The sequence below is a fragment of the Diadema antillarum genome, unplaced genomic scaffold (genome assembly GCF_040938485.1).
Source record: "Diadema antillarum isolate AM-2024a unplaced genomic scaffold, OU_Dant_1.0 seq00000845_RagTag, whole genome shotgun sequence".
In the NCBI taxonomy this organism is placed as follows: Eukaryota; Metazoa; Echinodermata; class Echinoidea; order Diadematoida; family Diadematidae; genus Diadema; species Diadema antillarum.
The window spans coordinates 197,129-341,307 of NW_027271719.1; the positions used below are offsets into that span (position 1 = coordinate 197,129).

Below are 144,179 nucleotides of genomic sequence, written 5' to 3' on the forward strand. Positions count from 1 at the left end.
GAATTTAGCTCAATGTCAAACATTTAGGAGTGTGTGCAGTGCAAATTCTCTGTGTGCTGTTAAAGTTTTGTCCATTCTGCCGAAGATTCTGAATTTATCACATACTCTCTCGTAAAGACAAATTATGAATCGGTCTTTTTTTCTTACTCATTGTGTTTACTATTTGTGTTTGTGTTTCTTTGGATTATTATGTACTGGTTGGTGTGGAAAAAGTTGTGATACTTTTGCTTATTTTTTAGAAGCCCATTATAACAATCATTTGTATACAATGTACAATTGTATTTTACATGCCTATTCTTATTTTAAACAAAAAGATTTTATGTATTCACCATTCCCTGAAATAAATATGCTTCATAATGTGTGTAATGCGTGTATTCCTGATCACTTTTGAAGTTAATTAGATAAGGCTGCACTAAAAGCCTTGTGTTTCGAGGACCCAATATGTCATGTAGATGTTTGCTTTGTTATCAAATGATTTGTATTCAAGATCATGGAAAAGACTTTCATAGAAATTTTGGCTTACCCAAATTCAAATTTTGGCACTTTATTTACCAGAGTTAGTGAATAATTATAACAATGTCTTCATAGGATGTTGCCAAGTGATCATAATTACTTTTACACAATTATGATATGCAAATTATAAGAGTGAGTGTCAGAACAGGTAATTTTTGTCTTGTAAAAGAGATGATCATTGACAATTCTTACTTCCATCTTCTTCATTCATGATGAAAGAAATGATAGATTCAATATCCAAAGCACAAAAACATGCGATATTTACAATATTGTTCAGGGAACAGCCTTATAATTCTTGTTGTTAAATTGTCGATGAGAGATGTTATCGAAGTATATATATTCTGATTACAATATATTTTTCTATATCTACACAGTATTTTTTCTCATTGTTCATGGGAAATGTCGCGGAATTGCACAAAAGATTTGAATACCTGCTGTAAATATGCTTCATGATTATAATAAGAGCAGTGTAGGTTGTACCAAGACAATGTATGTTGAAATTTGAATTAGAGACATTTTTTTAAAATAATTTTGTTTTCTCTGTCACTAGAGAAAAGATTATGCTGATACAAATGAAACAAAAATAAAAAAAAGCACTGATATTTTGAAAGTTGTTTTTATAGTTGTTTTTGCCAGTATGAATCATGCCATTCATGATGCAATATTAACTTGTAAACTGGAAAATTTACCAGTATAGAAATTATCAGAGTTTGTGCTCTATTGATCTGGTGAGAAAATAGGATATGTCTGATTTTTGTGGATATATCAACAGTTTTGAGATTCTCATATTCAAGAGATAATGATCCAAGTTTACTAAAACTGATCCTCAGCTAATGGGAAAAAAATACTTAGTAATTACACACAAATGTTCACTTTTACAGTACACATTCGATTGTACAATAATTTTAAATGATTATTATCAAATCTTACATTTTCCAGGCTTTGCATTGGGTGTCCTGTTACTTTCAGAAATACAATATTATTGTTAATAGTTGTGCATAAGATAGCTACTTCTGTTTAGAGATACAGGAACTAGCTCTGTCTGATCAAAGTTTTTAGCTGACAAATGCCACCTTTGAAAGTCTTTTTTGTGGAAGTGAATTTGCATGAATACATTTTAATCATTGATTTGAGGTTGATAAATCATAGTTTTATTTTGCCCTAAGATGAACAACTTGCCATTGCTGAATTTGCATATGAAATACATATATCATATGAGTAGCCTATGATTTTGAATCATAAATTTGACATACCCAAGCAGAGTGGGCAAGAACCTTTGTAGGTTTGTGAGACAGTGGGAACTTTATATCTGATTTTAGATTGCTCATGCGTTCGATAAATGTGTGCACATTTCAAATATGTTAGCATTTACTCACTTCAAGTGGTTGGTCATCTTAATGTATGTCTGTGTATCTTTTAAACAGTAGCGCCTTGTTTCCTTATTGTTCGTACACGTGCGGGTGTACTCAATTCAAGACATTCTTGTTTTCTGTGATAATCTCTGTCTTCAACCACATTATTTTTATCAAATTGTAAATAGATGGCATCGTTGGGAATGGTTTCATCAAGGGGTTTTCAGCTAATTGACAAATTGACTGCCAAAAAAGGAAAAAAAAGGAAAAGAATATCTGTATGTGTGTTTGTATGTGTAGTATTTTGGACTTTTATCTTGTATCACTCATTTGCAGCACCAGCATTAAAAGGCAGTATGAAAAAGATGGAAAATACAAACCTTCAAGTCTAATGTCGTTTATTTTTTTCTTATTGGTTTATAATGGTATTGCTTCCTGTAACTTTGCTACAACTGCTTCAGCTATGACATTTTGTGCATTTTTCAACCACACAGTATATTACAACATCAACATCAACTACTGCCACTACTACTAGACTACAACAACAACAACTACTACTACTACTACTACTACTGCTACTACTACTACTACTGCTGCTGCTGCTACTACTACTACTACTACAACTGTACTACTACTACTATATTCTACTACTACTACTACTACTGCTGCTACTGCTACTACTAATACTACTACTACTACCACTACTTCTTGTACTACTACCACTACTAACTACTCTGTGTTAGTATTAGTACTACAGTTTGTATAAATGAATGAACAAATGAATCAATACATTTATCAATGGAATAATAACCATTGTACACATTTACAGTCATCTACTTCTACCACACTTTTATGACTACTACTTCTGTTGTTACTATGCACTCCAGCGACCACTTGTAATGTACTACATATAACCAACAACACTCTGAGGAGTGGTACTTGTAGTAAACAGTATGAAAGAGATGGAAATAAGTACCTACAAACCATTAAATTCAACGTCATTCATTTACATCAAGTTTCTCACTGTAATTAGGGTACAAGAAGAGAAAAAGAATACATTAAAGGGGTCTGGACCAGTTCTGCAAAATCATCTCCTCATGTATGCCGGTTTTGTTCAATCTGATCTGTATAACGAGATTCAGCTGTGAGCCCCAAATTTCCCTGCAGATTCTGGTTGTTGTGAGTCTGAGGGTGATGACCAACCTTACCATAGTAATACATCGAAATTGTTACAAATATACAGTGTTTCTGTTTCAGGTATAAGGTAGAGGATCTTATTCAGTCGTTTCACTTGTATTCATGCTTCCTTTGTATTCCTTGTGTAATGTACTACGATACAACATAAACCACTTGGGATAACATTCGTGGTGGTACATGTAGTGGCGATGGATGTATAGAAGAAACAGTTGATAACTTAAAAACGATAAAAAGAGTGAATAATGTTGTAAAGGTGATAGAATGGTTCGATCAGTGAAGATGAAGATGACGCGCGCAATATCAATTTCCAGGGGCGGATCCAGGAATTCCGTAAAAGGGAGGCGCCTTAACAGTGTACAAAATTAAAGGGAGGCGGGACGTACCCCCATTTTTTCTTTTTATTTCTTATGTTTAAAAAAAAAGTGAAGAGGGGACGCGCGTCCGGTGCAACCCCTCAAGCTGGATCCGCCACTGATGTCTATGTGTATCGATAGTCCTCTAATAAGGGAAAAATGTACATAAGATTATCAAAGGGGCTGTGATACTCTTTACTTCGTCACATATTCCGCCTCTGATGACAAAGAAACGGAAATGTGAATAAAAGAGAGGACGCCTTTACTCCTTCGCGCCGGGCTGCTGAGGATACCTACAAGACGACGCAGATTTCATGTAGGCGATGAATACAAATTCTTTGAAGGCACCAAATGAAAACAAAGTTGTCAATGTACAGATATTGCATTCTGCGTGCATGATCTCTTCGAGTAATTGCATCACAAAAACGCCTGTTACTGCCGTCACGTATAGATCGATATTTTCAAAGTAATAGTCTGCTCATAGGTCTACACTAAAATGCGATGCGTTGTTTGGTTCTGAGATATGACGTCACATCAGGGGTGTGTAGTACACTATCTTACGGTCGGTTACTTCAAATAACAAAGTGTTTTCGTATTATTGTCGCGTCTACGCTATGGACGCAGACACAGTTAACACCGCCTCATTTGCAGATCTTACAACCAAAGTTTTGAAATTAGGGAGCGAGCTTGATGTGTTCTTCAATTTAACCTACAGCTTTCTTCGCGCGCGCGTTTGTCCATAGACACTGATGGTGCAATTATGCAATAACATCCGGTGCCACCTTCATAACGTCATCACTTAGCGCCTTTTGTCTTCTTGTATTATTGTTTGACACGTGATATGACATCATCCAACGTCACCTTTCTGGTCACACCCAGGAGTAAACAAAATCAAACGAAGAAGGTTAGCGCTCTTTTTATCACTTATGAATCCTACAAGAAACAAATTTGTTTTGACGACATACTTAAGCAGTGAGTGCGCGTGTTTTTCCAAAGACCGCTATTAAAGCGGCACAAGTAGTACATCCGGGGAAGTGGAATGTGTGCACATTGCGATGACTTGGGATATAAACATGAGTACAGAAACCCACTTTTAAAACAGAACTTACACCTATGGGGAGAAGAAAAATATGAAAGAAATATTTTCACCATTATCATGACCCCAATCTCTCCCCTCCTTCTCCCTCATTCCCCCTTCCTATATCACTCTATCCCCTTCTGCATGTCTGTCCGATGTCTCTTTCTCTCATGTGTATATTTGTAAATAGGCGTACATGTATATACATGTATGTAATGTACATGTATATATATGTAGGCCTATTTACAAATATACACATGATCTATAAACCGATCTATTGCCATTTTAGGTTTTTATCACATAAATATATATAGGCCTATATTTTCATATATACCTATGTACATATATATATATATATATATATGTATATATGATTATTCATACATACCTTCTTCGTTTATATTCATCATAATCATTTTTTTTTTTTACTATATGGTAAAGGGAAACGTCTTTGGGCAGTCACATTGACGACGAAGTTGGAAGGTTATCCTCATTTGACTATTTTTATTATCATTTTTTTTTTTTTTTTGATGAAACTACCGGCATCGTAACGTTTTACCGTGTTGACTAATGCGAGGAAGAGAGCGCTAAATTCGACGAATAACAGTGACACTTTATGTTAGATGCAGACTTTGTGAAACTAAGTCGAGAGAAATTTCGATTTATTTTCAACACACGGTGACAAAAGGAACCTTCTCAGCCATTAACTGTTATTCTGCAAGTCCGTAAAATGACGACATTCTGCAGGTCTCTGCTGTAGGTCCTTGATATTTTATTTTATTCGTGATATCTTATTTCATTCTTTAGTATTCTTTAACGATACTCTTTTAATGCATGAACAAAAAATACATAGGACACCTGTCCCTTGTCAAAGACAATACGTAAGGCCGTCATCCGTTGTGTGCAAATAAAACAAAGAATTTTCTTTCTGTTTTGTAATTAATCTTGGTGCCTTTTCGACGTAACACTGGTATGTTTCTATGGGATCCTGTCTGTAGAGGCAGGATCTTGACTTGTGTATGCCCTTTCCTCTAACAAAGTTACAGGTATTTTGAATTGCCATTTTTTTTTTTTTGTGAGTGTGAACAATGTCTCCCTTGTCTATAGCCCCAATATTAAAATGACAGGTGATCACACATTCATGACATTCCACAGCATTGCTCAATAAAACATATCATAAAACAGATAAAAGTATGAAATGTTTTAGTTCTGATAAGTGTAGATATAATGTTGATCAAACCTTGAAATGTATATCTTTGAATGTGAGAAGTGTTGTTAATAAGATGGAAGAATTACAGGCAATCATAGAAATTGAAAATCCCGATGTTATGTTTTGTACTGAGACGCACTTGGGGTGTGACGTTATATCAGCTGAGATTTTTCCACAAAATTACAGCGTGTTAAGGAAAGATAGAAATAGACATGGTGGTGGTGTACTTATTGCTCATAAGCAAGAGATATGTGTAACGCATCGCCAAGATTTAGAAACAAATTGTGAAATACTCTGGTGTGAAATGTCTTCTCCAAATAAGAAATCGTTGTTTTTAGGTGTATTCTACAGACCACCAAATAGTTGTATGATCAATATGTATGAATTAGAAAAATCTCTGTCACATATAACCGAAAATGGTAAGAGAAATAAGCAAATTATTCTGACAGGAGATTTTAATCTCCCACAGTTAAAGTGGTCAGACGGGTTTGTTACTGATTTGGACAATTCTCAGTTGACTAATCAAATGTTACATATAATAGAAATGAATTCTTTTTATCAACACATCTCGGAACCAACCAGAATTACAATAACATCTAGTAATACACTAGATTTGTTATTTTCAACTGATCCAACTATGATAAGTGATGTGAAAATTATTTCAGGTATAAGTGATCATGATGCTATTGCTTTTAAGATTCTTTGTAACACACTGATAATGAATCAGAATCATAGGATGATTTATCTTTACTCAAGAGCTAACTTTGATTCTTATAGAAATGATCTGTTACAATCGCAAATGCACGGTAAATCATGTAATGACATTGAGTCCGATTGGAAAATATGGAAGAGTAGTCTACTAGATGCAGTTGAGAAAAACATACCTAAACGCAATGTAACTATTGGTTCTTACGTACCATGGATTGATAAAGAAGTGAAGAAAATACTTAAAAAACGTAAGAAGTTATATGATATTGCTAAAACAACGAACGCTAAGAATGACCGTGAAAAATTTTCACAAATAAGACGGGAAGCTAAGAAATTGTTGAAACAAAAATATAAGAATTATATGTGTAATACCTTATGTGAGGATATAAAGCAAAATCCGAAAAGATTTTGGAAGTTTGTTAAATCAAAGAAGATTGAACAAAAGACGATATCATCTTTGGTAGTAAACGGAACTCACGTAACAGATGACAAAATGATTGCACATATTTTAAATACACAGTTTCAGTTTACATTCAATGATTCCCAGTTTACTCATCCCCGACTAAACGATTTATTTTCTTGTGTTCCAGTCATGGAAAATATTGTTTGTGATGTCGCTGAAGTACGTAAATTATTACAGAATATTGATGTCAGTAAATCCCAAGGACCAGACGGCTTGCCAGCAAAAATATTGAAAGAAGGGTCTGAACAATTAGCCAGTTCCTTATGTAAATTATTCAATGAATCTTTGTCCTCGGGAAAGCTGCCCGTTGACTGGCGAAGAGCTAACATTTGCCCTATATTTAAGAAAGGTGAGAAAAACGACCCAAATAATTATCGTCCAATTTCTATGACTTCTATTGTGTGCAAATTACTTGAAAAGATTGTATGTCGTCGACTTGTTAATCACCTGTCAGTGAACAATATATTGTGTGACGGTCAGCACGGTTTCCGAGAAAAGCGCTCATGTGAGACACAATTGATCGAAGCTATTCACGATTGGTCAAGTGCGATGGACTCAGGCTCCCAAGTGGATATCGTCTTTCTAGATTTCGCCAAGGCGTTTGATAGTGTTCCGCACAGTCTTTTAGAAATTAAATTACAAAGGTACGGTGTAGTAAACTCCAATTTGAAATGGATCATGAATTTTCTAGAACATAGAGAGCAGAGGGTTGTGCTCAACGGGGAATGTGCCGACTGGGTTGATGTTAAGTCTGGTGTCCCGCAGGGAACCATCCTTGGTCCGATTTTGTTTTTATGTTTCATAAATGATATTACTAATGATATATCTTCCAATATTCGTCTTTATGCAGACGATTGCATTTTGTATAGGTGTATTAATTCACTTGAAGACTGTGACGATTTACAAGGAGATCTTGATGCTTTGGGTAAATGGTCTAAGACATGGCATCTTGACTTTAATGTTAATAAATGTAAGATTATGAAAATGTCACGGAAAAGAACAAAATATGATTATGATTATGTTTTATGTGAAAAGAAATTAAGTATAACTCATTCAGAAAAATATCTAGGAATAATTATCAATGAAACACTCAACTGGAACGATCATTGTAATGAAACGTATGTTAAATGTAGTAAAATTATTGGTGTCATAAAAAGGAATTTTTTACATTGTCCCTCACATGTTTTAATCAGTTTATATAATTCTCTTATACGTCCATGTTTAGAATATTGTGCTGCTGCATGGGATCCATACAGATTATCTCACATTAACGTACTTGAGCGTGTTCAGAAGAGGTTTGTTAGATTATTGTTTCGTGACTGGGAAACAGGTTATGATACGTTGTTGCAAAAGATACATTTCTCGAAATTAATTACAAGACGTAAGTATTTCAGACTTAAAATGTTTTACAAAATGATAAATGATATAGTGAATACTGGACAACAAAGAATTACACGAGAGAACAGATTTGGTAGAAATGATCATAATAAGAAAGTATATATCCCGTTTGCAAGAACTGATTATTTCAAATGTTCTTTTTATCTCAAGACTTCACAAGAATGGAATTCATTGCCAAGTAACATTGTAGCCAGTACATCTCTTTCTCGCTTTAAATATTTATTAAGACAGTTTTTATGTATGTGAATTCATTCTACAATGTATCATGTATAAGTCTCATTTGATGAATTTTAACCTTACTCTGTCCGGTGCAATATTAATGTGCATATACTATGATATAGACTTTTTTTTTATGTATTCGTCCATGTTTTAATATTCCGCTAGTATACCCTGCAATATGGTTTGTTGTCTTAGATGATTATTCCTCTCTTGCGATATCACTTATTTACATTTTATCCTGGTTGCCCATTTTTTGTGCAATATATTGCTGTTCCGAAGGCCAGAGTTTGATTTCATTGTCATTTTACAATAACTGTATTATATTTGTACCTATATGTATTTAGATTTTTGTATTTCAATGTTCCAATCATAATTTTTAATTTGTTTAATTTTGTGATGATGTACTCCAGGGGTGCAGACATGCATGGGTATTCGTACCTTTTTTTGCACCCCTAGACATGTTGTTTTTGATTTGTCTGAATAAACATACAATACAATACAATCATGCACTTTACCTTTTTTCTTTTCACTTAAAAAGCCCCCCTCCCCCCACAAAAAACAAAACCCAAAACAAAACATGAGGTATTTGCAGTGTGTGTACGCTATTACTGATGAACGTATATGTTGATGGTGATGATGATGATGATGATGATGATGAAAGTAATGATGATACCGTGCTCTCCGTTATAAAGAACACTTTTATAACAAATTTCTCGTTACAATGAAGCAAATATTCAGGTCCTTAGTTATCATCTGTACATCTTTGTGCACCTTAGTGTTCGGCTATGAGAAATTTTGGTACATCTGTGTAACGAGAGGAAACCGCCGCGCCGGTCCCGAGGATTTCCTTGTGAAGGCCCTGTCACACCTTTCTGGGCAAGCCTTGCGTGCGATTTTTAATTTATTTTTACTCGCCGGAGGTCCCCACAGATGACCCGCACATGACAGTGACTAGCGCGTATCTCGCCCGTAGTCACCCGGAGTTGAGCACGCAAGTCCTATTTACCAGCAGCCATGTTAAGGCCTTGTCCCACCTTTCCGGGTAAGCTACGCGGGCTTGTTGCGTGTGGGGATTTTCCAGCACGCAGGAAAATCTTTGCGGGCGAACAAGGATTTGGGAGAGTTTCCGCGTGCGTCCTACCTACTGGACCCGTGCTACTTACGTTCTACTTACGTGCATTCCGTGTGACCTGCGTGTCAGACGCATGGGTGGCGAGTGAGGCCTGACAACTCGGAGGAATCCCTGTGAAGGAATTTGATATGGCAAAAGTCCCACAGAATGTCATTATCTTGGCCGCAGCAGACACTCAACTAACCATCAATCTACAACTCACAGCCATTGAAGCAACCGAAAGCAAAACACACGACACAACACTACGCTTATAGAATCTTTCTGAATTGACAAATTAAAGACCTCCACTCAAACGGAATCAATATGGAACCATAACACCACCTCTTTACATCACCAAATTTCTCCACAATAATCTGTTAGAAATTGATATTTATGAGTAAGTGTAGAAGCAGATGTAAGTATGTATGTAAATGTATTTATATGTTGTACAGAATTTTTAATTATTGTTAAAGTCGATGCAGTTATGTATGTAAATGTATTATGTGTAGTAAGTAATGAATTATTTGAATTATTGTTAAGTATTGAGTTGATGTATGTATGTGTATTATATAAATATAGTATAGATAACTTAAATGTCAGTCTGGAATAGATAATTCATTTCATTATTTGAGATGCTCAGAATATATTTTGGTTAGATAGGAACTAAGCTTTTTTGAGAAGAGGTTTAAGTAAATATATGTAGATATATATGTGATGTATCATTCATGTATATGTATATGTATCATTGGGAAGGTTGAACTGTTGTATAGTGATGTAGCTGTATGTAAGTAGGTACACCGATTTGTATGTGGATAAATAGATTTATGTACTATGTACGCTGATGTGCATGTATGTATAATAAGAAGCGTGTTAGTGTGTAGAGAAATTGTAATTAAATTTTGAAAGTTTTTTATGTTGTTGGATGTTTTTAAAAAATCAGCATTTGTAGTTTATGATATTTTAAATGGGAACGAGCCTCAGCACAGAACACCCCCCCCCCCTCACACACACACACACTCATAGATATAATATGCACCCGGTTATCTTTACACAGACAACATAAAAGACCCTACTCAGCAGCAACAGAGTAAGTTCCGTTCTGTGATTGTATTAAGTAACACTATGTTTGTTTGTTCCTTATTTGATATTCGTTGAAATTTTGTTGTAATTCACTTTGATTGTATTAAGTAACGCTATGTTTGTTTGTTATTTTATATTTGTCAAAAGTGTGTTGTAATTTTGCATATGTTTTGTAGTAATTGTTATGTTTAAGCATATTTTTGAATGTATAAAATTGATATATTGAAGGTTATTTAAGTTTAGTATGACTTTACACCGTCGTTGATTTTGTTTATATGTTGTTATACATTATCATTGTAGATTCTGAAGAAGGGCAATTAGCCCGAAAGCTCAATTTAAGGGGTGACTACTCAACATCACAGCAACGTCTCTCCTGCAAATTTTGTTGGCAATATATCCAACTGTCCTTGCACCGCCCGACATGTTCTGGTTTAGTCCATTGCTGTCACAATACTTAGCGCCAATATCTGTTTCATTAGATGCCAGGGCATTTACAAAGTATATAGATGGATCTCGCAGAATATTTGATCTTGATTAATCAATAGCATGCAGCGCTATAAAGCTCTCTTGATTTGACATGGCGATTTGCATTGACTGTGCAGTCTAACATGGATCGTGGAGGTACATGAAATACCTCCATACATGGATCGAATGTACGTGCCATGCTCTACACAATACAGTCAACACGACAGCTATGTTTGGTTTACCACCCATACACTTTAATTGAAATTGTCTAGTTTGTTTGTACCATTTTAACGATGACCATTATGCATGACGATCGTGAAACTGTGAACAGTATTCATTTTGCATGATAGCCAAGCACCACATGGTGCATACACATGATCAATTCATTGTTCATGACGACCCTGAAAAAGATGTGTGTATGCGTCAAAAATTTGGTTTGAATAAATAGCACTGTTGGACTAAACTGCATTACCACCCTAATTCGTCATTTTTTTTTCTGTACTGGTACCAACACGCGGACTACAAACATCTGTATATATGTATGTATGTATGTATATATATATATATTATATATATATATATATACATAATGGCAAAATAAATCATTAATGATATGGAAGATGGAAGATCACCAGAACGAAAAGAAGAAGAGAGAATAAGGAACTTAGCGGGATGTAAAGTCAATAAATGTAATAGGCGACCTTGTGATGGAAAGCAAACGCCTCCCCTACAATCTAAGAAAAAAGAATAAATAAGTAAGCAAAATAAAGAAAAACCACAAACAAAAAACAGTGATAAGTTTGACATAATTATTTTGGTGTTACTTTCCCTTATATCTAAGTGTTTTTCAAAACCATTCATGTTTTGCAAGCATGTGTTTCAAGACCTGCATGCAATTAAACATTCTCCTGCACGGCTCGTGGCGTGGATAGTATCTCAAGAACTACAACCTACCTTCCAATCTCATCTATAACCATCAAGAAGCTCAAGGTTTTCCATCCATTGTCTTTGGATTTTAGCAGAGTCATCGAGGATTCACATGGTCTATCGCACTCGTTTGAGATTGCAGAGCAATTCTTTTGACTAAAATGAAAGGCACTCGAAACTGAGGAAGTTGGCGTTGATGGGTTATGTTGTGTATAGTGATGATGTAACAATACTGATGATAAGGATGGTGATGATGATAGAAACAACAACAACAATGCTAATAATGATGTTAATAATAATAATGATAATAATAATAATAATAATAATAATAATAACAATAATAGTAATAATGATAATGATAATAATAATTATAATATAACCTCAGTAACAATACTTTCCAGGCCAATACTACATTCAAGTAACTATTCCCAATGTAAATCTTATATTATTTTATGTGACATAAAAACCTACACCAACATCTCTTTATTAGTCTTGTTATTAGTTCATATAGTTTAAGCCATAAACAGTAAATTGAAAAGAAGGTTCCATTTATCCCCTTGGCCAAGTTTCTCTGAGGCCGATAATGCTGTGTCTAAAAGGTGATAGTCAAAACTTTTGTTCAGACTTTTAATGTTAAATAAGAAATAAATGGTGGAAATGAGATAAGATTTTTTTTTTTCCACGTGGCGCTGAGAAAATACGTTTCGAGCTAGAACATCGTTTGTCTCAAAATCAATCTTCAGTTCTTGGGTTTCTGTAATTAAAAGATATAATAGTGCGGTATCGTGCAGGTTTATTTCAAAACGGCACTCTGATAATTTAGTATTTGTCGTTCTATAGTGCATGATAGAGCATGTACTATTTGTTGTGCTAATAGTTTGTACCTGGACCATTTAATTGTGCGTACAGTTGATGTACAGATGAGCCGATGGCATATTTCACGATTATTTATGACCAGCTGGCCAGTATCAAGTATAGTTTCATTTGTCTTTATACACCTGCAGCATGATTAGCTCTTGTATACCTTCATAGTGGTTGAAATGTCTACTAGTACCTCAAATTGGCATCCATCATAATGGAAGTCAAGGTGGCTGTGTATTGATGTGTTGATTAAAAAAATGAACTCTTCGTCATCTACAAGCATTACGTCGAAAACGTTCGCTGCCAGAAGTACATGTCTTGTATATATCTTGTTTTTAATATTTGATCTTTAGTTGTACCCGTGCTCCTCATCTTGTTCTTCACTGTAGACTTCTGTTGTGACCTATACACTCAGCAAGCTTGCGTTTAGGTAGGTTCCATCGTATTTCTCCATGCTGTTCTTTTACTTTAATTGAAACTGACACATCGATCCCTGTTTTCTACATTTTTCTTTGTTTTTCTTGAATATCCAGCTGGACATTATGTATTATCATATTTTGTTATAGACCTACTTATTGTATTTTCCATTAAGACATACAAAAATAGAATTGAAATTGAAATTGTACGCAGTACTCAATGTGAATCAGCCAGCTCACAGTTATAGCAATAATCTGCAATTGTCTCTGGAAGCACAGACAATTCAAAAAGCATGGACCATTATTTTGGTCTGAAAACAGTATGAAAACGATAATGTACAATGGCTTTTGATGATTTGAAAAGAATACACATTCACCTGCACCATGGTTAAACATAAACATGATTATTTGTGACAGTGTTCATGAAGACCTATCCAATTTTCAAATACATGTACCTCTACAATGACCTTAAGACATACCTAGAATGCAACTGTAAACTGCCGGGAGTAGGGAACCCTTCTGGCGGTGGTGCATGCGAAACTGCTTCTTGTAACTAGCATGGTCTGTTTTGCGACGGCCGCAAATCTGATTGCAGTTGCACCCGCGTCGTACAAGGTCCGTCCGTCGCTGAGCGAAAACCCAAGATCTTGTAATGATGGTGAGGGAAAGAATCTCTTTGGCGAAGACTCATTAAAATGAAAGGATGAACGGTAGATAGAGGTAAATTCTATGAAGTAGACCAAGATCAAGATTGTCTCTCATCAAAAGATATCTTAGAAGACAATCATGTTGACAAGTTTGATCGACACAGAAAAACGAAGAGATTTACATGAGCTATCAAAAGCTCAATCCTGAAACAGATTCCAGCTATAGTGGCGCCTCTTTTCCTCCCAATGTGATGTATTAACACATTTTGATCCAACCACCGATGTTTTCGTGGACACATGCTTCTATTTTGCGCAGGTTGTATAGGCTGAATTCAGGCTATTTGCATCTTCAGTTGTCAGGTTATATTGTGGGGTTTTTTTTCGATGAGTTTTCGTTGATTCATTGGTTAGTTCACTGTATTTCAACTTTGGTCTGATAATGTTTAAAAGCTGTTTCAATGAGCACCCGAATTCAACATATTCTCACTTTTCTAGCATGATGAAAGAGCTCTTGACTTACCGCTTTCAGTAAGCGTGCATGGGGAATGATACCATTAACATCATGAATTTATAAATTTGTCAGTAGCAAATTGAGGGAATGCGTGCTTTTTCATTAAAAAAATGAAATATTGTGGAATCATCTTTACATTTTCTTTATATCGTTGTTACATCATGAACTGCAATGGTCTTTTCGTCCAGCGATGTGGATACCGAAACTTAAGATATTCATAACTTTTCAACGGATTGTCTAATTTTCCTCAAACTTCGCTGAAAGTGTTGTTCTAATATTGCTGCATTCACTCAATTCAATTTGCATGTATATCTGGGTTTCATTCCCCTTTAAGAAAATCATATCAACTATTGCGAACAAGGTATATATATAGCCGCTTCATTTTTATGTGTATGTATTATTCCTTTTTTATGTAACAAACTGTATAATTCAACATGCAGAAGCTCCGATTCAACGCCTGACCCTTTAATAACTTGTCGGAAGTAATTTCAAAGTAGTCATGAATATGCAAAAGCCCGTCGTCTTTTGCTGTAGAAGATCGCCGGCAGACGCAAGGGTCTTCCGAAGGTTCGGAACGCGACCCAGCTTGTTGGAGGCACTCTGAATGAGCAAGCTGGGCATCCAGTGGCGGCTCGAAATACCTTCGGTATTGGACTCTGAGACGATTTTTTTTTTTCACCCACGGCACAGTATTGATCTGACGAGGATGCTAGCGGGTTATTAATTGATATCAATTGGTCGCACGACGCCAGCAGTGTGGCTGACGTATTAATCCGAGGAATCCGAAATTTTGTAACCAGTGAGCATCATAAAGGATGGATGAGGGAGAGAAAGAGAGATAGACAGATAGATAGATGGATAGATGGATAGATAGATAGATTGGTAGAGAGGGAGAACGACAGAGACCACTCACGTACACACGCACGCACACTCATATTGAGGTTGAGGCCCAATATGTCAATGGAGCGTCGTTATCAAACGAAGACGTAAAAGGAGAAAAAAAGTGAATCAGCGAAGTAGAACTCTCGACTCGGATTGGTCGACAGCTTCGGCTCAAACAATCTGTTGCATGTCGTCTGTAGATGAATGCCACACTCCGTTTAAAAGCGCGCGTATGCATCAAAGCCCTTTGATATCAATATTACTCCCGGCGATAGAGCATGTTAGCAACGCACACTACTGCGGAGAAGAGACTGCGGAGAAGAGAAATATAAAGTGACTAATCTTAATCCCACGTATAACTCCAACAATAAAAGACGCAAGCCTAGAGAGTATCACAAAGAGCGAGAATAATTTTCATCACATCTTGCTGTCAAGTTTCTTGCAATACATTTCACGAGACATAAAAAACAATAAATATTTCAACTTTTTTCGTCGTTATCATCACCAGTTCCATCGGAAACACTTCTGTTGAGGTGCTAACTTTTGTTTGCTCCTCGTGTGGAAGGAGAAAGAAACCAAACGTGGGTTCCCTGCTCTGCTGTGATCTCGATCTCTTCCTTTTCGGCCGGCACATCGGAAGCCCCGGGATGATGGACACGGAAGAGAAAAACTCCATCTCGGCAAATAACCATGACAACGGAGAGAACGGGGTGCCTGTTCCGGGCCCGAGGAAGCCAACCCATTTCCGCTCTGGTCCAATGATGGCCAGGAAAGGGTACGAAAAGCTATCAAAGTCGTTTGATGGAGTGGTAAGTTACGTCAATATGTTTGTCTTTTTTTTATGAAAGTTTCATTTCTCTCCCTGTTTTTCGATAGCTATGTTCTAACTCCTTTTCTTATCTACTTCTTATTTCATTATCTTCGCACTAGGCGCCTATGATGATTATCTTGTTGTTTAGGTGCCAACAGCTTAAGGTGATGATATTCTGCACATCTCAATTTAAGACTGTCTAACAACTCCCTATTTAAAGATTGCGACAAAACTTGTTCTAAAGCCGAATAATCTTGCTGTGCTGTGACATGCAATTATGTCAGCCCAGACTATTCATCCTGTCTTTTTTTTTCAAATCATGGAATTATGTATTTGTCTGTGTATTCTAATTTTGGAATGCAGAAATTAAAGAAAAAATATATAAGACCGAAGAAAAAGATGAAGCGTATCGTCAAAATAAGGAAAATTTCTCGGCCGTCAGCACTCTGTGTATAAAATAAAAATTACATTTGATTTTCTCTGATGAGATGATGTCTTATACCAGTTATGCTTTGTATTTTCTCTATTAACATCATCATAACTTATGGATGGTATAAACGATTATGTATCGTACTGCCATCTTAAATTATACAGAATATACTTTAGAAACTCTCAGGCGCTCAGTGTAGTCCGGTCCTCTCTTACGGGGATGGGGGCGTGGCAGTAATTCTAAGGTTACGAGTGGAATATGAAATCTATTAGAGAACTAAAGAAGTGAGTTTCGTCGCCAAAAACCATGAATACCGGCAGAGGAACATGTCCTTCATGACATATGAGGATAGGCGATAGTTACAACTTAAAACACAGAAATGTTAAAAAATATATTATTTTGTGTTATTCGTGTAAATTTTGATATCTTGGCAGTCATTTGCTAGTCAAAGTATAATTAGGGTCGTGTTGATGAAGTAATGTGCATTGCCTTTGGTTCATTTTGCTTTTGCAAAATGGAAAAGAAACGTACCGAGAAACAAGAACACTGAACGAAATAAAGAAGAAAGAATGACGTGAGAAAATCACGATATACTTTCGGGTAGGCAAGGAATGTTTGAACGAGTGATGGAGGTACTATCTGCTCATTTATATTCTGCTGTTCTGGTGAACCTCGTGCGAGTGTAAATGTTTGGCTGACTTGATGAGCCTCTGCCACGTAGGAATGAAAACCCACAATTGGCAATCGTCCCCGACGAAGGCATAAATTTATGTTCAGTTCCCGTTATCTGCCCCAAGACCGATCAAGTAACGTTTACACCTCAAAGGACACACGGTGGTAATTGCTGCGAGACATTATACTTGCAAAATGAGAACTTTAATACGTCTGTACCAGCTACCGAATGTACGGTATAACGCGAGTATGTGGTTAAGATTGCGCATTTACAATGATAAAGAGAGGGCTTTATTTGACGTCCTTGAGTCAATTTACACGAATAGGCTAAAAGAGTTAAAATGTACGTTTCATTCCCTCAAGTTTTTGCTATATCGATTATACTGCTGCTTCTGCTAACGACGACTATGATGACATTTTTTGTTCAATTTCGCAATCATTCCTTTGTTATTTTCATTTCCAAACAATATACATGAATATTACAAATGTCAAAATAATAGTATATTTTCATGTAACATATAGCAGTATCACATGGAAACGCATTTCGTTTCATAACAGACTGAAAATAAGAATTGATGTGCTGCTAAAAAGCCAAGTTACATAATGCAATATTTGAAAAGTAGAAGTGATAAAAATCATATTTTATAATCATTATGGAAATCGAATCAAATCAATAGCATTATAGATACATATCATTAATGTTCTTCTATCATTTAGATGTTAATATTATCATCACTATCAACATCAAATAATACAATTGATATAGTAATATAGACGTACAAGTATTGGCAGAAAACGACGTGGTCAGAAGGAGCATGAAGTTGTAATGAAAGAAACAGTTTTTGTTACGTGAAAAATGGTTGAAACTTGTTGTAACATTGCTATAATCTGGAAATAATTTTTGTAATGCCTTGTGTCAGTTATCTGAAGCAAATACGGCGAAATCTTTTTCTTTTTTTTTTTTGGTACTCATTGTTTACTCATGACGTTAGCATCACCAATCATAGCGAAAACAAATGATTTATTGGTTTTATATTTTGAAAGGAATTAAAAAAAGAAACACTCAAACGACCTTAACATAAGGTGACAAAAAAACTTTAATATAAAAACTAAGTGGTATAAGAAGTTTGAAGAAAGTGAAAAAATAGGCATTGGTTTGACAGGAGAGAAAAAAGTAAGGAAAACTAACCAAGACACGGCAAAAAGATTGAAATGGGTTGGGTGTGTCAATGATAAAAAATCATGCTACATAGGCCTGTACACTAAAGAGAGAAAACATAACAGCAAGTGTGAGATAGAGAGATTATCACGAGAGCTGAATAATGGATTCTACTGCAACACAACAGACAGGTATCCATTTACTACTGCAGTTCTTGCTTTGGTATACAAGAAGATGATTCCAGATGTGTGCACAGTTTTACCACACTATTGCTGCTACATCTATTCAGCGGTTCAACAACTAATGATAGCTACTCGAATCGAGTCCGAAAAAAAAAACCCAAACAAAAATCAAATTAGTCACAGCACACGTCAGAGGTTTTAAGGAGCTTTTAGTTAACTTTAATTAACGCAATTGTAACCTTTATCAACGGCCGTCATAGCCACAGCTGTCGGTGAACAGTTTATAGCCCTGTATATTTGCTGCTAGTTGAACTTTAAGGTTCTTTTATGTCAAAGGACAAAAAGAATATGTTCGTTGTAGGTTTTGTTTGAACTTGTAACAGATGGTTTCTTAGCAGCTGCTTCAGGTGCCAAAAATGGTGATAAGGGTGTGATTTTGAGTGAACTTTACATGTGTTCCATATGTCATGTTTCGGGATGTTATGTAAGTTAGAGTAGTGTGTATTATAATGATTATAGTAGTTATCGATTACAAAGCGTTGTTGAATGTCTGATAATGAACTTGACCGTATTAGGTTTTGAGGAATACCCGTACTGTCACGACTATACACTATTCTACTCATTTGATTCTGCATAATACCATTACTTTTACATTATGTAGTTATCGACATTACTTCATAATAAATTATATGCAATAGTATTTACTTTTTTTTCTTTTAAAAATTCACTGCTCTAAACCTTCTCCACAAGAATAGGGACTGCCATTTGGTTTTTCTAAGGGCACTTGTTGCTTTAATGGCTATTTCTCTAAACAGTCCACCTTTCTACGATCTCTCGCTTTCGTCCTCCTAATGCTGAATAATGACGAACCGTTCAGAAAAGACGTTAAACTGTGACTTAATCCTTCACAAAGTTGGCATACGCATAGATCAGCTTATACACTGTATATTAGTTCTCTTGTCCACGAATGTAACAAAAGGAATCATTTCAGAATTTTGACTATATACACGTGTATTGATTTCTTTTTTCAAGAATGAAAGCGCCAAAATTCCACAAAGACAATAATTAAAAGTTGCTTAGTATACGGGTATATATATATATATATATATGTATATATATATATATATATATAGATATATATATGTATATATATATATATATATACATATATATATATATTTATATACATATATATATACGTATATACGTATATACGATGATGATTTAAAGCGAATATTCTTGAAACCATTCATAGTATCCTTTAATGTCTTATTATGTTAGCATCAACATGGCAAATGAGCTCTATAAATGACCTGTGTTGCGAAGGGTTAGTATGACGCACATATTTGATTCAGTAAATAGAGTAGCTTCTCTGCTACGTCAATTACTCAGACAAGAAATTAAGTGGCTTTAACAATGGACTGAGGAATTCCATTAAACGTGTCCATGGAAGTCGTTTACAGGAAATTTATAGAGACAACGTGATCATCACGTGATCAATTTGGTACTTTAACTCGATGAAATCTGCGGTCGATGCCCGTTCAGTGTGAATTCGTCACTATAATTTATTCACTGACCGAACCATAGGATCACTTTGGTTGGTGTGTGATCGAAAGAGATCCGATATATTCTGAGAGTTTGATAGCCATTGACATCGAAACGATAATGATATACCAAGAGTCGTACGAAAAGAATGCTCGGTCACGACGTTCTTTGAGTGGTTGGCTGGCATCGCGACGGAAAATCAGCAATGCTGTATGCCATTGTCAAAAGCCATGCAGGTCATCACAGCTTGGAGTGACATCAATGCCATCGATTGAATATCTGCCGAAATTCAGAGTGCATCGGGGATCCGTCTATTGGTTAACCGTTTTCCAAAAATTACCCCCCCCCCCACCAAATCAAGCATCAAGAAAACGAACGGCCAAATCAATGCAAACTTTCGACCTGTCGTCATGATTTAAAGTGTTTCTTGATAATGATATGGAGTTCATTGACCTGTGCTGAGAAGGTAAATGCTTTACTGCATTGGGAAATCCTTGTTTGAAATAATCTGTGCGATTTCATAAATTCTGCTGAGACGTCTCCTTCTAAATGTTATATCACACATAATGCACATGAACCATACATGGGTTAAAGAATGTTCGCATCGTTTTAGCCATACGACAACCACGTAACGTGCACATAGGATTTGCTATCTTAGGTAGATGATGCACACACACAGAACCGATAGCGCGAAGAGCATTCTGCTGCGTTGTGTAAAAATTCATGAGTATCGCCATCTGTGCTTAGCTTAATTGCCTGCTTCATCAAACGGCATAAGACCCTCGGCATATTGTTTTCTCGTTTGACCGGTCCGGTGCCGATTTACCCTCCCGCCCCTTGCAGTAGCATAAATGAAATTGCGTAACGACACAATTTCCGGTAAAGCCTCCATGTCATAATAATGCTCCACACGCCCACACGCTTTGTACACCACAAATTAGTTCAATCGCGCCCTGTCTACAAGTGACCACTGGTTTTCTTGGCTTGTTTTCTTTCTTCCCCATGATCGGAAGTGTGAGCCATTTATTGAAACATTTAATTTAGCATGACATTAAAAACATCAATGACAAACACTCAAAAGAAAAAAAAAATAACCCACAAATAGGTCAGTCTAGCCTAGGACGATGACCTTTGGCGCAGACAATGCGTTCCGACATGCCGGTAACAAGCTTCTGATAATATTTGTCACGAAGCTTAATGTAACGAACAAGTCAGTTTTACGCAGAAACCATAAGTTGTTGAAAAATCTGATTGCGTAACTTATTAGTAGGCCCACGTCTCATCATAATATCCATCTATTAAAACAGAATGTATTGGGCTGTTATAAGAGGTAAAAAAAAAAATAATGAGGACAACATTCGATGCTTACCCTTCAATAGCAATTGTAAAACTATACAAAAGAGTAATCAGTTGAAACCATCTTTCAAGTACAATGTATTTCGCTCTATCGCGATTCAAGTGTTCAATTTCTATACAGTGTTAAAATAGATGGTTGTTTAAACTGACGCAATGTTAACGCAACTTGGGCTATTACCTTCACAATATCTACAATTCTACGTAGTTATCTGGGGGCGTATTTATATGCGTTAGTATACTCACTGCCCCCCCCCCCCCCATCCCCCTACGCCTCGATAATCAAAATCAATCTAAACGACGAAATGCCAACGCCTGAGTGCCCTTTCACCTATTCTGATTAACAACGCAGACATCTTTACAAGGTAAAGCTGGTTTACGTGTGTAAACTGGGCAAAAATTGCTCTTACATAGGACCTTTTCAACAGCACAAGATTGTAATAATTATACAGTCTACCAACATTAATGAGATCAGTTGAATCTCGAAGGGGCATAACTATTATACGTAACGCAGGATCTGCGCACACGCTTTGTTTTATTTTGTTTATTTTTTACGTATGTGTGTCATCTTTAAAGCGTTGGCAAATATTAGCGCACGAAGCAATAAGAGCTCTCGACTAAACTGACGATTAACCGCATTTTAATTAGTCTTTGTCGTCGCAAACTCGGGTCAAATATAGACGAGTGCCATTTCCCCGTCTGCATCTAATGAGCAGCGAAGAAGCAGTTTACGCACCGAGAAAACTTCCGATCGCAGGACCCTGAAATCCAGTCAATATCTTTTTATGTATCCCTACCAGCAGCACTTCGCGTGGCACTGTGATTCTTCATTCGTGGAGCTACTGTGACACATCAATGTTACGCTTAATTTGGGTAAATTTTCATATTGTATTCGTCATCTGCAGTTTCTCCACATGACGTTGTGTTTATACACCCTGCCCCCCCCCCTCGACCAATTCGAACATTGATTTTGCGATTACTCGTGTAACTGTCTGTCCATTGTCACCCGTTCGATGTTTGCAATACTGTAGTTTCGATGACCACATGTTCATCACCGTCGTATACCTGCGGGGATTTCATTCAGTCCACCTCGGTATCACACGATAGACTTACACATGTAAATCATATTCACCTTTCAATGTGTCAATATCTTTGTGTGCTTTTATTCTTTTAGTCTGTTGCAAGCCTCCTCATATGTATACTAAGGCCTTGTAACATTCTGCAGACACGTCACGTGGATGTATACCTGGGCTTAATTACCTGCATTGGTTGAAGTCTACGAACACTTATATTGTGCATTACCTTTGTATACAGTAACAGTTTTGTAAACAAAATTCCATTTGTATATGAAATGCGTAAATAATAGCGGTCGAAATGCTGTGGATTAATCGAGCTCTTTTGTATTTCAGGATATTATCGATTCTAAGGGGTCATCTTAAAATGAGGAAAGAGTTGTTACATATTTAACTGTGTCGTTAAATGCCTGGCGAAATGATTATTGCTCTTTTCCACGGTAGATCACATGTTGATATATAAGGCACTTTAATGATTATTCAACATTTATTTATTTTGGGGGATATTTTGCACGGCAATAACCCATTATACGTACGTCTTCATGGTTGTTTGTTTCTTTGTTGTTGTTTTTTTTTTCAAAAATACTAGTTCTTGACGATCAACGCCATATCGCGCGTTTCAGTGTATTGTCACTGAAAACATGTGGAAATCAAATCGATGTGGAGAATTCCTAAAAACAACCAAGAGACAACAGCCTGACTTGTGTCACTCATGTCACTTCACATTTTTTTAGTCCACCATATTTGAAGCTGCTGGCGCAATCCGATACGAAGATTTAATGATATACCTTTTGTATGTCCTCAATACCCGAATTCTTTTTTAACAAGTCCGCACTACAGCCTCTGATTCGGTTGTGTGACATTAATGCCATGATAATTAGCATGCAACCCTCATAATTTTGCACATTTTAGAATTAAAACATTAATTGCATTCATACCAAGAAAACAGTACGCTGTATTATACTTGATTATATAGTATGTGTACATTGTTTGCAATGTTCTAAGATTCTTGATCAATGGTCATGAAGAGTTTGAAATACTGATGAAGGTCTTTTATCACCTCTCAAGACTGTGCCCTTAATTCCCTGGTCGGTCACTCTGCCCTATCTGAGACCGGTCTGATGATAAATCCTTGACCAATTCCTTTACGGGGAAGTTGTTTTAGCCTTTTTTTTTATACTTCGGAGAGCTTTGCTGGTCTTCTTTAATGCGCTTTCGATTTTATACTCCCTAATTCCCGCTGAAGATTTTACGTTTTATGCTCTCTGGTCGGTTTCTATGGCACATTTAAAGCCGGGACGGTGATATGTCGCCATTTACTTTTCCTTAGAGTTATCCTTGCTTTTTTTATTTCTCTCGCGAGATTTGTCGAGATAATTTTTTCTCCAGGAGGCTCATATTCTCTGTAATAATTAAGGTTACAGTAATCTGTGTGTATTACTATTATTTAGGAAAAGAGAAATACTTCACATACTTGCAAAATAACATGTCTGTGCTTTTAGACACTTTTTTGAGCTTTTTTTTTTTAATCAGACTACTTTGAATCAAGGCACAACTGTTTCTTCATTTCACATGCGTCATGATATCATTCGACAGCTCGGTTTGCATTACATCTTTGATCTGTGTCTGATTCTTTTCCAATTCGTTTTTTTTTTTTCGGCCACAGAGTTACGTGTACCCCATCCGAAAGCAGAGTCTTATCGAAGACGCCAGACGAGAGTCGACCAGGTCATCACTGGACATCACTTCATTGTCTCTGGTGCTGTCCAGTCCCGAGGAGAAGGATGACGTCTTCGACGACGCCTTCGAGGCCGTCCTGGAGAATGCCGTACGCCGCTTTACTGTTACCTTCGCTTCGAAGGACGGGGCGGGCTTCGGGTCCCTCAGCGAGGCTCTCCGAGTATTCCAGGTAGGACCTTGGATCATCGTCTACTTTATGTCGACTCTGCGAAACGTTTATCAAAGAATATTGTAGAATCAACTTTACAACTTTTTGTACTCTAAGGAAGGTTGGATAGTTATGTGTTAAACGTGACTTTTAGACGAGTTCTCACTTCTTATGAAAGTGTGGGAAAAAAGAGAACTGTAAGTGCAGTGTACCTTTTAATTGCTCTGTGTTCGCAAGGAGGTACCCATTCGCGCCTCAGTGTGTGCCCATGTGCTAAGATGTGTTCCCTTTTTGTTTTTGGCAACCATAAACACGTCGATATATGTGTATATGTACGTAGCACTTTTAATCAATCCTCAAAAAACTATATATTCCCCACGGATATATACCCAACCATTGTCAATATATATATATATATCTATTAATATGTTTATGTACAAACTTGAAATCCTTTTTTTTTTCCCTCGGGGTCTCGACGCTTTATTAAAGGACACGTCCACCTTCATATACATAAGGATTGAGAGAATGCAGCGATATTAGTAGAACACCTCAGTGAAAGTTTTAGGAAAATCGGACAATCTATTCAAAAGTTTTTTTTTAAGTATCTGCCCAATCACTGATGGATGAGAAGACTACTACAGTGTATGATGTCACATGCGTTCAACGATATAAGGAAAATAAAAAGAGAATTTCACAAAACTTTACTTTTTGAATAAAGTGCACATTCCTTCGACTTGTTACATGTTAAGTATGAATGTTAATATTATTCCCCCTGCCTTCTGAAAGAGAGAAGTCGAGTGCTCTTTTGTTATGCAAGAAAAATGGAAATATGTTGAATTTCCTTTATTCTTTCTTTATATCGTTGTACACATGTGACATCAGAAGCTATAGTAGTCTTTTCATCCAGCCATGACTGAGCAGAAACTTCAAAAATTCGTTACTTTTGAACGGATTGTCCGATTTTCCCCAAACTTTCGCTGATGTGTTCTACTAAAATTGCTGCATTCACTCAACCCACATGTCTATGAAGGTAGACTTGTCCTTTAAGTACACCATCTATGATCGTCTGCACGCTAAACAGAATACAATGATCCTGTGAGTGTTATGTCTGTGTAATTGAAGGGCTCTTTAACAATAAGGGTGGTACAAAGGGGGAAATAATAAAGGGGGAATAATATTAACATTCATACTTAACATGTAGCTCATGATAACAATTACAATAACGAGTACAGTTGCCAGTGATTGTACAGTACATGGGATTTGAAGTTGACACTTTATGAATAAGATGGAAGAGTCCTAGAAGACAAACTGAAGTGTAACCTAGTATATATCTTTATTGTATCTCATCCCAAATTTGTAAACTCGTGTAATGCTGTTTAAAAGCACTGATCTGATTGGGCTCCTGATGCAACATGCCTTAAGGACTTTGAACGGACAGCTGTTCTGACAATTTATTGAAAAATAGGTATTGATATAATTTTGTCAACTTCAGTGTCGAAGTATCGCACAAACAAAAGCTTGCAGTAGAAGGCGGCAAAACAGTGTGAACATCTAATATAAGGGACGGCTGTCTTTTCTTTGATCTCAGGGAATTGAATGGCTTTATTCAGATATTCTTTGTTTAAGCTCCTGATGTAACAGAATGCCGACTATAATGGACAAACTCTAAGAAACAAGGGACCACAATACCGTGTTCCAACTGTTCACGAAAATAGCCTCTTTTAAACTTAATATATATAGAACTCGGTGAATCTGCTCAGTCCTGCTGAAGTGAGAATGCTGATTGAACACGAACGAACGATACAGCGTCCCTTGTGGTATGAGGGTATTAATTCTCAACAGTCACCTTCAATGTTGACCAAAATGCTCATTGCGCCACACCTGTCAAACGCGTTAAGTACCGTTTTCACCGTCCCCGTTCCCCGAAATTGAAGCCAATAAAAGATGGCAATTAATTCCTCAATTCATCGTCGCTTCTCGTTCCTTCATCGTCATTATTCTCTTCAGTTCTTTGGAAGCTTCCCTTCTTCCTCTTTTCCTCTCAAATTACATGACACTCTCGTATCAAGGGGGTCGAAGATTTCCCATCAAGGAAGACGATGTATATGAATCTGGAACTATGATGAGGTGTGAGTGTTCTTCAATTTGTCTGCCCTGTGTACAATGCTAATTACATTCTAATTGGGAAAACCAGACCGATAATTCAAGTAATACATAGTGAGATTATCATGTGATTGTATTTCAACACGCAACAATGAATAGTATATGATCATACAGTCCAGTGCTGGCAGTTTACCTATAACGAAATATTATCGATTCATCGCCTTCGTCAATTTCGCGCATAATTTCGAAGAGCCACGTAATTTGTCTTTTTGTCTGCATTGAAGAAAACAAGAAGAATCAGCGAGATGAGTATTGAGACATTCTTCCGGTTTCTTCATGTTTCGGACAAACATTCTGTGAGGAAGCTATCATTTCTTTTCAACTGAATCTCGCAAGCCTTTGCTCAATATTGTTCAAAACAATCAAGGGTAACACCACCATGTCTTTTTTTTCACACGCCAGATGTGCATTGCTATCGAGCCAAGCCTATAAATGTGGTCTTACTCTTGCCGACGATGGATTTCTTCCCCTTAATCCAGAGTAAATGTGGTTCATTGGGCAAGTTGATCACGTCTTAATGATTGTCATGTAATGTCTTCTTCCCGAAGAAAGAAAAGAAAAGGGAGAAAAACGTCTTGGAAATACCAGTAGTCAGACAAGTGGCAGGCTCCAGGGGAGGGGAGAATGCAAACGATGATGCCATCCAACGTTTTTCTCACACGAGTGTCTCCTCGCTATTTGCCCGCCGATGCCTCACAGTACACTTCCGATATTTTTTTTTCGGGAACCCGTCCCGGGACATGTTCCCTACCTCCTCATCCTTTGGTTTCCTCTCGTCCGATTCGCCGGCATTTCATTTTATTCCTTATACAACATAGTCATTGGTATGCTTTCTATATCTCCCTTTCATCATCTCTTACTGCCGTTCTTCTCTCCCTCTTCCCTTCTCTCCCTCTCGCTCCTTGATTTGTTCTTTCATTCATTTCCCGGTCCTCACCTCCCCCTCCTTCTTCCAATGTCTTCATTTTCCTTCTACTGCCCATCTTCGCTTCTATAGACTTTCTTTCTTTCCTTCTCCATCTCAATGTTATCTTTCTATCTTTATCTTTCTCTCACTATACCCCATTCTATCTATACTTCATCATCTTTCTTTCCTTCTTCATCTCATCTATGTTTCTTCACTGCCTGCTTCTCTTCCTTTCTTTAATTTCTATTCTCTTCTCCTTTCCTCGCTTTTCTTTGGGTAAACTTACACGTTCGTGATTTTTTTTTTTTTAAACTAAGCATCGTTTCGTCAAACATGACGCAGACATGCTTCCATTTCGAATGACTGAGGGCGGCGGACAGATCAAGACAGAACAAAATAAAACAGAACAAAACAGAACATGGCCCATAAAGCTGAGCAAGTCCGGTGATGGTTTCTCATTTAATTTTGTACTGGGCAGCGCGGCAGCCATGGCATAGAAATTCGAAACTTTATCGTCCAGGTTTTTTTTCCTCCGCCCGACATGGTTTGAATGGGTTGTCGGCCCCTTTTAATTAAAAGTAAGGGTAAAAAAAAATCCACGAAACCTTTGCTAGAAGCAAACTTTATCCCCTTCTCCAGGAACAAGGAAATTAATATACTTTCGCTCTTTCGCCATGTTTTCAATACCGGTCTGAGATAAAATAGAATGTCTCTGACTAGATTTATCTTCGTGGAGTGGCTCCTGTATGAATTGAATTCCCCGCTGGCGGTTTTGTCATTTTTGTGAGTATCGATTGGTCTTCTCTGTAAAAGGCAGGCGAAATTGAATTTCGTGACCCAAGGAAAACATTACGCCATGAGTTCAAGTACCGGAAAGTTGTACAGGACTATAGACACCTATTAGCACGTAATCAATGCCGTTCGGTTCCACTTACAAGGCACAGCCATGCAAGAAGAGAGTGTGTATTTTTCTAATCATAATTAAATGCAATAATCATTGATTGATTCCTATGATCGCAAATAGACCAGCCATACCATCGAATCATGAACAAATAATGGCGTGTCAGGAGTATATAAAATGACCGCCCCAACAAACAAACATGCAAGCAAACAGATTATGATATGTAATGTGAACTGTTGGCAACATCGAACTTATATCGTTCTCTTTGAAACTATAATCACTTCTTACAGTGCTTGTTCAATTACACGGGGACAAAAGAGTCATTATCTGAGCTTGCTAAGAAGGAGCGTAAGTTATCATATGAGTCAATAGGACAGAACAAAAGCCGCGTACGAAAAAGTCCGTGGATCGGTAGAATAATGTATAATAATATACGCAGCTAATAAATGCAGCCAAGGGGACGCCTGCGCACAAAATACATTCCACGAGGTCGTACCCTTTTTTGGAGAAATTGAAAACGGCGCTACAGGTCGTAGTAGACGAACTCGCTGGCATTGGAAAGCTTGGAGAAACATAGATTAAATGCAAATGTATCCGACGTTGAACATATGCCTTCGAGCAACGTATCGATTCAGGAATGCGAGAATAGGAAGAAAGAGAAAAAATATCGGGAAACAGACAAATGAAGAAAGAAAAAGAGAGATAGATAGCCAGAGAGAGAGAGAGAGAGAGAGAGAGAGAGAAATTGTGAGATAACTATGTCTATTCAATATAAGTGGGTTCTTTTGGTGAAATATCTCTTGTAAGCAGATGATTTGATACTGTATATTTTCAGTACCTGTAATGTTAAAAAAAATGAGTGAAGGTGTGTGCGTTACTAAAATGTCAAAATTTGAAAAATCAATCTGACAGCGAGATAAAGATGTTAAGTCTCTCTTTTTTTTTTGGGGGGGGGGAGGGGGGCAGTCACACTTGCCGTTCATGCTATCATTGTAAACATAACTTAGTCAGTGTTAAAATGAATATGAGATAAGAACATCCATATCGAATAAATACGCAGAAAGGAAAGTAAAGTTAAAGAAAGATAAGGAATTACAGTGTAAACATAAATGAAAATCGGATAAAGAAAGAGAAGAATATAAAAAAAGATTTTAGGCGAAAGAGGGAAAAAGAGAGAAAAAAAAAAGAAAAAGGACGAGGCAGAGGAGGAAGAAAAAATAAAAGGAAAAGAAACTGTGGAAGATGGAGAGATGGGCTGGGGAAGGAAAGGATGTCTGCATGAGACAAGGTGAGCTGGATCAAGAAAGAAGAGAAAAAAACATTTCCAGTAGAAGAGGGGAAGAGAGAGAGAGACTTTCAAAGTATTGCGCGATGGACGTTAAGAAGACAGTTGTCTCTTTAAAGGCCCACCGCAGTGACCTATAAGTGTATGGCATACAATTTAGGACAATTAAAATTTGTTGGTTTTAGAAATGACAAGTGTCAATATTTGACCGGAACTACGCCTACGTGTTTGTTCTCCCGTTATTGTGAGGTCAGTGATGATGATGATGTAGGAAACAACGGGAGAGTGTGTGGGAAGGCATGATTACGTCACTGCACACGTAACAATGGTCCATGCGCTGTTACATAAAGTCAATGATTCATACCGATAATATAACATGCCTCGAGTGGCTTAAACGCGCGGGAAGCTAGCGTAGACCGGGATGTTCGAAATGTTAGGAATGTTCGGCATGTTCCCACTATCACACTTGCGCCTGCATCGCTAAACTGACTTTCCTTTAGAAAAAGGGGAGATGCATACGAATATTAAAAGCAAAAGAGATTACACTTACAAGTGATTAGTGGATGCGGGGGTTTCAGAATTTTCTCTCTTATTAATTCTTTCTTTTTTTTCGCATATTTTAGCACACGTTTAGGCTTCATTTGACATCTTTCGATTTTCAAGACGTCTCAGAACAAATTTTATTCCATTTGTCGTATGAATGCAATATTCATTTTGAGAGGGAGTGTTGCTATTATTTTTACCTCAAAACCAAAATAATTTAAGAACAATACACCAATGATATAACAAACCTGTTTCGAAGTACCGGCAGACAGCACTCTTTCTATGTTCATATCATGAAAGTGTCTGATAGGTTGTGGTGATTGCCTGCATTCTGTTTCTTTTGTTTCACTGCTCTCGTTAAAGCTTCTGTTTACCTTTGGGAGCAGTGATTTAAAGAAATTTTCAAGATATTACATTTGATGCATATGTGTAGGTCTGTTGTATCACAAAAATCCTACCATATAAATTTTTTGCAATAAAGCCCAAAATAGGAGATATCAGTATTTTTCTCAATAAACCATGACTGTGGACGGTTTAGTCATGAAACATTTTTATTACAACCATTGTTCACAATTTGTGCATTTAACAATACTTAGCATCGATTATACGGATTCAAATTTTTACAGTGATTGTTTCTATCCCTAACTTACATTTTAGAACTACTTTAAAGCAAATGCTTGGTTTTTGTTTCATCTGCAAATGGTAAATTATGCCTTCAAATTGCATAGGCCTAATCATATTCTTTCTAGGTGGCGTCGTCTTACTTTACAAACATTCTTCGTTCTTTCTCTGATGTTGGTCCTGGTGGCCGACTGTGTCCTGCGAGTCTGTTCTTTAACTTCCTCTTGCATCATTATAACATTAGGCGTTTCCACATCAGCCCGATAAAAATCCAAGCTCGAGATATTTTTCGCGATTGCAAATTAGCGCGCTATTTCATTTCCTATTCACATCAGCCAAAACATTATCAGATAGCGCGCTAGTTCGCATTAATTATCCTGCTATTTCGGAAATTTCCCGAGTTTGACTCGAAAAATTTTCTCGATCAATTAGCGCGCTAATTTGTGTTCACATTATCAAATAGCGCGCTATTTCGTGATCGGGCTAATTTCCCAAGTCAGAAAATAGCGCGCTATTTCGAAATATCGGGCTGATGTGAAAACGCCTATTATGCCATATTTGTCATAAGAATTATCATGACAAAGAATAAGAACAGACACCAATGGACACCAAGAAAAACATTTGGAGGGCAAATTGGAAATAAGAGGAAAGAGAGGGGGTGGTAAACACAAAACCAGGAAAACGAAAGATTAGTGAAGATGAAAAATGTGAGAAATATCTGGCAGTGTTTGATAAAAGGATTTAGACCACGCCTACATCACATCAGACATCACTTTCATAGTTCATCGGAGAATGCAATGATTTCAACTGACTATAAAGTGCGAGCCACCAGTTGAGAATCAGGAAGATGTGGATCCCCCAAACGAAGTCTTTAGATTTTTTTCTCTCTCTCTTTTCAATGAACCAGGGGCACAAGAGCAAGGGAGGTGAAAAATAGTCATCCACCTGTTGGTAAACTACAGAGAAGAAAATTACTTATGTAATGCATACAGTTGTGAATGTGTGTGGGTTTTTTTTTTCTTTTGTTAGTGGTGGTGGTGTATGTTTTGTGGCGCGCACGCTGCGTCCTCGGGTTCATCTTTAGCTGAGTCTTCTTTGATCTCGTGTGCGAGGCCGCAGGGGAGATTATTTCGGTATTATTTATGGCACGTTGGTCCAATTTGTCTTCCCACTGTTTGCATGGAGAGCGAGAGGAAATTGAAATAAGCAGGAAGATCGAAATGAGACGGTTATTTTGAGCAGCAATCACGTAAACTAGGGGCACCCTCGGGCCCCCGTGTGTCTCCGCGCCACTTCGTGAAAAGATGTCTATAGAGAAGTGGGAAATGCTGACACGTAGACTCCCGTCTTTTAGGTAGAAATCGTAATCGCAAAACATAGAAGTTTTCATTATCGAACCTCTCGCCGAATCAATTAGAAGTATCAAACGAAGGTGATAATTTGAAATTTGCACAAGAAACCCCCGCATGCTCTCACTCCTCATGTGATGCTAAATTCAAAGAAGTCTAGCCGGACCTTTCTTAGTCTACTAACGAACCTCACTGATTCTGAAGAATATGCATACTAGTACCTGAAAGTTAGTCATGTCCTGAATTTATCTCTTTGTAAAAATCTAAAATATCATATATGAACACATACATACAAACGCCACCAATCGCACAAGTCGAAATAATGGCTTAGTCGATGAAAAATGTTACACGGATAGGATATAATCATGTGTTAATTCTCTTGACTAAGCGAAAGTCAAAGGCTTTTCTCCAGTCCCGTGGATTCGGCTTAGGTGAGATTAACTGTGTATCTATAAGTACATTCATAACTGTTATAGCTAAATGCTTCCTACAAAACTTCCACCGATTTGCATCTTCTCGATTCTGCTGGCAATCAGAGAACGATTATTTGGATGACCTTCCGAGAAATTCCTGCTACATCCTCTTCAAAATTCATCACCTCACTATACTATTTCTCATGTCGTCAATCATCCATTCAAGCGTGTGGAATATTTCTATTTTACATTTCAGAAAAAGAAGGTGACGCTCACCCACGTGGAATCCCGCCCTTCGCCCAGAGTGGACGGTCAAATCGAGTTTCTCGTGCAGTGCGAGACCAAAGGCAGCTCTTCCAAGACCGTGCTGACCGCTCTCCAGAAAGTGGTGGACAATGTCCGACTGGAGAAGGAGGAGGTCACTAAAAGAGGTAAGGGTGGGCGCACAGGGTTTCGTCATGCATGCAAGTTGCATCATTTTCTTTCTTCGTCTCATTGTTATTGAAGAAAACAACGGACTGATGTCATTCACCAGTGGCGGATCCAGAGGGGGGCGCAACCGGCGCACGCCCCCCTTTATTTTTCGTTAAAAAATAAAAGAAATAAAAAGAAAAAAACATGAAATGAAACCCGGAAGTGCCACCAGAAATATTAGTCACGCCCCCCTTTACAGAATTCCTGGATCCGCCCCTGATTCACTGTTCAAGACCAATACAGAATACAATAGGACATTAATTGTCGCGATTGTGTAACGCATAATACAATTATAAGAAAAAAATACAGTGTCTGATTGATGTCACTGTGGCAAGACTTTCGTAAAGTGCATAAAATGACTGAATGTTCGTTAGCTTGTTCGTTTGTTTGTTTGTTTGTTTGTTTGTTTGTTTGTTTGTTTGATTGTTTTTGTTAGGCTGGAATAACATCAAGTAATTCTCTGTCATCTCGCCATGTCCTCTTCATTCCCACGCGAGCACACACACACACACACACACACACAAGCAACAAGAAGCCCAATAAACGTAATGATTTTTTCCATCATTTTCAAAATAATACATAAAGATATATACAATTTCAATTTGAAATTTCGAACACCCATGTAGACGCACACACATCACAAAACACATGCATGCATACATCATCAGGAAATAACAAAGTTGATAAACCAAATATTTGTCATAACTGTAGATATGAGAATCATACCTCACTTCTGATGGATCTTCATCATATTGTCAATAACGCATGCCAAGCAACAAAAAAAAAAATACAATGGGCTGCCGAGGAGAGGTATTGGATGCGCTGGATTTCAGTCAAATCTTGAAAAGCAAAATACACATGATGGCGTATGCTATTTACAATATTCTAGTAGCAGGAAATTAAGGTTTTTTACGCTCCTAATAAACTGACTGCAGCATTACTCAGGCACACATGTTTGCACTCTGAAGGGTTAGAATTAGATCAAGATTAGATTGTATCTTCTACACAAGATCCAATAAAGATAGTTGAGTTGAGGCAGCAATTGTTCGAATATATCAGAGGCATGCTGATCGTATAATAAGTTCACGTAGTTTCGGTGTGCAGTCAAAATACGCTAATATTCAGCAATAAAAGACCCTTCCCCCAAAAAAAAAAAATTAAAAAAAAATTGCAGAGAGAACTACTATTCAAATGGACAAATTTTAACAATGCAGTGAAGTGGACCTGTAATATATCGGTTTACAGACGTCTGACTTAACAAACAAACAAACAACAAAAAATACATTCTCTCTCTCTCACACACACACACACAAAAACCAAACACCATTTGAAAGATAGTCTGATATTGCACGTTAGACTACAACCGACAATTCCAATCGGGTAGGTGATTTATATATTACGATTTATTTAGACTACAATGTCGCTTTGCAGTATTTTAGTGCAATCAAGCTGCCAGTATTGAGACTGTCTTGAGCGATTGGCTATAGCAGTAATGTAGCGACCGTAAAGGAACGTTTGCCTTTCTCTTTAACATGTTCAAACCGAACCTTTAACACTTAGTAAGAGTAATATATGAATCAACTGCACAACTATGTTTTCTGTTATTTCAAATCGATATTTCATTTCCATTTCCATTTCATTTCTTTTATTTTATTTTCCATATCCAAGACCACAAAATTAACACAAATAACGATAATCATTAATTTTGCTCAATCTAGTGAAAAGACATAACATCAAGATAACGCAGATAAGTATATGCATGTATGTATACACACACACACACACACACACACACACACACACACACACACACAATTTATACCGTATATGTACTCATCCTGCATATATGCATACCCATAATATAAAAATACTTTTACTCTACTTGGAATCAAGACAAATTGAAGTAGGGCTGAGGCGTAATGAATATTGAAAGAACTTGCCAAGAAAAAAAGCAAAGCTTGTATGTAATCATGTTCTAAAGAACCAAATACGAAACTGCTATGAATGCCCCAAATCGCTGTTGACGTCTCATCAAGAACACAGGCTGTAATCGTTGACGTCTGATAACGATCTCGACTTGGGAACCACTTCTGATTTGTCCCTTTAAGACTGACCATCAAGCCCTCTCATTCAGAGCACCTTGAATTGATTAGGCGCGCGGGGGGTTTCGACGTGAATAGAGATTCGGGCAATGCTGGTCGATGTTAGCCGACTCGGTCGGCGAACTCAACTCGCTATAGCCCGGAGACCAGACGTCCAACACCAATAATGATGATCAGTGATCGTGGCACTTCCGTCAGTCCTGATATATAGTCGCTTGGTGACATTTTATACAGACATGGTGGGATGATGTTCCGTTAATAGGCTGTCTTATAAATTACTGTTCAGTTCCAAGTAAGGATGACGATTTGATCCCTTGATGAATTAGTTTGTTGTTGTTGTTGTTTTTTGGTAAAAATTTCTTTCAACGTAAACCTTACCCATTCTCGAATATACGTTGAAGGGGTGATAACTGTTGGAATTTTGTGGCGTTAGAAAATTGAAAAATGTACAAAATCATGGAAATAAAAAAGTGGACTCGTTGTGACTGGCTGAATCAATCTTATGGCCATATCAATACTCGTTAAATTACACCAACAAGGTTCGTGAACTAACAATCATAACTTTCAATAAAAACATACCTATCATTACACCTATGATATCAAACTATACTTGTCAAAGACCCGTCTAACAATTCAAAGAAATTAATTTCCGGGACAGGAGAGAGATATCTGTTGTCTTATTTTTTCCGTATATTTTGTAAAATTATCTGTGTGAGTTTGACAGACAAAGAGATGGAAAGAAAAAGACTCATGCAACAGATGGCAAGAACTTGATTCTGCTATATTTTGTTTGATGTTTGCTCCGCTTTTCCCAAAGAACCTCATTTCGTGTTTTTGACAAATTGGATAAACGCAACAGCACAAAAAGGATATAATACATACATATATATATGTATGTATGTATGTATATATATATATATTTATATATATATATATACCATAAGAACATGCCTTACGTGTTTCATGTACGCTCTGACTTTCTCAACGTTTAACTTTTTGTTTTGTGCATGTTTTACAAATATAGTCTATAAAAAGTAGCAGACAGAAGTATATTAATATGCTTTATATGTTTCATGTATATTTCTCTTCTCCCAACTAACTATATCTCCTTTGTATTTTGTGTGCACTGGGCAGAAGCGCTCTTACTCCATGGGCCAGGAATATATGACTCTGATGAGGAGCTGGAATCGGAAAGCAAGTTTCTTCTTCATAAGATATTAACTCATTGCCTACGGGCAAACGTTGTGTCGTATAGGTCAACTTTGTGGAGACGCATCAAAATATTGGAAACAGGAGCTTAATCATGGTCGAAAAGCATGAAGCATATGTTGTAAAAATATATCTGGCCTTTCTACTGTCGTTTGTCACCTCCATGCATGTAGCCTTGGAATGGAATTTGATGAATGTATCATAAAGCGGTAGCAGATATTGTTCTCTCCACAGTAATGAAAGTTTACCGTTGTTCAAGTCTCTTGATGATTTATGAAGAGTCGTAAAAAGTAAATTGCTCATTTATGTCTTCGCATTTACGAGGGAATCGATTAGGCAAAAGCTCGTGTGCTGTTATTTTGAAAATGTGAAGTATACAAAGTAAAATACCTAAACAGCGAAGTCCTACATGGCAAAATGTTCAGTACATGTCAAAATGCGTAAACACTCCAAAGAATTGATGCGTTGAAATGTCTGAAGTCACTGAAATCTAAATGAGCTTTAAGGCTACATTCAACCATGACTAATAACCATACTTTTTCTTAACCGTGATTAAAGATTGCATCGAGGCATTGGCTTGTTCGATTACAGATAAACAACCGAAATGTGTCTTTTTAATCGTACAAATTTTGTGTCTTCTGTATTGACCAGACATGCTTTTTGACGAGGAGATAATGCCGAATGACCCTCCCACTCCGGAATCAGAACGCAAGTGTCTCTGTTAAGAAATTGATCTCATAATCATTATACCCACATTGTCTCTACAGCTGTTAAACCATTTGACAACATTGTCATTATGGGCTGAGGTTAAGACGGTGAAGGTGTTGCTAACATGGGATAAAGGAACACAGGGGACTAAAGAAAGACTAATCAAAATTAATAGAGTGCTGCTGCAATCGCCAAGGTGGTGATCGGTCCATATGCCTTTAACTCTATGTTTCATGCATTACATACATCATAGTTGTAAAAAATATCCAACAGACTTTTTCCTTCTGGCAAAAGAGGGTATGAGATGGTGTGGATCTCTCAGGGTACATTTACAATCATTTCATTCCAGGTTCTAATATTCTAGATTCCATTGTCACGTTGTGTGTTTGTTGTTTTGTTTCGAGTTCCACAGGTGTTCTGTTTTTTGGTAGGTCATGAACATCAAGAATCCATCGAGTCAGTTCATGCTCTGCTCATTCTTTCATCTATTTTACAATATCATGTTGGTCTTCACAATATATTTTTCTTAGAAATATCTATTCTCATGATATTATGGAATAATATTATGCCATTTTCACCTTTCATGCTCATCTTCATGGTCGTGCCAAGTTATACGATGCCGATAGCTATCTCGTGCTTTTGAATCGTTTGCCAGAATCATGGATCATGATGAATTACCATGATATATTTCAGTTCCCTTTGACAAAATCATCTGTATGTTCCAGATGAATGGCTGGAGGTCAAACAATGAAATGCGTAGAAATTAAGTTAATCCAAACAGGGTTCAGAATGGAGCTAGTTGGTCACCAAGTCTTATTTCCGAAGTTCGTTTTCTATCAAACCATGTTCTAGAGATACTTAGTAGTGATTAATATGGTTTAATTTTAGGATTTCATTACATTTGAGGGTCATGCGCAGGTGCAGTTCATCCTCCCATCCTGGCTCGATACCCAGGTCGCCATCTTTGAGTGTCTGGGGTCCGCCGCCATTGCCTAAAGCATATCCTCTTTTACATCACCTTTGCTTAATTTTGTTTTTCACATCAATTTTCTGTGCCATGGCCCAGGGGTCGTCTTCGTTTTCCTCGCCATTAAGTCAGCATCATTGTTTTAATTGTTGTAATATATTCAGTATATGTTCTCGATGAGAATACAGGAAATATCACGGTAAATTCTATGATGAACATGGATTATATGAACGGTGTTAAATGTTGCAGAGGGGAGAAGATTTGTGTGTGTTAGAAAGTCAGACGGAAAGACACACGGAATATCGAAATGCCATATTTCTAGATAGCATGCATATCATCTGATATTCACAACGTATATTGTACCATCGCAGGAATTTATAACTATTATCATATACTATCATTATGACATGCTGTTCTGGTGCATCAACAGTCATGTATTATTTTCATCTATACTCCTGCTATGTACTCTTAACTTCACCATTCATTTATTTTTTTTTTCTCAGGAATGTTACGAGACACAGAAAACAAAAATGTTATGACCCATGCTGTAAACAAAAGTTTCATTCTTATCCCCCAGGTCCGTGGTTTCCCAAGAGGATCAACGAGCTCGATAGATGTACTCACCTCCTCTCTAACTACGAACCTGATCTCGACAACGAGCATCCAGTAAGTCCATTAAGCTACTAGCTTCGTATTAGAGAGGAACAGACGTCACTGACATAAAAAAGAAAAAAAAAAGAGATTATACAAGTGATGTACATCAGTGAGCATGGTGAGGGCACTAGTAAAGAATTACCCTGACCACACAAAGTACCTTTGGAACATTCTAACACGCCCAAGTCGATAGCCGAGGATGTTTTGACTGTTTCGAAGGTACTGGATGTGGGTAATTATTCTAATGCCTGAACAAAATGGTGTGTCTTATTTGTTTTATATCATAATGATAAAGCAGACTCTTGTCGATTGATAAAATTTCGCTGCGCGCCAGCCATTTTCGTGAGTACACGAAGCGATGAAATCTCGCCAGTTCACATAAATAGGACTACCAAGCATCGCGACATGAAAGTGCTAATGACCTATCATATGCAGAAGTACATGTCAGGCAAATTAAATGCCTGGTCACGTGTACTCTCTCAAGAAATTTGTTACATATGATTAGGATATACTTGCGATTATGATTAATAATTATGTAGTGGTATTGCACAGAGTGATCACTTATGATTAGGAATCATTGCAATGCTGTAATCAACTGTGTTCCAGCATCCCGCATGACGGTGGGCTGAGGGCTGCTTATCTCCTACAATTCCATTAACTCTTCCCTCACAGTATCTTTGACTTTAGCTTACGTTATGATAAAGACTTTGTCAAAACAAACAAACACAATAAAGGGAACATCAGACCAAAGACGGTTGGCACGTTGGAGTCATCGTTGATGAAGAAAAGCTTAAATGGTTCTGTTCTTACCGTTTTCCAGGGCTTTTCGGACAAGGCTTACCGAGAACGCCGACAAAGGATTGCGGATATTGCTTTTAAATACAAACAGTAAGTAGACGATATAATTCTCCTCTCACCCTCAATGACTGTAACATTGTTTTTATCCGGCCCCTTTCAGAGGAGTCTGTTATCTTGTGTCTCAGAGTTTAAGAAATGAGTATATAGTATAATATAAAAACGAGTAAAGTGAAAGAATCTAACATTGATTTTTGCATCTCATCAGATGTAATCCTGCACGCTGGTCTGTTCACTTAGGTCCTACTTCACTGTTTCTTTTGCTCGTGCTTACATACAGTCTACTCGTAATTATTATGATGTCAGTCTTATGCTATTTGTAGCGCTGACTAGCATTCTGCCTACACAATGTGAAATCGCCTTGAATCGTGTTGTCATGTCTAAGGGAGTTCATAAAAGCTGGTACGTATCGAAAAGTTGGTATTCAGCAGAGAGTCAATTTGATGACTTGACTGTATAATAGAAATTCCGTCACGTCGTCCTTATCCGAGGGCACGTAACTTTTGTTTTTGCCAAACCAACGCTTCCAGCTATGACGTAGCCCTGACGTTACATGTTCCAATCACGCCATTTACTATGACCTTCTCCTTCGTTTATTACTCATTATGATCAGTGGAGAACCAATACCACGGGTCGACTACACGGAAGATGAGCTTCGAACATGGCAAGTATTCAATCTCTTCTAGATCTGCCATGATAATAACTCAAGCCATTTCAATCGTGTTTCTCCTCATGTATCTATGATGATATTATACATCGGTGTATTTTCATGTAGGGCCTACTACAAAAGCCAAGAGCCTCTGTATTGTAATTATATCGAAATTTCATTTGTTCAGTGAAGGAACCACCATTCCCTTCGCAATGCAAAGAATAATTATGACCCCACTGTCCAAGTTGTAATGAGAGCATGACGTATGGATTGTCTAATTCTCTCAAGCCTATTAATTAGTTGTAAATGGTCGTTAAACCATGGATCACATGCATAACTTACCACGTGTGTCTGAAGGACCACTCGCTACAGCTCCTTAACTCTCTTGCATTGCACATTCACCGGTCTCTTGACCGATTTGACCGCCGCGCATTATTTGGCCCATATCCACGGCTATGTCAATATCGCCTGCTGATAGTTTTGTTGTTGTTTTTTCTTTCTCGACATTCGGTGCCGCCGTAACGTACGAAGGTCTTTCCGGTAAATTCGACTGTCCATGATACATCATCACGAATTTTGACTTGGGTCAATTAAATGTGGTTTCTTAATAATGCTTGCATAATTTGTCTCAAAAGAAATGGAACTGTTTAGAGAATGAGGGATGGGGGTGGGGAATGTCAGTGTGCGCGAGCATGCGTGGATGCTTGGGATGGTGCTGCTTGCACATGTTTGAAAATATTTGTAATTGTGTGTGTGTGTGTGTGTGTGTGTGTGTGTGCGTGCGTGTGTCTGTAATTCTGTGTTTCTGTGCGAATGTCATTGATTGTACGTATTCTTAAGTGGTTGAGTGTATACGGACGTGTGTGCGTAGGGAATGTTCATGTCTATCTGTCGCGAAATATCCTATACACTTTTTCTTAGTACCTGTCACTCCTTAAATCTAGGTTTATCACTCAATACGTTCCAATCTCCAAAATTTCCGAGGGGAAAACTTTCTCACCGCTGACGTCGCCTGTGTTACCCAAAATACTTGCCAGTGATTAATTGTAATACTTATCAGCCTATTTTCCCCATAGATTCCATTTGCTTATTACGATAGTCCAAATGGAGTAGGTTTGAGTGCCAGATCGCTTCCAAAGGAATCTGATATCGAGGATTCAAAGCCACCAAAGCGACCATGCGATATCCATCGCGACATAGGCCTTATAAGTAGATGTTACTGTTTAACAAATTAAGTATTATTCAAAGAATTTTCAATTGGAGATGAAATGAGTTTACAACTGTTAGCCGGATTAGTGAGATGTAAATATCAGGTAGACCCAATTAAATGTTTTGTGTTCATCATTGGTCCGCGAATACGATTTTGATGATATCATAACCCGTTTAAAAGTTTAATTATCATGCCTACTTACATCAATTAGTGTACACACATTATATTAACAGTGAGCAAAACAATGCAAGTCGTCGCAATTGTTATTCAGTATGATAAGGTAGGCGTTCAAAGAGGGCAGTATGATTACTTTTTTTTTCTCTTGCCATCCCTCGTGCCAAAGCCACATAGAGGGCAGTATTTCAAGTTTTCTTTTACAGTCCCTACACAGGGATAGAGACATAGAGACAGGAACTCAATTTTCTTCTCTTCCTCAAGCCAAAGACAAGACGAAAAAGAAGGGGGGTGGGGGGAGTTGAGACAGCGCAGACCGCATCGGAACTATAAGTCTAAGGAGGATGGACGATGTATTGGAACAGAGAAAGAGTGTATTCGTGGATAACTTTTTTTTTAATGAAACACTTAAATTCTACTCAAAAACCGCCAAGTGATATACGCACACATGAACTACAACAAGCACCCACAAAGAGATTAGTAGGCTTATACAAAGAGCTTTAATTGTGTCCATAATTTTCTTTGTAACTATAGAATCTCTGCGTATACGCACCATTACGCAATATTCACATCTAGACGAATAAACATATTGCTTGTCAAAGAAAGACATTGGGAAACACATGACAAAAACTCACTCCCAGATGCAGAGATATTGCGCGCTCTCTTGAGTCTTTCGCACCGACGCTTCCCTCGACCTGTGCTTTTGCATTTTGTGTTTCTTTTCTTACACTTCCTTTTCCATCATTCACAGTCGCAGATCACTATGTAGGCTTCTGCTCCTCTGGCGTTCAGTGCTCACGGAACATTAAACAGAGCAAACACTGAGAGAGCGTCCCACATCATCACTAGAGAGAAGTTGAAAGGTTTTCGATATTTCCTGTATACTAGTAAACTTCTATCCTAGTAGGGCAAGGAGCTGGAAAGGATCTGTTGTTTGGTCGGCCCGTCGTTTCGCTGCAGCTTTTGACCACTATTCTACTTACTGATTTACTTTGAAAACGAGCAAAATTGTTATATTCGTCACCTCCTTCAAGTTGGAATAAAAGAAATAATGAAAAGTTTATCTTATTTTCATTCACCTGGTGGCAGTTAATACCGCTGATGACATCTCTACACTGCTATTAACTCGAAAAAGAGGGGGGGGGGAAGCAAAAAAAAAACAAGAAAAAATGTGCAGATGTGGGTTGAGCAGCTGTCGAATATTTCAAGCTTAAGTGTTGCTATTTTGGTCACGTCAAGCATAACCAGTTGTTCTGTCTTAGTGGTTGTAAGACGTGTCTGTGCTCGTGCACGTCAAGTACTAGTAGTTGGAGGCTCCAGAAACGCGCACGCTTTTCCGCGATATATGACAAAAAACCGTGTTTGACGATGCGCCGCGCGCCACAGGTATTCGATCGGCGTAATCGAAGATTATCGATCGGGCGATATAATTACAGCGCCAGCTGCTGGCCCCGGGGAAATACACTGATATCAAGAAAACACGCCGGTATACATGCGAGCAATAAAACCGTAGTTATTTTGGAGCGCGGTAGTAGATCTCGGCATACGAATGGACGACTGATATCGATACACAGTTCTGAGACTCGACGTGGAGGACAGTTATATCTTACCTGCGTATTTTCGAGATTGAGTCAAAACTGAGTTGTCTAGAGAGAGATGAATGCACTTTAGCTGACATAGCTAGAAAAGTATACAAAACAAAAGGCCTTTTGAAATATGTATAATTTCTATGATTTATTTACTTATCTGAAATAACATTTTGAATATGAATTAGGTAAACCTCAGACAGGTTTTGGGAAAAGAAATACATACATATGTGATAAATGTATATTCTTATCCTTGAGCATATTGAGACGTTCTCCAACTTTGTATTGATTTCCTTTCTTACCTACGTAATCTGTGATTTTAAATCGTATTTTTCACAAGTTTGAAACTTTCTTTCTGTTTGAATTATAGTTACCGATTTGACTTGTGATATACACGTTGGATCACTCAAGTGCTGTGGGTCGCCTCATTGCCGATAAGCTAGAAATTGGAAGAAAGATCCAATAGTCTCAAGACCCTTCTGTATGTTCCCAGCAGCCTGGTCATGGTCTCGGCGAGTATAGCAATTACTGACATGGCATCGCGCTCGTTGATGTCTCCATCAACATGTCAAAGCACTGTGTGTTGACTTTGTATTTGTTACTCGGAGAATTGAAGACTGTTCCGCGCAGTGCGCCATTTGTGTGACGTCACTCGAAGAGTAAATGGACAGACAATATTGGGTTTAGACAGAAAGAAGTAAGAAGAAGAAGAAACGAACAAGGAAGAAGAGAGGAACGAAATGAGTGGACAGGTAGTGGGTGATGGATAGGCAGAATTACATCGCGGAGAGAGGAGGTGTAATGTAGCGATAATCGTTACTTTATAATTAACGTCAGTAGTTCATGGCATGCGAGCGTCGATTTTGACAGATTGATACCCCGTTTCTGCCAGAACACAACATAAGAGGGAGAGATATTGAAGTAGAACGATCGACATGACAAAGGATGAGTGTATCTTCTACCATCGAGCAAATGCGTAAATATTTCAGATAACTGTCAATATTGCAGAGGGTTTTTTTTTTTCTCGTCGAAATCGAGCGTTCTTGTTCCATCATGAAATGATCAATAAACGTGTCCGACATCTTCTTACATTAAACAAGTTGTAGGAAGGGTACACCATGCCCAAGCAGGGTGTGTGTGTGTGTGTGTGTGTGTGTGTATGTGTGTGTGTGTGTGTGTGTGTGTGTGTGTGTATCGTCACGTCAATTCCATACAATGAAGACTCCCACACCCTCACATGAAGATCTGTCACAAAGTACCGATCCTGAAAACAGAGGCTTGATAAATGTTTACGATGGTACATTACGTCAGATTTTCTCTGATTCCGTCGTCATAAAACTTGATCAGGTATTAGTACAGGCTTGACAGGTTCTTCTAGTTTCTACACAAATGATGACTTTTTATTTAGATAACAAGTTCGTGTTTTTTTTCTGTAATATATCTTATTGTTTGACTATTTCCCCTGCTTGTCTGCGGCACGCTGTTGGATTCTCAATGACCAGGAAAGTCGTTATCTTTTTTTTTCGTTCGTAGCAATCCAGCTTTTGACATTAACAGTTATACATTCACATTCGACAAGGTGTAAGCGTTGTAAATCATGCATTTATTAGTAATTTAGTAGCGCCAATTTTGATAAAACAGAGAAATAAGGATGTCACGCATGAGTGTGTGCGTGTGTGTGTGTGCGTGTAAGTGTGTGTGAGTGTGCATCTGTGCGCGCGCGTGTGTGTGTGTGTGTGTGTGTTTGAGAGCCTGTGATGGGTGGTAATATCCATCCATATGTATACGAAGCCATCGAGGTTTTTCTTTCTTTCTTTAATCAGTCATCAAAATTTCGTGTTTTTAGATAAACGTAGGCGAAGTAAAAGCAATCTCGCTGATGTAAACCTTTACCATTCAAAGTAAGGGCCAAATCTCTGGAGAATAACACACAAGAGATGAACACGATTATCGTGACCCCCTTGGCATGAAATGGAAAGTATCAGCACGTTATGAAAATCAAGATACACTGTACAGGTGTTTCCTTTCTTCATCATGGCCTTACCATGATTCTTAGCAAAATTTGTCGCATTGCCTGACATCTTTACTCTTTCGTGTTCCACTGTTCTTCGCAGGGGACTGATTTACCGGCAGCTGAAAGCCATGTTCCCAACACATGCTTGCAAGGTTCATATAGACGCGTTCAACGTTCTGGAGAAAGAAGGGATTTACAGGTAAAATATCGTATCTGAGATTGTTCTGGACAGTAAACTCACTAGGAACTGATAAGAGTTACTATCTATACTGCTACCTTTACTACCTATGCTACTGCTGTCTTTACTACCTGTACTGCATCTATGTTGTCTATACCACTTACCTGTCTACTAACATGCACAGAATGAAATGTTGTCATTTTCATTTAAGATATCCTTGCGTGGTTATAATCATTGACAGGATAATCATTTCTCTACGTTGTGTAAAATAAAGGTGAGAAATTAATGTTACTTGCATCATTTCCACAAGGACTCTTAAAAAGATATGATGTCTCGAGAACTTTAGCAGGACGTGAAAGTGACCAGAGCTGATAGTTATTGTCACTCAGGGATGTTTAGTTGTGCAGTCAAACATCGTGTCGGGTATATTTGAAACCGCTATGTAGTAAGAAGAAACTTTCCACCTGCCAACTTGAGCCTTTGCAATTAACCTTTCTCAAATCGTCACAGAGTTATAAGAGTTTTAATTTGCTAAAGAAAGAATCGCACACACTAAGAACGTTTGTGAGGCGAAATCGATTACTTGGCATGCAGGCGTTATTTTGGCGAAGGTCATCGCCTAACAACAAGAGAGTTTCCAATCATTCGCATAGATAATCACAACCATTAAAATTCAAGCCTGATACAATCTGCATTAATGTGTCCATTCGCAGGTGAGTTTAAGGGGGTCGAGTTGTCGAAGTCAGTATACAACTGTGCCCATTACGATTAAGAAGTCCTTGGCGAATTGAAATCTCGTAGATGGATGATTGTCTGGTCCGTCTGTCCTCCAGTGGCGGTAACGCACACGCCGCCAGTTTGTTGGGTGCAATTGATTTTCGGCTCGTCTTTCGCGTCGCGCGGGTATTAGGGCCCAATCGCTGTCGATTGCCCTTTTATGAGTTTCGAATTTTGTTATCTTCCAGATGACATTTCGGTTGGTCGGTAAATGGGTTGAATATGAGCGAGAGGTTGCGTAGCAGAAAAAAAAAAAAGAGAGAAAACGAAAGTACCACTTACCTCAATCACGCTCTCCTGGTCAATGGTGTCGAAACTCGGCTGTGAATGTTGAATGAGTGAGGACAAGAAGGGATCGTTGTTTGAGATTGATTGACGGAAAGAGAGAGAGAGAGAGAGGAAAGAGAAAGAGACTGTTTAGTCAAGAATATACAGGGGATAGAGATAGACAGAGTGGGAGATAAGATAGAGAGAGAGAAAGATAGATGATGAATAATGAGCGGGAATGGATAAATATTCTCACTGTATATAGTATAATATGATATAATATAATATAATATGATATAATATAATATAATATAATATAATATAATATGATATAATTATAATGTAATGTAATATAATATAATATAATACAATATAATATAATATGATATAGATACAATATAACATGATATAGTGTAATATGATATAATATGATATAATATAATATAATATAATATAATATAATATAATATGATATAATATAGATGATAATGAATAAGGAAAAGGAGAGAGGGATAACACAATGAGAGATACGATAACATAAAAGACAAATCGGTTGCACAAGTTTTTCTTCTCAAGCCCTTCAAAGGTAATACATATGTACATTCAATTGTATAGATTTTCATGTGTATAAGAATAAAGTGAATCAGAATGAGGTGTCAATTTACCGTAGTCATTTTCAGATCTAGTTGCCTTCATGTTATCATAAACACAATCAACGCACTCTTTACATTTTCTTTCATTGTACTGAATCGATTCCGTAAAGGGGACTTCCAGCATAGGACCTACACTCTAGAAGGAATGTAATAATTGTTCACCTTCAATAATCGGACCATTTATTTGATTGTTTTGGAGGTCGTTCCTCATCATCCCGAATGAGTCGACTGGGCAAATTGCAACTCAGGATGTATCAGCGAAGGAATTACCCGGTGCTGTTGTTACTGCATGTTGCTGAATGATATTAGTACTCATTCAATTGTTGCCACAAGACTGCTACAGACGTCGTCGATACCTTTGTAAATATATCGCCATCTCCCTTTATATATACATAATAAATTACATACATCATAAAAATACCTACCACTGAGATGCTTAAAATTGAGTAATGCCATGATTTTTTTCTTTTATTTGTGTCTTTTTATTCATATCAGCGAGACATTTGTACCACAACTTGAAGACGTGTCAAACTTTTTGAAAGGTAAGTGTAATTACAAGTTAAAAGTAAACAAGCAAACCAACAAACGTAAACGCAAAATGTAGATATACGTAGATGTAAAGATTGACGAGTTTTTGGCAACATACAAATATTACAGAGTATGTCTGTCAATGTAGATGGGGACCACAAAAAATCATGTTGCTTTCATTGCGATGACAAAATGCGCACATTCAGAAATTGAGATTAGAACAAAGTTTAAATTAAAACATAATCGCTTTCCATAGATATACCTGTCGCCATGAATGTTACCGGGCACTGACCCCTGGTTAAATGTGGTTGAATTAAATCACTTTATAAAGAAAGCAAATATATATGTTATCATAATTACAATCGATCTCAAGCAGTGGTAGAAACACACACCAGTCGTCATATTCCTTTTTTCTGATTTCTGCAGCTAAGACTGGTTTTCAGCTGCGACCGGTGGCTGGTCTTCTTTCGGCACGTGATTTTCTTGCCAGTCTCGCATTCAGGGTTTTCCAAGCCACGCAGTACATCCGCCATTCTTCCGCCCCCATGCACACCCCTGAACCGTGAGTATGCACTAATATTTCTATGCCGTTGGACTATAAAATGCTTTGTTGAAACGTCAAACGCACAATTTTTGTTAAAGTAGATAAACAAACAAATGAACAAACAAACAAAATAGCAATCAGCAAACAAGAACTTGTGTCGGGAAGGAGTGTGAGGACTGACTGAGAAATTATTCTATCATCCCAGATTATTTCGCATCGGAAATACAAAGACTTTTCAATTCTGACATTTCTGTAAAAAACAGAGAAACAAACTACATAATTTTTAAAATGAATGCCGGGACAGTACTAATGTGCGATATAGATTGTAAACACTGTCGTCACCTTGAATCTTATGTGTTCTCCTGAATGAATATCCACAGGACTGAAGCATTTTCACTGTGAAATTACTCTCACAGTGTGAAAAAAGAAAACCCAGATGTTTTGTAGATAATCATGCATTATCTATTTGATATGATGGTGTATACAATGTAAAAGCATAACTTTGAACATCTCCATAGTGCTTACATAGTAAACTCACAATAATCCGAGGAGATTGGTGCAGTTTGTACTGTTTACACTAGGTGAAGTTAATATCAGTCCAAGTGCACTCAGGAAAAGGAGGATGCAGTGTATTTAGTATAGTCATGTGACAATAATACCACATCTCAGAGGCATAGACTCTACCCCTGTTTTCGCCTGTCCATTCCATAATGATACGCCATAAATAAATGATGGTCAGGTATAGTCCCAAGAGCTTGGATGACCTTTATAATATGTTCTTCATTGTATATGCATTTGTAAGTTTATAAATGGTCATACAGGCAATCTTTATGTCTTCGCGTAAAGAATGTCGTGAATCAAGGAGGCAAGCGCCCTCTACGATTGTATACAATAACAACATTAGAAGGCAACACTAATAGATATTACTCTTGCCTCACAGCGATTGCTGCCACGAACTCCTCGGACACGTTCCTATGTTGGCAGATCCAACCTTCGCACAGTTCTCTCAGGTAAAGCTCGCCCATCTCTAATCTATAGGCTTTCAACTACTCTATGTCTTGCCCCATCCACGCATACACAACAATGAAGTTCCTATTGATTACTAAAATAATAGTAAATAATTATATATCTTTTTCCTATCTGTATACTTCTCGGGAAAAAAAAATGAGAGAAGTGTAATGACATCCTGTATTGATCTTCTTGAATTTCTTGAAGTTGACATTCTCTGATAGTGTGGAAAGATTTTAAGGTGGTATGTTTGATAGCAATATACAAGCTAAGCCTTTAGGAGGCACCTCCATTTCCAGCCTGCTTAATTACCCAGCATTTGATATAACATTAATTATTTCTATATGACTTTGTTCAAAGTTTGTTACCAGAGCATGGCTATAACAATTCACGTGCCGATGTAATTTGAAACACTTTGTATTCGGCCAATCACGTTGTGTTTATAACTGTGTGAACTTTTCATTTGGAAACGGAAAATAAATGAAATGAAGTGAAATGGTTCTAGCACTGTTGGGAATAGTAAAGTAGTAAGGACAGATTAGTCTTTTATTCGATATATCGTGTAAGCGAATGCTTGAGTGAAATTATGTGGAAAATCTATCCTTGATATTCCTTTTGTTTTTCCCGCAGGAAATAGGTCTTGCCTCTCTAGGAGTATCAGACGAGGATATAACCAGACTGGCCACGGTAAATATAAGTTTCATCTACTTTTGTTAGGATCCACCTCTCTTGTGGTAAAACAATGAGACTAAAGGCTAAACGTCTCGTTTCGAATCCACCGAGAAAATCGCAGCGTGGATAACATTATTATGTGAAATTCAAGAAAGTGGGGACAGGTTATTCTGTAATACAATACAATACAATACAATACAATACAATACAATACAATACATTACAATACAATACAATACGATGCAATGCGATACATAGCAATACAACACAATACAATACAATACAATACAATACAATACAATACAATACAATACAATACAATACAATACAATACGATGCAATGCGATACATAGCAATACAACACAATACAATACAATACAATACAATACAATACAATACAATACTACACAATACAATACAATATAACACAATACAATACAATACAATACAACACAATACAATACAATACAATACCATACAATACAATACAATGCATATACAACATGGGTAGCGTAATAATGAAATGTGACATTTGTTCATCTTATACAAAAGACAATAGGAAAGCACAGTAACAATTTCAGGACTTGACGGCATTTCAAGGGTTTTTGGTGGTGATTCCATGGAATCCGCTGATGTGTTGGGCAGTAATACTTCTACTTTCTTTTACTTAAGAGTGTGAAGAATACTTTCGCTCTACGCACTGTAGGCGAATTCCTCATTTTTTTTGTAAAGTTTTTGATACCTTTTAAAACTAAATATGTCTTGAATCCGTATCATTTCAAGGATTTTCTTGTTTATTCTGAATTACAGCTTTATTGGTTCACCGTTGAGTTTGGCCTATGCAAGCAAGACGGAGAAATTCGCGCGTACGGCGCCGGGCTACTGTCTGCATTCGGAGAGCTTCAGGTACGGTATGGAAGGTGTCGGGTTTGATGATACACAAAACTGGTTGTTAAAAAAGAGTAAAATCAACGAGTTATGCTCAGTTTGCTGATTAAGTATCGACGTTGATTTGATTATAGGGCCTATATTATGTTCGACTACCTTTAAAAAAAAAATCAAACTCAAACAAATTTTCCTCACACCGCCAGGAAATAGTCAAGGTTTATAAATCTGTTTATAAGCTGTAGGCAAAGAAATAGCACTGAATAAGAAAAATTGTTTCACTTTCGATTAACGACACTGCCACGCATATAGCTTTCCTACTTGGAATTTATTTAACCAGGATATTCCAGCACGTTATCATTCTCTTTTTTTGTTCCATGGCAGTACGCCCTCTCCGACAAACCGGAGCATCGACCCTTTGATCCCAACAAGACGGCTGTACAGGAGTACCAGGACAAAACCTACCAACCGATCTACTTCGTGTCTGATTCGTTCGATGACGCCAAATCTAAACTGAGGTATCATATTCACTTTTTTTTTGTCTGTCTACATCACTCTCTTTGCTTCTAATAATGTTTGCTTGTTTGTGTGTGCAATCTTTTCCGTGATGATTTGCTTAAAGGGACGCAGTCCTCACGAAATTAAAAAAAATATGTTGTTGTTGGTACCTCCAATGAACTACTTTCATCAAAAACAAACTTTCAAATCACCAAATAAGCTCGTACATTTCGGTTAAAAAAGTGTGACTCTGCAAATGAGCAAGTCTTGGCGGAGAGTCATACGTCATCGATGCACAACTCTTTCCAGCGGTGTTCTGCTCGTCATCCCTAGTTATTTATAAATACATGTTTACTATTTATTTTTATATTAATTGTATATATAAATAAGCTTGAAATATTTTGTTTGAAATAATAAAACCACATTATTGTCACATTTTATGAAAAAATCAGATATGATCATTTTGAACACTTAAATTGGTTTTCTGAGGCACGGCTGTCGACTTGAGAGTAGGGCATCAATGACGTTGCACCTTTTGGCAGGCTCTTACACGATCGCTTGCAGGAATTATTTTTTTAAAATCGCGTACGGAGACAATTTTTGATGTCCACGCGTATAAATTGGTGAAAGGTTATATTTTTTACTCTTCTTAATTATGAGTACAGTGAAAATCTCAGGACTGCTTCCCTTTAAGAGATGAAGATTGCCAGAATAAGAACATTTTTTTCTTTCAGGATGAAAAAAAGAAGATCTGTTCATGTTTAGAAAATATTAACCTCTAAATTTCGACCACCCAATCTTATTCCAAACCCTCTATCGTGTCCTTCAGGTTGTACGCGATGAAGATGGCGCGATCGTACAACGTCCGATACGACCCTTACACCCAAAGCGTCCAGGTCATAGACAAAGTCGACAAGCTACGAGACGCCATCCGCGACCTCAACGACCAAATGGTGGTGCTGACATCGGCCATAGAAAAACTAACGTAAGACAGCGAGCCACGATAATTCAGCTTCCACAGAAAAAACAAAACAACAACATGGGAAACAGGTTGTGTTTTAAGAACCGGTATTTAAACTTTATCATGCTATTACAAAATAATGTATAATATAGATTTATTCATTCAGGTATATCAGTGATAAGAAAGTGGTAGCTTTAAAGGCGTAGTAGTTCAACAGCTGCGACGAAAATATATGTCAATGTTGGTGTAATCTGCATGAGTAAAAAAGTGGCATAGGTAATACAATCTCGGAACACTTTCATACGCCAAATGTGGTTATAGGTCATTATATGATAATGTATTATTGTATAGAAAGCATTTTAAAGAGATGTTTGCCATTTTTCTATATGATCGTATTAACCAGGGCAGCCTCCCTAGCTGCCTGTCCATGATACTTATGACTAGATGCCATACAAAATAATAACGAGCTTCCCAACCCCGAGTATGCTCTAATAATGTTTTACCAAGTATGACATCATAATCTATTTCGTTACGTACAGCAAACAAAATAGTACGTTGATTCGAAACGTCGAAAGACCCCAACACACCAAACATATTGACATCATGAACATTAATGTACCTGTATGTTTACATTAACATGTTGACAACTGTACAGAGCGCACACAGTGTTCATTTTTGCTTGCTGGTGCCCGAAGAGCGCCACCTATAGGAGAGATCACATGGATTTCGGCTGCTAGTAGTCATTCGTAATAGATGCTTGAGGCTTTCTTTTTATGCCTCCGCCACGAAGTGGTGCCGGAGGCATTATGTTTTCGGGTTGTCCGTCCGTCCGTCCGTCCGTCCTTCCGTCCGTCCGTCCGTCCGTCCTTCCGTCCGTCCGTCCGTCCGTCCGTCCTTCCGTCCGTCCTTCCGTCCGTCCGTAATAAATTTTGTGGACAGGGTAACTATCAAAACCTTTTAAGGTATCCTAATGAAACTTGGCATGTATGTGTATTAGGGGGTGAAGTTGTGCCTATCAACTTTTGGGTGCACATGGTCAAGGTCAAAGGTCAAAAGGTCAAGGTCAAATACGTAAAATTTCACTATTTCCTCCATATCTATGCAATGCCTGAAGATATTTTCTTGAAACTTAGTGTATACATGTATTACCCAATTAAGATTCTCTGGTGAAAGTTTTGGGTCATGAGGTCAAAGGTCAAAGGTCAGAAGGTCAAGTTAAAATATCAAAACTTCGCTTTTTTTCTCCGTACCTTGGAAATTGTTCAAGGTATCTTCATGGAACATAGTATATAAACATGTACTGACTGGCAGTTATTATCTAGAGAATCTAGGGTTCATAGGGTCAAAGGTCAGGGGTCAAAGGTCAAGTGCAACACTTCAAATTGTTACTATTTCCCTCATATTTATGTAATGCCAGCAATTTTTTTTTTTTTACACTTGGTGTATGCATGTATAACCTAGATTATCTGGAAAGTTTCTTTTTCTCTTTTTTTTTTTTGGGGGGGGGGGGGGCAGGGGTTTGCCTCAAAGGTCAAAGATCAAGGGAAAGTGCTGAACTAACTTTTTCCTCCATATCTCAGAAGTGGCTCAAGTTATCTTGAAACTTACTACATATTTATGCATGTTCTGCCTGACAGTGATTATCCTATGAATTTTAGGGTCAAAGGCCAAAAGAAAATGGTAACAGTGTACTTTTCAATACAGAAATTACACTTTTTCTCCATACCTTGAAAATTACAGTATTCATACACTTATGAATGGGTCAAAGTCAAGTTAAAGTCCTTGAATCCCCAAATACATGCTCTCCTATTCATCTAATTAAACCTAGGTAAAGGAAGGTGAACATTCAACACATTTGTGACAAACATGAAATTTCAATATTTTGCCAATATTGTGAAAATGTAATTATGCATTGTCCACATGTACTATAGACCTATTAGGAGAATCATGCATTATGGCGGAGGCATAGCAGTCGCCTTAGCGACATTTCTAGTTGTTTTTACTTTAAGCAGGGGCGGATCCAGGAATTCCGTAAAGAGGGGGCGCGTTTACAAAATTAAAGGGGGCGCACCCACCCCTCCCCCATTTTTTCTTTTTATTTCTTTTGTTTCAACAAAAAATAAAGGGGGGCGTGCGCCGGTTGCGGTCCTCCCTGGATCCGCCCCTGTTAAGTAAAGATCAATTCAAGAGTCGGAAAATCTCATGAATGTCAGAAGTTCTCTCAGTAGCACCAAAGAACATAAGTACCCCCAATTTCATGAATTCAGCGCTTGTGGCATATGTACAAAGCTTCGATTAATGTAAGGAATCGCACTCGAGCATTTTCTTTGCTTCTCGATCTGCAAGATAATTATGTTTTAGGATTCCGCGATGACTGCATGATACTAGAACAGTTGTTAGTGATGATAGTTACAGTAATAAGAACTAATGTTAAGGCCGAGTAACATAGTTATGTATAGTAGGAAAAGAACTAATCGTGATGAAAAATAGAGCTGGTTTCTTTTACCTATAAAGAAAACAAAAAGAATGATGATAAGAGAGGTTTTTTCCAGAGTACCCTCACTTAATGTAACACTACTCTTCCAGAGGATCCTGTCACCATCTACAACCCAGCTTACCCTTTGCCCATTTTTATCCTGGGACTAAGAGCAACATCGGCGACAAAAGCTGCTTGTCCAAAAAAGTACATATCGCGCATGAATCGAAAATACTAGGATCCTAGGCTTTAGATAGGATTCAACGTTTCCTGTAACACACTACAATGTTCCTACTCCCACTTATACTTACAAAAACCAGGAAAATATTCAAACTTATTCATTCTTCAGACAGCATCAGGCTCTAGAACTTAAAGAAAGAAACAGGATCGTATCATAAGCTTATGGATATTATTGGTGCGCAGATTGTTGTCTTGGCTAGTTTTTATGGTAACTATTTGGATAGATGAAGTGCCTTTATAAGTTAATCACATACCTGTAAATCTATACCTAGACCATTACCGCGTCTTTATCGTCTGGATAGAAACTTACATTTTACTAGTAGATTCTAAGAGCTGTTGGCGATATGTTCATGCAAACTTGATTTACTAGATGTGCAAATTATGATTTGTAAACGGCAGTTGACAATAGGACTACGTCAGTGGAATCTTCTGTTTGATTTGCAAATCAATGTTGGTATCAAGCTGTATACTTTGCATTGTCAATATGTCATGATTCTCTCCATGAAAATGCATATTCTATTATATTTATATATTGACTATATGTATATATACATACAAATATACACAAAGATATATGTACATGAACAAGTAGAAAGACTTCTAAAGTAATGAATCAATACATACTGAATTTATATAGTTTCTAGAGAATGCTATGTGAGCTATAATCAGTTATCGCAGTATGACATCAACTTAAGAATGCCGAATGAATACACTTCAAGTAATTGATCTGCGGAATTTTTGTAGGTATATCATGTATTAGTGCTATAACAGGTCAAATCATAAGTGGTATATCAATTTTGTATGCAAACTGGGTGTCAAGCTACAACAATAACAACTAAGCTTCGCCTGATAAATAACGGCAGTCTATTCACGGTACCTCTGAGAAATTTTGTGTCTGTAACAAAATCCCGTTTGGTAATTTGTATATGATATAAAGGGCACGCGTAATTTATTAAAATGCGATGGGTATTTCACTTTGCTATGAACATTTAGTGACTATAAAATGTGCTTGGGCTGTATTTTCAGCTCTCAGGAAGTGCATGCGCTATGAAGGAATGCAACTGAAATTATGGTTTCTTCGGTATCTTGGAAAATATAATACAACTGTATCTATTATGTTAATTGAGGCAAAATATGGTGGTACGTCTTATACGGAATATTCTTTACTTTCTCGCCTATAATATACGAACAGAAATTATTAAAAATCTATAGATAGTCACTATCTTAGGGTCTTACCTGCCCCCCCCCCCATCATTTCAAAATGAGGTTCCGATATAAAGTTTACGTACATTGTAATCATTGTGCATAATGGCATCTGATAGATAGCCAGTGATATCTGCTCCTCCAATGTTGTTGGATTGTCGTTTTTTTCATTTTTTTATTTCATGTAATCTCTAAAAAAGGTGTTTTTTCGCAAGTGACTGGTGCGTCATTGAGTATGATTCTATACTATGAGTGAGTTTTATTTTCGGGTATAGTATGTGACGAATATCTCACCGTGCTTTGCAAACGATATCGGATGGCTGTTACTAGAGCATCTTTCTCCTCCATTTAAAACTTGATAGAAGGTAAAAACCATGCCATGTGTGTGAGTTTGCTTCGTGGCATGGACGGCACTTTCAACCTTATAGTGTATTGTTATAGAGGGAATTTGTGATGATTCGTGAAATTTCGTGCAAACTTTTCCATTCTTAAAAGATCTGTGATACAGAGCCCAGTTGCTGCTGTTTCGAATCACGTAAGGCGTAATATGAGTTATGACACGCACATCTGGTTTCAGGGAGGAAATCATGTAAATGTTGTTAGTATCTTACTGATCCAAGTGTTTTCTGTATTCAAACTATGTTGTACTGTGTCAGTTCGTTGTCCTGCTCTGCATTACTATATACATGGTTTAGATAAGTCAGGCATGTCTTGAGTTCCAGTGTGCGACATGGCATCATAATATTTTGAAACGGATCTAGATGATGTCAGACCCAAGCGAAATTTTGATACCTTGTCATATAATTCTGTATAACATTTCGATATTTGTTGTACATTCCCTTCACTGAGCAGTCATTCTGATCAAAATGATAATATCAGTAAACGTTAATATCAAGATCATCAGAACACGGTATTTGAATACACTGTGTCCAAAATGAACTAAAGAATCTGAAAGGTAATCGGCTATAGTCCTATAGCAAAAAAAAAAGGTAAGAAACTATTATGCTATGTGTTGCTTGATAGTTTACATGGTAAAGTGAATGAGGGGGTTGCGGTAACACCAACACCAATGGTGTTACCGCGAACCTTTCTCCCTCAAACTATTATGTGAAGAATGTGTTTCTGTATTAGTGTTGGAACACTAAAACTATCGATCAGGTTTATAGTTGTCTTGTGTTTACATCTCATTTAATCTGATGCAATATGCTACAAATCGATGCATTAAAATGTCAAGATGGAGCACGCTATGGTATCTTGTCCGGGCTAGCATCTTACTCACCTCCTGGAGGGTTATAATCTAATCATGATGCCTCAAGCAAACTCAAGGACAGGAAAATTGTATGGAAAGGGGCAGTCGTAATAAAGATAGTACGTGCCAAACATCGATATTAAAATTTGGCCTCCGTGATTCTGAAGTCCCAACAGACCTTGCACTGAACCCATAGAGTTGCACTTAACAATGGGTTAACCCTTTCTGTGCCAGAGACATTGGACAGTATATACAATGCTATGGTTTTTGTTTTTGTTTTTTGCTCTAGTCGGCACTCAATGGGATAATCTTCCTGCCCGTTTTACATCATGAATGGATGTCTGCTTGGGATTAATCTTTTGATTGTCTTGAAATCTTTAATACAGGTCAACAAAACATAAAAGGGCTTTATGTCATATTTTTGTTTTGTGTGTGTGTGTGTGTCTGTGATAAGGAAAATGTTTGGTCATTTATCGGCCTACCTGTTCAACCCGAGTAATCTATTTACGAACAGCAATCGCTTTTCCGCCGCTTTGCAAAAGAAAATTTGTGATGGCCTTTCAAAATACGAGTACATCCAGCAAGGGGGGGGGGGGGGGTGGGGGGCGTAAATTTGTTTGCGATGTAGCCACCTTCATCTCTTCTCTTCTTTTTTTCATTTCGGCAGCAATTGCATGATTGTTTTCGTCAAAACTTATGGTTGTCAGACTTTTATCTTTCACCTCTGATGTGAGAAAAAGTCTTCATGCAAAGAACGCAGTAACTTTCTTGCGCTGTCAATGTTTCAAATCGTCAACGCACTGAAGATACTCATCAGCCTGATGGTCATCAAACAGGTGCAAGATGGGTTGACACATCTCGCATCACCTGGCAGACGTGAGGATAACACGTGGCCTGACTTGTGAATCAAGATGATGAGATCCCAGTGGCTGACTATTTAAAGATGGCGACTGATTGGCCGCGAAAACAGCAGAGAAAATTCTTATCAGATTTTATAGAAAAATAAATAAATACCGAAAATAGAAGATGTCAGAGACAGACACACGTTCTTCTGCCCTTCTTTCCGCAGTGCTGATGTTTTTTTTTCTCGCGAATTTCTGATCTGATCTATCATGAATCGCGTTTCCATGACAACACCGCGTCACCCATGCAGTGCGTCACACATGAGTTGAGTTGAGTTATGTTTGTACGTGTACTTATAATACTATACCTGTCCATAAAGGGGGAGAAGGGGGACTCTTCTAAGTAAAGTCAATAGAGTAAGGAAAATATTCACATTTGTTCTAACAAATCTAATTTACCTGGGTAAAATTATATTATTGAAATTATTTGTGTAATGAGTTTATCATCGTGAAGATTACCCTTAATAGATAATCATATTGATTGATACCTACATCTACGTTTTTGATGCAGGAGTAAGTGCGTCAGCATGTTTGATTTTTTTTTGATATTCCTTTCACTTGTTTAATCCGTTACTGCTGATACATGTTTGAATGTGATGAAGGCATTGAAATAATAAGTAAACATAATTATACTCTCTTCTGCTAGTGCATGTTCTATTGAATGTTTGCTTCACTGAGGTAACATCTTGACACGGGTGAGGAATCTTATCATTTTTAGCAGCAAACCTCAGAGCAAAAGCAAAAATTCACATAATTAGCAATCGAACGTTTAACTGACAGATATGCAAATGCTCCAGCGATTGATAAAAGACATCGTATTCGAAGGTGCAAATACATTCTGTACGTGAGTTAAGTGTGGTTAATCAGTTAATAGTCGTATATGTATTTTGACGGGTTCAACAGAAGCACTTACAGCTGCAAAACGACGTAATTACAACTAATTTGCTGGATCGTTCTTATTTTTGTTCTTTCAAGACAATCTATGAATTGTGCTAGCAAGTCGAAAGTAGAGGTAGAGTAAACCTATTATTGTTGTCTAACTTACAACTAGAGGTCTGAGCAGATGGTGCTTGATAGCTCTAAATCGTGTTAAACAACTCAACCAAAAGATCACATGTACCCGTTAATATGTCTACTGCTTAAAATGATATAGGGTTGTAAATGTGTGGAAAAGACTTAACTGATATCGTATAGTCTCCTATTAAGGTTGCGAATGATATAATCTGATAGGGATGAAGCAACTTTCGACATGACTTTGAAGTATGAAAGGCTTTCGCAATGTCGAGTACCTTATGTGACGAGATAAACCATTGTACAATGTACACTGTGTTGCTTTCTGCAGATGAGGTTCAGTAATGGTGTAATTGAATATCTGAATATCAAAGTGCAAAGTCTGAATAGTTACAATGCTTGGGTCAGGTCTTTTGATTTGGATAACCCAAGGCATGATAGAATAACTTAATCTTATAGTGCTTTCCATGGCTTAAGTAATTGTACAAGCAAACCTGTTTATGAGTCATAACATCTATATGATGAGTTTCAGGACGAAACGTAATTGGAACCGACGTTAAGTCCGAGAACAGCTTTGCTGCATGTGTCAACAAATTGAAAAGTTCAGTTCATTCATATCGTGGTTCGAATTGCCAACGTGAACGTTGTATGCTCTATTCAATCTTACTCTGATAAATTGAGCAATAAACCACGGCGTAGAACATCATGTCTTCCCCTTTTCTTCTCTCTTTCTCTGATGAAAAAAACAACAAAACGTGTGTGTGTGTGTGTGTGTGTGTGGTGTTTTGCGTATGTGTGTACGTATCTTTTATGATAACGATTTCGAACATAAATTGCAGTCCTATCGTCACTGATTAAGAACGTTAACAAGTTTTGACAGAAAAAGTATCTATTTTAGATTCGAGAGACTTACAATTCCACATTAGGCAGTTAGGATAACTTGAAAATACAGATAGCTATATGAAATGAGCTTACGCAAAATGTCATATGAATGGATAAGGAAAAAAAAGTAACATATAGGCCCTACAGGGAAGGAGTTAAGTTGAGAAAGGTGCGCACCTGTTGGCTTGGCTCCCACGTCATTGTCACCAAGGAGAGAAGGGGGCACTGGGCGAGGAGGAGGGGTACCCCCAGGCTACTTTGATCCAGGGAAGCATGACGAATATGGAATCTGCGACAGTAAGCGGTGATAAGTAAGCGGAAGGATGTACTTAACGCCTTTATTTTGGAGATTTGAACACCAGTGGGTTGGCACCGGAATCACCCATAGCCATCCCAACCTCGTTGTACCATCCATACACACGGGAAGGTCAGTCACAGCTGACATTAGGGTCCAGTCATTAATCATCCGTTGGAGCAATAAGGGCTCAAATTATGTATAGAAGGAGACGATTTGGACTCGGCTAATACCTCCTTGGTGTCACATTGACATGAAAAATACAGGAGAGATACCGCGTTCTCTTTCGTGTCGAGCATGTCTGCTCAGGCAAGTTGATAAATTTAATGCAAGAAGGACATCAAATCAGTTGACTCAGTGCCACACTATATCATTGTACATTATGAATATTAACGTTATATATATATATATATATATATATATATATATATATATATATATAATTATATACATACACACACACACACATATATATATATGTATATATATATATATATATATATATATATATATATACACAAGTGTATGGTGTATATCTATGTGTATATATTTACTATAGTAGGTTCAGTCGAACATTGAATCAATATCACCAAACATGTTCAAATTAAATTTTGCTAAGATTTGATGATTCCTTATTCTTGCTTTTCTTTATACTACAACATTACCATATACTTAGACATCGAGAAAACGTGTACATAATACAGAGTACGACTCATTTTCATTCAATACTTTTCTCTAGAAGGCCTACATTTATTGAAAAAGTCTGAAATTGTACATCGGACAACAATATGCCATTTATATCAGTGCCTAAGTGGTTGGAAGTTTATTGGAGAGAATGACTAATAGTCGCAGATATCATTACAAAACTGACACCAGTTACAGCTTATCAGTTTTCACGAAGGGTATTGCAAATATACATTATGAATGGTAAATCTTTTCATGAGTATAACAGATCATCTTACCAAGACATTCTCTGAAGTCCGTTACTTGTATCGTCCCCCCCCCCCCCTCATTATGCGTCACCCATGAGCTAATTTGTTACATAAGGTTAGCAGCAGAAAGCTCGGATTTCCCTTCACAGTTCTCAACATCCAAGTCAAGCCCACACTCTTTGTCATTAGCTATTCTCACTTTGTCAAGATGACTGAGACCAGCAATGTTGTTCCCTCGTGCTCCAACTCTTCGGTCAGAATAAGTTGTTAGTATATTTAATCTTTACTTTTTTTCTCTTGACTTGATAGCACAAAATCTGGCATGGTCTCAACATTTTCTGTAAAGCTCTAGTTTTAAGACAAGGTTTTCAAATTTTGCCTCATGAGAAATGATGTCATAATAGAATTAATGGAATCAAGAAAATACATTGACTAAATTAGGTTACTGGAATGTTTTGATCGTCCAAGACATTACCATTCTTTTGACACGTCAGACTATCAATGCATTTGAAATTGAACTGAATTGAATCAAATGAATGAAAGTTGCCTCTCTTACTCGATGATATTAAAAGAAAATAGTTTTGTAATTGCCTGGTCTAGATTTTGATTGAACAACTTGACGAGACTCTTAGAATCTTATGTTTGTATCTTTATCGGTAACAAGATTCAGCGCTTAGGTCGTATTTTTGATTGTTTTCGTGACTGTCAAGGAAACAAGTTACGCAATGGAAACTTTGCGACGAAGTCTGCAGTCGATTCCGGATTTGCTGTTCTGTAGTCGAGTAATTCTTCAAGGCATTGGATAACGACTGGATCATAGCCGTAGTGTACTTTATTTATAAAGAGCTGTGGTATTGTAGCGATGTACGGCAAATATCCGAGACTAATAACACAAACCATTCTCACGTACTTCCCAACACATGGCGGATACTCGGCGGATGTAGTCCACCGGATAAACCGGGCATTGGAATTCCATGAGGACTTTGGATAACCACCAGGAGCACCCGGATATCGACTCATAGTGACCCAGAAGTGCTCGTCTGGACTGTTCGTGTCCATTAAGTAGTGGAGAACATCTTGTGCAGTCCTGTTTGTTAGGATATATTCCACAAAAGAGCGTACGGCGACATAGTAAGCATTCCCGAAATACATCTTAGCATTGTGCGGAGGTGGAGGTTTGGTTACATTCGTCTTTCTAACCTTCCCATCAATGATCACGTGGTGGTTTCTCGTTCTCGAAATAAACAATTTGTTCTGTTCCGGATAGACGCCTGGAATGTCGCTGTATCCGTTGTACGCTTTAAGCTGTCGGACGATTTCTAGGTTTGTCTTTAGGGGGAAGTCCTGTCCGCAGAGATTAATCACATACTTCCATCCATGGGATTTCCTCGCGGATAGGTCCTGCATGCAATTGATATCGGCTTGCAATCGGGTGTATCCACGATACTGAATTCTCTCTAGTGTTGTGGCAATGAAGACGTTGTCGAAGCATCTCACAAGTGCTCGCATAGCCCTCTGAAAGTGGTCAGGGGCCCCCGTGTCTGGATGGATGCAATACAGATTTTGCGGGTGGTAGATGTTGCGCAGGAGCCTTTCCACCTGCGCGGCATCCTTGTGGACGACGATGATGTAGGCTACAGGGTAGGCAGCCTCTTCCTGGGAGCCGGGTGAAGTTGGGTACTTTCGGTCAACCTTGTACCTGTGGCAGTCATCCATCCATGACGTCACAATGTCATCAGAAGGGGTTGCCAGGATACTAGTACCCGAGACGTTGGCCTTGTCCATGATTATTTGTTTGGCCATCTGTATGGATTTCACCTCACCGCGTATGATGGCGCTGCAGTTGACGTCATAGTGCATGTGATAAGACGACACCAAAGTAGAATTCCAAGCTCCTTGATCGTACATCTCTCTGAGTTCACTGGCAGTTTTGTCAGGATATCTACGTGGATGTTTATAGGTAACACTCCCAATTGCCTTGAACCGGTCACGAAGTCTAGAGTAGTTGACAAGAGCTTCAATTGGCAGCAACTGCATGGCCCCGTGAAAAGGTACAACCGTACTTGCCTTTTCAAGCCTGCATATTATTGACAGGATGCTGCAAGTAGCAAAAATAAGTGTGATTTTCCACTTCCAGTGTCGGAGAAATCGCAAGCCGGTGCTGAACACTCTGCAACAAGGCATATCGGCTTCTAACGTCAGTTCACTATGACTTTTGTCTTTTGCTGTTGTTGTTGTTGTTTGTTGTTGTCGTTTCTTGACGTAGAGTCGTGTTCGATGCTTGAAGAAACCTGAGTTTCGAAGACTGGTTAGGAAATAGCTGTCACTGTCATTGGAGTTGAACGCTCAATGTTGCGAGAACGTCGAGTGAGTAGTTCAATTCAGTAGTTATAACGGGTGAGCAAACCTTCACAACTATATCTTACAGGGCTCAAGATATAGAAAAGGCTGACATTCAGGCTTCCCTGTGATTACTATAGTATTTGTTGCCCGGCAACATCAACTGTACCACGATTGTATGCCCGAGAAGAGGAGAGGGCGCGAAGGCTCGATCTTGTCATAAACTGAAATAGCATCGAAACCACCGCAAAATCTGTTCACCACACATCAACGCATACTTAGCACGTCGGGCCCATGTGTGATAAAGCTCTTAACCGAGTCACGTAATGGTGGACTACGCTTTAAAAATAATTTTTTACTTCCAAGGCGGCAAGCTCATTTCCTTGGCAAGTTCATGATAATCACCCGTCGTCCTGCACGGCACTGGCAAGAAAAGCAGAAAGCCGGGCTGTAATGTTGTCGGGGAGTAATCCTGTTGAACCTGTCGCCAGGGAAGACTCCGGGCAGGATTTCAACTTCTTGATATCTTGAACGTGTACTGCCTGATATTTAGTTTTCAAATTGCGAATTTATAACTTGCATTTCACTTTTCATAAACTACACAATGTATTCATTTTCTAAAGATAGTCCTCTGTGTGCTGTGTTTAGAACAATATACTTAATAAATATACTTAATATAAACGAACAGACGCTTGGAAGTAGCTCGCTAAGAAAAGTGACCAAAGTCGTCATGTGGTAGATACGCAAGAGGAAATATTTTTTCTATCACTTACTAAGAGTATCGTTATACAAACTGAACAACTGTTTTGCTAACGTATGAGTATGTGAATGACTTCATATCAAAAGACAAGTGAACAACACTCAAGTTTGATAAGCATTAATAGGGTCAATCAAGTTCACAGTGCTATTCTTTTTTCTGGCTGTGAATAACATGCCTTTAAAAAAGTGGTGTTTATTCCGCAGCTGTGTAAATCACTTTAAAGGGGATGGCTAGTAACTGATCAGTGGGAATAAGTGGGAATGCTGGTTCCAGGTTAGCATGCCTGTATATACAGTGACGGGGCATTAAACTGCACATTACTTGAATTTGAGACTGTTCTGAAGCAAACAATTTCACACAACAATAGATATATAATGTACTCTTAAATGAATCCCACACGGATTGGAACAATCATCCCCCAGCATTCCCACTTATTCCCACTGATCAGTTACTGGCCATCCCCTTTAATCAGAAATGAAGTAATCTTGGGCACTACAACTTTGCAGCAGCCTTTTGCTCGATGATTTTTTTTTTCACTTCGTTAGACTTTTGCCTTTAAAAAAAAGAACATAATTCCGTATAAAAATCCCTCTGATATGCACTACCTTTTCGCATATGCACTAATCGTTACTTGATCTTCAATGTCATCATGATTCACATACTAATTAGGCCGCACAGGATAAGTGACAACGTGGACACTGAAATTTAATCTAGAATCCATCAGACGTGGGAAATTGCAGACTGGGTCTGATTTTTCAATCAACCCATGATGACAAATGCAAAATAGATAAACTAAAACTGCTCTAAGTATCAGGTGATCACGTGGAAATATAGACCGTAATTCAAAGTTTGAATTCCAAAATAACTTTTATGAACATAGTACACAATATCATGAAAAGTAACATAATACCACATATAGTATTATCATGATCATATGAATCAGAGAGATAGGAATGTTATAAACTTTTCAGGTTCCCTATATCTAATAAAAGTGATGTTGTTCACAATCATAGGAGATAATGATGCCATTAATCTTGAATCAGTGACAGAAATTGATTTTACAATATTCTTTCATAAGAATGAAAGGAGATCTGTCAATAACAAAAGCATGGCTTCATAATGATATGCAACCCTGAAAAAGAAAGAGAACCCTTTAAATTCCACAACTTTCTTTTATTTCTTGTCTCTTTATCAAACTTTTTTATCTATAAAAATGACGTAATATGTTTATCAAATAGAGTTCAAATATAAAGTGAGACATCACTTTAATAGCATTCAAGTGTGGAGGACTTACACCTGATTAGAGACTGTATGAGGACCAACAGTTCTCACTGCTACTGGAAGTATTTCCCGACAGTAAGAATAAGGATTACGAAAAAATAATGCAGTGTAAGCGTGATTTACGATATAATGAAGCATTCCTGTTTGGTGAATTCTGTGTTATGATAGTCATAGAAACAAAAATCCTCAAAATCTGTAATGATAATGATAATGAATAACACTTATATAGCACTTAGTACTGATGTTTCATTAATACGGAAAAAATATTGAGGTAACATACAGCATTACGTATAACACCTCTTTGATATATTATCTCTTTGTTTAAAAAGGGATCGTTTCCGACAATCAAAAAGCTTGCTCGAAGATCTGAAAGATAAAAGAACAAGCAATGAAACTCACTATTGCAGTGTTGGTAAGGTGAAACAGGTTACCTGAAAAGCTATGTCTTTAAATAAAATGCATAATTCATCCGTCAGCTAGGTATATTTCATTGGGAACTAGTAACTTTGCCCATCTTTTCAGAAGATTTCTTTTAAACGTAAAGGGATCGTATAGTTTTGGTTAAGACCTAACATCAGGTTTGTAATTTTTTTTTAGATAATGAGAAACCTCTTATGAAATAGAGTATGTAATTCCAATAAGGATCCTAATAAAACACGACAGGTCACTACTTTTATTTGGATCTCTTTGTTTTACCTTGTTATTGGATATCTCAGTCATTTCAAAAAAACTAATAAAATGTTTGATTCTCCTTAGAATTGTATGCTCATTAATATATTCCATAGAGTGGTTTCTAAATATTTCGCTAAACGTTACAAGCTGAATCCTCACCTCAACCATTACTGTACAGTCCCTTTAAATAGCTTCTTTACATCTTCTGAAGAATAAGATACAAAAATTTTCCTAAACAGAATGCATCATGGGCATTAAAAAAAAGTGTTATGAATGTTAGAACTTCAATAACAATAATGCTGGAATTGGATTTTCTGATTCTTTTGGTTGTATCGCTCTTTAAAGACCGCCCTCATTGACGATAGAGCTACAGACGTGTCATAAGTAAACGAATTTTGGGGGCATTGCATTTGAAATACACCAAGGCTTAGGATGTACTCAAATTAATTGTTTTTTTTTCACATGACGTGTAGATGTAACTCTCTCTCTCTCTCTCTCTCTTCCATTATAACATACATATCAATGCACATTATTTTCAACAAAATGAGAGAGGGACAGTTGAAATGTATGTATCTTCTTTGCACTGATCATGTAGACATGAATATGTTGATAATCCTGTCTGGTTATGTATATCTTCAACGACTCGCATGTCAAATTCATAATATTGTTTCTTGTACATTCTGTTGAACAAAAAAAAAAGTGAAAATAAAGTTTGAATTTGAGTTTGAATACTACAACCCATTCAAATCGAATGGTTTGATTTTCATTTCGTGTAGAGCAGTGAACGAACAAACAAAGAGACAAAACACGCATATGTCCACAAATCACATGTTGCGATTTGATTATAGCTCCGTGGCGTATTAATCAGCGTAAACAAAGTATGTGTGTGTTTGTTGTTGTGTGTGTGTTTGTGTTTGCGTGCGTCTGTGACTATCCATATGAGACATCAGATTCAAAAAGCAACATGAGAAACAGAAAAATAGTAAAAGATAAAGGAAGGGAGAGAAAAAGGAAACAAACATGACAAAATTTAGAGAAGAGGAAAATTAAACGGCATACTTCAAACGCATCGAGACAATCACATTGGTGTTGCTTATTGTGCATGTGTATGATAAAGGACCCTAGATGTTTTACGAAAGTACGCCCCCTTTTGTTCATGGTAATGAAGGTTTGTCATTTTCCTTGGCACGAAACGATAAGAGAAGGAAGCAAAGCGAAGACGAGATATGGGCGCAGAGCATCAGAAAAAGGTAAGGATGAAATAATTGATTAATGAACTTTGCAATAGAAGCGAAAGGAACCAGAAGGATAAGAACTTTCTTTCTGTAAGGACGTATATATCTGAAAATGTTTTGTCTGGGTTGCAGAAAAATACAGTTCTTTATTCCAATGGTTTGGTATTCATTTCATTTCATTTCATTTCATTTCACTTCCTTTCATTTCATTTCATTTCATTTCATTTCATTTCATTTTGTTTCATTTCTAACAATATCATTTCATTTCATTTCATTTCATTTCGTTTCATTTCTAACAATACAAAACATTTACGTACCCGTAATAACATAAAATCAGTACAATATTGTTACAAAGGAAAATACTGTGAAATAACATGTTATGACTTTTCTGATTATACCGAATCAAAATTGTAGGAATTGGAGGGGACTGTTGAAAACCAGGGCTTGTAATTTACAGCCTCCTGGTGAACAATAACTAAGCATATTGAACTAACAAAAGTGAGGCAGATTGTCTATTCTTTGGAATAATCCTTTGATTATATATAAAAGACGCCCTCTCAAAGTTTGGTTTTGTAACAGATAAAAAGTGTACGTTTTGTAGTGATAGTGAGGAAACCATTATGCATATATTTCGTTCATGTCCTTATTCAAATATTATCTGGAATAAGGTTGAGCGATGGTTACTCTTAAAGATAGATAAACAAATTGTATTTACTAACCAACATAAGCTATTCGGACTTTATGGTTTCAACAACAGTGCACTAAACTGTATGATGATTGTTGTAAGAAGAGAAATTGTCTCCGCGAAAAAAAAAGCGTTCCGTCATTTGAACACATAATATCTGAAATAAAATATTATTTTGAGATGGAAAAACGTATAAGTCAAATGAATTGTAGAGAAAAGAACTTTGTGAAATATAGGCTCTATTTATTAAGTGTTTTTGAACATTTAATCAAAACTATAAAATATCAAAAGTGTCTTTAGGGTTGCTTCTGCCAATGAAAAAAGAATAATATAAATTACATGTTGTAAAAATAGTTAAAGAAAGTTTCTTATTATAATTATGTATAAGTGCAGTAGGTCACTTTTTGTCGATGATTGAATTATCATTTTATTCTCATTCTGTTTCGTAATGAAAAATTATTTGTAAATGTCAATTTCTGAATATGTGTATGAATAAAACACCCAGTTGGAAGGGGAAAAAAAGATTTTCTAGAAAAGAAAAAAAAACAAAAGACAGAAAGAAACACTGGATTACAAGCAAACACGAGGCTGCTCTCATGTTAAATAAGGAAAGAAAAAAAGATAAAAGTGGAAGAAATAACAGGAAGAGACTAACGAGGAAAGGGAAAAGGGGCCAGTGAAGAGGAGTTGAAGGTCAATCTACCAACGCACGCGAGGCACAAAAAGCAAGGTAAAGCAAAAAGAAGACACTGCGTTTTGAAACAAAAAAATATTTTGATGAGGGAGAAAAAGGGACTTGAAATCAGGGCGCATAAGAATATAATATTATGACATGATTTTTTAACTTAAAGTACAAGTATTAAAACTTTAAGCTTCTTTTATACTGTTATCTTAAGAATTGATATAAAGAACACACAGAAGAGGTCCAAGCAAGCTGTCTTGAGGTACATCACGATTGGTATTTTGCATAATAGATTTCTGACCATCGATAAATACAAATTGTTTGCAATTAGCTGACATAGTTTGGTTTCTACCCACAAACAAAACCCTTCCCTTAACCCTAATCCTCACATCAATCTAAACCTAAGACCCTCTATCACAACCCTAACCCTTAGTCCATCGAGAAAATAAGACCGGAGCAATTGTTGCAGGAGCAAATATCATGAATGTCTCAACATAATGTAAAACTGGATCAATAACGAAATTCATCATAATTCATGTTTTACAAGAAAATTATCAATGTCCTGTGATTTTTTATTTCGAATTCTGAAGCATAATATTTACCTTATTCGAAAGGTTTGTTATTCCTGAGGTTCGTATTTCAGAAAAAAAAAATGATCATTCCATTTTCGGAATAATGAACATCTACGTGAAGAGAATTTATGTGTTTCGGAATAACGGACCTTTGGCATATTGTTTGGAATAAGTAATAATGACTATCAATGAGATATGTTGGTGGGCATATACTGCCATCCTGGTATTGACAAAGTTCATTTCATCTTCTCTTTTATGTTTCTCGACATTATTTTTAATTGTATGTGAAGATATGTGTCCTATTATGTTTACATGATGACCTTCATGTTCATTGTTACCGGAGGACGGAGGATGAGGTTATGTCAATACAACCTGAAGCACTCGAGTTAAGTGGAATATATTGTTAAGTGAAAACTGAAAGAAAGTACAGATCAGTCTAAAGTCTAGGACATGCAAGCACGTCGATATTAGCACACGACATACACACACACACACACACACACACACACACACACACACACACACACATCGCACCATCATATGCACAGTAAAGGTTGCATCACAATAGGATGAGCATCCAATTGAAATCTTAACCCATGCCTTGCTGTGATGGAACTAAGTGTGCCAATTTTATGTATCAATATAAAAGGAAGTTGCCATATACTCAATGTACCGGAGGCAACGAGTTAACACTGCAGCCACCTCTCGTACCTGTATGTCTCTTTAATGCAAATGAATGAATGAATGAATGAATGAATGAATGAATGAATGAATGAATGAATACATTAACCTCTCGTTGTCTCAACATCAAACGAAATTCGATCATCCCATAAGCATCATTATTTTTTCCTTTCCACTCTTCCTCTCTCTGTCATTCTCGCTGTGTGCACATACAGCATTTTGTTTGATGATTTACTTTGAAAACTCACAAAGTGGAATAATGTGTGATATCAGTATCTCAGTGTCAAATGTACTCTCCATCACACGCACACGCACGCACACACAGACATACAGACAGACAGACAGACATATATATATACATATATATATATACATATATATATATATATATATATATACTTGCAGTACCTGAACCGCTATGACGTCTCCGTGCCCGAGCGGTTAAGGCGTTGGCGTTCCATGCCAAAGACCCGGGTTCGATTCCCGGCGGAGACCAATTTTTCAACTCTTGCGCTTTTCCGAAAAGGAGGAACAGTAAGAGGAATAATGATGTCAAAGCTACGCACCGATTTCTCCTTCCTTTCTCATATCTCACTCATTTATATATATATATATATATATATATATATATATATATATATATATAACTAAAATAATTCTCACGTTTGTGAAGCCTTTATCAACTGAATTAAGGCATACATGAAATGAATGTAAATTTTGTTTAAACTAAAATTTATTCCATCAACATAATGTACAAAGTAAGATAGAATCAAATGTATACATATACATTATATATAACACAGAATTGCCATAACACAGAACTGGCAATGAAAAGAGAGAATCAAATAACGTTTGATATTCAAGGATCCTTATACTGTTTAATCTGGCACGAAGCAAGTGGTCTTATTTTGTTTTACCATTTGGATTTTTTCTTTATGGATAGATTTCGTCGAAGATCGGCATTGTCGTTGATTTTTTTTGTTGTTGTTGCTATGTTCGCATTATCATCAAAACTTTGCCGAATAGGTCCGGTCTGAACGTCATGCGCTGAACATAATCTGCTCCCGTTGCATCGAGATTGGAAGACATGGTTGGAATAACAAGAGTCTGTGTGAAAGATAACGCAGAGGTAGGAGGAGTTCGTTTGAAGTATCATCAAGGGAAGGCTCCGAAGAATCGACCTTTCCTGTAAGCAGCTGGACGTTGGACGCGCGCGCTTTTGGGCACCTCATGAAGACGGGATCCAGCCAGTCCTGAAGTTCCCAGCACTCCCCGCAGGCTGCGGAGCTCCTGGAACTGAGCTCCCTGTCGTTGTTGCTGGGGCGCATTCACTGGGTTGTTCTCTAGCATCATCGGTGTTCCCTGGGTGCCGTTGGGGGAGAATGTCGTTGGGACTTCCATGGTAGGCATTTGCATTGATTGCAGCCTGTACTCGCAGATGAAGTAGTGGTTCTCGCCGAGAACCTGCTCGGGCACCCAGCGCGCCGACACATCAACGGCATTCTGCATCTGCAGGCGTGGGTCTGCGTCGAAGAGAAGAGCGCCTGTGCCGAACTCTGGGTACACCATGATCTCGTCCCAGTTGGTATAGTTGACAGGTTCGCCGCTGTACCACTCCCATTGCCTGGTCATGGGATTGACGTGGAGGCCGAGCCATACTGGCTGGGGTTCCAGGTTGGTGCGCAGGGTCCACTCGTAAAGGAAGTCGTTTTCTAGGTGAGAATTGACTGTCACGAGGGATGCACCTGGTTTCTCTCTGCCGCAGAACTGGTTGGCCGCCCGCTGAGAGAGACCCTCAACAGCGAAGACTGCGCCGCCGAAAGCTCCTCGCATGAAGCCTCCATGAGACAATCTGGAAAGAAAGATCGAACCAAACTTTAACCCTCTCTATGCCAATGACCTCAATACGCACAAAATTCACACCCAAAACTATAGACAGAAATTAATGTAGCATGCAGACGATTAATTCGTGCTCCCTCTGAATACTAGTCTTTTCAAGCAAATATATTATAATAAGATGACTTGTGAATGAAATAAAACCAGGAAAGTAATTCCGAAAAATCTATGAAATGCGATATTTCCCAATATAAGGGTCAGAGATCTTGACACTTCTGCCTTTTATTAGAGTACTGCAACATTGCGTGTACTGCTGTTAGGAGATGACCTTCGTGATGACGAAGACAGGAACACGTAAACTAGAGTCTTAAGGTCAGCCTAATTGATGATATGGATGGATTTTCATTATGTCCATCTGTGAGTGTTTGACTCATCACTGCTACTGTCCAGAAGTCTGGCAGTACGTTTCTTTTTTTTTTTCTCTCGACGAGAATCAAGTTTGATCGCTTGAAGAATATTCCAGTTGAGAGCAAGATGACTACTGAACTCTTTTGAGAAATATCGCAAAATACTCTTCAGTTAGGAACGGAGCGCAACAGAAGAAAATTATGTGCAATTTCACATTAACAAGTATATGCAAATATTCCATCCCCTAAGGGATTACATATTTTGCTAAATTATACTTTTGAATCTAAGTAATTTCACGTCTGCTGTCCGGCTGGTGTAAGCTGCGCAGACAATATACTGAATTCAATTCACTTTTCGAATCTTTATCTGCTGCAAGCGCAGAACAGCAAAGAACAATTCAGATGTGAGCATGATGATTATGTATGTCACAGCCTTTTTTTTAATTTCCCACATAGTATGAGACTAAGTAATGCAGCAGAGATGACTGCCAGCCACAACAACAAGAGCCAGAGAACAGAACGGTATGTAAAATCAAAGTGAAATAAGACAAAGTACAATGTAACGAAAGCTTGCCATCCATCCATCTAACTTAGCTGCCTACTTAATTTTACCAATTATCATCATCATTATTACCATACTCAGCACCAAACATCATTGTTTTGCGTACCCAGCTAGTTTCATGAGGTATCTTTAGCAATGTCTGGTTTAAAAAAATGCAAGATAAATTGTCTACATTCAAAGTGACATTACATACTTATTATATTCAAAAGTGACAGTCATTTCAAAAGTTTGTGCAAGCTTTGTCAAAAGGTGATAAACACGATAAAGGAATGTAGTATAAACGGTTACACTTCGTTATTTCAAAGGTTCGGTTATAAAAAATCAATATCAAATAAGGTTCGTTATTCCGAAAGATTCGTTAATCTGAAAGTGAAAAAAAAAAAGTTCGTAATTCCGATGGTTCGTTAGTACGCACCTTCTTTACAAGCGATTTTCGGAAGAACGATTCTTTTTTCTTTTTTTTCGGATTAACGAACCTCCGGATAAATGAATATCAGCAATATACAAATGAGGCAAATGTAAAGAGTACACTTCATTACCCAATACTTCAAACTTAAATCATTATCTCACAAACATCTTGTGCACCATTTTACGGCGTTGCACATACATAATCAATTCAGTGTGTTTTTAAGTAGTGCAATAATGAAACTCAATGAAACAATGACCACATCTCCTAAAACAATTGCCAGACGTCTGTTATACATTGCATACATGTGTATCAATTACAAATGTAAAAAATCAATCAAATCAAATTAATTCAAATACAAACAGATTACAAATATTCACAAATTTTAACACTCACTGGTAGCAGCTTCCGTCGTACTCCGTCCAAAACCTCTGGCATCTCTGCCCTAATTGGGCGTGGGATACAGCCACTAGTGCAAGCAGGCATCCAAAGAGAGCAACAAACGACCTCATCGTTGCAGTATTGCTAACACCAGCGAACAAAGTCCGTGTAACAAGAAAGGAGAAGTGTGGAGAGCTCTGTCTACTGATGAGAGTATAGGCCTTGGACGGAGAGAGGTCTCAGGGTCCACACAAATGTTAAATCTGACTTCGAGAAGCCGTGCGCAGTCTTATTTATACATCATGAATTGTTGTGATGACGCGGCTCCCCTCTTCCTCTCGACCCCTCCCTCTCTCCTTCGTTCACGTCATATTCTCGAAGCGCGCGGCGCGTCCCCGTGCGCTCACCTATTTAACTTACATCCGTAATTGATTAAGGATAGGAAAAGGTGACAAATGTGCTCCTCCTTACCGTGGATTGAGTATCATTATGATAATGCGTTGACTTGTTGACGTGTATTTCTAAATTCAAACATATGAGACTTTCTTGTATGATTTTTTTTAATCACTACTATTGAATGCGACCCTACATGACTTATCATATTAATTCGTTAGGTTTAAATGACTCTAATTAAATATTTGCAAAATTGGCTTTTCAGTGAGATCGTCTTAAAGATTTCTAAATCTTCTTTCTAAACGCAACTTGAATCATGCATTATCGTCGTAACAGTAACAACTACCTTCCACATTGCGACTTTGGACTTATACTGAATTTGTTGTATTTTTCGAAATGAAATCAATAACAATGAGATGCATAATTCTCATCGATATATTGAAGAATATAGCTAACCTAGAGGTGGATGGGGTCGTAGTTGCTAGATCATGATTTCAGTTATAAGGAAAAGTGACGTTCATTTTTCCTAAGGTGAGTCATTTTGAAATACACAAACTCCCTATACCTTAATGTTCGTTATTCCTAAAAATAAATAGGGTTTGTTGATCTGAATACTGCGTGGCTTTATATATTGAAGATTCGTTATTCTGAAGATTCGTTAATCCGAAAATGAAGAGTGTGCCTACTGAGGAACCTTCGAAATTAAGAACCTTAGTTAATTTTCGGATTAACGAGTCTTTTGGAATAATGAACCTCCGGAATAACAAACTGGGACCATAATGAAACTAGTGGGAGAGTTCTTTTCATTCCTTTGAATGTGTGGTTGCGACTATATTGGTATTTGGGGAATTCGTGTAAAACTTGAAAAAATACTGTGATTTTCCTATCTTAATTCGGATTTTGATGAATTTTGTTCATCTGAATTTATGCGTATCTATTAGATTAGATTTGAAAACAGCGTGGTGTTTTAGGCTCAGACTTGCCATGGCTTCACCAGTTCTGTGTATTATTCCGGTAATATTTTCACTTACAATAATGTTCCTGTCATCCCATTAAATCTTTACGTCGTGTACTTGTTTCAGTAACCTTTGCCATCGACAATTCAATTCCTGGTTTGTTTCGGTACTTTCTCTGACCCGTTCGATTCAACACCTTTTTTTTTTTCAATCTAAAGATGTCAATTTACGCGAACCGCAGAATTCTATGAGGCGATGCAAACGAGACACCTCAGGATCTTATGAGTGTTGTTGGAGACAGACGCCCACGTTCTCATAATATAGAGTACGTTCCTCGCACGTCCTCCTAAAAACTGCTCATACTCCGCGTCACGGAGGACCGTTTCCTGCCATGTACTTCCTGGTGCAAACAGGAGCGCATCTCTCTATCGAAATCCACGCTGGAGACATTTTCGCCTCCTTCTCCATCCCTAATCCCAAAGGGATCACCTTCTGTTGTAGCCCCCGCTTTCTCTAATCTCCACGTTTACTGCCCCGTGACTCAGTCACGGCATGTTAACGGAGAATACCCCTTTGATCAACTCGATGCCCTCTTGTAAAACACGGCCTCCTTCCCTGATTATCCTTGCCTTTCTCCTAATTACTTTACCGCTGAAGCTTTACATACCCTTTGTCACTTTTTAAACCTTGCATTAATTCGATTAATCTGCTAAGAAAAGGAGAGAAGAAGAAGGGGAAGATTGGATTTCTGAGGCCGGAGCACTTTTCCATTCTTATCTCAGTCACTCCCCACTGCAAGATTTCGAGAGATTAATCCCTTTTGATAAGTTATAAGATTTTGTTTAACCGATAAAGGTCTATTCAATGGTAAATGTAATGAGTTAGACTGTATTGTCGGGTGATTATGAACAGAACTTTATTTTTGTGATAAACATTTCAGATAATATCATTTGAAGATCATTATAATTGAATCTATGCATGACCTGTCCTGATTGAAAATCATATAAAATCATACATACAAAGGATTCGTGTGTGAATGAAAGTGGGTGTTACAAATAATACGAACACTTTCTTTTGTAATAAGTAAGTTCTACCACTCACAAGTTTACCCGAGATACCCAAGGGTAAAATTTAATGTCTATAACGTAAATGAGGAAGAATAAACTAAAACAAAGTTTGAAAAGAATGGAACGAGGCAGAATATCTTTTAGTTTATGACTCCAGAATTTCTAGACATAGTTTTACCGACACTATCGATAATTGTTCTTTCCATTATAACTTAACATCAACTTTCAGACTCAGAATTTTAGCGGAATTCACATTCGGATAATTGTCAAAGCAAATTTTGTAACAGAAGAGTGGTAATAGCGTTACTAAATAACCATGTATTAGGTTTTTGCACATTCATCCTGGTAAAGCTGAGCAAGCCGCGAAACCGCGACCAGGTGTTGCCCTCACGGTATTCCAAACGTTGAGTAAAATAACAGGCTTGTACAATAGAGCTCGTGTCGGCCTAAACCCCAGTTCCTGGCCAGGAACCCCGCGGATGCAAGAGCTCATGTGGTAAAGTTACTAAAAAAGGAAAAATATACATAAATATATACTTAACTCTTTGTAAGTTGTTCAGGAGATATTTATATCAATTTTGCTTGAAAGAAGATTGTGATGAGTCTATTGCACAGAAACAGCATTATAACAACAGGAAATTGTGTGCATTAATCTTGCTCACACAGAAGTACTTGTAGCGGAAGCCGATTTGCTTGACACAATGACCTTAGAATTCCTATGATCTCGACATGTCTATACACCTTAAATACTCAATATGTTATCAATACATCGGAATAGACAACTTGTACTATAGTTTCTCTTTTGACCTATCTATTTGCTCCATTGTGATAGCGTTAATTAAATGGGTCAGTACTTATCGTTTTTCTCCTGACAATGCCTCTTAATTTGATTGCTGTTTGTTCATTGTCAGCTCTCTTTTTGGTTTGTGCAATTAGTTCACACATTACCCCTTTTCCTGCATCTGAATGATATGGCCTCTCTGCCTTTAGGACTCTAAAACAAGCCTTAGATGAAACGACAGCCTCGATCCTTCGACCACTATCCAACTGACAATGTGCGAGGAATCAAGATCGCAACTTTTCAACACCCTAACTGTATACCATTGTTGCCGGCTGTTGCATTCCACATAACACCTTGTCCAACTATTACGCCACGTTGATTGTATTGACATCAGAGGTAATTAGATAAACTCATCCCACGTAAAAGACGTTCTTTCTTTGCTTTTGCTATGGTGTTATTTTTTGCTTCATATTGAAGACGTTCCATGCTCCTGACGCGGACATTGCGGTCATTGATTGTAGGATCGAATAATCGTTGGACAACCTAATGATGACAAAATCAATAACACAAAACATTGCCAGATGTTGCTTGTATTACCTTTTAATCCTTCCATCCACGTCTTTTGAGATAGCGCAGAGTATATATTCGTTGTTATGGTTGTGGTACGTTCTTTTTGAGTGCGATGCATCTGTGCGCAATACTTAAATCTTTTTGTCGCAATGGATGGCCCTACCCTAAACTGTACAAAGTAAGAACTCTTTTAGGAGGAATTTTCTTCCTAGTCCCAAAAAACCCTCAATTTTGTACCCCTCCAGATCCCCATTCTGCCTCGTCTCTCCCCCCCCCCCTTTTTTTTCCTTTGCCTCAAAATAGCCAACTTTCATTCGGGATACAAGCCTCATCCGTCACACCTGGTTTATTTAAGTAGGTCTACCTTCGCCTTCCCTCCCTATAAAATGTCCAACGTCTTACTTTCAAGGTATAATCGTCATGCCACCTCCTTGAGAATGTAGACTTGATTTTGTTTTTGTTTTTGTTTTGTTTTGTTTTGAGAAAAGAAGATAGCGAAATCCATGATGTATCTTTTATCATATTCTAATCATGTGGCACTATATGCCTGGTTGATATCGTCCGCTGAAGTGTACCAGTCACCTGGGTCACCCACGAAGGGTCGGCATCGTTCCCCTACTTTCTTGTGTGGGTAAAGGCAGATAAGTGGACTACTTCACCGGGTTAGCCCCCAAGCTCTTTATACGATGAATGAATGAATGATAAGGATTCTTTTCCGCGTCTAAACTAATGAGGTATCGCTTCCTCCGTGGACTAATTTAACTACCGATCAGGACAAATCACGACCCTGCTACATAGTGTACTCAAGGCTTTTATTCCATTGGACATCTGCAGTTCCATATCAGTGTTTGATTGGTCATTGGATTACTTGACACTTGGATACTCAAAACAATACTTTTGATCAAGCATGCAGTTTTCTGTGATTCGCTATGTCAATCTTTCACAACCCAAGAGGACTTACATTTTAACATTGATACCATACCATTCCAGGTAATATGGGAACCAGTTGGAATATACGATTAATAAGTATTGCCATAGAGTACGCGGAAAAGTCATCTGAATTCATTCAACAAGTGTAACTTGTTGCAGGCGCAGTTTAAGAAAATATAAAAAGGACTTTCCCATAAAAGCTTGACTGTTAACTATGCAATTTCTAAAAAAAAACCCACACCAAACAAACACTATAATCTCAACACATCTCGAATACTGAATAATCGCTCCATACACAGCATTAACAGTGTAGTATCATTCCTTGTTAAGACACGCGCGCACGCACACACACACACACACACACACACACCACAAGGCGAACAATGAAAAATATACTTGTTGGTGATAATGGAATTCAAGCGAAACCTATAATATATACCTCACGACATTGAAAATCAATTCGTAACATGACTGTCAAAGGAAACGCACGAGGCCAAAACTAAGCAAGGCAGAAAGCGTCGCAAAGAAGTCTGTGTAAGTCATTTTAAGTAGACAATAAGATGATGTCATTTCCACAAATAGCAATGATATCAAGATCATGATTGTGGGAGAGACATGGGAGCAAGAGACAAGTCAGTGATTCAGAACATTATTCCTTCGGGAACATCTAATCTCAAAAAGGAAATCCGAGACGGTTTGTGTAAAAATAAAATCATTCACCCACCGGTTCTGGTTCTGGCTAAAAATAACCATTTTAGCACCTTAAAGGGTTTGTACAGTACTGGTTGAGGTGAGGATTCAAGTTTATAACATTCCTAAGTGAGATAATTAGAAACCTCTTATGAAATATGAAAGAGCATGTAATTTTAAAAAGGATTTAACGTTTATTTGATGGAAATTGGCTTCAAATGGCTGAGATATCAAAAAAAAGTGATGATAGTAATAAAAGGCGACAGGCTACGTCTTTTATTAGGATCTCTTTGTTTCACCTTGTTTTTTGATATCTCAGCCATTTCAAAACCGATTTTCATCAAATAAGTTTTGATTCCCCTTAGAATTGCATGCTCTTTGACATCTCATAGAGTGGTTTCTGAATATCTCGCAAAACGTTAAAAGCTAAATCCTCACCTAAACCAAAACTGTACAGTCTCTTCTTTAACTTATGTTAGCTCTAGAGGTACGTAGGCCTAACCTGGAGGGTGCAATGCCTGGGTCATTTTCCAAATACTTCCTTTGTATAACTCAGCGCCATTTCCCAGTTGACAACGTGTCGGAAATATATTTCTGTCTCCCACTGAACTTCGGCTCCCCTTTGCCATCACTCTTGCTACATCCTCACTTCTCTCTCTCTTCTCTCTGAAATATACTCTGCTTATTTCCCATCGTCAAAACATGTGGGGGATATACTTAAACATGATATACTCTATTGTAGAGGATGATGGTTGTTGTAAGGAAGATATCACAAGCTGAGATTGCGACTAGAATAAGAATTATGATAGTAGTGCGTTATTATCACACTGACCGTTATAAAATTGATGAGCATAAACACATCTTTAGCGTAACCGTGGCTATTGCCAATTATATCTTTCTCTTCAGTTATATTCATGCAATGGAAAATCAGTGCTCAGTTAAATATTATAAGGCCTACTCATGCCAGCGACGTTTAGTAAGTTGGCTTTGCCTGTATTCCGAGCTCAAAAGTAGTGAATTTTCTCTTACTCAAACTGTCAAAGCATCGATGAGGCAACGTTCAAACTTGAATGGTGTGATTGATGTTTTTTCCCTCTTTGTGGATGTCGCAAAAAAGTAGCTGTTAGACTACAGATGGCTCGCTTCAATGTTGCGAACATAAAAACGATTTTTGGCATATATGTGAAGTAGCTAGTAACATGTTCAAATGTCATTCAGATTCATCTAAAACAAATTATATCATTCAAAATAAGAAAATGTGTTTCGGACTTGATGATGTTCGTAAAGGTCTAAATGATATCCTGGGACATGTTTTGCAGTATAACATTCCCAGGCAAAAAGAACTTGATTGATCACAGGATCGTCCAACTGTAAAACAGACAAACACGGTGAGGTAATATTTGTTTATTTGTTTGTTTGTTTGTTTGTTTGTTTGTTGACATAGGATCTGAAGATTTTTGAAAAGTAGCATTTGCTAATCATGGGTCATAATATTTGTAGTTGACCAGAATGAGACTACATCGGATTCCACTGGCGTCTAATCCACTGATTGCATAACTATATAAGATATATACAGTACTTAACAATCTCAAAATGCTTGTTAAGTCAATACAAAAACAGCATCACTCCTAGGTATTCATAACACATTGAAAACTCACGAATTCCTAGAATATATCAAGTTTGCTGTGAAGTGACTTGACCTACTTCCAAATGTTTCAACGCAATTTACCCCAAATACAATATGATCCTTGCAGACCATCTTTAGCAAATGCCCAAACTATGGCTGGAAATGGAAGGTATCATCCTGAGACAGGGAAAGATTTTTATATCAATCTACACCCTAAAGAGGAGGAAACTATACATGAGAATCCAGAAATCTTAGTAGCGAAAATACTAGAGTACATCCACATTTTTATGGAGGAGGTTAATTGTAACATTACTCATTATTTTCATACGCAATACATTACCCCTAACATGTATCATATCTGTGTATATGACAGAAAAAATATCACTTCACATCAAATATCAAATATCAAAAGTCATTCAGAATCACCTAAAAAATGTTGCACTATTCAAAATAAGACAATGTGTTTCGGACTTGCTGGTGTTCGTAAAGGTCTACATGATATCCTGGGGTATGATTTGCAGTTTAACATTCATAGGCGAAAATAACTTAATGGATCACAGAATCGTCCAACTGGAAAACAGACTAACACGCTGAGTACTATATTTGTGGGTTTGTTTGTTTTACATAGGATCTTAAAGTTGTTGAACATGTAGATTTTGCTGATCATATTTAGTCATATTGTAGTTGACCAGAATGAGACTACGTCAGACTCCATTGGCATCTAACCCACTGATTGCATAACTATGGAAGATATCTTACTTTACAATTACAAAATGCTAGTGAAGTTAATACAAAAACAGCATCACTCTTATAGATATTTATAACACATTGAAAACTCACGTAATTCTTAGAAGATACCGAATATGCTGTGAAGTGACTTGACCTACTTCCAAATATTTCGACACAATTTCCCCCCAAACACAATATGATCCTTGCAAACAATCATTGGCAAGAAAATGTTCAAACTATGGCTGGAAATGGAGGGTAGACAGGAAAAGATGAGTCATATTAACATCAATCTATACCCAAGAGAGGAGGAAACTATGGGAGTTCAGATATCTTAGTCATGGTAATACTAGAGTACACTCACATTATTATGGACGAGGTTGATTGTAACAGTATTCATCATTTTGATATGCAATACATTATGACTAATCATATCTAGGTAAACGACGGGGCAAAATATTTGCACAACTTGGTGAGTTACTTGTGCTTATCAAATATTTTTTTCGACATGGACGTCGAAGACATGGGATACTTTAGCTATTATTTCGGACATGTAAGGACCTAGTAAATAAACACAAAGAGACAGATACACCTCATATCATATCCAGATTTCCGAGTTCTCATTTATTTCAAAGGTGTTCTGATAATCAAGAAAGGACAGTGTCTTTGAGGAAGAAAAAGAAACAATCGATAGACCAGGAATTATACACCTAGAAATATTGATATTTCAACGCTTCCAATAATGTGTACATAGATAAAAACTTAGAGAAAAGACTACTTTGAATGAAATATGAGATTGCTTGTTTGTTCTTATTTTCTATATGCTTTAGATATATTTCCCATTAAGATATCATTTCCATTAAAAAATTATTGTTTGCTTTGCATTTGATTCAGTTGATGAATTTTGATTCATAATTCATTTGGCACCATACAGCATCAGATAATTAAAATAAAGGAAATTTGATTTTTCATACAACCCTGCTATACAATTACTGACTGTTGACCATGCAGTTTATCATTAAAGGGGAATATCCAGTCCAATTATAAGTTAGTCTGATAAGAAAGAAAGAAATATTACGAGTTCAACTGTATGAATTTGATCGAAATCGGATGAATGTAATAAGGAGGTTATGACATTTTGAAGTTTCGCTAATTTGTGGGGAAACAGTTCTTGAACAGTCAATATGAATATGCACATGACAATGTGAGCATGTTTTTCCCTCACAACTTGCCATATACATTGTAGTTTGTACATAAAATTGTGAAATTTTCAGTTTTTCATTCAAACGCAATTATGCCCGATGCTCAAATCCTGGTATACGTAACTGATAACTATTCTGAAGTTATTTAGCCACGAATAACATCATGTTTCAGACTTCAATGACAAAATCTTGGAATTTCCGTCATTTTTTTTGTGCACGATCAATAGAAAATTCTGAGGGTATGACACTCTTAGCTCACTTATTTGTATATTCACATCCACTTTACAAGAACTGTTCTGCAGAAATAAACAAAACTTCAAATTGTCATAACTTCCTTATTTTTCATCCGATTTCAGTCAAATTATTACCGTTGAACTCGTAAGATTTTACTCTTTTTTATCAGACTAATTTGTATTGGGACTGGATTTTTTCCCCTTCAAAATATTCGGTGAAATAAAAAAAATATTTGAGGACCCCTTGGTACCTAGAGACAGTGACTTACTTTATACATCACAGATATCACACATATTAGCTCTGATATTTGTCAATGTGTCATGCTTCAAAAAAATGAATAATGATTACGTAATCGTCCTAGCATGATTCAAAGGTCACTAAAGACGTCAGTCAGTATTCCTGAATCACATCCTTTACAAATCCAACCACAAAAGTACAATCAGAAGGAGCGTCATCAGCTCAAGTAGATCACTTTGTAGATTTGAGTGACCACTGGCAGAACTCTACATCGGGTCTCTGATTTCCCTCTTGCAAGTGTGATCCGTCATAAGATTTCGGGGTGTACGTGCCAGAAAGCGAATTAGTTTATTTCCAAAATAGCTTTACCTGGGCCTCTTTGGATTGAAACGACAGATGATTGCCAGTGCTGTCACTCATTATTTTCTGGGTCAAGTAAACGAGACTGGGACGATTTGATTATTATTCAATTCGGCACAGTCACTATTGTTAACAGACATCGTGTCTGGCCTTAACATAAGTAATCTGATGTAAGCAAGTGTTTGCGTTGACTCTGTAATGAATTGTCTGTCCAAATGTATTTGCCATTTTGCTCTGGAATGTAGAATTATTTCATCACTACACATTACGTCAATTTCATCATAAAACATTTTAGAGGCGTAGAATATGGGCAAATGTTAAAATGCCTCGCTTTACCTCTTTCCTCCCGCAATAATTTCAGTCGCTCTCTTGTCCTTTTGTGATTTTTTTTCACTGCTCCATAAAACCTATAGTGATTCCATATCCGAACTTATCTTATAACTACTAAAGTATCTTGATAGATTATTCAATCTAATCTGATAATTCAATCAAGTTTTCTTTTGTATCTATAAATTCAACGATTCAATCTGTTTTTCTTTATCTGTAAATTCAATCATGCAATTGCATATTCTTTTGTATCTGTACATTTAAAACTAACGTTTGAATTCCACAACATCTATTCTGTCTTTGACTTCTTTCGTATACAGTTTGTTGCTAGCTCCATTACACTCTTTTTTTTTAAGTTTTCCTCTGATTTGAATTCCATCATTTTTGAACGATGTATATGTTTTAAAAAAAATAGGAAATCATAGGGGGTGACGAATGTTTATATGATAGTTTTATTCAAACGTAAATCGTATATCTTATACTTGTGTCATTGTCTGTTGCTTTTATTGATATAAAACAAAACTGAGATAATCTTAATTCTATAAAACAATGAGAGATGTTGTATTTCCTGTTTTTCCGAATACAACCCTGAATTTTAAAAAGAAGTCACATCTCTGCATTTTTAAAAAGATAACAAACAATCCTTCAGAGTTTATCTAATATGTGTAGTGTATCATATACCCAACTAACGTCGAGGATTGGGTCTCCCCAAGGAGGTATGAGAGAACCTCCTTGATCTCCTTTACTGTGCTAGCAGAATATGAAACTTTGTGAAAAAATCCTAGATCAAAGAAGAACTAGACAAGTTCGCCTAGTACCTTTTGGATCGATAGGAGAATAGAACCAGTCATCGGTTTGTTATCTCTCAGATCTGAGAGGCAAAACTTAAGTATCGCCGTGGGTGTTGACGGAAGGAGGGGCAGAGTTCGATTAAAAAAATGTTAGCGTTCAGACATGTAGGTTAGAAGGTATGAATAGAGTTAGTTACTTCATTAGAATGATCTTTTATCTTTCATAACTTAGTATTAGTTACAGGCAAGAAATGTTTCCTCGGGGTTTTTTTTTTTTCTTAATTTGGGTGCGCAACAGGGACAATGAAATCATATTGATTTTGACGGTTATCCATCTCTGTAAGTAGTAAACATGATTTTTTTTCTATCGTGAAAATACACTACATTTACGCGCTTACTTTACATTAAAAAAAGGTCTTTCTCTCGGTCAGATATTTGCTTTGTTGAGGCTACAAGTCTTCAAACTTCAAATTGTAGGATCAAGTACTTACTCTAAAAATTAAATCTTTCCAGACATCCTGTATTTCTGCCATGACGGTGAACAAAAACTAAAATGCATGAGTTCCCTATCTCTTTTGTTGAGTAAAATATGGGCCCAGACTATCCCGAGGGTACAAGGCAAGGGAAACTATCCCCTGCTACCTTTTGATTTCACTTTCACTTTGAACACCATGGCAACCCTCGACGAATCAAGTTTTATTTTCAGTTCCTCTGTGATAAACAAAATTAGAAACATTGTGATCTATATAAAGTCGAAGGAACTTACTGTAGGTACATGGACGCTTTTTGTATCACACTGATAAAAAAAAAAGTATGAATGAAGACTAAATGGAAGATCAAATGATTTTCTTTTTATCTCGGTCGCTTGTCAGATTCATCAGACTCAACCCATACGGCAAGTTGAATATTACCTTCGAATAACTTCAAATAATCACAGAGTCCTACACTTAATTATAGTAATTCAGGTGCATTTATCAAAGCGAATGTTTCTGTGAGTGTAGAAACCACAATGAAATTCAAAGAGTTTAAGGTCGACATTTTATAGGAGAATGAAACCGAAATATGAATTATGTGGATTAAGTGAATAGATAGCAATATTAATGTAACACAGTGCCAAAGTTTGAGGAAAATCGAGTTATTATTCGAAAGTTATCAATGCTTACAATTTTGGTGATGCTGGAAGAGAAGACTACAGTACGTTAATTCGTGACGACACGAATAGACACGATAATTTATAACCAAAATGTAAAGAGAATTCTACATAACTTGGTTAAAAGTGTACATTCCAACGACTTTCTACTGCCTATATGTGAAATGTTACATTTCCCCCTGCTCTCTGAAAGAGTGAGTCAAGTGCTTTTTCGTTGCGTTAGATTGAAGATTGAAAATTCGTGACTTTTCTTTATGTTTTATTGATATCTTTATCAATGCGTGACGTCACAAAATATTGTAATCTTCTCATCCAGCGATGGCGGCAACAAAACTTTATAATTCCTAACTTTTCAACGGAATATCTGATTTTCCTCAAACTCTCACTGATGTGTCCTGATAATATTGCTGCATTTCCTCAAATAATATTGCTGCATTTGCTCGATTCACGTAATTTTATGAGTCTCCTTAAAGTATGTACCTATTGCTGTGACCGTAATTCAGGTTGAAACCCTATAGTGGTGGCATGCGTTTCGGCCACACGTTAATATATGCCTCCTCGTCACTGCTGTTCCTTAAGTCTGTCACATGTGAGGGAGGGGTCGAGGTTAAGTGCGGTCACGGGAACTCATGCTACATCTCGTATGTTACGTAACAACCTTTGACACCCGGTCATGAGGTTCGACAGATTTAATTAAAGCTATCCTAAAAGAACATGTTTATATTAAGGTTAACAAATTAGCGCTGTTAATTCCCACCAAGGCGGTTGTCTTCGAGAACAAATTTAGCGACAGACTGTTATTCCTGATTGAACTTGAGATAAAACGGGAATACTTCGCCATCACAAATATCTGTCGTTCGCTGTTAAGGCTACCTATCTGCACGTTCAAGTGCACTCTCAAAGTATTCATCCATGAATGATAAGCCAATGAATCAAAACAACAACAACTGCAAGTCATGAACTCTATAGTAGTCTTCTTGCCAAGCGATGACGGAACCGAAACTATAAGAAAAAGATCCTAACTTTTGAAATGATTGTCCTATTTTCCTCAAACATTCAATGAGCTGTTTTACAAATATTGCTACTCTCATTCAATGGATGCTGATTTTGAGGCTTTGGTTTCCTTTAATAACGTACTTTTCTTGAAATAGCTGAGGTGCTAATGTCCAAACTCCTATCATTTTTCTACCACTTGCATCAAACTTGAAATTCAGTTCAAATTTATTTCTTTTGGATGATCAGATTTCCTGTTCGTGTCTTAAACAAGAAATTTCTTATCATTATGTATACTGATACCATAATGTAGTGGACCAAAGAGAGAGATATACAAAGATGAGATCAGAATTTTTAAATATTTTTTTTTAATCTGCCGTTTCACATCTGGACAGGAATGAGAGTACTAACAAGACCTTTGGGAATTACGGTTTTCGGTTTACGGTTTTACATGTACTTTCAATTGAGAGGTTACGATGGGTGAATAACGTAGGTGTGCCTACTCGTTTTCACCGAAAAGAAAAAGGACCGAGATTCGAGTACACGAAGCCAGATCATAAAATCATAAATGTATATAGATTTTTGTTGTTTCTTTGTTGTTGTTGTTGTTACATTATTTGTTGTTGTTTGTATTTTTCCCCTTTGGACCAATCACGGGGTCTGTGGGGAAGTTTCACAATAAACTGTGCATTGTGTTTCCGAATGTTGCTGATTCTTGTGACGTATTATCTTTATTGATCTTCTGACATCTATACGTCATGCTGTCATAGTACATCACAACGCAGAAAACAATAACAACACAATAGTTTGACCATGCTGCCCAGGAGACATTCCGTTTCGTTTTTCTGTGATATGCTTTTTTTTTAATAAAACAGATATCACAATGGCTGACAGCTAGAATGTATTTCCTACCGTGGGTGGACAACCAGGCATCCGCCTATTATTTACAAGAGCCAGCTGCTGAGGGGAGTTGCGAAGAGAGCATTCCGGTGCGACATATTGCCGTTGACTCATCCCCTATGAGAGGCGCCTGGGTGAGAACAGGTTTTTGCGGTCCCGAGATCTTAACCTGATATTTGGGGCTCTAAAGGCCTACTCATGCAAGCAGACATTCATATCAGCTTTGGAGTAAGACCGTTCTTCTCATGTGACGTACAGATTGTTGCTTCTGGAATGATGGTTTCTTTTTGAAAGAACCCTCATATGGATGTTCATTTCTGATTATAACAGGGCTTAATGTATAAAAACTTTACTTCATAAGCAATGTTATAAAAACGTTACTTCATAAGCAATATTATAAGAACTTTACTTCATAAGCAGTGATAAATATTTACAAGTCACTGTTTCTCGGAGAAAATCCATCTTCAATAATCATTACGACTTCAAGTACAAGTGATGTACGTGACAATCCACCTATTGATCTTCGGCAAGACAAGGCAAGACTTTTAGCTAGTAGTATATCCAACTGCTGTTGGGAAGCGAGGGAAGTTCGGAGAGTAAATCAAAATATTTCGTTTATCGTACAAGAAACAGTTTGTCCAGTATCCACTATTTCTTCATTTCTAAGACTTGTGACCAGCTCAAACCATCGTGCAAGTGTACATGTTTAAGCAATGAAATGATTAACTAGCACTCTGCATGTAAGGTAAGAGTGGACTACTGAGTGTATTATTTCTGTCTGTTTCGTCTGACGTTATCATGTCAAGATTTTCATATATGGAGTCCTTAATAAAAACATAATCAATAAAGAAATGTATACATTATGGCAAAAAATAAAAGAAGGAATAGATAGTCTTCATCTCTGAAATCTGCTTAGCGATTCTTATCTTCTTATCTTCGACGGGTCTCCAGGCACCGCCATGTCACGTGTACATTAAATCCTGAAGGGAAATCAGACGATGGATCTACGTAGGTCCATGATCAGACGACCCCTTTTCCCGCTCTTATAGGATGACTCTTTTCGTCCTCTCGAGGCCGGAGACAGCAGTCGCTGTGTCAGCGACGGTAGGAGCAGCTGACGAATGGTCACCTTGTAGCCAAGGCGAGAACATTTTCTATAGCATCCGGCATATGTTTTTCTTGTTTATTTTAAAGAAAGATAGGTTAGCAAAGCTGTTGTTGCTGTCGTTTTCCCGCTTAGTTGTCCGTGTGTTTGTTTGTGTGAATGTGTATATTCATGTGTTGCGAACGGGTTGTACTCATGAGCCAAAGCTTCACAACGCGTAACCTCTTTTTTATATTTTTTTATTTTCTCCTTTCAGGAAAAAGAGAAAGTATTTCACACGTTAAATTGCAAATATGACCCATATATAAGTTTTTCTTTCATATACAAATCATACTAGATAAACATAACAGGAAGCATAATCGCCTAAAAGCTCACAATTAAAGTTCAGTCTATTGTTTTTCAAAATATACGATGGATGATGGATGTTCGAAAGTGCTGAAAAAACGGTTGAGATTTAGAGTTTAAGTTTTGATGCAGTTTCTGCCCAACTGGAATGTAGCCCTGAAAAAAGATTGAATTGAGATCGTGAGTTCGTGTGAAACCCCCCCCCCCACAACAATTCTGTGCTCTGTCAATTTTGTGAGCCAATGTGCATAGTTCTGAATCACATAATCCAGTGAATAATCCCTTGCAGTATTCAATTCTGATTTTGGTGCATTCTGGGTGTCCTTGCCAAAGAGTACTTCTGATGACCCGGGGGTGTTTCATCAACGCTTGTCGTTGTCGGCGCTGACCAATTTCAGCAAAATCCTTGGTTTTGATTGGCTGAGATGCTCTGTTCACTGACTGTTACTATGGTGATTCAAGTTTTCAGCGCCTACAAACGTTGATGAATTACCCCCCCCCCCCCCACGATCGTTGTTACAGCTGGCAAGTTCACATACATACAGGCCTACTTATCGTCGTTTGAAACCTGTGCCAGGTTTTATGATTATCGTGACTTTTAGAATCAGAAGAGCAGGTGTCATACAGTGCTGCGGTGAAACTGTCAGTGTAAGCATGTGAAGAAAATGACAACTGACAGAACTGCATAATCTCATCCCTGATTTTGTATTTTTGACCCCCACGAATAAACAGGAAGTATTGAATTCAATAAAACAACATGAAAATAAAAGTAGTGTTGGTTTTAATAATATTTCGAATAATATTCATTGAAAGCTTGCTTTCAATGAACTTATCCTTTAGTCAATACTGGCACTGTACCTTCAAAAATGAAAATGGTCAGGCTATGCCGTTGTTCAAAAAAGAAGATTTTTCTTTTTTTTTTCAAATCATAGGCATATAATCTTTAATTAGATAATTGTTAAATATATTGGAAAATATATGTAAGAACAGTAAATTTCATCCAAAAAACAAAGCTAATATTTTTCTTAAAACATAATTGGTTTTTGTAAAATTCATTCAAACTGACATGCAACATATTATTTCATTAAAAAAAATGCTTCTGTCATGGATAACCATAAGAACAACGTGGATATTCTTTTGGACTTCTCCGAGGCTTTCAACACGATCGGCCACGAACTTTTTCTTTACAAGCTGAACCATTTCCGTGTGGAGAGGCCTTGAAGAAGTTCAGATAATATCTATTTTGTTTTCTCAGAAAAATCTAAAGGTTCTTTTTTATACTGTCGATAATGATGTATTGTTTTATGTAATTGGAATCAAGGCAATAAATCATCTTTAAAGGAAACTAAAACCCAAAGAGCAATGTAGATTGAGTGAAAGCAGCAACATTAGTAGAACACATCAGGAAAAGTTTGAGGAAAATCGGACAATCGATGCAAATCAATTTTTAAAGTTTTGGTGTTGTAATATCTGGATGAGGAGACCATTAGAGCTCATGACGTCATGTGTGGACAGGATTACCAAAAATATAAAGAGATCTCCACCAAAAAAAAAAAAAAAAAATGAAAATGACGAACTCTATCAACTTGCTACCGACATATGTTAAGGGTAGTAATAATTTCCCCTGCTTTCTGAAAACGGTTAGTCAAGAGCTCTTTCATGACACTAGAAAAGTGAAAGAATGTTGAATTTTCTTCACATTTTCTGTATATCTACAAATTTCAAATTTGTTAGCTGAGGAACGACTGTTTTAAGGGACGTGAATTTTTAAATGTTCGAAGGAATAATCTATTATCTCATTTCATCAATCCAGTCAGTATCATGAGCAAGTATGTCTGATGTTCCCCATGTTACCACATTTTAAAGCCAAGCCAATGGTTCTATCTAAGAAAAGTAAACTTCGGGAGATCTGTTTGAAATCCGCGATGAAAGGAATTTCCTTGCCAGGAACAACTTCAAGGGCTTACGTTGCTATCACCACCGACCTTAATTTAGACCCTCGTAGTTCAGCCGTAGCGCAACATTATCACCGTCTGTTTTTCATCGGTTTAACTTGGATTAGCGTTCATAATGTTGCGGTGGCTGTGTAGATAACAGTTACTGGTTGAACGCAAACTATATATGTAATGAAATACCAATTGCTTTCGAAAGTTTATAATGCCATTGAGGTGGGGCCGGTATGCAGGATATATTTGTGTTCATCATTTTAGAGTGTCTTTCATAAATATTTCGTGCATTGTCTGTGTAACTGCTCATGTTATTCTGCTGTTGGTGGTCACATGGGTTTGCATTCCCCGGAGGAAAGAGAATTCTCTGGTCGCACATTTGATTGACATGTCGTAATCATGGATAATCGTAGGATTAAGTCAGGACTATCTTTAGTCCATTTACATGCTGTGTTTATGATGTCTAAATGCCTGGTGCGTTTATTTGGAATCCCCCCTTTTTTGCCTGCATCGGCTACATTTATGATTTGTAACAGTCATTTCTTTCCAAAACCGCACGTATCAGAGATTTTGCACCATTCGTGTAACCTTCGAAAAATTAAGATATTCTTTACTTCTGTGTTAGCTCATTTGTCTTGAGTGTTGGGAGGTGTAAGTTAAAGGAGGCTCGGAAAAACGTGTTATCAAACATCATCAGCTTGGTTTGAACAGAAAAAACATTGTTCTAACTGACTGCCTTGCTTTTGATAATTCATTTAGGAGAGAGAATCTATATTTACTGCTAAAGCTAGACGTGAATTTGATCAGGGCGCTGGTAAAGCAAAGCAATGACGGAGAAAAGGAATATCCATGGAATTCGTTTAACAGCAGTCCTCCTTATCCTTAGTGTTGTAGTCAGCGCAGCATCAAGATGTCCACGCTTTGCCACCGAAGAAAGGGGTAGCTGCTACTGGTAAGTATGGCACATAGTCACATTTTGATCACTCATTGACCACAGAACGGAGATGTGGGTTGTCTAAGATGAGAATTAAGAGGTGATTGCCACAACTCATTATCACAGATGATGATTGGACGTACGGTGACGCATTGGCGATGTCTATCAGGAAATGAACAGTCATCCCCCAAAAGGCTGTTTATCGTGTATATCTTAATATCTCTGTCCCATGCACCATATAACTTCATATCACTGTTGCCGTGCATGAAGGCATAGTAAGCCCTTAAAGTGGCCACTTGAAATTTTGATAGGGAAAAAAGCAAGAGAATGAGTCAATAGATAGGTGCTTTTTGATTTGATTTGATTTGATTTGATTTGATTTGATTTGATTTGATTTGATTTGATTTGATTTGATTTGATTTGATTTGATTTGATTTGATTTGATTTGATTTGATTTGATGCTAATAGAAAGTTACTGTATCGTTTCTTGTCCCGGATTATTCAAGACGTGTAGCATTCATTACTTCTGGAATCGAGATGTAGTCGTGTTGTAAGCATTGTTGTCGTGCTTTCTTTTTGATGAAATTGATCTGCCTTGAAATCCTTGATGCAAGCTTTCAAAAACAAAATAAAAGAATCCTGCAATTGTACATTTTAGCCACAGAGGTGCAGCAAGAATTAAATTAAAGGTTCTCCGTATCTTCAATTTTACGAATTATTTCTGCAGAATTTTCCTCTTTGTTCGGGAAAAGGGTTGGTTTAAATTTGGTTTCCCTTATGTCCATGAATTACCCTATATAAAGATAATAGCAAGCTTTAGATCTGTGTCACTAATATTCATGTCATACCTTCTCCCTGGTTGGACAATGGAAACAACTGTCTCGCGCATGCGCAAAACAACATTTTTTTTTTTGCCTCGCAAGATTAGCTCAGATTTAGAGCTCACTATTCAATAGAAAACACTGATGTATCCATGCGAATGACCTGTATGACATTTTTTTTTAGTCTTACGTAATCTTGAATGTCAATAGGAACCTAGCATATGAGTCAGTTATCAAGTTGTTATGATGTACCAAAGTATCAACTTCCTATTTCAGTCAAATTGCCCTATTAAAATAGCACCCATTCAATGTCAAACGGAATTTGAACTAATCTAAAGGTGCAAAAACTTTAATGTTAGTAAAGTGGAAGTTCTTTGTCCATGTAATCGTTTTAAGGGAAAACACACCTTCCCCATAATTTTTAGGGACGTTGCTTCCATGAAAAAAGGAGGGTATAGATTGGAGATTGGAAGTGTTGCATCCGTATGTTTTTGTATAAAAAAAAACATGCATGTAATTCAAAAGTAGACCTATAGGTTATTTTACCATTCCTGTAGAGTCCAAACAATTGTGTAGTAACATACTTCACAAAAAACTATTTAATGCATCTGCACCTTTCATTTACATGCAGAAATAATTGTAGGATCCTTTCAAATATGATACCTTTACAAATTTCGACCTCGTCGAATTTCGCTAAAAGCGAAAGCAAAACGAAACAAAACAAAACGACTGTGAACATTGAACCACTCAACGAGGTAGCACGTCCTTGATGTGTGCGTGTATGTGTATATGTTGAAATAAATATGTTGTATACAAAATCAGTATGACCCTTATCACCAACTTCAGCACGAAAAGGAGTATATTGGCCAAGTCATGAATGCTAAATTTTATAGAAATTATTCATCGGGCATCATGCCATCTTTAAATAGCTTTTTGGTGTGAATGTTTAATCATTTCATTGATTAAAAAAAAAGACGAAATCAACTTACCAACGACAGTTAACGGATATAGTCATAAACGAATGATAACATAATTAGGATTTGGTATGAAAGAACTGACATTAAAAAGTGTTAAAGTCAAGCATAACGTAGACTTAACGATCTCGGTCCCGTTTCATAAAGCTTGTTATCAGTAGCAAGTGTCGCATTTCTATGACAAGCTCTAAGCCAATCAGATGCAAGGATTTCATTAGTATATAACAATTTTGTAACTTGTTATTGATGACAAGTTTTATGAAACAGGGACCAGGTTTATATAAAATGGAGATAGCGTATAGTGTGCTTTGATATCATCTATGTTGGTTATGGTATCAGTTGTCGCTCATGAGTCAGCCAGAATCACGTCATTACGATGTCATGGGACTGTACATTAATTAATGTCATAAGATCGCTATCAGATTGTCCTTCAATACAGGCATCAAAATATCATTGACTACCCTACTCAAGTCTTTGTTTTGTTTTGTTTAGTTTTTTACTATTATATTCCTGTCACAAAATTGTTCATGATATTCTGTCATCCACAGCAGCACATTTTAAGGAACTGACCTGTGGCTTCAGCTGTCCCTCATGAGTCAGCCCAATCACGTCATAACGACGTCATTGGGCTGGACATTTGGTGCCATATGATCGTCATCACATTGTCCTTCAAAACAGGCATCCAAACACATCATTGCCCACCCCACTCAATTCTTTTTTTCTCATCATATTCATGTTACAAAATGTTCTATTGCATCACCCAGCACAGCTCAACCTCAAAACAACAGCAATAAAAACAAATAGATGCACAAACAAACAAACAAACAAACACATTAACCAATATAACAATTGTTGAGATTCCATATCTTTCTATTCAATATCTATTATGGAATATTCGTGATATTTTAAGCTTAATGAGGGAATTAGACTCGCAGACACCAAATTTAAGGAATAAAGCTTCAGGGCGTCTTCCCAGGGAGATGGCCCCTCTGTGACTCCCAGAATAGAAGGAGATGTTTTGGAATATAATCAAAGAAAAATGCTGAGTCATTAAACCTTCATATCTCAGGATACAATTTTGCTGAATAGATATGTCAACGAAAGATGGAATATCGTGTTGAATATACTGTTCAGAAGCTTACCAATTAGCTGGGCATTTGATCTATGAACAATTAGAATCTTCGCAACTTGATTCTGTATTCTAAATGATAACAAAAGACATATTTCAAAGATGTTTTACACACATTTTCAAACCATCCTTTGCCATAAATTGTTGAAATCTTGAACTTGTGTATGTTTTAAGTCGCGCATCAAAGTGTAGTTGAGGCACGATGATGGCCTATGGCCATGGTTACAGTTCGTTATTCCGAAGGTTGGTAAATCCGAAAATGAAATAAGGTTTATTCCTCAGAAGGTTCGTTAATCCGAAAAACGAAATAAGTTCGTCATTCCGAAGGTTCGCTAGTTCACACCTTCTTTTAATTTTCGGATTAACGAACCTTCGGAATAACGCCACAAATCTCCGGACCTTTTTTTCATTTTCATTTTTCATTTTTGGATCAACAAACATCTATTCTAGGTATTAGGAATTTGTGTGTTTCGACATAAAGAACCTTGCTTTATTTTCGGATTAACTAACCTTTGGAATAACGAACATCACCCGCATTATAACAGTGCCTTCACAATTATGGCCCATAACTCACATGACATAATCACTGTGTTCAACAGACTGAAGTAGTCAGACTTGGAGTTGTAATGATTTTCACTTTCCCCGTATGTCGAGACCGACTAGACACTGCCAGAAGAAGTCAGCGGATGTGCTAATCATTCTTGATCCTTGTCAGCCATCACGACAGTCAGAAATATCGCCCGGCTCAACCGCAATGTTTCTGATTCTTCCATTCCAAACTGCCTTGAAGATCGCGTCGCCGAATGACGTGCAACTTTCATGTTTTTAGCTATGTTTTGTCTTCTTTTGCTTCAAGTTTTAGTCAAGACCCAGTAACTGTGGTGTATGCCTGTGTGTGTGTGTGTGTGTGTGTGTTTGTGTGTGTGTGCACGTGTGGGGATTATGTTCCCTTGTGACTTGCTTTGAGTGGATCTTATACGCCCAAGAACGTGTGTCCTCCTTTACAAGTATTCCTGATCAAAAAATTCCTGGAAAAAATACCAAAAAATATACAAAGATGTGACTAATTTTATTGAGAACTGTTGGTGAGTGAGACATTTCTTTAAATAGAATTCCATTAGTTATTCCGATCCAGCAAAATTTTACATCAATATAAACCTTTGAACTGTTTATGTTATCTCGAATTATCGCGCTTTCATTTTAGAAAAGTGCACACTAAATTCTAAATGTTCATCCCTCCTGTCGTCAGCACACCTGTAATGCAGATAAATATAGATTGATGTGATTGTATGTGCATGTGTCTTGATGACGTATTGATCAAAACAGAAATAACCAAGGTGCTAACCATAATTTCCCTGCTCCTGTGATGAACATGGGATCTATACAGCTGACACTAAACAATGTTTTCTGGTGCGTTTCCTATGATACAGGATCATTCCGAAAACTTCGACCGGACCCCCACCACCAGAAGGCTTCCAAGCGGTTGCAGACGCCGAGTGCAATCGCACACAGCCTGGTGCTGGTCTTGTGACTATCAACGATTTTAGGGAAAACGAGTTTCTCTTCGATTGGGTAAGCCGCTTCTCCAGCGACCCAAGACCGGTTTGGACCGGCTTGTACCAGCCCCTTCTGCTCAACCACGGTCCGGTGTGGATGAGCGGAGAACTTGGCATTTTGGATCTAGTCGAGCAACTGGACTTCCTCGAAGGAGCGGTTCTCTTTTCTGTGGATATGCGGAGGCGGGGGCCCAGGTGGGAACCAGAAGACCCCTGGGAATGGGGTAGCACTGTGTCAGCGCTGTGCGAGTACAAGATGACTCACCTAGAGCCACCCACGGCCTCGACAGGTTCAACCGTGGGCCAGCAACCACTGCCTCGTGCAGGTGGACCAACCTCCGGACTTTTACCACATGTGCCGAATCAGAGCCCCATTGGTCCTGGACCTATACACTATTACAGACCAGTCGGAGCCGGTGGAACCCTACAAGAGGTGCTAAGACTACCTTACAACTTGCGCCGCCGGGGATATAGCCATCGAGGCTTGCAGGACATTGTCTTACCTTGACACCACGGTTGCAAGGGATCCGGCTAACACTTTAGTTGGGAAGTTAATTATTTAAAGAGCGCATGTGTCATAATTTTTGCAGGGTCGCGTAGGTAATTCCTAAAAAAAAGTCCACAAAGAAGCCTCACATTTCCATATTTAATGTGTCGCGATCATGACTATTGACGTCAAAACTTAAATTCATTTTCTTAATAACTTAATAAAACTTCTACGGATTCTATAGAGGCCTACTAATCATGCAGTATAGTGGCATACTTTATTTGACAACACTTGCTTAGGGAAAAGGAACCTGCTTAAGCGGGAAGAAAAATTTATCAAAAACGTACATGTTGACTTTAGGAAATCCCATCGCATGCTTGTGATGTTATGTGAAAATGACTTCCCTGTATACCCAGTTCGGGAACTAGGTAGCACTAGGAAAATTAACAGAATCCTTTATATCACATGGCAACATTTCCCCCTTTTTCTACGTGCCAGACAAATTTTAGGATAGGTGCACTACATATTCAACGGGATGAATAGGAACTGAAAACACAGTTGACTTTTAATATGCGATATGACGAAATTAATTCTCAAGTCTAGATTTCAACAGAATAAGATTTGAAGACCAAATGATTCATTTTTGCTCTTTGAAAGAAAGTATGAATTGTGCCGTAATAGATAACTTGTAAAAGGTGCCATGATTGTGATTCTGCTGAAATAAACAAACCAAACAAAGTTTAGTTGATAGTTTCAATTATTCACTTTTTGATTAGCGTAATGACAAAGCGGTTCTCTTTCTTTTTCTTTTTGAATGACACCGATACATTGGACTGTTGTGTTGTGATAACAGGTAGTTGATTTACAGGAAATTATCGTCGGTCTACAGTCTCGTTAATCTGACTGAGCTTTGTTCGGTATTTTAAGCTTCTTTGAAACTTGCACTTGACAAATATGCCAGTGACAGCTGCTCTAAAAAAAATCAGGCCAATTACACAAGAATGTTAACAGCAACAAGGACGTACAAGGCTCGTTGCTGGGGGGGGGGGGGGGAGGTTCTAAGGTTTTAACGAGACTGCATATAATTTACATGACATAAAGTCGGGCGGGTAACCGCAAGTTAACATGAGAGACACATGATAGCCTCATCGATTGAAGGTATTTAGTCTTCTCTACTCCAGCACATTGACACCTGCGCTATGCGGACTGATGCAACATAGTCCAGTTGTTCGATGTAAACAATGTCAATGCCAAGATCACACCTATTTTTGGCTCGGGACTCGCTCTTCTTTGAGCGACGAGAAGGCAAAAAGACACGTTTCACACGTATTACCACACTAGCTCTCAACTTGCCAGCAGAAGCCTGTCCAAATGTTGTCGGCACGGCAACTCAGAAATCACTTTCCTCTGAAGCGAAAGGAAAAAAAAATGCACCTTCCCTCTTCACGCTTCATGTAGAACGAAAAAGTGGCCTTGTTCCTTGTATCTTGTGCTGATGATATTTCTTATTCACCTGGTCAATAATTATTAAATATGCGTGATGTCCAACGTACTTGACACAAGTAATATAACATTTGCACGGATACAGATAAGATCGACGATACAACTCCACTAAATCTCTTAGTAATTCGAATAATTTTTAAGTAAAACACGAGGTGTATCAAATTTTCAATTTTCGCATCCGGACAAACTATCCCCTGGACGTGCAGCTACCCTCTTGGACAATAATTCAAACCCCCGGACATTAGTCTACACACAGGCAATTACATCCCAGGACAATTACCCCGAAGAACAATTATCTTATATGATTATTATTGTTCCCCTGACTCTGAATCTGGATCCACTGATCCAGTTTAATAATGATTTATAAACCTGATGTTTAATTCATAATTCTTGTCTACAATGCGCTAAATCACGGTTTCAGCTCATCTATAAAAAATCCTTTATTTTGAGAATGGGAACCCTCTCCAGATCCTTCCCAATCGGTTTCTCTGCTCCCTCTTGAACATGATTCTGTAGCCCTTATTCAATGTCTGAGATAGTGTTAGTTGTCCTGGGGCTAGTTGTCATGACCATAGTTTTCCTGGGAGTATAACAGTTGTTTTAGGTGTAGTTGTCCAGATGGTAACTGTTCAGGGGGCAGTGGTCCTAGAAACCTCTTATTCACCAAACGGAGAATCACTACAACGGCAGTGATTTGGACCAGAAGCAAAACATGCATTATAGTAAAGGAGAACTACAAGACGGCGAACGTTTCTGTTTCCTTTCGCAATGAATTTTTCTTCTTCATGGCAATATTGTTCTCCATGGCTGCAAAACTCATTTGTATATTAACGTTAACAAATACAGCAAACTGATCTTCGCGTTAACTAGAATCTCAAATATAGCACTAAAGTGAGAAGTATATCTCTATTCAATACACTATATTTTTAAAGCAAACTACCGGTGTACACAATATTCGGCACACAAAGACAGACTGGCAAATCGTGCAAGGCATGGGACTGTCACTTTGAATACCTTCAATCATGCTGACCTACAATAGAACGTTGTTAACAACTAAATTCAGAATAAATTTATGAAAGCTGATAATAATGGTGAGGCAAAGAAGAGCGCGAAAGTTTCGGGGCGGTACCTTGCACATTAATTAGCATCGTGGTCGCCCAAACGTCTGAAGGCATTCATAATCAGCGTCCAACACAAAACATACTATGGGCTATAAACAAAACAAAATTTTGAAATTGCTTAAACGCTGAAACACATGTGGGTACACACACATCATGTTAAAACAGTATAGTCATTATCTTCTATTTGATTATTTCTGTTGATGAAAGTTAGATTTTCTGAGGGTTTTTTTTTGTGTGTATAGGCTGAAATGATTTGTCTTTCATTCCCAGACAGTTTAGATATTGAACCCAGGGAAAATAGTCCAGTCAAAATATGGAATGACCCAAAACTAATTGCAACAGAAACCATTCCACTTGCATTTAACCTGGAAGAGCTATCAAAACAACATATTAAAAGTTCCCTAAAATTCGAGTGGTGGATCAGTGCCTAATTAGCATAAATTCAAAATGGCCGCCATAAAACCTAGTTATGCTTATATCTTGGGACATAGAACCCATAGAAAGTCAGCTCTTGTGTCTAAACCTATGCGTTTTATGTCAAGGAGTACAATTATGACATCAGTAATAACTTAAAAGTTTTTATTTGTACATAATTTGCATAAATTTGCATATAAATGCATTCAAAATGGCCGCCATAATGGCCTTTTAATATCTCCGTACATAAAACCTGTAGAAAGTAAATTTTGGCATCTATATATATGTTTTTCATGTCAATAAACACGTCAATAAACACAATCATGATGTCAGTTGTAACTAAAAAAGCATTCCTACATACATAATTTGCATATATGCATATAATCATATGCAAAATGGCTGCCAAATGGCTTGTACATGCCCCTATCTCTGATTATTTCATCCGTAAGTGGTTCCCTTTGTGTCTCTTATCTTCACTGCCAGGAAATTGCTGCAGTACCTACATTCAATAGTAAGTCAATGAAAATCTGCGTAAATATACATATAAATATAATTATTCAAATCACTAATATGAATACATTTCTATTTTTAGGATATACATATACATGAAGCCTGCACAAAGAAAATTTACATTTCACCATTTTAATGAACATCCTTACACCTAGTTGCATGAATTTCCATGAATTTACAAGTAGTTTTAATCCTACTCTACATACCACCCATGATTTCCTCAAACAAAGCCTCTGGACAATAATCAATGTAAACAGCATTGAACAGAACCGATTTTCATTTAACTTTAACTTCAGTTTAGCTTCCAAGTGTGCCCAATAGGTACAGAAAAATTGAAATCTTTGAATTGTATAATGCATATTTTGTAACTACAAAATACTTTCTCTTTTCTTTTTTTTTGCAAGGAGGAGGGTACATCAATTCATTATGAGCATGTTTATCTATGAGTCTACATACAAAAGTGACATGAGTTTCGTATATAATGTAGTAACTGATTATTTGGTCATATTTTGTTGCCTTGGTCACTCAATGACTTTCTGAACAAGAGACCCATGGGTTCAGAGCTCACCTGAGTATCTCAAGTTTACCTTCCATGCAGTCTTGCAGACTATTACTAGACAGAACACATCAAAGTTGGAAGCCTTTAGAGATCTCCAGGGCCCAGGGAGACATGACATCCATATGTTTTTATTCCATGACACTGGCAAAAACACCTGCCACGTCCGTAGAAAATTTGATCATGCGTTTCCAAAAAGATCAAAACTTACAACTGGTCCCTAGTGACAACGCAAACAAGGCTCTTAAGCTTGACACAGAATTTTTAAAGCAAAGAAGACCAAAGACCTTTTTTTTTTCAATGCTGACCTCATTGACTCGTGGGAAAATCCCAAATGTTTAAAGCAGGAGAACAGATACAGGGATGATCCCCTTCGGATCCGAACCAAATTAGGATCATCTTCAGATTTTTTTAAATGTTTTTAGAGGGGGGGGGGGGGTCTACACCGCTGAGGGCACTTTTAAGTGTTTCATGGCAGATTCAGGGGTGTCCCCTTTAGGCCGCAGCAAGGAATAATTTATTGTTATTTTAAGTTTTGATCTCCTTTTTGGAAACACGCATGATCACATTTTTATACAACTTTTTATACAAACATACGGATGTCATGTCTCCCTGGGCCCTGTAGATCTCTAAAGGCTTCCAACTTTGATGTGTTCTCCCTAGGTGTCTGCAAGACTGCATGGAAGGTAAACTTGAGATACTGGGGAGCTCTGAACTCATGGGTTTCTTGTTCAGAAAGTCATTGAGTGACAAGGCACCAAAATATGATAAAACCGCAATTTCCACACAAAACCCATGTAACTTTTGTTTATCAACTCATAGATAAACATTCTCATAATGAATTACTGATGTAATCTCCCTCTTAAAAACAAAAATATTGCATGTGTGCATTAAACATTAAGACAAATTCTCACATTGTATGCAAATATGAGATGTTTTAAACAATCCAAAGATTTCAATTTTTGTGTACCTATTGAGCACACTTGGAAGCTAATTTGGAGTACGGTTAAGTGACAATTGGTTCTGTTTGATACTGTTTACATTGATTAATGCTCAGAGGCTTTATTTTGGGAAGTTATGGTGGTACAGTACTTGCAAATTCATGCAACTATATAGGTATATAAGATAATCATTAAGGTTGTAAAATGTTAATGTTCTTTGCCCAACATTGTATGTACATTCATGATAAAAGGAAGTGTATTCATATTAGTGATTTGAATAATTACATGATCTGATTCTGATTTTATTTCTGAATTTCTTTTTCATACATAAATGAAGTACAAAGTCAATTGAATAGACAAATTGAGCATAAATAGTATAAATTGAATCTGACAATTAAAGCAAATAAATGATTAATTCAAATATTCAACTTTTTTCCCTCATACAATTCAAAATGAAAATAAACTATTCTGTGCATACATTTATGCATACATAAGTTACAGTATATATCTTGCTCAAAGACAAATCAGGCAATTCTTGATGTACAGAAATTCAGGAGACCATTGTCATAAGCAAGCGCTTGACGACGACAATGGCCTCAGAAATGATTGTCTAAGAAGTAATACAACATTGTAGGAATATAAGTCACCATTCACTGAGTGGCGATAAGGAGAAAGGGAGGGAAGAATGAGGGGAAAAAGTGCAATAATTTTATGTATATTCATGTAGATTTTTCATTGACTTACTCCTAAATGTAGGTACTGCAGCAATTACTCCTGGCAGTAAAGATAAGAGACACAAAGAGACCCACTAACAGATGAAATAATTGGGCATGTACAAGCCATATGGCAGCCATTTTCCATATAATTATATGCATATATATGCAAATTATGTATGTAGGAATGCTTTTTGAGTTACAACTGACATCATGATTGTGTTTATTGACGTGAAAAACATAAATATAGATGCCAAAATTTACTTTCTACAGGTTTTATGTACGGAGATATTAAAAGGCCATTATGGCGGCCATTTTGAATGCATTCATATGCAAATTTATGCAAATTATGTACAAATGAATACTTTTAAGTTATTACTGATGTCATAATTGTACTCCTTGACATAAAAAACATAGGTTTAGACACAAGAACTGACTATCTATGGGTTCTATGTCCCAAGATATAAGCATAAATAGGTTTTATGTCGGCCATTTTGAATTTATGCAAATTAGGCATTGATCCACCACTCGAATTTTAGGGAACTTTTAATATGTTGTTTTGATAGCTCTTCCAGGTTAAATGCAAGTGGAATGGTTTCTGTTGCAATTAGTTTTGGGTTGACCCCCTTTTTTTCATATTTTGACTGGACTAAAAACGTGTATGTCTCTCTCTATCCGTACCCAGCAAGGAGAAAAGAAAAAAGAAGAAGAAAAAAAACCCGACAACAACCAGCCAATTCCCTCTTTAAGAGTGAATGATTTGGGGAAAAGCAAGTCGAGTCAGCTGAGGACGGTCCCATGAGTTTCGGGGATTGCTCACCGGTTCGAAAGTTCACAAACTAACCCATATGACTTCGGCAGCTCATTACTTTTTGTGCTTTTGGAATCCATGTCACTTCCTGACTTGTCAAATTGAGTCTCCTTCTCGGGAAGCACCGATGCCCAAAATACAGTTACGCGAGGGACGTAACATTTAAAGCAGCACCTTTTTATCGCCCTCTATAGCTCCGGGTAGGGAAATGAAGTCCTGTGGCACGTGACTAAAATCCGGTATAAACCGTGCCGAAAATGGTGTACGCGTACGGTCTCTCTTACTTTCGGCATGAAGTCTCCATATTAAAGTTGCTTGCTGCAAGATACATTTTCGAACAACACCTTCCATAAGGTACATGTATATGCTCAACATATGCTTGATGAATTTGCTAAAAATGATAGAATTGTACAGCTGTGCCATACACAGAACAAATAAATCTAATCAAAATCAAGGGATAATGTCGAATTTCTGTCTTGTTTCTTGCAAGTGTTTATAATTTTCGCCCTCTACATGTGCATCAGTGTGATACACATCGGAGACGACGAAATTAATGATCAAGATGACAGACGGTTGTTTATTCCATCACTTAGTTTTGTGTATGCCGTAATCCGTGTATGTATGTGAGACCGTATGTGACGTCAGCATGTGTTTTTGTGCCGTTGTCAGCATCGCGTAATTGTGCTCTGGAAAATATTTTATGTAGTGATGAAACTTTTCCATGATTATGGTGAGGTCATGCCGATCATGGAAATATAAATCCCTCAAACGACCTTCCGCGATATATTTCAAGCAGCAGCCTATAGTTAAAACACAGTTATTATAAGTTACTTCTGTGACTTGAATAAAAGCCATCGCTTAGAATCACCCACGGTTGTAGTTTATATTGTGTGTATGTGTGTGTATGTGTGTGTGTGTGTGTGTGTGTGTGTGTGTGTGTGTGTGTGTGTGTGTGTTGGGGGGTAATATTGATGCTCCTTTTTGTCCAGCGATAGAATGAAGGGTATTTTAGGGTATTTTAGTAATTTGAGAATCACTTTAAAAATTCACCTGGCCCTTAAAAGAAAAGAAAAAAGTCAACAACCTCACACACAACAATGCAGACTTCAGTGTTTGTCAAGACTCGTTTTGAAAAAAGGGTTCGACCCCATAATGTCAGTTTATTGATAAAGTATCATCTCCACGTTTGCCATTGTCATAGTTTCAGCTTTAATGTAAATCTTCCACGCAACGAAAATCTGAATGGGGATCTGAATGAAGATTATAATTATAAAGGCTTCCCTAATAGAAAAAGCGTGTGACGCACAATGAAAACAAAAAACACTGGAATATCATAGAATCATATCATATCAGGAGTGAAATCACATCAGGAACCGACTTAGCATTGTGATAATCACATTCAAGATGTTAGCTGATCTTTATTAGCTTCTATATATAACTAACTGCCAGGAAAGGGTCTGGTATGTGTTCATGTGTTACTGCAGAGTTTGTGCCTCACCAAACCTCACCCCGTCTTATCTGATCCAACGTGTGGGGGCGCGCTCGGAAATATGGTGGGATGTCGGTAATTCTTGCCAGATTTGCCAACAACAAGCAGAATAACCCTTTCAGTAACGTACTGGTCCAAGCCATATTTAGATAGACTATACTAAAAGCTTACATTGTTAACGCACTTCATCGACCTACTTTACGACAGAATAGATCGGACAAGATTTTTCGTGCCGAAAATAGTAACCAAACTGCTTATACTGAGCAAGAGAGATCGACCAATCCCACCTTGATTGCCATAACCTTGGGACTTAAAAAAGGCGTGTATGCTAACACCTTGAGACTTACGCTTGTTCAAAGAATGGCAATTTGGTTGCCAAGTGAAGGGGCAAATGTATTTTAAACACGAAAGCTTGTGTGTTGAAAGACTCTGTTTATTGGTGAATGACTCTTTTTGGCACTGTTTGAATCAAGTTTTCTAATCTTAGGCCTCGTAGTATTCTGGAGTTATTCCAAAGCATGTTGAATTTATGGTTAAGTGATTGAGCTGGTGCCCCGCCCCCGTGAAAGACAGTTACAGTCACTCATATCGTATGCCTGTGCCTCCATTGATAAGTTTATATGTATTAAGAGAAATAAAGAAGTCAGGGATGCCACTTGCCCCTACTGAGAAGACACGTAGCAACAGCGGGAGAAAGCACATAGATGAGACGGTAGAGAAAAGGGTGGAGTTAAGGAAGAAAAGCAACAACAAACAAAACAAAGAAGATTGAGAACGAGAAAGCCAAGAAAGGTTTAAAATGGGAGCACATATTATTGGCAACTTTGCTGCCAAGAAAAGTATTCACTAAAAACAAATGGTTAATGTCTGAACATCAAAGTCACACTAAGAGCAAACGGTCTGTGCTTTAAAAAGATATACAAGTACACACACACACACACACACACACACACACACACACACACACACACACACACACACACACACACACACACACACACACACACACACACAAAACCAAATTAATTCCGCTTGACGTAAGCGGGCAGTTAGTTGCTTCAGCTGACCATTAACTTCGGCTGCTGGTGTTCTCTATTACCCTTTTCACTTACGAAAGACACATTTATAATGAGCACCGGCAAATTAGTCTTTACAGACATTTTGATGTCTCTGTCGGTATGAGAGCAAATGTAAACGGACAGTTAACGCAGAATTCAAAGCAATGAAGAGGATCCACCTCATAACAGTCACAATCTTCGCGGCGTAGCAGTTCTGAATTAGCCCGACGAGTAGGCCTAAAGAATTCATAATTATTGTAGAAGTGATCTTCTTCAAGGCCACGAGTAGTTTTGAAAGACAGGGGTACCGACTAAGAGGTTCTTTTTCAAATTCAATGTTTCATTAAAATGCAAAAAGAACAAAAAATGTAATAGAAGTAGAAACGATGATCGTTGCTCTTTTGCTGATAACAATTCGCTACTTCAGCTCCTGATAGGGAAATGACGCCCAGCAAATTGGAGGCATTTGGTGCTCTCGAAATCGACCCTTTAACCTTTTTCGTCTCGCAGTGGCAACTGGGAGATGCCTTGAGACGGAACGAAAATAAAACATGACTCACGAGGTTCTCCCTTTTTTTGCCAAACTGTGTAGACAGATCCGTCTAAAATGTGACAAATGCCACACAGACCAACATTCCATCTCATGGGCGGAACGTTTCCTCCGATCTTGATAAAACAGTGAACATATTGGCTCCAATCCAGTCCGCTACAGTATCTTTTCTCTTGTTCGAGACCAGTCCTAGGGTAACCCCCCTCCCCCCCCCCCCCCGCAAAAAAAAAAAAAAAAAATGAACGACGCAGTACTGCTTCTCGACTGCTTTGTACAGATGCAAATTTCCTATAAAGTTCTTCATTTTCTGAGGGTAACTACAAAATATAAGATATTAGAATCACAGTTATAATCATCGAGATATAGATGGAATTCCTCATTTCTTCCTGGGGGGGGGGGGCACTTTGACATGGATATTGCCATCATGATATAGGCCCTAAACAGTTAAATATCTGACAAAACCGTCTCTATAGTTGTTGTTTTTTTATGAGGCTCATCTGGATTACGTTGACCTGAGGTCCAGCACGTTGAGGAGTTTCGTTCTCAATACTCTGCAACGGTGCAAGTATCATTCCTCTTAAGCAAAGCACGACGAGGAAGTAAGCACCTTTATTCAAGGAGATATCATCGTGATTTGAACGGTGACACATCACATGAGAAAAGGATGATTTACTTGTAAAAAACAAACAAACAACTAATCGAACAAACAGACAGACAAGCAAACTAAAAATAGAGCTCAAATATTACCAATGTTGAAAAAACTAACACACACACACACAAATAAAAAGAACAACAGCGGTGGTGTTATATGGTGACTGTAGTGGACGCGCCAAAACACATTCTACTGACCCTAGGAAACAAGATTACAAACCTTTCTAATATATCACATTGACTTAAAGGTAAGACGAGAAGTTATTACCTGTCAGAAATTCTATTACAATCATACTAACGGTAGATGAAACCTAGACGTAAACGCTCACAGATGAAAACCATTGCAGCCTCTCCGAGGAACATAATTATCTGTCGTGACAGTACGCAGACAGCATGACCTCTTGTCCTTTACTGTGCATGCGCATCACGGCAAGGAGTGGTTACAGTCTCGACAGTGACTCCTTCGAGGGAAGCTCGAGCTATTAAAAGAGTATGACAAGTTAGTTTTTGTACGTTGTCATAGTATGGGATAAATGTAATATACATAGGCAGACGAAGACGAACCACACCTGAAAACTGTCTTGCAAGACGAACACAACTGAATTTCAGATGTGGATGGACCTTATGACAAAATATTTCTCACCACTTTAACTTTGGAGTGTATTTTTTTTTTTAAGGAATACACCTTTAAGTTTAGCATGATTTTACGAAACGGCGATATCTTTCACGCATGCAAATTAGACAAGTTTTTTACATGGATATTTGGTTAAGACATTATCTAATTCTTTTTTTTCCCGCTGCGACAATGTCGACTATCTCTTTCCTTTCACAATGTAATCACTGCTTTAATATGCAGTAGTAAAGTATCGATTTGATACTGATCGCTCATTCTTAACAAGCCTAAAAGTGACAGGTCCATGAACTACGATAAGATTGGTATAATAGTCACTCGTAATTATGGCTCGATACTTTGACTGAGTCCCTGCAGGCTATATATGTAAGTGTGTCGAGGATTTCGATTGAAACGTGGTACTTCCGGTCAACAGACCTATCTGATTATGACGCAAAGAGTAATCCAGCATGTCCAGGGAGAGTTGGTGCACCTGAGCTGAGCTGGATATGTAATACATCCGCGTCCGTCTTGTAGAACCGGAGAAACTAGGATCAGAATGTCCCCTGGACTGAAACAGAGCCTTCGGACACGCCGACGTGCACATGTTTCCCCCCTATCACCACCAGCTCCGACCGATATATCAGCTCGCTGAGTCACAGTCAACCTCGCCAAAGCTGGCCCGGCCTCAAAGGGGTCGGATGACCGGATGACTATGTGTCTATTCTTTCCTTGACAGCAGGTGTGAGGATTTTGTGCTGAATTTGTGTTCCCCTCCTAAGCCACAAAAAGAAACGAAACGACGGCCGGATAACGAGCAAAGGGGCCACTGAGTGCTCATGAGACGCTGTTCCTTACAAGGCTGACCTGGATGACACTCTCGACCCTGTTTCAAATTGCTCAACAAACTTAACTATACCAACGCAAAAACGCTGCATGCAAACACTTGTTTTTCTACCCAGTTATTTTTTATTTTGTTTTTCATTGTCCCAGTTGTCCTTGATGTTTTATATAGTTGAAATGATACTGCATTAATCGGTTAAGTAACGAATTAATAGTAGACGGCGAGTTGTCACAATATTGGGGTGTTCTTAAAATTTTCTGTAGATTTTGATTTTTTGTGCTATTTCCCCTATTTTGGGGGTGCTGAATACGAATCCACTAGTTGCCATTTTTCTATTTAACTGACGTCTTCACCCGTTGCCATGGCAACGAATTATTATCTTTAAAAGAACGTGTATTCTTTATCAAACATCATAAAAACATGCAGTAAACACCGAAATAAGTCAGTCTAAACATCTCTTTAATCAAATTAAAAATCACAATTCTTGTAACGCCATGGTTACCTCATAGCAAAGATGGTTGCCATGGTAACAACTATCTTAAAGAAAGTAGTGATACTTTCATGCAAAAGCAAGAAAATGTGACAATATGGGGTGGAATATTGATTACTAACCATACTATCATGACTATCACCTCTTTCTCATTATGTTCATTTCACTTCCTTTTCGTTGCTATAGAAACAAAATGACAAAAGCTGCCTTTTAAAGAAAAAAATAAATATTTCAATTAACAGGAAAGTAAAAATGAAATAAATCGGTAGATAATACATTTCTGTAAGAGTTAGATTTTTTGTGTTCTTTCCCTTATTTTGGGAGTGCCGTACACGAATCCACCTGTTGCCATATTTCTAATTGACATCTTTAGCCGTTGCCATGGTAACATATTGTTTTCTTTAAAAGAACATGTTTTCCTCATTAAACATTATAAAAACTTACTGTAATTTCCAACAGATGTCAATATGAACATGTTTCTTTGATTAAATTAAAAATCACAATTTCCGAATATCACAGCTACCTCATAGTGATGACGGTTGCCATGGTAACAGCTATTTTCAAAAGAAAATAATGATTTTTTCATTAAAAAGCATGAAATCATGAAAAGATTGATTGAAAAGGTTATTTCATTACCAGTTAGGGTCTAACTCTGATTGTCAGCTTTTTTTTTTGTTATGCTCATCTCACATTATTATCGTTGCTATGGCAACAGAATGAGAACAACTTTCTTTCATAGAAAGAAGAACTGTTTCATTAAAAAGGAAAGAAAGAATAAAATAAACAAATGATCAATTTCAGAAAAGTTTGAATTTTTTGTGCTTTTTCATCTCTTTTGGGGATGCTGAACAGGAATGCACCTGTCGTCATTTTTTAAAATGACGTCTTCAGCCGTTGCCGTGGCAACAAATTATTTTCTTTAAAAGAACATGTGTTCTTCTCTTAACATTATGAAAACATGCTGTTAACACCAGTAAAACATCACAAGTTTTCAATTTCATGGTTTCCTCATAGCAATGACAGTTGTCATGGTAACAACAATTCATTATGAAAAACATAAAAAATGACAAGATTGAGTAACATATTTATAACAAATTACTGTCAGTTCTTTTTTTTATGCCTCCGCCACGAAGTGGTGCCGGAGGCATTATGTTTTCGGGTTGTCCGTCCGTCCGTACGTCCGTATGTCCGTCCGCTTTTGTTTACGCGATAACTTGAGTAATATTGACTGGAATTTTACCAAACTTGGTCCAAGTATAAAGTGTGATGGGGCAATTACTTGATTAGATTTTGGGTGAAATCGGCCAAAGGCCAAAGGTCAAAGGTCAAGGTCAAATCATGAAATTGTATCTGTTTACGCGATTACTCAAAACTGGATCAAGCAAATTTCACCAAACTTTGTCCGAGGATGATGTATGGTGGGGCAATTAGTTGAGTATATTTTAGTGACATTGGCAAGAGGTCAGAGGTCAAAAGGTCAAGGTCAAATGCAAAAAATGTTGCTATTTCCCCCATATCCATGCAATGCCCGAAGGTATTTTCTTGAAACTTAGTGTAGACATGTACTACTGCATAAAGATTCTCCAGAGAGAGTTTCATGTCATAAGGTCAAAGGTCAAAGGTCAGAGATTAGGTGAAAATGTTTATAATTTTACTTTTCTTGCAAATGGTTCAATGTATCTTCATGGAACTTGGTGCATACGCATGTACTGACTGGCAGGGATTATCTAGGGAATTCAGGGGTCATGGGTCAATAGTCAGGGGTCAAAGGTCAAGGTCAACTCTTCAAAATTTTACTATTTCCCTCACTTACTAGTATATGCAATGCTTGTCTTATTATTCTTAAAACTTTATATACATGTATTACATAATTAAGACTTTCTTGGAAATTTCCTGCCAGAAGGTCAAAGGTCAAAGGTTAAGGGTCAAGGCCAGGTTTAAATGCAAAAAAAGAATCTATTCTATACAGTAATTACACTCTTTCTTCATACCTTGAAAATTACTCAATGCATAAACTTATAAAAGGGGTCAGTCAGAAGTCAAGTAAAAATCCTCAATTCCCCAATACATACATGTACCTGCACTCTTAGACAATTATAGCAAATTTTTTTTCACCTATTTCAAGGAAAGTGAACATTCAAGATATTTCTGACAAACCTGTCATTTCAATGCTTTGCCAGTTATGTGAAACTGTCATCACACATTGTGAAGACATGGCACTATACACCTATTGGGCGAATCATGCATTATGGCCGAGGCATCAGTCGCCATAGCGACATTTCTAGCTTTCACTATATTCATCCCACTTCGTTCTTGTTGCTATAGAATTAACATGAGAAAACTGCTTTTTAAAGAAAAAATCAATATTACTCATTAGTTAAGGAAAGAATACACCAAACAAAAAAAAATAAGTAAAAACACAAAAGTTTAATCAGCTTCCTGAATCTCTGATCACATTGCACCTTTAAAACCATAAATATCCAAAATAATGGTTAATATTTAACATGGTTGCCATGGAAATGCATACTTTTTTTTTAGAAAAAAAATCTTCAAGAAAAAAAGTGTGAAATTATGGCCTAAATGTTGAAGTATTACAAATGAGCAAGACTATTAGCCATATATAATTCTTTTCATGGAACATCATATCTGTCCCTATCGCAACAACATATTAAGGAATAGATTTTTTTTTTTTTAACCATAGATATACCCAGGAAACATAGAATACAAATAATAAGCGATACAAATGTCTAAAAACCTCCCCAAAAGTTCCAATTTTCTCGTCATGATGTACTCTGTTTCAGCAGTAATGTCTCCAAGACATTTGATAACCTTAAATGACTATGATACCTCCTCTATAGTAATTTCCAACAGATTGCTATAGAACTTTATTCCTTAAAAAACACTTTTCTCATGTTATTGCTATGGCAAAAGAAATGATGTGGAATGAACGTTGTGAAAACAAAAGCTGATAGTAATTTGTAATGATTATGCTACTCAATCTCGTCATTTTTTCGTTTTTTTAAAATTAAAATATCAGTATTTTCTTTTCAACAATTGTTACTATGGCAACTGTCATTGCTATGAGGTAACAATGTAATTGAAAAAAAAGGATTGTTTTTATTAATTCAGGAAAAATGTATATATTGACATATTTTGGCCTTAACAACATGTTTTTATGATGTCAATGAAAAACACATGTTCAGTTAAAGAAAATAATTTGTTACCATGGTAACGGCTGAAGACATCATTAAAAGTGGCCATAGGTGGATTCCTTTTCAGCATTCCCAAGATAGTTTAAAAAAAAAAGCCGAAAAATTAAACTCTACAAAAATTGATCATTTATTTATCCAGTTTTTCTTTTAATGGGATACTTCTCCTTTCTAGGGAAAAAAAAGTTGTTGCCATAGCAACGATGTAATGTGGCATGAACGAAGTGGAAAAAGCTGATAATTACCATAGCAATTTGTAATGAGTATGCTACTCAAACTCTTCAACTGAGCATGCTTTTTGATGAAAAAAAAAACACTTTCTTTTAAAAAATAGCTGTTACCATGGCAACCGTTATTGCTATGAGGTTCCTGTGACAGTCGGAAATTGTGATTTTTAATTTGCTTGAAGCGTGATACGTTTATATTGACTTATTTTGGCGTTTTTAGCATGCTTGTGATGTTTAATGAAGAATACATGTTATTTCAAAGAAAATAATTTGTTGCCATGGCAACGGCTAAAGATGTCATTTAGAAATACACTGTATGGCAGCAGGTCGATTCATGTTTGGCACCGACAAAATAAAGGAAATAGCTCAAAAAATCTTACTATACAGAAATTTATCATCTATAGACGTATTCATGCTTTTCTTTCAATCGCAATGCTTATTTTTCTTTAAAAGGCAGCTTTTGTCATGTTGTTGCTATAGCAACGAAAATGATGTGAAATGAACATAGTGGAAAAATAAGCTGACAATCAAGATAGTAATTTATGATAAATATTCCACTCAATCTTGTCATGTTTTCTTGCTTTTTCATGAAAAAATATGATTTTTTTCTTTATACATAGTTGTTGCCATGGTAACCGTCATTGCTATAAGGTAACCATGACATTATGAAAATTGTACTCTTTCTCAAGTCTGATTAAAAAGGAATTATCATGACATATTTTGGTGTTTACATCATGTTTTTATGATGTTTAATGAAGAATATATGTTCTTTTAAGGAAAATAATGCGTTGCCATGGCAACGGGTGAAGACGTCGGTTAGAAAAATGGCAACAAGTGGATTCGTGTTCAGCACGTTCAAAATAAGGGAAATAGCACCCAAAAAAATCAAAATCTACAGAAAATTTTAAGAAAAATACAACTCGCCGTCTACTATAAGTTTAATTCCAACAAATACATTTTTTGGAGTCCAGTGTTTCCAACGAGGATGACCTAGAGGATGTGTTTGTTGTTGTTTTGAATAGAAAAAGAAAAGAAGGGAGAAAATGGGACACAGAGGATGTGTTCGATGTTGTTTCAATCTATTCTTACAAAAAATCAACAAACGTCAACAAAAACATTCTGTTTTTTTCCTCAACATCGTCTCTCAACCATGATACTTGACGTTATACAGAATTGAAAGGTTAGCTCATTGAGAGAGGTTAAGGCACCAGTATGTATTCATGGAGGCAGCGATTCGTTAAGAATTTTGTCACATGAGAACTTTTTTGGGGGTATTATTGTAAAGGCTTCTACAGCACATCCTGTTAGCATGATAATAAAATTCAGTTCTACACGGAGTGGCTTTCCAGGGTGTCATAGGTTTTGATACCACTATTCAAAGTAGGCCCTATATGTATATCATAGCAATAGGTTTGCGATTTGGAAATTACTTGAGAAATATTGATATTTGGCGGGAGCGTGGGAGAAAGTTTTAGAAGTGTTTGTTTTGGTCTTTATTTGAAAGTGTGATGTGATGAACCTGCAGTATACATTACAATTCTGCAAAGCATCGAAACAACATGACTGTCTAGCGATTAGGAGCAGTTTCTAGTTCTGCAAATACAGGGAGGTGAGGATTTTTGTCTCACCCTGGCAAATACATGCTTATTTAGATCTCACGGTGGGATGTTGATTCCTGCTTGTATTCCCATCACGAACTTGAGTCAAGGTTTAGTCATTACGTGAAGTCACAACACACACAAACACACCCAGACATTCCAACACCTTTCCCTAACTTCCCGCCTGATCTCTCCCATCTCAACATCCACACTTACCCACCCCCATCCTAATTTAGGCACTGGTGAGTCACTTATATCACGACCGGTCACTATTTTATCAATGTCACCACCCAATGTCCCTCACCTTGCATCGGACACTAACCTTGGCCATATAACCTTTGGATATACAACAATTCATCCATCTATTACTACTCTTGCTGAAGTTGACGAGTAGATTAGCATCGTTTCCCCGTGAGCCCCTGCACCTGTTTAAGCGTTTCTTCCTGTCTATTCGCAGAAGAGGGGGTCACTCTTCTGGAGCAAGCTGTGACCGTTTGTACCACAATAAATTAAGTCGATGCCTCATCATGTGAGCGTCCCTCATTGCTATCTTCCTCTGTTAAAACTTGGCCCACGTGTCATCTCTTCTAGGTACAGCACACAGTTATATGATTAAAAGTTGACCTACAAAAGAATTGAAACATTCAAGTGTTTGAATCTTAGTGTGTTATATCCTATATTTCCATATGTGTTGAAATAACCCGTACCCGTGATCTGAAAAAGTACAACTGTAGGGTCACCATGTCGTCATAATACTTGGTTCTCGTATACATTATGCTGCGCAAGTATGCCTGCACGTGGGAGCCAGAATATGAACATGAACTTTTGGAGTTGCTTATAAGGGTATAGGCGGTATTCATGCACTCTTGTGCTGTAGCAGAGCACATATTCTCTCTTTGTAACGGTTGACAGTATTGCTCATGGGGAATTCGCGAGTAGAAAGGTCCTGATTGACGAGATTATTCATCGTCTGGCATCGGATTAGTTGATCCAGACTACCGCATCGTCTCTGCTTAATCCCTGTCGTTTCCAAGTCACTTTCACGTGGTATTATATTTGGATCGAAAAACTAACACAAAATCACAGGAAGATCAAGTTAAAAAAAAAACTGCTGATGATGGTTTATCCATTTCCTCAGAAAAAGAAGCACCAGCGGTTGACCAAATCTTGTCACAGTGAGTAGCATTTGACAATATCATGATCGATCTACGTAACATAGTTTGTGTAATCTATGTGGCTCTGCTTGCACCTCAGTTTTTGGCTTTTCGATCGGACATTCTATTTTAACTGTCAAATCAGCAGAATTTACCATTTTGTCTATAACTTGAGGACATAACAGTATAAATCTCTAGTGTGTTTCATAAGTTGTAACGGCATGTCTTCATTTTATCACAAGTCTAATGAAAATGGAGACGTTCAGTTTCGTATCACGTCATCCTTAATGTCATGGTGGTCATTGTTGCGGAGGTATTTTCATGAAATCAATGAATTGCAAATAAATAGGCTTAATTGCTTATGTAAAGTGTGCTCCTTTACCTCACATTCTGAATGTATCCTCGGAGTTCTTACGTATTTCAATTTTCACGCATTGCAGCGGCTTACATCTTCATTCTTTTGAACCCTGACAACAACAACGCCAGCCTTCAGATTCCCATTATCTTACTTTGGATTCATTATACCAATATCATAATTATGAGTGCAGTTACAATGTATGAAAATCAGCATAATGATTTTCGCAAGTTGTCATAGAATGTTTTGAGGAATGCAACCTTGGGTATTTTGCTATTTGGTTCCTTCTGTTTATCATTTTAAGTTCGGTTTATCTTTTTGAATTTAAAGTTTAACGAAATCATTTCCTCGAATCATCCAATTTCCATCGCGCCTAACCATTCTGACAATGATCCTCACTGTGTATTCTTATTATTCTTATATTCTTTATATTCTTATTTATATCTAATACTGTTCATATATCAAGGAGAATTAGCTACAGACATGTGGTGTCGGACGCAATCGCTTTCAGAGTGGGTGCGATATAGCACCGCAGATGGCAGCAAACTGTAACAAACAGTGATTATCATACCACTACCAATGATACTGACAGTTTGCAAGGGTCATTGGAATTGATTTGCAGACATTTTTTTTTTGACATGCATTTTCTTTTTTCTGATAGTTACTCGAAATCGACAAAAAAAAAAACTATCAATGATTGAAATTGGAAATATATTTCAATAGTACACGAGAAGCAATAATAACAGAATGTTCATGTCTATGACCAAAAAAAAAAAAGAAAGAAAGAAAGAAAGAAACGCGCGCGCACACACACACACACACACACACACACACACACAAAGAACGCAAATACAAACTTGATATCCATCACAAAATGGGAGGGGCCACTTAAAAAGACTACCAGGAATATTTGTTATACTTATATAATTACAGGTGTAAAGTTAACAACAAAAATGACTACGGGAGAAAACAAAATGGAGGAAACAAAATAGGAAGAAAAAGAAAGCTCTTAAAAAGAAGAAAAACAGAGAGGAAGTAATAGGAGCGCATTTCATGAAAAAAAAGGAAATTAGTGAGAAACTTTGCACTTGCTCTGAGCAAAGTGAACCCGAAATACACCATAAGAAATTAGTTTCTGATGTGTGCTTAATGAGTTTAAATGAACTATTCAGGAGACGATTGTTTTAGAGATCTTTTCACGCGATTACCTGTGATGCGATCATCCCCACTGAAATTCTGATGTTAATAAAACTACGTTACTTGTAATAATAAACATGGAAGTAAAATCGGAGTTCAATGTTGTGCTCCTTTTACGTTGAAAAACGAGAGAGGGCGTTGTCGCTTATTTCTAGTTGAGTGTTAGTGTTTCATTTCTGCTGCAAGAGGGATGCTTCTTTTTCGTATGAATCCAAGTCAATGCACAAAGTTTTGTGATCGAATGGATATCAGTTTCCCACATTAATACTCTATACCTATGTTAGATTGAGCACTGACTAACAAGAAAGAAAGACGAGAACAAAGATTTTCACAGATTTGGTCAGCATATTATATTTGTTTGGTCGTATTATGCGTTCCATGTTGTTTCACAGAATGATGACAGACAGTGAATCGTAATAGGGTATAGTGGTAACAATGATAATCACTTTACCACTAGTTCAAGGCTACCATCATTATAAAGACTGCCATTGCGAAATTTTTTAAAATGCTGGAAGTTTGTTATCTCTACTACATTTTCGCAGACATTCAAATTTAAAGAATGTTAAAGGGATGGTACAGTATTGGTTGAGATGAGAATTGGGCTTCTAACTTTTTGCGAGATACCAAGAAAACACCTATGAAATAGTACAGAGCATACCATTTTAAGAGGAATTCAAAGTTTATTTGACGAAAATCGGGTTTGGAATGACTGAAACATCCAAAAACAAAGTAAAACAAAGGGATCGTAATAAAGCGTGGGTCCCACACATATTAGAATTGCTCTGTTTTGGATATCTCAGCCATTTCAAAACCAATTTTCATCAAATAAACATTGAATTCCTCGTGGAATTACATGCTCTTTCATTTTTCATAAGAGGTTTCTCATTATCTCACCACAAAATGTTAGAAACCTGAAATTAGGTCTTAACCAAAACTTATTGGATTTTGGCAATCATTACCACTTTGCCTTTTTTAATCCATGGTGTTTGAATCTGTAGGTCAAAAACTAGAAAATCGATTTGCGGTTTGTTATCAGGCTTTCGTGGTGTCTGTAATTTAGATAAGAGGGAGAAGAAACAGAGGAAGAAATTGTTATTGTGCGCCGTTAGATGGCGTTATGCGAGAAATAGTGATCTCTTGACGTTGATCTCCACTACTGAGGGTGCAAGCCTAGAGCACGGTAGTATCATACTCTGGGTGTGCAAGCTCTGCGTTGAGCTTCGGGGAATAGATATCAATAAGCTACATTTTATGTTTCTATGTGCTAGTATCAGTTCTTGTATTCTTTATACTGTGAGCATGTGAGTATGTATGTGCATATATGTGTGTATTAATTTTATCCTTTGCAGGACAGCCCATTGGATACAAGACTATAAATGATTAAGTAAAGTAAAGTATTTTTACGATTTCAACAATTGATATTACAAAATTATTCTAGTGTGTTATAATCTTTGATTTCCGAATAAAATGTACTTTTGATTTTTAAGTACCGTTGCTCTAGAGGGTTTTGTTTTTGCTTTGTTTTTAGGAACACGAGTATAACCTTGATCAAATTTTGTTGTTGTTGTTGATGTTGTGATGAGATTAAAAAACAGCTTCTCTGCTTCTTCGCCTTGGTGTTATTTTGCAACAATACAATAATTGGGTCTCATTTCAGTGCATTAATTCTATTGGGAGATTAATAATTGTTTTTTACAGTATCTACAGTATTGTAATTGATATTATGAAGATATTATTGTGAAGATTTAGTTTCACATGGGTGTATTTTAACATTGAGAAGATTGGAATAAAGAAAAACACTTTTGAACAAAAACAAATAAAATTATCATGAAAGCATAACAGCGCCCTCATTCCTGTTGTGAACTCGTACTAGAATCATTTGGAAGGACTAGGCAAAAAAGAAAAGAAAAGAAAAGATCGAAAGCGTCTTACTGCTTGAATGTAGTTGAAAATTAGGTTTCAGTGTATGAATGAGAGTTAGGGCCTATTGTTTTCTTGTTTGTCGTCTGGATCACTGAGTTGTTATAATCAGTAATAGTGTATAGTGGAATGTATGTACCATCATTTTGACTTTTGTAATGTACATGTAGCCTCCATTGATTAGAAAGGAAAATAAGAACGAATGGATGAATCAATCAATTAATGTATCAACTTGCTCACTCACAATATGTTATCATTTTTAATAACTTCGTTCAATCACAACTAACTAGTTCAACCATCAACACAGGAAAACTATAATTGACTGATTTCTTAAAATGAAATAATAAGAATTAACGGGCCAAGACGCATATGACTTAGATTTCAAGATGTACCAGTGTATATTCAAAGATCGACAAATTCCTCAATACGTGAATCTTGTCTATTGCAACACAGTACAATTCTGTACTCATATTATGTGGACTTGATGTCTTATCTGTCCATTACAAACCTTGGTTGACTTCATTCCGACATAGAAGCATCAAGCTTATTATATTGATATTGGTTCAAATATAAAATGACGCTGCATTCTTTTTAAAACAGTCCTACATTTAAACGGAAATTAAAATCAAATATATGTGTGGATCGACTTGGTGCAGGAATATCAGTATATCGCATCAGTGAAGTTGGAGGAAATTCAAACATTCAATTAAAATTCATTTTTTTAAAGATTTAGTAAAGCAAAAACAAATCCTTTTATGAAAAGTACACATTCCTTCCGCTTGTTACTTGCTTCATGTTGATGATAATATTATTCCCACTGACTTCAGAAAGAGGGAGCCAAGTGCTCTTTCATGATATTCTAGAAGATGAAAATATGCTAAATTCTCTTCATATTTTCTTTATATCGTTGTTCTACTATAAAATAAAACAGATTGTTGTAGTCTTCTTATCATTCTATGGAGGAAACCGAAAATCAGACAATTCAGAACTTTTGAATGGAATGTTCTATTTTCCTCGAACTTCATGTATGTGTTCTACTTATATTTTCTCCAGTAAATCATTCCACACAAGACACATACTAAAGTAGATGTCAGTTTCAGTTCCCTTTAAACGAAGTTGTCAAGCCTGTCGCAGAGACAGCCGAAGAGGGGGTACTTGCAGAAGTTCACAGGTATTCAAACATCGAGTCAGACTCTGCTACCCCGACATCTTTTCCAGGGCCCTCTGAAAGTGAACTTGCTGTTCTAACACTGAAGAGACTACCCTGGGTATTAGAATAAGAACACTATTATTCTATACAGTGCAAAATCCACTTTGTTATAATTATATTTATCAGAATGCACTGAGAATTCTTCGACAAAAGAGAGAGAGGGAATTTTCAGAGGAGGATAATAGGGAGTAAAATCATTCACCGCTGTATGAATAATTTACACGCAGCATTTTAATTTTTTTAGTCTTGTAAAGTTTGTGTAGCATTAATCGCTCAAAGGAGTGGAGACCTCGTAAGCACTGGTGGGTATCTTTTCGAGGCACGCACCCCCTGCGAGTATGAATCACACACACAAAAAAATGAGTTCCGCTAGACAGCCGTTCCCCTAGACGATTTTTTTTTCTCTCGAACTCTTTTCATCTTTCTCTCTCGCGAGCTTTTCGAGTCAGTGGGTTACTCATTGGTAATATCAAAAGAAAACTAAATTAGATATAATTTTTCATTTCCGCCATGTTTCAGCACATGTTTCACTCTCAACGCACCAACGTGGTTCCCTTCTGGTGCCTGGTTAATCATGGTATTGATAGCAATGTAAGAACATTGTGTCTCCATATTTGTATTAGTTGAATATACAGGATACAGTCGATTTCATATGACTCGCAAATAAAACTGAATTTAATGGTACGGTTATTATATATGAAATCATATGTGGAATGTAAATGTTTTTCGTCGCTTCCTTTCATTAAGAGAAATACATATTATATGTATTGGTGTTCCATGCCAAAGACGCAGGTTCGATTCCCGGCAGAGACCAACTTTTCAACTCTTGAACTTTTTCCGAAAAGGAGGAATAGTGATGTCAAAGCTACGCACCGATATCTCCTTCCTTTCTCATATCTCACACACACACACACACTCACACACACACACACACACACACACATATATATATATATATATATATATATATATATTACAAATTGTTATGAGTTCCATCAATCCGTAGCTGGTTGTTGTTGGGTTTTTTGTTTTTTTGTTTTTGTTTTTTTACGTTCTGTTAGACACGTAATCTTTGTGCAGTACCAAGTTCTGTTATTAATGCGTAGATGATTGTGGTTAATTGTGGTTAATTCGGAAGGGAAATTCCGACCACCTAAAAAGGACCAGCCAAAAAAGAGTAGAAAATCTTATCAAAATCAAATAATGAATTTAGGGAAGTTATTTTGCCATGTGTGAAGTTTCGCTAGTTATTACAAACAGCTCTTGAGCTGTCAGCGTAAATATTCAAATCAGTGATTTGATGATGTCGTGACCTCACAACTTGCCATTTAACAAAGTCTGAACAAGTTTTGTTATTTTTCCTCGTTCAAAACGCATTATGTCTTGTTTGATATCTGACTGATCATTATTTTCAAGTTTGATATTTTACACTTATATATTATACACTTATAGTAGAAACCTTGATTTTTTTTCTATTTTGTGTACACGATCAATGGAAAATTGTGAAATGATGACATCAGCGGTTCACTCATTTGCATATTCATATAACATATATCAGAATTGTTTCCAACATTTCGAAAAACTTAACAACCTCATAACTTCCCTAATTTTCATTCAATTTTGATGAAATTTTCACTGTTGTGCTTATTGAGTTTCACTCGTTCTTTTCAAAGAAACTTTTAATTGCTCTGTATTTTTTTTTTGTGCAATGAAGCTTAACGAATATTAGACGCATTGTATAACGCTTTGGATTCAATATTCGACGCATTTGCGAATAGATGCTTTTCATTTTGCATAATATGGCATCAAGGCTGATTGATCGTAGATAATTATTCATAAAAAATGAATTATGTGGGTTTTTTTTTTCTTCTTTTTCTATTTTTCAGGAGACATAAAGACGACATTCGGCACGTCATGATATAAAGTAGTTTGGCTGGCATAGCTGTCACGCTCAGTAAGGGACAGTTTTATTGAATTAATGATAATGAGACAGATTATTTATATCACGTCAGATGGTATCAGGCATACGGCAGCAGATAACGGTCCATAGTGAAAGGAGGACTTACTGAGTATGAGGTAGTTACATAAACATAAGTTGGACGACGGAGCACCTCTCATCACCGCCATCGGCCACTACCCGATCTGTTTCTACTGAGGAAAAACTCGAGGTGTCACCGCCCATCACCGCGTATCACCGCGTATCACCACGAATCACCTCGCATCGCCTCGCATCACTTCGAACTCTATCGCTCTGTAGAAACACGCTCCTGGTTGAGAAAATTAGCTTTGTTTCTTTCGTTCTCCATCTCTTTTTTTTTTTTCTATTTCTTCTTTTTCTCTCTCTATCTGTCTCCTTCTCTCTCTGCTAAGAATAGTATTTGGCCTCACTTTACTTTAATGACACGAGGTTATCCCCTCATTCAGTGCTTTCTTTGAGTATATAAATGATTTTCAAATCAAACAAAAGTCTTCAATGTAGGCCTCTGTACCCAAAATAATTTTCAGTCATGCGGATGCCGAAGGGCCAAGGCGAAATCATAAGCTATCCGGAGGTTGATAATTCTGTTGAGGGACTTTTGTTAAACTTTCATCTTGTTTTAGCAACTTCTTCCAAATGACTTCTTTAGATGTGTGTGTGTGTGTGTGTGTGTGTGGCTTTGGAAAAAAAATCAGCAGTTGATCGTGAAGTTTCTGTAAAAATTAATGCATAACATCCAAGGAGTGAGCCCTCAGAAGCCTCTTTGTTTTCCAAGGTTTTGGAGAAAAAAACAGCAACCAGCAACAATAACATTATCAGCAATAGCAGCAGCAACAAGATAAAGACACTTCCAACTCAAACACCACTACAAACAACAACAACAAAAAAAAAAAACTACAACGCCACCACTACCAGAAACAACGACAAAATCTACTACTTCTACAGATCTTTATGCTGGTCACATAATCCTCTTATCGGAGAAAAAAGGGGACAAGAAGTGATCTAACAATTTTTTTCCCCTCCTGATCGCATAGCGGGAGGCTGACTGTCAAACGGGAGCCAAATTTCCGCTGTCCACCCACTACACTGAAAACATATAACATGAGCATGATTACATTATTAACCCGCAGTAGAAGACGGAACTACTGCAGCATGTCCGAACCATATCCCCGCAAGGCAGTATTTACAAATTTGCAGATGAAACAAAAACCCAGCTTTAGTGCTCCAAAATAGTTCTAAAATTAGAGTTAGGGATAGACACAACCAATGTAAAGAATTATTGAATCAGTATAATCAATGTTAAGAATTGTTGATTGTAAAAAATGTGAACAGCAGTTATAATAAAATTGTTTCTAGACTTTACCGTCTACGGTTATGATTCAGTGAGAAAAAATAGTGATATCTCCTCATATTTTAGGATTTATTGCTAAATGTTTATATGGTATCATATAGGATGATTTGTGATACAACTGATCTGCGCATATACATAAAAAAAAAAGATCGCCAATGATTAGTTTTGGCAATCGCTGATTTTCAAGTTCAAATCCAAGTTCAGGCTGATTTATTTCATTTCCAACAAAATAATCAGAAATACAATGAAATGTTAGCATATATAGATAATGCCACGAAATCAGTGCAACAATGTGATGAACATGATAACATGTAATAAAGACACAGGTAGATATCAACAGAGATACAAATAAATGTAGCATTATGGTGAAAAGTCAGAAACAAAACTGCTGAAAATTGAAGGGACTGCTAAAAAGCAGAGCTTGTAGAATGCAGTCCCCTCATTAAAAAAATTGTTAGAGATAGTAAAAAATAAAAAGAAAGAGTAGTATGCACATCCATGGACAAGAAAGGGGGAGGAGAAGGAAATGGTGGGTCATAACCAGGGCACTAGAGGCACAGAAGCTTGGGCTCGCTGAGGTACAAGAAGTAGTAAGATTAAACCGGAGCAACAACAATCTTGAAAATCAAAAGTAACAAAAGAGTAACTTACTGTGTTGCATAAGAAGTTTTTGAATAATAATTTAAGGAAAAAGTGTTAAAACTTAAGGCTTCTTTCATACTATTATCAAGAAAATTCCAGAACTTTGATCCAGAAAAGGAGATTAAAGATATTGCACAAACCGTCCTAGTCACAGGCAAATGATATTCATGTGCCTTTGACTAGGAGTGTCAATTCTCAATTGACATTCGAAGTCGACCTTTCTAGGCTCTTGACTGTAGATAATGTATGGCTTTGATTCTTCGGCAACCGTGTCGACGCACTGATGCTGGGAGGGAAAAGTCATCTCGCCCATCTCCACACAGTCTAGTAAAGCCAGCTGCGACCGAATAACTTGATGTGGTGGGTGTTAACCAGCAAAGATCTTCCCACGTTCTCCGATGAACATCATTTGCCCTTTTCATGCTACTTAAATTGACACAGACTGCATGTAGCATCTACTTCCTCTGCTTTTTTTTAACTTCTGTCTTGTGTATTTCACTCTTTCTTTAATTGTAGTGGCACTGTTGCAAATTTTACTTTCAGTTGGAGATTCCGAGTTCGTCAAGTGTCTATGTCCTTGGACAAGATGTTTATAATACAATATACCCACAGACCCCTCGACCAAGGTGTATAAATGGGTACCTGGCAACGCTGCGGTAATAATAATGACAGAACCCTCTGGTAGAGCAGTGGCAACACTGAAGAGCTTTACCCTGAATGAAGAAGACGTTATTATATTCATTATAATCATTATTTTTTACTATTCTTGTCATTGATATCAATATTGATAATAATAATAATAATAATAATAATGATAACAACAATAATAATAATAATAATATCGTTATTTTTATTATTATCAATGATAATAATTATTGTTATTAATATTATTATTATTATCATTATTATTATTGTTGTTGTTATTATTATTGTTGTTATTATCATTATAATCATTACTACTATTATCATATTCACTATTATTACTATCATGATCATTATCACTACTATCGTCATCATCATCATTGTTATCATAAATATTCTGATCACTATCAATCTCATTATTAGCTCTTCCTGTCTTTTGCTTGGAGTTTATACTGCTGTGTGACTCCCACCTTTCACCTCCAGATTGGACAAGGATCTCGTATGTGCGACAGATTTTCCATTATAGAGAAGAGTGAAGGCGCATAGGTGTATTACAACATGTATACTCACTCACACACACACACGCACACACACATTTAATGTGAATATATTGGTATATATGATTATATCATGTACGTAACATCTTTACCCCCAGAACGACTGTGTATATGTCCGGACCGGTGTGTATGTGTGTGTCTACGTATTTTTTGTATACATTTATTGTATTCAAACATGGAGGCCCGTGGGGGGGGGGGGGGGGGTTCAAGTGAAGAAGCCATTTCCTAATTAGCTCATATGTATATCAATTGGTACAAAGTTGACCTTTCTTTTTTTTTCTCAGTATTTTCTGGTTGGGCACTTCACTTAATTGTTCAAAGAGGCATAATTCATAAGTTTGCCCGAGGTAACAATATAGAATTCATGTTCATCAAACCGCTATTGAGTTTGCGTACACCGGGTGGTATGACTGGAATGATTCGTCAGTTAACACTTGGGGAAGCAACTACTTACATGGTTTTGAATTAAATGTATTGACAAACCTTTCTTTAAAAAAAAAAAAGAATTATACTACTGTGCTGCCATATATCAGGATTGTTGTCAGATGGGTTTGCCAGCAAGTACCTTTTGTAAGAATGATATGAACAATCATTTCACCACAAATGCTTATCCCAGTTAATTTACAAAATCAACATGCTTGTTGGTACTAATGACCCCTTTTGTCAGCTCATGCGCAAAGTGAAAATTTGAACTGGTTCATTTCACGGAGGTACTAGCTCGCGCAGTTCACATGTACCTCCTTGCGCATACTAAATAAATACAAAATGTAACGTACAAGATGAGGAAATCACAATTAACTCCAATTGACGCGTGACAGACATCGCAGCATCCAAAAATTGCATAATCAACGTCAAGCACCCAACGACATCTAACAGCGGTTTCCGCGATGCTGCAAGGGCGTGGAATAGCTGCTCTCCACCCACTCTTGCCTACGTCACCCAGAGTGACTTTTCTTCCTGTGTTTTCCTCTGCCATCTATTGACTTGCAGCCAAAGAATGAAATATATGGCTAAGAATATACGTTGCACGCTAGACTATAACCCTTGCCTTCTGGATCAACTTTAGAGGGGCCCATCCCACCAGACGGATCACCTTCTGGGAAGTTACGCTATCATCCTTCCCCCTTCACGCAACGACGGCTTGCGTTTGTTCGTCAGGAAATAATCAGAAATTTCCTGTTCCCGAGCTCACCCCATATTTCAGGTCGACGTTATTCATATCTATTTTTTTTCCGGTAGCTCGGACTGTGAGTCATGCCCATAGTGATATGTCATCCACACCAGTTGGCTTGAATCACTGTGGAATCAAGTTATCTCGGCTATAACTTTGTTTCACTTTGCATGCGCGTCTGTATGTGTGTTTGTTTTCTCTTAACATTTCTCCCTTGATTAACTTTTGTAAAAATGCACCTGTTACACGGTGTCTGACATTATTTTAAAGTATTATTCCTATTGAAGAATATCTACCTCGAAGGCAATATTTGAGCGCCTGCTCGACTGGTGACAGTCTTGGGCTTCCGGTGTAAAAGGCAAACTCTATAACCTTCTTACCTTGGCACGTTGCACAATCCGATAGAAGGTGATGACTTTTGGAAGGCAAGCAAAATTGAATCCGACAGCTTTATGAATGAAAATAGGATTACGCTACCTAGGGCACATGGCGTTCGACCTGATTATCACAGACATTTGGAGAAAATCCAAGATCAGAACTCCAAAATAGATTTAAACTCTTCTTGGGTAACATATTCGTCGTTAAAACTTTGCACTTCCACCTATCAAAGAATGATGTGTCAATCCGATGAGTGCACATAGTGCTGTTATCATAATATAATTATGTCTGAGTATGTGTATTACATTGATCATCATTTTTTCGCCAATAATAATTAACCGATCCTGGGGGGGGGGGGTAATTTCATTTCATTTATTTCCACTTTCACAATTGGTTTACAAACTTTGCAATAAAAACAGACAGACAGACAAACAAACAAACAAAAATACATGGTGTCAAATGTGATAGTGGCGGAATCATGAGAAGCACAAATTAGGCTTATTGAAAATGATCCCTTAAGAAATATCGTGATGTAAATATGTATAATCATTCATAATCATTTGTAATGGAATTGAAACAAACATAAATACAAGAGAATAAAGTGGAATTCTGTGAATGTTTTAAAGTGCAATTTTATCTTCTTCATATTCAAGTTGCCTTTAATAAGATAGAATGAAACTAATGGAATAGAGCTTGTAGAATGGTGAAGGTTTAATCGAGATCGGACCTATAGGATAGGATAGTTCGAAAAGTTTCGCTTTTGTCGTGTTTTCACAAGTTAGTAATAACAATCGCAATCACATGTTACTCATATTTGCAGAGTTGTCGATGTAGAAAACTATTACGTCTCCCACTGAACTGTATACAGAAACTTTTTAAAGCTTTCTCTCATTGACATGAAATAAGAAGGAATTGAAAACGTACTCTTCATCAACTCTAACTATACAAAGCCCAGTCGCTGTAGGTAGTCGCACAGCGTATTAACAGCGTCTGGTCGGGCTACATCAACTCATTATATTTTTTTTCATAAACTTGCAAACAAATACGTTTTAAATAATGTTTTTCTGTAGAAGTCATTGAGAAAGTCATGAGGTGATTTTCTCTGTATATAAAAACCAACTTGTACATGACAATGAAGAACTGCACTGTAGGTTTTCTCTTGTGGCAGAATTCAACTAAATGTCATCAGCTTCATTCCTTAACACACCCATGAGTTGTCTATAGGTCAGCTGATATCAGTCCTGTCGAAAAAGATTCGTTTTCTTGTTACCGTTAAGTCGATAGTGCAACAGTTAAGGAAAAACAGTATATTAACACACAAAATAATGTAAGCCATTTTAAACGATTATAACGTAATTGCAAGCATTTCATTTCATTTCATTTTCCATTTCATGTATGAAGTTTCCACACAAATTACATTTGTAACACATATCCGGAGATCGATGAATGGTAACAAAATAACATTTAAAAATTCAGTGTATGCAGACTTAAAATGATATTTCATGATACAAAATGGATTTAAATCAGTTTAGGGTACGTTACATGCATATTTAATAATTAAGATCATATGAGAGGGAGCATACAGAAAATTGTTTCTTGGAAAAACCAAGGAGGTACTAGGCAAAGCCTAGTACCTCAAGCCTAGTACCTCCTTGGAAAAACAAAAGAAAATAAAGCAATGAACAATTTATTCTTGGTGGTGTGTGATTCAGTTTCTATAGTGAAGCTGTCGTATGGCGCAATAGCGTATGGCGACGAAAGGGTATAGGTGACACACGTTGAGTGTTTGAGGGTAGCCCAGCAAGTTAACAGTTGTACCATGGTTTCCGGCGGTATATCCAACAGTTATGTCACATAATCCGACGACAAATTGATTTAGGTCCTTTTAAAGTCATATTGCACAGTTTAATAATTGTTCTAACCCTTCCTCGAATTAAAATCCCTCAATATATATATCCCTCAATATATATATATATGTATTCTCAAAACTGGCGTTATTGAAACTAACATTTGTTTTAGATACACGCTGTCACCAGATTTCTGATAAACATGCTCAGAGATACTTCAAAGTTGTTTCATGTTTGATCTCCCTCTATCTCCCTCCACCCCCCCCCCCTCTAACTCTGTCTCTTGAACTGAAAACTGATGATCATTTAAACGGAAAGACACAGGAATAAGTCGTTGTAGTTAGTGCATTGTTTTCCAATTACCTATCAGCAATAGCAACATTGAAAGCTACGCTGGTGTGCTGTTGATAGAGGGGTTTTTTACAATGTTAGCAGCTGATACACCTGGAATCAGGGTCAGGGAAATGAAGGATGGTATTTTCGTAAAACAGCAACAACAAAACAAAATAGGTAGGAATATATCCCCCTTTGGTCATAAAGCAGAACACATTTCAAGCACGAACTCTAGTGTGAAAGAAAAAGTGTCCAAACATTGGCGCAAAGTACCGCTGACAATCATGATGAGCTCTAGAAGAATGGGAATCTTATCAGACGGCTGGCTGAAAAATAAACCGCCTCTTTGATGAAAGACATCTTCATATAGGTGATGAACAGATCATTCATAGAATCTTCGTTGATTATTTGTTCATTTTCCCGTTGAGTTGATTAATAGTTTTGGCTTTTTTTTTTTGCGGAGAGAATCAAAGAAGAAGAAGACGACGACGAAGGAGTAGTCGGAAAAAAACAAAGCTTTAACGCTTCACTTTGTAGAGTCTGCGTGTTTTTTCCCGCACTCGATATGTCCGAAGTTCGTCACGCGCAGACTAATAATCAAACATGTGCACAGTCATGCTAATTACCTCGTCAGTGAGGTGATAGAGTGTGCAGCAAAGTCACGATTCATTCAGTGATTAATTAGCAAATCGTCGCACTGCGTAGCAAATTGAGCAGAAAATAGTTGGCAGCATGGCTCCCTATAAATGTGGTTGTCCTACAAAATCCGAGCACGCCGGGTGCAAATTGCCCGGGAAACAGGGACAAATGGCTAATCATTTCAATCGACGAGGAGCAGTCTCGTTTGATCTTGCCAAAATTAGTTTCAGTGTTGCCAAAAGTTTGATTCTGTACAGTAGTAAGCTGTATTAAAATTCATTGAAGGCCGTATGGTAATAAATGCCACTGTTTTTATTTCATTTCCATTTTCCCCCAAGGAAGACAATTACGAGAGAAATCAAATTGACAGCAGCAATAAAGGGTAGCAACATTATTGACATCCAAGCTATTGCATGATACGAAGTTACTGGCTCAACGGCGTCATCGTCCTTTTCTGATTTGCAAAATTAAAACGAGAATGAATTAATTTGCATTATTATTCGATTGATTTGCATAATATTTTGATGATGACAAATATAACTCTTTGATTATTTATTTTGGTATCGATGTAATTCATCGTTATGATGCAATTATACAAAACGATAGCCTGTAGGCTAGTAAGCCAAAAACCTGCCAATAAATTGCGATACATGATCCAACAACGCGCAGTGTATAAAATTATCACTATCCAACATCATGAGGGTGGTATACTGCATTTAATTGGAGAGAGGCAAATATATCTTGGAACAGGCTTGTGAGCCATGTGTTGAATAAAGAGAACAGGCGACATTAATTTGTAAAGTCATGGTTATGGCCATGCAGAGTTTATATAAAGACAAACAGCGCAAAAAGAAAAGATAGAGAAAGATATCGCGATGAAAAACTACGCCCCTCGATCGATGAGGCCTTCAAGATCGAGGCCGATAGCATTCGTTGCCTTTTTAACACCCACCGCCTTCCTCCTCATCACATCAGAGGAGCATGAATGTGACAAGACACTATAGTCTTGGTCCATCATACATGATCTCATGCTCGTCTACCATGACTATACACACTACTTCCCCCATGCCTCTCAACAAGTGCCTCGTAAGAGCAGGAGCTAGCACCTTAAAGTAACTCTCACTCATTAATAGACAATGGCAGAGTCCATCCACATCACCTTATCTTCAACGGTGAAGTTCCATGTTGCAATATTACAGTATGTATACAGGTGCATTACTCAAGATGCATTATTTTTGTTTTATTGGAAAGGAACTCTGCAGTTAGTGCGGTTAGATCACAACCTTTTTTTATTACTCACTTAATTGATAACCCATTCTATAACTCAGTTAATAGCCCTTTGTTTCTCGTGACAATGTCATCTCTTACGTAATTCTGATAATTTGCGGTGTGTGTGTGTTGATTGATTGCTTGTTTGTTTGTTTGTTCTGCTTTTGTTTTGTTTTATGTTTTTTTATGTTGCTGTGGTGTTGCTGGGTTTGTTTGTTTTTTTCAAATGAGCATGAGAAATTATGTCGCCTTGTTTCGGAAGAGGAACGTGTGTACACGAAAATAAAAGATTAGATTTTTGTCGACGGGGAGCATTATATTTTTAAGAGATAATGGGGAAATGAGATCAGCAAAGATTAACTGTGATACGACTGCCTTGTCACACTTCCTATCTTAAAGAAAATATCAAGAGGACCTTAGGAGGCATTTCGACATTGCGACATTTTGAATTCGTTTTAATTATCAATAAGTATTGTCGATTTCCCTCCGAATCTATATAGACGCGACACTTTAGTTACACTGTTGGGGGGGGGGGGGGGGGGGGGAGGGAGAAAATTCGTTGTCTGGTGTTTCTTACTCATAGAACTAATCAACTTCAAAGAAATCTTGTTGTTTTTTTTTTTTGCTCCGATGGCTACTAGCCTTTATTCCCTTGAAACCGATACAATTCACCGTTCAGATATGTTATTTGTAGTTGTGAATTTTCTCTTGTCTAGAATCTGTGTGATTTGGAAACACCATTTCTGCTAGTCTTAATTTTCTTTTCCGAGGAAATACACACACTATACATGGGACAGTAAGTTCTCATTTATAATCTGTAATTGGACCATTTCTTCGATGTTTGCATATTGTTCAATTCTTGGGAAAGACAAAAAAAGGTCGACCTCTGAAATAGACACAAAACACGTGATTTCTGTGAAAAAAAGCCTATGATTGATGGGTCCAAATTGACAATGCGTCTGAAAACGTAATGTCGACTCACACGCCTGCCCGATACATCAATGTTGAACTAGCCCGATATTGTGTTAGGCCAGCTGCCAGGTTTTACCTCGCAAAAGTTGCCTTGTACGAGGGCCCCTACCTCCGGCAGCAGGCTATTTTCAGAAAGTTTTTTTTTTTATGTCGTTCCAAGTCTGGCTAATTCTTCTCTTTTGCTTCTTCTTCTTCTCCTTCTTCTTCTTCTTCTTCGTCTTCTTCTTCTGCTTTTCTTATGTCTTCTTCTTTTTCATGGTTTTCTTTTTGACTTTTTTAATTTGAAGGAGGCATAGGCCTACATCTTCCGAAGATGTGGCATTCTGCAGAAATGCCTTATACGACCTTATACTGCTAACTTCACCTTCATTCTCGGTATCACTGTAGATATGCGCCATTGTAAATATGGACTTAATTTCGAGCATATCAAACATCATGTTGGCTGTAGTAGTTATCTATCATTATTAACAGTGAAAAAAATAAAAGCAAAGAAATGTAAAGGCCTGCCCCCCCCCCCCCCCAAGAAAAATGCGAATACAGAGTTGTTGCACGGACGCTTGAGGCCCACACAAATTCGTCGATTGCATAGCATTGCAAATATGTGTTTGTTTTTTTAATGTTTATCACTGATTTAAAGCTGACACCCTATAAAAATTCTGTTAACGCAGAATACATCACACACCTTTCATAAGCATACTGTCATGTGGAGAAGAATAAACTTCTTAAATACTGCCTCAATTAAACACAACGATGATTTGATGATTTGCGTTTGTTTGTTTTTTCAATCCAAATGGAAGGCTGATGCAACCCCCCCCCCCCCCCCCACACACACACACTGTATTGGCTTGATATTTCAGAATTTCTTTTTTTTTTTAGCCTGTTATATTCATCATAACTTGACCAATTTACTAAGTTTTCAAATTGTCTTATGTATGTCCTGAAGTTTTCAAATTATATGCTTGTCTTTAAGGATGACAAGAAGAAAGTTTGTCCGAGGCTTCCTTGAGGCTTGCCTGACATAGTGCTAACCAACACGCTGCCCAATGCAGGCAAAGTGTATTCCAAGTATTGCATTGAGAATGTAAAAATGGATAGAAGAGAAATATATGTATAAGTTAAATACACGGCTAAAGTGACCTTAATCTAGTACTTTTTTTTTTATTACAGTCCACAAGAGCATCTTTAAAAAAAAATAGATAAACAAACAAGATCCATCACATAACAAAGACAACGCTGGTTTAGTTATAAAATTTGGGGAAAATATCAGATTAATGTAGTAATAGGAATAACATGAAAGATCTTATAAAACTTAAACGAGCCATTTGAGCACAGTGAAATTAAAATACTAAATCTAAAGATAGGCTTCTGTCTGTTATTTTTATCTTTTGCCAATTACACAACTATTTTCCATTTGTGACCCTGCACCACAAAACAAACAAAAAGTCGCCAGACATGTATTCTTAGTTAAGGGCAGATTCTAAAAGAGCAGACTCTAAGCTTTAAAATGATGTATAGCTCAATTGAAATGGACTATCCTAACTATCTAAATATTTGAAAGAAAGCACACACTCTGGAAAAGTGTGAACAGAGAAAAGGGGCTCTAAAGTACCGGGTCTAACTGTCTACTCAAGTGTTTAGTCTTTACCAAGCCGAGCTAGCTGTTCGATGAATGGGACAAAAACAGGATGTAAACTACTGGAGCGACAACAATGAAGGGATTATCAGATGGAGTTGAAATTGGGCATACCCTATTAACATATTCTATCCATGAAAACTGCCAACATTTAAGTTATTAAAGTCAAATTTAGTATGTATTATGATTGAGAAGTGTAGTTTTGCAAGACACCAAAGTGTCAGTTTAAGGAAAATGTGTTGCCATGGTAACCGCTCACTTTTGTATTGAAATAAACCATTTAAGTTATGAAGGTCAAATTTGGTGTGTATGATGGTTTTTAAGTGTAGTGATGCTGGGGGAAAGCATGTTTTCATTTGCTGTAAGTTTTATACTCAGTGTTAATTCTGTAATTGTACAGTAAATTAAAATTATTCTGTTTGTAATTTGATAAGTGTATAAATTTGGTATTAACGTCATTGCCCTCATGACATCACATATTATAAAGCAACATTAGGGGCGGGGCTATTAATCACCTTCAGTGATGATTTTAGTTTTGGTTATATTTTGAGTATAATATATAATATTATTAGTATATAGTATGTTAAGTTATATACAGATTTGATACTGCAAACTTGATGTTGGCATTGTATTGTTATTATGTGTTTATTTGTATGTATGTGTTCATGCAGGGCCTCCAAGAACAACAGTGTTTAACCCACTGACGGAGCCACCCTGTGAAAATAAAACATATAGATAAGTGAATAAAATAAACTTTCAAAGCAGTAACTTTATCTCTTCAAAAGTTAGCAGACTTGAAAGTGAAGAGTGTGCAGGTGGCTATCAAGAAATGAAATAGGGACCTCTAAGATCTGCCTGATCTCACAACTTTCCGAAAAAGGGTTGTAGAAAAATTGCTGAAAACGCATTTTTGCATTCATTGTATGGTCCCAAACTTAAGAATAATGTAGAAGAAGGGTAGCTCTTTCAGAAAATATGAAAAACTTAATATTGACTTAGGTGACCCGTTTCACCCTTTTTGAGTCCTCACGTAAAATCAAGGGGTGCGACTTTTTGTTCGTTTTTTGATGCACGGTCACATTAAATATTTTACAGTAATAGTGGGTAATGTCAGCCAGAGTAGTTTTGTTTTTTCATTCTTCATAACATAATACGTTCATATTATACATTAGGCCTATATCTGTGCAGCAACTAATCCAACACGCACATGTACACATTTGTCTAGATGATTTGGTGCAAAGCTGTACATACTGTGTCTGTGTACCTACAGAAATCGGGAACGAAAATTAACAGTAATGTAATGCATGAATTTCAGTGATCTCCTCTTGCTGGCAATTGTAGTGAAATGACACAGATGGCTGTTAGGGAATATGATTATTAGATGAAAGACAGAAAACAATGCCACATAAAACTCAATTACCATTGTCCTTTTATTTCTTAATGCATGCACTTCAAATCGAAAAGGGTTAGAGTTGATCTACTTCATTGTAAATTTTTAAAGATACTTATTTTGCAGATCGAAGATAAGTGTGTATTTACGACATGGTGCTTGATATGGTTTGAAAAAACCTTTACCCCTTTGATCGATTTGATGTAGAAAAAAAGGTAACTTTGATGGAAAATCATAATCCGACATTTATGTTATCTCTGATGAAAATGATATGAAACTGATGTTCAAAATTTGTGATTCTTCCAACCTTCTTAATCGATCTTATATGTGTTTTTTCGATTGCGCAAGTTCAAATCGCGTGAACTTTGTGGGAGTTTGTTATTTCAGCCCATCTTACATCACCCTCTACATAAATTTTCATCACATACACACTAACACACACACCATCACACAAAACATACACCTATACCCACCCATACCCACCCACCCACACACACACACACACACACACATTCACACACACACACGCACACACACACCTCGAGTGTCAGTTTTTGATGAGAATTTGACAGGAAGGCCGGCCTTTGTCAAGGATAAAGCTTCAATAATGAACATCCTGTTCCTAATCCAAATCCGTACCAGCCGGAGCCGAAAATAGGGTCTCGTGCAACCAAAGTTGCTACCGACCCCCAGCCTCATCCTTGTCATGAGGTTGGCTGGGGTGGATTGATCGACAGTTTGGACACATTAATTCTGAGTATTAAAAAGGGGGGACATTTTGCACCTCTTGTTTGGTCCCAACGACGCGATGATTGCGATGTAGCCAAACTCTAGAGCGGAATTGCAGAGGAAGAATTTCTATATTCTTGATAACCCCAAAGATGTTGATGTGTAATTATGCAATCGAATTAAGATGGTAAAAAGCTCGGTCTAATGGTTATGATTAGAGTCCGGGGTACTTTTACAGCAAAAAAAGAATCCACACCAGCAGAATATTATCAGTTTCATAAGAAAGAGAAAAAAAAATCCCTGCAAAGCAATGCCAAAATGATCAAAATCGGATAAGAAATAAGGAAGACATTCTGCAATTTCACTTTTTTTTCGGAAATTACTTCTTGACCATCAGCATGTCGATGATGTCATGCTCTCACAATTCCTAATCGATTTCATATGCAGAAATGATACAAATCTCACATTCCAGCAGTATGAATACAAAACTTGCCTTAAAGCCGCACAAAATAAGCAAATAACAAATGCTACCTCTGATATATTTTGGTATTGGAATATGTCTTTACCTGTGTTAGCTAAAAAGAAAAAAAAATCATTTTTCCCGAATTTCATATATAACATAAATAAACATTGTGAGAGGACGACATCATTTACTCGCTCGTAGGAATATTGATAAGGACTGGTCGAGAAATGTTTTTCGAAAAAATGTGAAATTACAAAATGTCATTATCTTCCGTATTTCTTACCTAAGTTTAGTCATTTTTGGAAGCTCTGTAGGGAAATTTTTCTCTTTCTTCAAGAGTTCTTTTATTTTAGGCGTGGATTTCCTCTTTAACTCTATAGCAAATGAAGATTTCGTACATAATATCTTCTTGTTTCCCGAAGATACAGCAATATAACTTTCATATCGACAACTTTCTAAATTATGTAAAATAGCTCAATGCATATCTATTTTTGTCTAATAGAAGTTATGTTCATTTGAAAACTTACAGAGACTTTACCATATCTATTTTTGTCTAATAGAAGTTATGTTTATTTGAAAGCCTACTGAGACTTTACCAAGAGAATGGTGTGTCACAGAAGTAATTCTGGTATACCTTCAGTGTAATTTTTGACCTTTGACCTCTTGAATAAAGTAGTTATATATTCTATATAAAAACAATAAGATATAGTTTAAAAAAAGCGGACGGGCGGTTTCGGGTGGTTCAGTTACTAATGGGTTAAGATTGAGTTTATGTTATTGTCTATGCAGACGGAGTCTTTTTCAGTGCTGACAGTGTCAAAGTTGCCAGCACGCTATAGTGTATGTATATGTATGAACCGGCTTGTGTAAGATATGTAAGATAATGTGATCAAAATATGAAAGGGAAGGAAGAATTCGCGTTTATTTTTTTCTTTACCCATCAGTGAAGACTAGAGTAATCAGCACGGAAGAAAAGAAGAGATGATTATTAACTGAAAAACCCCTGGTACCTCCAACAGAAGCAAAAATACAGCTGAAATAAATATACTTTCACAAGTGGCACAAGAGGAAGTACAGACAATTGTGTTAGTGGTAGAAAAAGAAGTAGTAGCAGTTGTTGTAATTGTATTAGTAGACGATTTTGTTGTAACAGTGACGCTAGACGCAGTAGTAGTTGAAGTGTTGAAGAAAGAAGCTGCAGTTGTTGTATCGGCTTTGTTATCACCATCTTAAAGGCGAGGTAGAAATAAAAAATAAATAAAAAGAAGTTTCCAGAAATTGTAGTCGTAGGCTATTGACTGTCAATGGGAGAAGATGGGACGTTCGTAGTGGTAGTAATAACTACTCGATTAATTCTAGAGTGCCAGAATTTAAAAAAAAAACCAGCAATATCAACCTTGACATTAGTATCCAAGCCAGTCTGCCGGTAGGCCCCCTTTTGCTCATTTCTTTTTTAATATCAGTGATTATCACAGATGTTCCGATATTAGACCTCCCTTTAATCTTGTACTGCTCTATTTTTTTTATTCTGATAGAAATCTTGGCATTCTTCTACAATCTACTAATAACCAGTTAAGATATGTTGCGTAGTGGATACAAGCCAACAAATTATCTCTTGATCTGCAAAAGCCAGTTAAGAAGTTATGAATGATAAAGTTTCGGTACTGACATTGTTGGGTAAGAAGACTTCAAAAGTTTGCGACTCCAAAGTAGGGCACAGATACATACGTGTTAAAAAAAGACATTGAGAGAATTAAAAAGAAAAATATTCTGTATGAAAAGTACGCATTTCTTCTACTTGTTATTGATATTTATCATGAAAAAGGTTAGCCAAGTGCTCTTTTATTATGCTACAAAAATGAATACTTTATTGAATTATCTTCGTTTATGCAGTAATAAATTTTTCGAACCATGTTGATGTTAAATTAGAGCAAGATATTCAGAGGGGTGAAGGTTCAGGTGTGAGTTCCTTCAATTTGTCTCCCTCTACAATTTACAGATCAGCAGATCTTAACAGATCTTAACAAATTTCATTTGTAGAGGGAGATAAATTGAAGGAACTGACGCCTGAATGTTGATGTTTTTATTATTGTTTTCTTGTTTCCTATGAGTTCTTAAATACACTACTTTGTGGAATTTGACTGGTGGTACACACTCTCACACACTACAGTGTGTAATCTTCAAGCAGGAAGCTGCACTTTACGGAAGAAGAAGAAGAAGAAGAAGAAATCACTTTGCAGACGGTCCACCAGGTTTCCGTAAGTTTTGGGTTAATATTCCTAGGGAGATTTTGATAATGATACTTATGATGATTGAGTTGTATGATGATATTGTCATGAATATGCATGTATGCAAATTGATGATTGAGTTGTATTCATGAATTCGTTTGAAGAAACCCACGTGGATGGAACGTTGCTGAAGAATAAAAGAGATCACACAAGACTGTATTAGTTGCTCTCGAAAAGTTGGTTCTTGTCGATTCCTCCTAAATATTTAGTTGTGATGCAGCCTTATTGTTGTCCGGTGCCAAGAGATGACGCGTGCGCATGCGCTGTTGACTACCACCATCCGTGAGGTAATAACATACCGTTGATAATATTATTATTACCATCATTAAGTATTATAATAAGTGGTAGAAATTGTATCTATATTATTACATATACAATGTTAGATTAGTCAAAAGAATAAACCAATAAAGCCCACTGAAACAAACAATGAAACAAAATCTATTGCATCACTTATACTTAAATTCCGAATATTAGGTAACATGTTTTGAACCCAATGGTACTATGCCATCGCAAGGAAACACAAGCTCAAGCACACAGAGAGAGAGAGAGAGAGAGAGAGAGAGAGAGGGAGAAGAAACACAGTTAAACATGTACACACGTTGATTTTCTCTCAATGACTCGAAGCAGTGACCGTAGATGTGACCCCCTACATCAGTAGTTGATCTTCTACTAAATGCGCTTTAGATATAGGTAGGCCTACTTATAATCATGAAAAGTCCCATCTTAAACCCATCTTAACGGAGGATAAGTCGTGACTATGTGCATCGCTTAAAAATGATGATTAATGCAACTTTGTGGAATTACTCAGTGTGCTAACCCCAAACCGCCACCTTTACACGCCCGGTAACAGAAGATCCAGGGAAAGTTCTCGTAGTATAGAACACAAGCTCTTTTAAGTGGGCGTGTTAGAAGCCTACAGTCATGACAGTGGTACGATGTTTAGGTCAGATCGTTTTAAACAGAGGTTGCTAGACTTCTTATGAGACAGAAGGAGTCAAATTAGGTGCCCTTTTTTGTAGAACGTCACAGAGGTCTAGTAATGACAAGATGCGCACATCTTCGACAATTTAAGTAAACACTCTGTGTGACGAATCAATTTCCTGTCCATTATAGGCATGTGAGTGATATTTTTTGCGCATTTGCACAGAAAGGATTATACAACATGAGATATTCCTACATGCCACAGAGCAATGGAAGGCATTTCTTCAGAAATCTTGGATATCGACGGGCAGATTAGGTTAACATCTTATCCAAGATGCATCTATACCGATCATGTCTACAGAGACTGAATGCTTTACTAAGGCGATTACAACACAGTATACGCAGTAAAAAATAGAATTGTTAAACTCATTCAGACCGACATCGTGCAAAATAAAAAAGGAAGAAGAAACATATATGTCCAAATCAGAGAAATGGAATGGTAGTGCGGGCTTCTTGTGTCATGGACAACATTCTCGTGGACTCCATGCAGTTTTTCGATTCTCGGGCATCTTTGCAAGAGGAATTATGTTTGTGATGTCGTAGTTGCTTTCCCTGAACTTACATCTGTTGGAGCCGAAAGTAGATAGTAAAACATGTGTTTATAGTCCTTTCCAGGGTAGATTCACGACTGATGTGCTTGATTATAAAAAGATCAGACTCAGAAGAGGAAGAGCAGGCGTGCAATTAAGGTCTACCGTCATATTTTCCATGGGAACCACACATACAGGTACAATCCAATTAGCCCGAAGGCAGGTTACAACACCTGTTTTAATCGTATATTGTCGTAGGACCGGACCAAGTGTTACGGTTGAGTAATGATGAGTAGGGATGAGGACACTGAAGTTTGTGACGATGGCTGCGTTTATCAACTTTCCCATGTTTAAACGGCTTTCAAAAGCCGTTTCCAAAGCCCTTTCGAAAGCCGTTTCCAAAGCCCATTAGAAACGGCTTCCAAAATAGTTGCGTTTATCAACTCTTCGCGAACACGATAACTGGCCTGTCATTGCACAGCTGCATTGCGCAATTCGACCCGAGGAGAAGAGGTCATATAAGGCGTGCATTGTTCGTAACTGCAGTACAATACTACAAAGCCGTTTCAAAACAGCTTTGCGTTTATCAACTTCAAAAGGCTTTTACAAACAGGTTTCTGAAAACCTGTTTAGGAAACCTGTTTGGAAAGCCACAAATTTGCGGCCTTCGAAAAGGCTTCCCGAAAGGGCTTTCAAAACAGCTTTGCGTTTATCAATTCGTGAAACTGAGCTGTTTGAAAAACCTGTTTCTGCCGAGAAAAAGAGTTGATAAACGCACCCCAAGATATTTTAAGATGAAGTAATTTGGTATATATGAAAGTTAACACGCTGCTATTAACAAAAAGAAAATAGAAAACAATTTCTTACAAGCTGACGGCCTCTTTATGAGACAAATCATGCAACTCAACGTGATTTAGTATCGATAGAATGCATAAAAGCCGTTAAACTGATTTGGATGAAATAAAACATTTCTATCTCAAAAGTTCACAAAATCGTCATTGTAATACGTAAATCGATCAAAAACAAATCAAAATATTTGCATCGCCAATCGAATCTACTGTACTTCAGAGAGACTTCTTAAAGAAAAGAAATTTGAGTTTGATGGCTATGCTAAACCAGGGATAAATATGACATGACTGTGAAGGTTCACCGAGGAGGCGATTTTTTTTTTTTTTTTTTTTTGGATGAATGGATGATGAAAAGGTTATAATCGGGTTGGGCGAAAGACAAGGACTTGCGTCAGACTGCACTCACATTATCACATTCTAGCGTACGCACCAGTTTGGACAGAGCCAGTGCAGTGCAAACTCGACACATGATTTATTGTTGTTGAGACACTCAAGCACACAAACCACACTTACATTAATTTTCACTTCATACATGATGACGAAATTTGATGAACATTGCAAAAAAAGGACTTCACAGCCTGATCATTGCAATTTCTGATTAGATCGTTTATTGGATTATCACCCATATCTGTATGCGAGGAGCTGCCACAGATATCAGCTTGCCATAATTCTATATTCTCAAATGAATAATGATAAGATGCATTGGAAGTTGCCTTACTTGAAGAAAAATATAAAGGCCTAAAACGTTGAAATACTGAAGTCTAGCGGATGAGACTCTTGAGTAAAGTTGTAAGCAGAAAGTCCTAGAATAAAATCCCGTACTGTACGCCGAAAATGAATTTTCATTTTACTTTGACGGACTTTTGGAATGAAAACATTCGTTAATCCGAAATAAAATGAGGTTTGTTATTCCGAATGTTTGCTATTCCGAAACACGCAATTGCCTTATACCTATATTATGTTCGTTAATCCGACACCAAAAAAAAAGTTCGTTGTTCCGAAATTTCGCTTATACCAAAATGAAATAAGGCTCGTTATTCCGAAGGTTCCTTAATCAGGAAGCGCAACAAAGATGTTTGTATTATTGAACCTTCAAAAAGCGAACCCTATTTCATTTTCCGATTAACGAACCTTTGATAAAACAACAAAATCGGGGGCTTGTCCGGGAAGTGAGTAAAGCAGCTTTCGTGGTTGATGAGTATGGGGTGTTTTTTTTTTTTGGTGGCATTAATGATGAAGAATTCTTCAGAATAACGAACCATATATATATATCTATATATATATATATATATATATATATATATTTTATTTATTTTTTTTTTATTGAAATGACGAACTTTAAGAAAAACAGATCTTCGGAATAGCGAACCTTCGAAACAACGAACTGTTATCGGGTTCACTCAATTACTTTATCTGGGGAAGAACTATAATCATAACTCTGTCAGCCAGAAATAACTTCTTTGGGCTGTTAAATTGTCACAATAAGTATTACATTGCTATCCGGTATGTTCACTCTTCCCCACCAGCAAAACGGGGGGGGGGGGGGGGAGACACGCAGGAAGAAGAAATTTTGCAACAGTTGATTTGATGTTATATCGTTATTATAAGAATAGATTCCTTGATGTCACTAAGCTACTGGAGTTTTAAGCAATGAGTGTAGGTGTAAGGAGGCTTGTTCCCCGCCATACACGGGCGCAGTTCGTTCATTGACTACCCAAATTTGGCCACCATCCTATGGAAATCTATTTCAGTAGGAGAAATAGACTGTCACTAGCTCTATATAGACACTTTTTTTTCTGTATGATTGTCACCAACACGGCCTCTGTCTAGAATTATATGGCAGAGTGACTCTCGGCACTATTCCAGCAGCCGAAAGGGACTCATTTTCTGCCTCTCTCTAGACAACAAACAATAAACAAACAAGCAAACAAACAAACAAGGCCATGTAGGCTAGATCCTTTTCTGCTGTGCTGAAGAGGTAGTAAGTCTCTTCATTGATGCACGATTAACGTGTGTGTGTGTGTGTGTGTGTGTTTCCTTCAAAAGTTGTAGAGGTGGAAAATATTTTTGGTATCAAACTCTTGGCAACGAACTACGTGGTTTAGTTAACTATCACAAGGACATCTTAAAGGCATAACTTACCATTTGCAGATGAAACAAAAACCCGGCTTTAGTGCTCCAAAATAGTTTTAAAATGTGAGTTAGGGATAGAAACAACCAATGTAAAAATTTGAATCAGTATGATTAATGTTAAGTATTGTTAAATATACAAAATGCGAACAATATTTATAATAAAAATGTTTCCAAATCAAAACCGTCTACAGTTATGGTTTAATGAGAAAAAAATAATGATATCTCCTTATATTTTAGGCTTTATTGCAAAAATTATATATGGTAGGATGTTTTTGTGATGCGACTAACCTACACATATGCATTAAAAGTGATATCTTGAACATTTTTTAAATCACTGCTCCCAAAGGTAAACAGGACCTTTAAAGGGCCTCCATTATCATGGTAACGATAGAAATATCGGTAGAACCATCATAGAAAGTGTCACTTTCCATACGACTTTATTTTAGGTTATTTTGAGGTACATACATGTTAGTTATTATATACAGGAAGGTTTATAAATCTTGGACACCATGGAAGAACAGATCTATCATGATAGATCTAAAATGGGCTATCCACTGTTACATGTTATCATCATTGTCACATGTCAATTTGTTTTTATTGCGTTTTGATACTTCAACCTTAATTCATGTTTTAACTATATTTTATGTTCAACACTGTGTATTTTGCACATGGTTTTATTGTTTCAGAAATAAAAATAAACCAACAAACAACAACGGACAAATTCATTACAGCTGAAGAGTTTTCAAAGAAACAGCAGTGAAACTCATTATATTTCCTTTTCGTAGAAACACATTTTAACAAAATTTTGCCTCAATAGTTACGTCGTTGCTCTCTAAGAATGTCACTGTTAATCTCAGAGTGCCGAAAACAGTAGAGTATATACTGTAGCACAGCCAGTATTCCTTAGAAAATGACGTTCTTTATGTTTCGGAGTCTTCATTCAGCCGCTGACACACACATTTTTGCCCATCGTCGACAGGAATAACACACAATGTACACCATATCAGAAATTACTGCAGTACAATAGTCACCAATTCGATTCTATGATTCCAACAATGGGACCAGTATTTGTGTGTGTGTGTGGGGGGGGGGGG

At 37.2% G+C, this 144,179-nt stretch overlaps 3 protein-coding genes across 3 annotated transcripts; 1 reads left to right on the forward strand and 2 right to left on the reverse strand.

The window, feature by feature from the left end:
• The first annotated feature begins 16,061 nt into the window (after positions 1-16,061).
• Positions 16,062-52,287, forward strand: LOC139740256 (tyrosine 3-monooxygenase-like). Its single transcript, XM_071650837.1, has 14 exons — positions 16,062-16,200; positions 24,283-24,525; positions 32,943-33,117; positions 38,724-38,812; positions 39,621-39,688; positions 40,269-40,319; positions 45,389-45,487; positions 47,659-47,705; positions 48,118-48,253; positions 49,176-49,245; positions 49,874-49,930; positions 50,726-50,821; positions 51,185-51,318; positions 52,128-52,287. Exons 1-14 carry the CDS (start codon positions 16,150-16,152, stop codon positions 52,285-52,287), a joined length of 1,476 nt encoding a protein of 491 aa, XP_071506938.1. The 5' UTR covers positions 16,062-16,149.
• Positions 52,288-62,154: 9,867 nt separating this feature from the next.
• On the reverse strand, positions 62,155-63,486 carry LOC139740238 (N-acetyllactosaminide beta-1,6-N-acetylglucosaminyl-transferase-like). Its single transcript, XM_071650820.1, has one exon. It carries the CDS (start codon positions 63,484-63,486, stop codon positions 62,155-62,157), a length of 1,332 nt encoding a protein of 443 aa, XP_071506921.1.
• An 8,026-nt stretch (positions 63,487-71,512) lies between these two features.
• On the reverse strand, positions 71,513-74,080 carry LOC139740239 (30 kDa spicule matrix protein-like). Its single transcript, XM_071650821.1, has 2 exons — positions 73,965-74,080; positions 71,513-72,209 (listed from the first exon to the last, which is right to left on the reverse strand). The coding sequence occupies exons 1-2, from the start codon at positions 74,078-74,080 to the stop codon at positions 71,513-71,515; spliced, it is 813 nt and encodes a 270-aa protein (XP_071506922.1).
• Between the last annotated feature and the right edge of the window lie 70,099 nt (positions 74,081-144,179).

Bases quoted from the DNA above. Each gene is read 5' to 3' on its own strand.
- LOC139740238 (XM_071650820.1), bottom strand. From the start codon at position 63,486: ATGCAGTTGCTGCCAATTGAAGCTCTTGTCAACTACTCTAGACTTCGT.
- LOC139740239 (XM_071650821.1), bottom strand. From the start codon at position 74,080: ATGAGGTCGTTTGTTGCTCTCTTTGGATGCCTGCTTGCACTAGTGGCT. The intron at 72,210-73,964 runs GTGAGTGTTAAA...CTTTCTTTCCAG, and splicing joins TACGACGGAAGCTGCTACCA to ATTGTCTCATGGAGGCTTCA.
- LOC139740256 (XM_071650837.1), top strand. From the start codon at position 16,150: ATGATGGCCAGGAAAGGGTACGAAAAGCTATCAAAGTCGTTTGATGGA. The intron at 45,488-47,658 runs GTAAAATATCGT...TATTCATATCAG, and splicing joins GAGAAAGAAGGGATTTACAG to CGAGACATTTGTACCACAAC. The intron at 47,706-48,117 runs GTAAGTGTAATT...TGATTTCTGCAG, and splicing joins CGTGTCAAACTTTTTGAAAG to CTAAGACTGGTTTTCAGCTG.